At 41.3% G+C, this 144,179-nt stretch overlaps 14 protein-coding genes across 14 annotated transcripts; all 14 read right to left on the bottom strand.

Moving 5' to 3' along the window:
• Positions 1–4,994: 4,994 nt before the first annotated feature.
• Positions 4,995–5,930, bottom strand: LOC115457857 (olfactory receptor 1509-like). The gene has a single exon (XM_030187513.1). It carries the CDS (start codon positions 5,925–5,927, stop codon positions 4,995–4,997), a length of 933 nt encoding a protein of 310 aa, XP_030043373.1. The 5' UTR covers positions 5,928–5,930.
• Positions 5,931–16,421: 10,491 nt separating this feature from the next.
• Positions 16,422–17,363, bottom strand: LOC115457261 (olfactory receptor 4E2-like). Its single transcript, XM_030186684.1, has one exon. The coding sequence runs from the start codon at positions 17,361–17,363 to the stop codon at positions 16,422–16,424; it is 942 nt and encodes a 313-aa protein (XP_030042544.1).
• Positions 17,364–26,647: 9,284 nt separating this feature from the next.
• On the bottom strand, positions 26,648–27,595 carry LOC115457260 (olfactory receptor 1509-like). Its single transcript, XM_030186683.1, has one exon. It carries the CDS (start codon positions 27,593–27,595, stop codon positions 26,648–26,650), a length of 948 nt encoding a protein of 315 aa, XP_030042543.1.
• Positions 27,596–36,504: 8,909 nt separating this feature from the next.
• On the bottom strand, positions 36,505–37,452 carry LOC115457259 (olfactory receptor 4E2-like). Its single transcript, XM_030186682.1, has one exon. The coding sequence runs from the start codon at positions 37,450–37,452 to the stop codon at positions 36,505–36,507; it is 948 nt and encodes a 315-aa protein (XP_030042542.1).
• Positions 37,453–47,561: 10,109 nt separating this feature from the next.
• On the bottom strand, positions 47,562–48,491 carry LOC115457258 (olfactory receptor 142-like). The gene has a single exon (XM_030186681.1). The coding sequence runs from the start codon at positions 48,489–48,491 to the stop codon at positions 47,562–47,564; it is 930 nt and encodes a 309-aa protein (XP_030042541.1).
• Positions 48,492–57,591: 9,100 nt separating this feature from the next.
• Positions 57,592–58,521, bottom strand: LOC115457257 (olfactory receptor 4E2-like). The gene has a single exon (XM_030186680.1). The coding sequence runs from the start codon at positions 58,519–58,521 to the stop codon at positions 57,592–57,594; it is 930 nt and encodes a 309-aa protein (XP_030042540.1).
• A 6,590-nt stretch (positions 58,522–65,111) lies between these two features.
• Positions 65,112–66,041, bottom strand: LOC115457256 (olfactory receptor 4E2-like). Its single transcript, XM_030186679.1, has one exon. It carries the CDS (start codon positions 66,039–66,041, stop codon positions 65,112–65,114), a length of 930 nt encoding a protein of 309 aa, XP_030042539.1.
• An 8,136-nt stretch (positions 66,042–74,177) lies between these two features.
• LOC115457255 (olfactory receptor 4E2-like) lies at positions 74,178–79,698 on the bottom strand. The gene is made up of 2 exons (XM_030186677.1): positions 79,548–79,698; positions 74,178–75,142 (listed from the first exon to the last, which is right to left on the bottom strand). Exons 1-2 carry the CDS (start codon positions 79,696–79,698, stop codon positions 74,178–74,180), a joined length of 1,116 nt encoding a protein of 371 aa, XP_030042537.1.
• Positions 79,699–80,502: 804 nt separating this feature from the next.
• Positions 80,503–81,450, bottom strand: LOC115457254 (olfactory receptor 4E2-like). The gene has a single exon (XM_030186676.1). The coding sequence runs from the start codon at positions 81,448–81,450 to the stop codon at positions 80,503–80,505; it is 948 nt and encodes a 315-aa protein (XP_030042536.1).
• Positions 81,451–91,342: 9,892 nt separating this feature from the next.
• LOC115457253 (olfactory receptor 4S2-like) lies at positions 91,343–92,287 on the bottom strand. Its single transcript, XM_030186675.1, has one exon. It carries the CDS (start codon positions 92,285–92,287, stop codon positions 91,343–91,345), a length of 945 nt encoding a protein of 314 aa, XP_030042535.1.
• An 11,655-nt stretch (positions 92,288–103,942) lies between these two features.
• LOC115457252 (olfactory receptor 4E2-like) lies at positions 103,943–104,884 on the bottom strand. Its single transcript, XM_030186674.1, has one exon. It carries the CDS (start codon positions 104,882–104,884, stop codon positions 103,943–103,945), a length of 942 nt encoding a protein of 313 aa, XP_030042534.1.
• A 12,270-nt stretch (positions 104,885–117,154) lies between these two features.
• On the bottom strand, positions 117,155–118,072 carry LOC115457251 (olfactory receptor 4E2-like). The gene has a single exon (XM_030186673.1). It carries the CDS (start codon positions 118,013–118,015, stop codon positions 117,155–117,157), a length of 861 nt encoding a protein of 286 aa, XP_030042533.1. The 5' UTR covers positions 118,016–118,072.
• A 12,792-nt stretch (positions 118,073–130,864) lies between these two features.
• LOC115458135 (olfactory receptor 1509-like) lies at positions 130,865–131,797 on the bottom strand. Its single transcript, XM_030187987.1, has one exon. It carries the CDS (start codon positions 131,795–131,797, stop codon positions 130,865–130,867), a length of 933 nt encoding a protein of 310 aa, XP_030043847.1.
• Positions 131,798–141,321: 9,524 nt separating this feature from the next.
• On the bottom strand, positions 141,322–142,269 carry LOC115457847 (olfactory receptor 1509-like). Its single transcript, XM_030187499.1, has one exon. It carries the CDS (start codon positions 142,255–142,257, stop codon positions 141,322–141,324), a length of 936 nt encoding a protein of 311 aa, XP_030043359.1. The 5' UTR covers positions 142,258–142,269.
• Positions 142,270–144,179: the final 1,910 nt, after the last annotated feature.

Here is a 144,179-nt window from a genome sequence, read left to right as displayed (position 1 = left end):
ATTTAGATTTTGCTCACACCTTTCAGTAGTAGCTCAAGGTGAGTTACACTCAGGTACTCTGGATATTTCTCTGTCCCAGGAGGGCTCACAATCTAAGTTTGTACCTGAGGCAATGGAGGGTTAAGTGACTTCACAAGGAGCAGCAGTGGGATTTGAAATGGCCACCTCTGGAGGTCAAGACAGGTGCTCTAACCACTAGGCCACGTCCTCCATGTTTTCATCCGGAAGCAGACAGTTGCTTGGGTTAGGAAGAGAGGTGTTCGGTATGAACTAAATAAAAGGAATCGAGCATGCTTAGCTCTCCAGGAAGGTGATACAAAGTGGCGGACGTGATCCAAACTCTCTTAGATAAGGCATGATATCCTAAGGTGACCATGGGCTAGTGCATCCTAGCACAGGACTTCCCCATGCCCATTCCTAGTACCCACTAAGCCCATTTCTACATGTTTAATTTCTGGCCGTGCATGTGGCCCTTTGAAAAGATTAACACGGGAGCCCTTACCTTACTGCCTCCTATTTAGGAGATGCTAAGGACTCCTGCATTAAATCCAGGTTAACCGGTTATTACACAGTGATGTCAGCATGCTAGCTGGTTAATGCTTCCACGCCCATTCTCCGCACATGCCAGAAAAATATTATAGCACACAAACAGGCAAATTACTCTTTCGTGCATCCTGTAGTAAGCATTTTTTGGCATTCTAGGAAATGTTAGGGCTGAGTACACTTTAGTGAAATGGCCCTGTAGTGTGGAAAGGGGATGGGACTTGATATACCGCCTTTCTGTGGTTACAATCAAAGCAGGGCTGCCGAGAGGGGGGGGGGCAGGGGGGCAAAATCCCCCAGGCCTGGGCCTCCAAGTGGGGCCCGGTGCCAGGGTCAGGCTGCCGGTGCTGCAGTCCCCGGTCTCACCTGCCTGCCTCCTCGGCTCCGGGCCCCCTGCATTCGAAGCGGCACTCACAGATCGCCTCCCTTCGGGCCTTCCCTCCCTGTATCCCGCCCTCGCGGAAACCGGAAGTTAGATCAGACGAGGGCGGGACACAGGGAGGGAAGGCCAGAAGAGACACGATCTGCAACTGCCGCTTTGAATGAAGGGGGCCCGGAGCCGTGGAGGCAGGCAGGTGAGACCACGGACTGCAGCGGCGGGGGGGGGGGGCGGTAGCGGCAGGGGGAGCGACGGGGGGCGGCAGCAGAGGTGGGGGAGGGCAGAGGCAGGGCGGCCTTGCCCCGGGCCCAGCCTAGTCTCTCGGCGGCCCTGAATCAAAGTGGTTTACATATTATATACAGGTACTTATTTTGTACCTGGGGCAATAGAGGGTTAAGTGACTTGCCCAGATCCACAAGGAGAAGCAGTGGGAATTCAACTCAGTTCCCCAGGATCAAAGTCCACTGCACTAACCACTAGGCTACTCCTCCACTCATTCCACCAATAAGAGCCAACCTCATCAGTGATGTCACAATGGCTTGATTGCCCGATACTTGGCTCACTTCTGATATTGTGATGTCATAAGGGAAAGAGAAATGGGACTTGATATACCGCCTTTCTGAGGTTTTTTTGCAACTACATTCAAAGCGGTTTACATATATTCAGGTACTTATTTTGTACCAGGGGCAATGGAGGGTTAAGTGACTTGCCCAGAGTCACAAGGAGCTGCAGTGGGAATTGAACTCGGTTCCCCAGGATCAAAGTCCACTGCACTAACCACTAGGCTACTCCTCCACTCATTCCACCAATAAAAGCCAACCTCATCAGTGATGTCACAATGGCTTGATTGCCCGATACTTGGCTCACTTCTGATATTGTGATGTCATAAGGGAAAGGGGGAAAGGGAAATGGGACTTGATATACTGCCTTTCTGAGGTTTTTTTGCAACTACATTCAAAGCGGTTTACATGTATTCAGGTGCTTATTTTGTACCAGGGGCAATGGAGGGTTAAGTGAGTTGCCCAGAGCCACAAGGAGCTGCAGTGGGAATTGAACCCAGTTCCCCAGGATCAAAGTCCACTGCACTAACCACTAGGCTACTCCTCCACTCATTCTACCAATAAGAGCCAACCTCATCAGTGATGTCACAATGGCTTGATTGCCCGATACTTGGCTCACTTCTGATATTGTGATGTCATAAGGGAAAGGGGGAAGGGAAATGGGACTTGATATACCACCTTTCTGTTTTTGCAACTACATTGAAAGCGGTTTACATATATTCAGGTGCTTATTTTGTACCAGGGGTAATGGAGGGTTAAGTGAGTTGCCCAGAGCCACAAGGAGCTGCACTGGGAAACAACCTCAGTTTCCAGGATCAAAGTCTGCTGCGCTCACCCACTAGGAGAGGATGGGCCCTTTGGTCATCTCTGCTATCATCTACTATATGTTCATGCCAATGAATCACAATCGTGTATGAAAAAATATTTGCTAATGGACCTTAGGAAAAAAAATATAACACTTGCTTTGAACATGAATGGAAAAAGCTGTCTCAAATGTGTTGTGGTTAAGGATGATGGCATTTATTTATTTAATATATAAATAGACTACATATCTGAAAACACTATGGATTACAATGAATACATACACATAAAAGAATAAAAACAACTAATAAACACACTTGCCCCAAAACTGCAATAACACTGTCCTATGTACAGGTAACATATATATATCCTATATAATAATTCTCACCTCCAACATTCTGAGGCTGCCTGGAACCATTGTTTCCGCTAGAGGTGGTGTCCCTCATGTAGTAGATAATAGTGACGTCACACAACCCACACCAGATTGGCCAGTAGAAGGGAGAGGGGCGGAGCCACGATACAGGGAGCAGCGAATCAGCACAACACGGGGAATGCACAGCAGCGGGAACAGAAGCCTCTCTCACACAGTCACTCTCTCAAACATACACACTCAGAGGAAAACCTTGCTAGCGCCCACCAGTTCATATCAACTTCACATTTTCCAGTGAAATCCAATCCAAAAGCTTGGTGAAATAAATATGATTTCAATTCCTTTCTAAACACAAGAAAGCTGTTTAAAACTGTGAAGATTAGTAGGCAAATCGTACCACAATAAAGGCTTAGCAGTAGAGAACATTCGCCTACCAACATTTAAGTACAGCGACTTGTACCACCTCAATATCAGGTGTAAGTGGGTGCCATTAAGAGCGCCAAGCCACATGCAGAACTGGTAGTATTTTATAAGCTGTGCATATTGCTAGATTAAATGCCAATGACATCCTCGTGCTCCACCCCCCCCAATCAACACCCCTTGAAGCTGTAGATTAACCAGCAAATTCCACATATAGCGACAAAAGTTACACATGCAATTCTGACCGCATGGCCTAATTGCATGCACAACTTAATTGATTAACAAGCCAATCAGTGCTAATTGGATCCTGACAAGCAATTGCTGGTACTAATTGGCAATAATTAGAATTTACATGCACTAATCGCTGTGCATACTCTATAAAGTCGTGTGCGTAAATTCTACCACGTGAAACTCAAAAGAGGATGTGGCCATGGGAGGAACACGGGTAGGTCATGGGCATGCCTAGCATTTACATGCAGTGATATAGAATACCACCCGCTCTCCCCCGAATTCCTTATAACACGCCTAGAGAACATGCCAAAATCAGCACAGATTCTATAACAATGCACGTAATTTAACAAGCTAATGACAGCTGATAACAGCACTTAACAAGCAGTAATTGGCACTGATTAGAATTTAGACGCTCAACTCGCTAAACGTATTCTGTAACAATGTGCACCGAACTTCTAACGCAGGCAGGTGACAAGCGGTGTGGTTATGGACGGGGAAATGGGCATTTCATAGGCGTTCCAAAATTTATGCACCTAGTTATAGAATATGGCCCAGTGCGCCTAAATGTACGTGCTGGGATTTACGACACATTATCATTGGTGTAAATGAATGCATGAACATTTAGGCGTATTCTATAATCGGCACCTATATCTAGGCACCGATTACAGAATACTCTTAGCACATGATTTTAGCGCCAATTTTTTAGGCGCCGTATGTAGAACCTTCCCCTCCCTGCTTAACTTAGGCGTCGGTATTTTCACCAAGTTTTACTTGACGTAAATGGCCGCAACTAGATTTAGTCACAGGACCAAGTGTTAGGCATATTCTATAAACTGCCCCATAGCATTACGTGCACACTTCATAAAATGTCGCCTATCACTTATACATGAAGCTTGCAAATATTTCTGCCAATCACAGACATAAATGCTGGGATTCTTGAAATTAATGGGCACAATTGGCACCTCATTTTTAGCAACCTTTATAGAATGGCCAATCGTGTGTCTTAGAGAAACACTGCTACTGAATTTCGAAAAAGAATTGTAGAAAAAACTACCATCAATGCCAGTCTAATATTAATCAGGTTGCTTGGATTCCGGAGTGGATATGATAGGAAATGCGAAGGGAAATTCTAAAAACTAGCGCATCCCTCATGCCAAGGTGTCTACTCAACGCCATTCTCTAAGGGTACATGTAAATTCCATAGTGTGAAATTGAAAGAGGGTATACACATGAGCAGAACATTCATGGGTCGGGAGCATGACCTCCAGCAATTAACACAACTTATAGAATACAATAGGTTAAAAGAGGTTGCGTGGTGTACTTAAATACGTCAACTTACGCCTACCACAGACACGCCATAACTGTTCAGTAAAGCAGATCTGCTCTAGTATTCCTTTAACCCTCCTAAGTGTTGTTATAGAATTAATACCCAGTACCCACCACTTAGCACCTACGTCAAAGCGTCAAGTAACAGGATTTCCGCTATAGCTCCCGCTTTTCACTAAGACTAGCATCATTTGTTCAGTTTTACTATACCTTTCAGTAGAAATTCTGTTCAAAAACGTAATCAAGCAACAGAAAAAAATCATAATTTTATAGAACAGATCACAGACGATACATCAGTCAGTGAGAGCAGATGGTTTATACAATGGTGTCTCTCTTAGATGGACAGAAATCAGTTTTTATTTAGTTACAGAGAAGACACTTTTCTACATCCCAGCCTCTTCATGGCTTTTTTCACTTTCTCGTTTCTGAGTGTATAAATGAAAGGGTTTAACACGGGGGTTACGATGGTGTAAAAACCAGAGATCAGTTTATCAGAATCAAACGACACCGATGGTCTCATGTACATGAAAACCATGGGGCCAAAGAACAGTGTGACAACTAGAATGTGGGAGGCACAGGTAGAGAAGGCTTTTTGCCTTCCCTCAGCAGAGCGAATTTTTAAGACGGCGTAGATGATGTATGTGTAAGACATAAACACTATCAAGGTACATGCAAGGGTTAATATTCCACTGTTGATCATATCTGAATTCTCACTGATAAATGTATTAGTACAAGCCAACAAAGATAAGGGGTGGGCATCACAATAGAAATGATTTATCTCATTCGGACCACAGAAAGGCAGCTGAATTGTTGGAAGCACCTGTCCACAGGCATGAATGAAACCAACTACCCATGTAGAAGCCACCATCAAGAGACAGACTTGTCTACTCATTATTGTGTTATAACGCAAAGGATTGCAGATGGCAACATAGCGGTCATAAGCCATCAGGACCAGGTGAAAGCATTCTACACCTCCAAAGAAATGCAAGAAAAACATCTGAGCAATGCAGTCATTGAATGAGATGATTTTGCTCTGCGAAACAAAGTTAACAAGGGATTTGGGAATAGCGACTGTTGAAAATCCCAAATCTAAGAAAGACAGGTTGCTAAGGAAGAAGTACATGGGAGAGTGCAGGTGGGAGTCCACACATATGGTTATCACAATGAGAAGATTGCCAGCTATGGTGAGCAGGTACATCACTAGAAACAGCACGAAGAAGATTAACTGTAAGTCTGGATCACTGGAAAGTCCGAGGAGAATGAACTGTGTGACTCTGGTTTCATTCCTGACCGCCATTCCTTCCACTTTATGAACTGTAGGGAAACAGAAGCACAAGAGACAATGGAAAGGAATACATGAAACGAGACAGATGCTCAGAGAACATTGATGCTCCGTCTCTCCTTTTTGAAGTTATTTTTACATCTTGACTACTTCTCTAAAACATTCTCCTAGAGTCTATTTTTGTTATATATTATGTTTATCTTGACTAGACTATATAGTCTATGGAGCAAGGGGTGTCTCTTTGATATGTTTAAGTGCAGTGGCTCATAAACCTAGTAGTGTTTAAGAACTGATAAATAGAAAGAAGGACTTAAGATGCCAGATAAATTTGGTCTTTCATGTTCTGTCTTCTATAGACAGCTTTGTATGCTCAAAACACACTCATTAATCACCCAAAGGAACTGAACAATGGATTCTGCTGCTTATATGCTCTTATTATACAGACATCCCATAGTAACTCAGACATCCCTCAGAAACCCTTCAGAGAGCAGCATCCAAGTGTTGGATTATGGTCTCTCTTGAAGTACTTTCTTTGGATTCATAGATTGATAAAAAGGACGGGGCCAATATTCCGCTGGCGGGGGGAAGGCTGCATAAGAGTTGCGGTCGATGCTGATCCCGGATATTCAATGCCAGGCATTTTCCAGTGACTGGCATTAAATATCTGGATTTTGGGGGGGGGGGGGGGGGGCGGCACTCACTTATCTGGCTAAGAGCTCCGTTTACTAAGCGGCAGTAAGCCCGATGCAGGCTTACTGCTCACTATAACTGGAGTACCGCCAAGCTACCGCAGCAGCCTGTTGGTACTTCCCATCCCTACATGCCGTCATTACCTGGCAGTAATCGCGCACTGTCGGGTTAGCATGGGAGCCCTTAGCACCACCTCAATACGTGGCAGTAAGGGTTTCCTCCGGAAATGGCCACGCCATTTCCTGCAGGAAAGTGAAACCTTCCCTTTTACCAGCTGCGGTAAAAGGGGGCCTTGGTGCGCATGTAAAACACGCTCTGATGCCAGCACTGGCCCTCTTTTGCCGCAACTTGGTAAAAGTGACCCTTTGAGAATATTCAGCACTGGTCAGTAAATAGCGGACTCATAGATTGATAAAAAGGATGGGACTGATATTTATGCGATCCAATTTGCCTGCTAAACTTAGCCGGTCAGCGCTGAATATTGCTGGTTACCGTGCAATATAGCTGATTAACATTTTGGTGCTGATTGCGAATACTCAGCAGAGATAACTGGTTATCTCACGCTGAATCTTTGCAGTTGGGCACCAAACACTATTTTATAGTTCTTTGCCTCTCAACAAGTTCTACACGCTGATCATGGAGATTGTGAATATAGAGCTGGACATCTGTAGCCAAATGAAGAGCTCGCTTTTAAAAATCCATCCCAGTCCTATGTATCGAGATCGTCTCAAGCGCACAGATCAGCACTTTCCCCATATGAAGTCTACTCACCGTGTGATACCCGTTGGCTGCCTTTCCTCATACTCAAAACATAGTTCATCAGCTCTCTCAAGATATTACTTAATTACGTGGACATAACCATCAGTGAAACTGTTCAGAATCTCCGACTACTTCCAGTGATGAATTCCTGTCTTCCTGAAGACAATGAAATCGTTTTCATCTCGTTCTGGGTCTGAAAGTAAACAGTAAGATTCATGATTTTATGCAATCAAGAAGTGATGGCATCGGCGATACAATTTCAAACTGACAATTGCCCTTCCCACTTAAACTTGATGATCTGCTCAAGGTTTGTTTGGCAGTGATTGATGTCTTTTGATACATTAAGAAAAGAGTTGGAAAAAGGCAATGATACACAACAAGTGAGGTTGGAAAAGGAGAAAGAAGGTGAATAATATTCTTTTGGTGTTTCCAAGCTTTACCCTGTCAGTGAGGTATATTTGAAATATCACATTTCACCACTTAACGTTAGAAGAAGTGGAAGAGAAACCTAACGGTTAGAGCAGCTGACCGAGAATCGGTGGATCCAACTTCAAATCCCACTTCTTATCTCATGCCAACTCAGATTGTGAGTTCTACAGGAACAGAAAATAAGTACTGAATATCCATGTTCACACTTACATGCAGAATATGAAAAACAAAATATTTAAGGTTGGTAAACGATAAAGATAAATGTGACTAGAGATAGATACTTACAATGTATTATTTAGAAAGCTCATCGCCTGAAAGGATTCATTTTGCCTTGCTCGTTTCAATGCCATCCATATTCGTGAAAATTGCCACAGAGCTTAATTAATAGACACATTAAATTCCGAAATTCTGCAGAACAGGTATTCTCTGCCTCACTAGCTCTGCCAACTGCTACAAGCTGGAGGCTTCCTGCAGTAGACAGCCAACAGATGTACTTAAACTGTATGTGGAGCTCTTGGGATTATGATCTTTGGAGGATCTCAAAAGAAGCAGGTAGCTAAACAACCATTTACACTATTCCCTAGTACCTATGGAGTCCATGTAAATAAATCTTGCATTAAAAAAAATCAATGCAAGTCACTTTCTTGCAGATTTTTATCTTATTGTCAACATTCAAAGCGTATCTGGGGGGGGGGGGAGTTTCGAGAGCAAGACATTTTGTACGTGATATGAAGAAAAGAGATACAATATGCATTTTTTTTTTAGTCAATGTTCCCTCAAAGGCACACCTGAATACTCTCTCCGTGATTCCACCACTGCACCTGGTGGAGCAGCATCGACGTTTCAGTCATGAGGGTCAGGCCAGGGACCTTGGAAGTCCCACAGAACTTGCTTGCCCCTTGCAATTGAAACTGATATTTTGATTCAGCAGCCTCCATGATAGGAACACCAGGTGTGTGGGAGTCCTCAGCTAGTGTTCCTATCATGGAGGCTGCTGAATCAAAATATCAGTGGTTAGTACAGGCTTAAATCCCATTTTAACTCTTTTATTTTGTAATTATGAGCCCTTTGGGAACAGCAACATATCTACTATAGCTGAATATATACTATTTCTATAGCCTTTAGGCTTACAGGTGGCTTATATATTTAGGTACAGTAGATATGTTGCTGTTCCTGAAGGGCTCACAATTTAAAGAAAAAAACGTTGAAGTGGGATTTGAACCTGAGACGCCTGGTTCCGTTCACTGCACTAACCACTAGGCTATTTCTCAGACTTGCTTCCTTCTCTGTTAAGAATGGGCCGTAATACCTGAAGCTTTCATGGAGTCTGGTATCCCCTTCTGGTTGCGCTTTCAGGGGAGAGAGAGGGGGACAGCAACTACTGTGAGATTAAGGAAGTGTCATGCTTTAATCCCTCCAGTGGACAGTTGTTCAATCAGGGCAATTCTTTGTACCCCAGATTGTGCCTGAAACAGGTCTAAATAAAGGATGTCCTTCTTTTTAGACATTGACTCCCCTTTGGTAATTGCTCTTGGAGGTCCAGATTTCAGGCCCTCCCTAATCCAGCCCAAAACACACCCACAACATGCCCCCTGGCTATTTGGGTATACTGTAGTGTTGGCCATCCCTTTTCTGCATTTGCAAAATCGGTAAACATTTCAAACACATGGACATCAATTGTAGCCTTTTGAGATGTCTGTTCTGTCCTTTCATTGCCTGGCATGAAAAGAATGCAGTTTAAACCAGAGTATAAAACATCACTATGAGAAGACTCAGAACGCTTGAACCAAAATCTTCTTTAATGTAGTAATCAAACAAGGAAAAATAACTTACAATTCAGATTTGCTGGACAAGAGTTTTTGCCTTGCAAACTGGGGGTCTGTTCTCAACCACCTCTCTCTCCCTACAAGAGAGAAGCTGAGAGGAATTCAGCCACATGCTGAGTGGCAATGCTGTTTATACTTTTATACCGGTAAAATCTTGACAGCATCACAGTGGTTTAAAAAGGTATCATACAGTAATTACAGCATAAGCAGATTCAGTTCACAGAGGAGATAATGTTGCAGACCAACTCTTACAGACCTGATGGAGAGAGAAGGGGGGATAACTAGCCCAGCATGCACAAAAAAACAAAGCAAGTCAACAGGAAAAGAACAGGGATATGGGACGTGTGCTCTGGAAGAGCCTATTACAAAGAACTACAAGATTACAGGGATATGTAGTCCAAGGGCACAGCCTGAAATTAAAGGTACAGACAATACTTAACATATATTCACAAACAACAAACAGTTCGCCTCTATGCAAATGGGGGGCGGAACAATGTCCATAAGCGCCTTCTTGTGAGATTGTGAATAATAACATTTGTTTTTCCTTGATGTAATCCTAAAGGTGTTCTCGTGTGTCCTCCACCTGGCTCTCTCCACTCCTTTATTGATCAATGAGTTACTGCCTAAGCGTATTCTAAATATTGTGCATCTGTTTACGCCAACAAAAAGCTGGTGTAAATCCCTGTGTGTAGCTATATGCGTACTGGCCCATATTTTATAACAACATGTGTAGATTGTGGAACACCCATGAAACACCCATTTCCACACCTCTAAGCGCGCCCCTTTTTGCCTGCGTGCATTAGAATTTAGGCATAGTACATTACAGAATACGCTTAAAATGTACGCTTGTAAGTTCTGATATTTGCCAGTTAGTGCTCATTATTGCTTGTTAAGAGCTGTTAACAACACTTAGCAGCTTGCTAAAACAATTATTCTGTGTACGTAGTTGTAGAATACGCCTAGATTTACATGTAGAACCGTATGTAACTCTAGGCACACTATATAGAATCCATAAGTACATAAGTACCGCCATACTGGGAAAGACCAAGGGTCCATCAAGCCCGGCATCCTGTCTCCGACAGCGGCCAATTCAGGCTTCAAGAACCCGGCAACCCCCCTCCCCCCAAAAAATAATAATAATATTTTTTTAATAATGTTCAGTGGACTTTTCCCTCAGGAATCTGTCCAAACCCCCTTTAAATTCCGTAAGGCCAGCTGCTGTCACTACATTCTCCGGCAGCGAGTTCCAGAGTCCAACTACACGCTGAGCAAAGAAAACTTTTCTCCTAGTTGTTTTAGCTTCATCTTGTGTCCCCTGGTTTTGTTGTTGTTTGAAAGTGTAAACAAACGCTTCACATCTGTCCCCTCTACTCCGCTCAATATCTTGTAGACTTCTATCATATCACCCCTCAGCCGCCTTGTCTCCAAGCTGAAGAGCCCTAACCTTCTCAGCCTTTCCTCATAGGGAAGTTGTTCCATCCCTTTTATCATTTTCGTCGTCCTTCTCTGCACCTTCTCCAATTCCTTTATATCTTTATTCCCAATTAAACACTTGTTAACTCCAATCATTGATTGTTAGTACTTAATTGACTAATTAGTTTACTTGCAGATCTGGGATCCGAGCCCAAATTTACACACCCAGGTTTCAAGTTTATTTGAGAATTTATTATCCTGCCCATCAAAAAGCATATCTGGGTGGCTTACAGTCTAATAATTCAAGAAAAGGAAGAAAATCGTAAAGTACGGATGGAAGGGTTGGGGTTACAACTACAGTTTCATATAGGATAGGGAGAGGAAGATAGGAAAGAAGGGCTGAAACTGGTCCACTGTGTTCAACAGGCTTCACCTCCATGGACTGTATTATCAAGATTAGGAGTACGCATCAGAGAAAAGGAATGTTTTAAGATAAGGTTTGAAGAGACGTCTGTTGCCGAAGAGACTGGGGTAGCTTGTTCCAGTGTTCAGGACCCTGAACTGAGAAGATAGCATTCCTGGTATGTTGATGGATTATCTCCCAGAAAGATGGTATTATCAGTAAATTTTAAAAAGATGATCTCAAGGTTCTTGTAGTTGAATATGGGGTTAACAAATGAGAAAGATAGGGTGGTTCACCAGAAAGATGTATACTGTGCAATCCTAACCAAATCAAGGTTTTTTTTGTAATAGCAACCACTGATCTTCAAAATGCTCCTGTGTATCAGTGGCACCTTACTCCTGCAGGAAAGAGGGTCTCTTAACAATTTCAGACAAGTGTAACAAGTAAGATTACTTTTTAAAAGAGCATTTGTTCTTTCGGTTTTGTGATAGCAACATTTTGTTCTCATTGGTTTGATTTTTCCTATCTGGTTTCTTGTTGTGTTAACAGCTTTATCAGCAGCAGCTTCCCATTGTTTTCATGGACTCAAAACTGGTGCAACGAGGTTTCTTATCCTAAAACATTGTTTCTGAGCCCATGATACCAAATGTACCCTCTGTCAGATCATAATTCAATCTTACGTAGTTTTTCTTTGTATAGACTGTTTCTCCTAAACAAGATTACAAGGCAGGTTACAGCAGTACAACATAAACAGCATATGATGGGGGGAAAAACTTACATAAAACAATTTAAAATTAAGAACAAAACTATAGAAAGGCAAAAAAAAATCCCTCTTAGTAAAAAGGAAGCAGTTTTTAATCCCATCTGGTAGGGAAAACTGAGAAGAAGATACAGTTATCACCGGGGCCGATATTGAATATTTGGGGGGTTTAACCACTAAGAACTAAGGGTCCTTTTACTAAGATGCCTTTCTTCCAAAGTACATAAGCAGTGCCACGCTGGGAAAAGACCAAAGGTCCATCAAGCCCAGCACTCTGTCTCCGACAGCGGCCAATCCAGGCCCCAAGAACTTGGCAAAAACCCCAAATTTAATAACGATCAATGGACTTCTCCTTCAGGAATCTGTACAGACCCCCTTTAAACTCAGCAAGGCCAGCTGTCATCACTACCTTCTCCGGCAATGAGTTCCAGGGTCTAACTACACGCTGAGTAAAGAAAAACTTTCTCCGATTTGTTTTAAACCTACCACATTCTAATTTCATCTTGTGTCCCCTGGTTCTATTATTGTTAGAAAGCGTAAACAAACGCTTCACATCTGTCTGCTCTACCCCACTCATTATTTTGTAGACCTCTATCTTATCACCCCTCAGCCGCCTTTTCTCCAGGCTAAAGAGTCCTAGCCTTCTTAACCTCTCCTCATAAGGTAGTCGTTCCATCCCTTTTATCATTTTTGTCACCCTTCTCTGCACCTTCTCCAATTCCTTTATATCTTTTTTGAGATGAGGTGACCAGAACTGAAGTATGCATATTGAGAGCCTTAAGTCTGTCCCCATACACTTTATGAAAGAGACCACTGACCAGATTTGTAGCCACCCTTTGGACCAACTCCATCCTGTTTATATCTTTCTGTAGGTGCGGTCTCCAAAATTGCATGCAGTACTTTAAATGGGCCCTCAACAGAGACTTATACAAGGGCACTATCACCTCTTTTTTTTTCCTGCTGGCTACTCCTCTCCCTATGCATCCGAGCATCCTTCTGACTTTGACCGTCACCTTTTCTACCAGTTTGGGCACCTTGAGATCAGACACAAAGACCCCCAAGTCTCACTCTTCTTTCGTACATAGAAGTGCTTCTCCCCCTGTACTATACCTTTCCCTTGGATGTTTGTGACTTAAGTGTATGACCCTGCATTTTTTAGCATTAAATCTGAGTTGCGAACTGCTGGACCATTCTTCAACTCAACACACGTAACTGGAATCCACACCCACGGTCCACTGCAAAACACCCATGACCCTCCCAATTCTGCACCTCTTTTCAGGGACAAAATTTAGATGCAAATCACACACCTAAATTTATGCATGTATATGTTAAATGATTTTAATTAGTGCCAATAATTGTTCAAAAGTCAATTATTGGCACTCTGGCTCATTCAATTAAATTGCTTGTGCAATTCAGGTGCATTCCTAAATTTGCATGCACAATTTTTGATGACTTTTACAGAATTAGGGAGTTACCCCTGGATTCTACATAGTGCGTCTAGAGATCCGCGCTGAAATCGGCATGGATTCTATAACAACGCGTGCAACTTAACAAGCTTAAGAGGCTAATAATGAGTGCTGATAACAGCACGTAACAAGCAATAATGTGCACAAATTGGCACTGGTTAGAATTTAGATGCACAACTCACTAAGCACTGAACTTCTAACATGCACAGGCAAAAAGGGGCATGGTTTGGGGTGGGGAAATGTCCATTTCATGGGTGTTCTGAAATTTACACCCATAGTTACAGAAATCTACACGCTGGGATTTACGCCACATTTTCATTGGTGTCAATGAATGCACGCGTATTTAGGTGCTCAAATATCAACTAAGTGTCTTATATAATCGGTGCCTAAATTTAGGTGCCGATTATAGAAGACGCTTAGTCGGCACTGATTTCAGCGCCGATTTTTTTTTAGGCGCTATATATAGAATCTCCGCCTCTGTGCTGATATTCAGTGACATTAACAGGTTCAGTGTGAAGCGTTTGTTTACGCTTTCAAACAACAACAAAACCAGGGGACACAAGATGAAGCTAGAATATGGTAGATTTAAAACAAATAGGAGAAAGTTTTTCTTTACTCAGCGTGTAGTTAGACTCTGGAACTCGTTGCCGGAGAATGTAGTGACAGCAGCTGGCCTTACGGAGTTTAAGGGGGGTTTGGACAGATTCCTGAGGGAAAAGTCCATTGAACATTATTAATTTTTTTTTTTTTTTTGGGGGGGGGGGGGGTTGCTGGGTTCTTGAAGCCTGGATTGGCCACTGTCAAAGACAGGATGCTGGGCTTCATGGACCCTTGGTCTTTTCCTAGTATGGCGGTACTTATGTACTTCAGTGGATACCTCACACAGGTGATTTAACCAGCCAGGAGCCTTTTCTGCCCAGTGAAATCACTTTCAATATTAGACCCACTCTTTATAGAATATCACCTACTGCTTACACACATAACTTGCAAGTATTGTCACCAATCACGCACGTAATGCTAGTATTCTATACATTTGTATTTGCATCTGATTTTAAATGCCCTTTATAGAATCATCCTTCATGTTTCTTAGAACAAATTCTACTGAATACCAAAATATACACAATCAGTACAAGTTTAATGAGCACGTATTTATATACATCAAGGTTCTTGGATTCCAGGATGGCAAGAGATGTGAAGGGTGATTCTAAAACTTTGTGCTTAAATTTACACGCACCTAGTGTGAACAAATGTGCAGTTACGCTTCCCTAGATTTAAGAACTGCACAGTTCATTGGCACGTGCGCTTGTAATGCCATGGTTTATGCTTATTAGGTTCTTGACAACCCGCCAAATTCCAGAACCGAGTCACGGCAGTTTACACTCAGAAAAAAATAGAAAGGAATGCCATTTGAAGATAGGACAGGCTACTAGTCGCAACACAGACATACCCAAATTTAATTAAAGAAAACATTAAAACAATCTGTAAAAATTCTTAACCCCACATGCTAGGTGGAAAGCAGGTCAGCTAGGCTCCAACGCAGGTAATTTAGTTGCAAACGCCAATTCAAACACATATCCTTAGAGAAGGGATTTAAATCTTGCAAAGGAAAGTTCAGTGCGTAAATGGAGAGGCAGACTGTTCCAGAAAGAAAGTGCCAGGAAAAAATAACTGAAAGTAGAACATACACATGGGAGGAGGATATGTAGGTTCTGAACATATCTCCCGACAGCAGATATACAACTTATAGAATTCTACAGCTTATGTGAGTTAAACGCTTATTTAGGCAACCAACTTAGGTCTGCCATTCACATGCCATAAGTGAATGCACCTAACTTTTGGAGCACTAAAGCAGGTTTATTCTACTTTTCCATGATGGTTTAGGCATGTCTAACTGCCGTTACAGAACTGATACTCAGAGGGCACCATTTGGTACCAAACTGGAGGGGAAACAGCACCACAGAAGACCATGGAGCAATTATAGTGTAGAGGACCACGGATGAAACGACGAGGCAGAGCCAGGATATGGAAGACGCAACTTTATTCAAGGACTCAGGGCAAACGCCTTCATCAGGGGTACAACTTCAGATCATTTGTCTGACTCTCCGGGCAGCAAAAAACAAATGAGCATGTAGGATCGACACTTTAAAAAGCTGCCAAATTAGAGCTGGAGTGATGTGCTTGACTTGGCAGCTTTTTGAAGGGTCTATTCTGCATTTTGCTGTCCAGAGAACCAGACAAATGATCTGAAGATATATCCCTGATGCAGGCATTTGCCAAAACACGAGCCGTGTCAGGTCTTGGAATAAAGTTGCTTCCTCCATATCCTGGATCTGCCTCACTATTATTGTTGCACAAAACTTGAATCACCAAAATTATACAAAAACAACAACATAATTCATTCACATTTACTATACCCAGGGCTTTTTTTGAGGGGGTACCGAGTACCGGCACCTTTTCCACTGTCTGCTAAACTTGACCCATGGTTCTCGTATTTTAAAGAAAGAGCTCAGGTTCTACATACAAATTCTGCCTTGTCATAGATTCTATGACTGGTTGCAGGGGTCCTGTCTATTTTAGGGTGGGTCCCTCAATGATCACTCCACCCCTGAAGGGTGGCCTGGCATTTGAGTACCGGCACCTTTTTTGCTAGACAAAATGCACTGACTATACCTTTTGATGGAACTTAAAAATAATTCAAATTTTATAGAGTAGATTAAAGGGCATACATTAATGAACGAGAACAGATGATTCATGGACAGGAAATCAGTGCATCTCCTGAAAAAACACTTTCCTACCTCCCAGTTTCTTCATGGCTTTTTTCACTTTCTCATTTCTGAGGGTGTAAATGAAGGGGTTTAACCAAGGGGTCACAGTAGTATAAAAAACAGAGACCAGTTTGTCACATTTAAACGTCACTGGTGGTCTCATATATATGAAGACAAGGGGGCCAAAAAACAAAGCAACAACCATGAGGTGGGAGGCACAGGTAGAGAAAGCTTTCTGCCTTCCCTCAGTTGAGCGAATTTTTAAGACGGTGGAGATGATGTATGCATAAGATATAAACACCACCACAAAAGAACCAAGGGTTAAGATTCCACTGTTGATCATATCTGTAATTTCACTGATAAAGGTACTAGAGCAAGCCAACACAGATAAGGGACGAGCATCACAAAAGAACTGGTTTATCTCATTAGGACCACAGAAGGGCAACTGAGTAGCTGGAATTGACTGCCCAAAGCCATGAATGAAACCACCTACCCATGTAGAAACTACCAGCAGCAGGCAAGCTCGGCTGTTCATGATTGTGGTATAATGCAAAGGATGGCAGATGGCAACGTAGCGGTCATAAGCCATCAAAACAAGATGAAGGCATTCTGCACCCTCTAAGAAATGAAAGAAAAACACTTGAGCAATGCAGTCATTGAAAGCGATGGTTTTGCTCTGCGAGACAAAGTTGACAAGCGATTTGGGGACGACAACTGATGAAACACCCACATCTAAGACAGACAGGTTGCAGAGGAAGTAGTACATAGGAGAGTGCAGCTGAGAGTCCACATATATGGTTACCACGATGAGGAGATTCCCCGATATGGTGAGCAGGTACATCATTAGAAGCAGCACAAAGTATACTATCTGTAAGTCTGGATCGCTAGAAAGTCCTACCAGGATGAATTCGGTGACTCGGGTTCCATTCTTGAATTCCATTACTTCTACTTTATCAACTGCAGGGAAACAGGAAGTACAAGAGACAATAAAATGTAAGCGAGGAGCCAACAACATTTATATTCTTTATAAGGACTTCCTGATTTACTATGTCTTACTCTATCTCTAGTCCTTTTCAAATGCAGGTTATAAACTTAGAGCCTCTTTTGCAAAACTACGCTACTGAGTCTCAGTGCGGCAAATGAGAGGAAGCCCAGTCAGTTCCTGTGGGCTTCCGCTCTTTTGCCATGCAGGAATTGCTAGCATGGCTAAAACAAGCCATTAACCTTTTGAGGTTACTTTTACATCGTATTTATTTTATTTATTTATTAGGATTTATTTACCACCTTTTTGAAGGAATTCACTCAAGGCGGTGTACAGTAAGGATAGATCAAACATGAGCAGGAGGCAATTAGAGCAGTAAAAATATTCGAACAACAATACAAAGTATGGCATGGTATACTACTTGCAATGACAACACAATGTGTACTAGAACATTATAATTGGTAATGAAGGGTAAGGCAAAGTTGTAACAGATGAGTAAGAAAGTAGGAAGAATTAGAAAGTGAGGTGATTGATTTGTAGGAAGTTGCACGAGAGGTCAGAGAGATGGTTAAATATTATCTCAGCTAGGGTAGGAGTGGATAAACATGTCCCATTGCAGTATGTGCAGCCCAAGTCAATCCTTGCGTGCGTGCGTGTGTGAGTGAGACTAACAGGTTAGTTACTTCTTCCATTAAAGGCTTGGTTGAAGAGCCAACTTAACCACTTCTCTATAATATATTCTACTAGAATATCTTATTTGTTAGATATGTTTGTCTTAACTAGATTATTAGGTCATGGAGCAGGGACCGAGCAATGCTGCATAAAACAGGTAGTGTTTTTGAAATGATAAATAGCAGTAGGACTTAAGTTGCAAGAAAACTTTTGGTCTATCATTTTCTGTCTTCTACTCTATTCTTTGTTAGGTTTATATACAGCTTTCAATGCTCCAGAATCACTCCACCCCCCATAAAAAAATTCATTTTTGCACCATGAATAGATTCTGCTTCTCATATGCTTTTATTCGAACAGACATCCTACAGTTATACCTCATTAACCCTTGAGAGAGCAGCATTCAAGTTTGAATTATGGTCTCTCTTAAGGTACGTTCTTTGGTTTTAATTTGACCTTGAAAACATCGTTTCATACTTCAATAAAAACAAGTTTGTTTAATTAATTAAATAACTCACTGCCTCAGAGCAAGTTCTACATCGGGATCCTAGAGATTGTGAATCAGGGTCTGTTTATCTGTAGCCAAATGAGCTCATTTTACCAAAAAAAATCATCCCAATCCCGTTTATCAAGATCAACATAAACACTCAGTTCAGCACTTTCCCCACATGGTCAACTCACCTTGTGCTTCCCACTGGCCGCCACTCCCAAACCTCAAGCACGGTTCATCAATTCTCTCAAAATGTTATTTAATTATATGGACACAAACATCGGTGAAAGTTTTTACAACTTCCCAATACTTCCAGCGAAGAATTCCTTCTTTCTAAAATGAATGAAAACGTCTTTCATCTCAGTCTGGTTCTAAAAGTAAACAATCGAATGATTTATGCAAATAAAAATGATTTCAACTGCAATACAATTCTCATCTGTCAGTTGCCCTCCCATGTTTTCATGCAAACTTCATGGTCTACTCAAGGTTCCATTGACAGTGATTGTTCTCTTTTGATGTATTAAGGATAGTGGAAGAGACAATAAGACACAGCAAGTGAGGTAGAACAAGAAGAAACAAGGTGAACAAGACAGGAGATGAATGTGTAACTCAGAAGAACAGACATAATCGAGGAGAAGTCTAATGGTTAGAGCAGCTGGCTGAGAATCAGTGGATCCTAGTTCAAATCCTCACTGCCGTACTTTGCCTCATATTCCAAGATGTATGTAAATCATTTGCATTTAAAATATACAAAAATAATCAATTAAAGTGGTTAAACAATTCAGATAAAGAACTAGATACTTACAGCATATTATTTGGATGCCAAATGTTTGCCTTGTTCATTTCCAAGTATGACCATAAGGTATACTTTTCAGACACAGTAAATTCAGAAATTCTTGAGAATTGATCGTTTCTGCCTCACGCACTCTGCCAACAGCTACAGGCTGAAGGCTTTTTCCAGTAGGCAGCTAAGAGATGTATTTAAACTGTATTTGGGGCTCTGGGGATGATAATCTTCAGAGGATCTCAAAAGAAGCAGGTGTTTAAACAACTTTTTTTTTTATTTCCACTCTTTACCCCTTCTGTGCATAAACAATGGTTTGGAACCTGTGGAGTCCATGTGGACAAAACTTGCAAGAAAAATGGATACAAGTTTTTTTTTCTCTTGTCAAAATTCAAAGTATATCTATTTTTTCAAGAGAGAGAAATCGTTTAAGTCATATGAAGAAAAGAGAAGTGAATTCTTTTTTAATCAACTGTCATTCAAAGGCATTTCTACCATTGCAGTTTCCGTAGCACTATCATGGTTTCAATTATGAGGGACAGGCAGACCCCCTGGAAGAACTTGCTTGCCACTGTGATTGAAACTGACATATTGATGATGTACCAGCCCCAGTGATAAGAACACTAGGTGAGGACTCCTGCATACCTTAGAGAGATTTTTGTTCATATTATTATTTATTGCATTTGTATCCCACATTTTTCCCACCTATTTGCAGGCTCAAAGTGGCTTACATAATGTTGTTAACAATGTCATTGCAAGATATTAGATACAGTTAGTATTGTGCAGAGATTGAGTAGGGAAGAGAGAGGAAGGGAGAGAGTGATCAGGAGTTATGTAGTTGGATTTTCATCACTGATTGGGTTGGTGAGGTGAATTGGTGAGTTGTCAGTTATCGGTTTTCATTGTAGGCTTTGTTGAAGAAGTATGTCTTCAGAGCTTTGCGAAAGATAGTTATATCGTTGATTGTTTTCAGGTCTGTAGGTAGTGCATTCCATAACTGCGTGCTCATGTAAGAGAAGGTAGTGGCGTGCATCAGCTTGTATTTTAGTCCTTTACAGCTGGGGAAGTGCAGGTTGAGACATTTGCGGGATGATCTTGTGGCGTTTCTGGGAGGTAGGTCCACCGGGTTAGACATGTATATTGGGGCAAGTGCATGAATCATTTTGTGAACAATCGTGCAGATTTTGAACGCAATTCGTTCCTTAAGTGGTAGCCAGTGACTTTATTCCTCCTCTCTATGGCCCACCTCCCAAACATTCACACTGCATCCCATGCCCAACAAACATTCCTTCTATTGTCCACAGGAGTCTGCTGACCACATTTGTTTTGCCATCTGAGCTGGTATAGCAATATTAGCTTGGAAAAGAGATGGATGAGGGGAGATATGATTGAGGTCTACAAAATCCTGAGTGGTGTAAAATGAGTCAAAGTAAATCGATTTTTACTCGTTCCAAACGTACAAAGACTAGGGGACACTCGAGGAAGTTACATGGAGATACTTTAAAAACAAATAGGAGGACGTAATTTTTCACTCAACGAATAGTTAAGCTCTGGAACTCTTTGCCGGAGGACTTGGTAACAGCGGTTAGCGTATCTGGGTTTAAAAAAGGTTTGGACAAATTCCTGGAGGAAAAGTTGATAGTCTGCTATTGAGACAGACAAGGCGAAGCAGCTGCTTGCCCCGGGATTCGTAGCATGGAATGTTGATGCCAATTGGGTTTCTGCCAGGTATTTGTGACCTGGCTTGGCCACTGTTTGGAAAACAGGATACTGGGCTAGATGGACCATTGATCTGACCCAGTATAGTTACTCTTATGTTCTTATCATGGTTTTAATCATGTGAAGCAAAACAGTTTTTTTGAGTCTCCCATGGACTTCTCTGCCTCTTTCCATTGAAACCACAATATTGGTGCACCAGCTCAACAGCAGAAACCCAGGTGACAGATTAACTGCATACATTAGAACAGTGTTTCCTAACATTTTATCCAATATGACCCCCCTCTTAACACTTAAAAAATCACGTGACCATTGATGATGATAACAAAATAGCAGACTGATTCAAAGTATGAAACCAGTGAAAAACGCACAAAATCAAGCCATTGGGATGTAGGAGGAGTCTGTATTCTTAGTAGACTGGCCACAGACATATCCCAGGAGATCAATGGGGCACCCTAAGGGGCACTGCAGTGGTGCACTCCCAGATACAAATGTCACCGTTGTTCCAATATATTGTCTGCTGAGCCCCTCCCCCCAAAACCTACTACCCCCAACTGTATACCACTAAAATAGCCCTTATGGGTGAAAGAGGGCACCAATGTGTGGGTACAGTGAGTTTCTGGTCACTTTTGGAGGGTTCACAGTTTCCACCACAAGTATAACAGGTAGGGAGAGGTATGGGCCTGGGTCCACCTGTCTACATTGCACTGCACCCACCACTTGACTACTCCAGGGACCTGCATGTTGCTCTAATGGACCCCAAGTATAACATCTGAGGCTGGTAAGTAATGTTTTTAATTATATTCTTGGGGGGTGGGAGGGGGTTAATGACCACTGAGGGAGTAAGAGAAGGTCATCCATGATTCCCTCCAGTGGTCATCTACCCATTTAGGGCACCTTTTTGTGGCTTATTCGTTAACTAGGAAAAAAGGCCCATTTCTGACACAAATGAAACGGGCGTTAGCAAGGTTTTCCTCGGAGTGTGTGTGTGTTTTACAGAGTGTGTGTGAGAGTGAGTGTGTGATACAGAAAGAGTGAATGTGTGAGTGTGTGTGACAGAGGGAGAGTGAATTTGTGAGTGTGTGTGATAGAGTGAGACTGTGTGCGAGAGTGTGTGTGTGTGTGAGAATGAGAGTATGTGCCAGTGGCCCCCTCCCACCCAGTTTCAGGGTGCACCTGCGCCCCCTCCCTCCCAGTTTCAGGGTCCGGACCCCCTCCAAGTTCCAGCATCCGGACCCCCTCCAAGTTCCACGGTTCGCTCTCCCTCCCTCCCTCCCTTCTTCCCACCCACCCACCCAGTTCCAGGGTCTTTCCCCCCTCCCTTTTTCTGGGTCTCTCCCCCTCCCTCCCAGTTTCATGGTCACCCCCCTCCCTCCATCCCAGTTTCTGGGTGCGCCTGGCCCCCCTCCAAGTTCCAGGGTCCGGCCGGCCACCCTCCAAGTTGCAGCGGCCGCTCACCCTCCCACCCAGTTCAAAGATCGTTGCCCCCCCTCTCTCCCTCCCTCCCTCCCAGTTCCACGGTAGTTGCCCCCTTTCTTTCCCTCCTCTCCCCTCCCCTCCAGCCACCCACCTGCAACGTTCTGAAGCTGACTCCTTGGCTTCAAATGAAGGGTTCATAATTTTGGTCAGGTTCGTCGCTCTTTAACCATCTGTGTCAGCCCCACCCTTGCGCCTCTGATAGGTCCGCCACCTTCAACATTGAAATGTGATGACGTCGTTGACGTCAGAACGCGATGACGTCGAGGGCGGCGGACCTATCAGAGGTGCAAGGGCGGGGCAGAGCGAGATGGTGACAGAGTGACGAACCTAACGATCCTTACGAACCCTTCACTTGAAGCCACGGAGTCAACTTCAGAACGTTGGTGGTGCCTTTTATTATAGTAGAGATAACCACCAACTTGATACCACATACTTTGAAAAGACTGGGTCAGTTAAGCTCATTTCAGCTCATTAATAGTATTATTCGTTAATAAAACAGGTCTGGACCAAAGCATACAACGTATAGCCCTGTTTTGTTCCATTATAGCAATAAAACGTTCAAGTGTTAGGAATGCCCAGGTTTCACCCTTAACACACCCCTGACGTACCCCCTTATGATTTGAAAGCACACCTGACAATCTTCATAGAAAGCGTCTAAAAATTGGTTTTGAAAATACCAATTTGGATGTTTTTGTGAGAAAAGCGTACAAATGCAGATTTATGCCACTTTTTGGACATTTTTCTCTTTTGAAAATGAGCGCCATAGTAACCTATGTAACCTTGTAAATCTACGTGCTTTGAAAATGAGCCTCTTTATCATACTGTAGGTATATTGCAAAACTTCTATACATTTCGTTAAAATGGTCCATAAGGAAGCCATTCACAAATAAAAAGTTAGCGTTGAATAGCATAAATCCAAAAAAGACATGTTCCTGGGGAAGATAGGATACTGCAGACGAGGGTCCACCTCTATGGATACCATGATGAGAAGATTCCCAGCTACAGTGAGCAGATACAGGAAGAGGAAAATCATGAAGAACTATGGCAGAGCAGGCTCTGTGATGGGTGGACTCCAGGACTCTATAGCAGAATGGGATCCATGATAGGGTGGGGTCTGAAGGACTTTATGGGAGATTGGGATCTCTATGTCGGAGGGGGAGTATGGTGAGTTTGGAATCCTTGATAAAGGCAGAACTTGCTATTGAACTTCTGCTTACAGTTCCGGTGTATATTCAAGGCTGACTGGATGGATCAGTTGGACACTTTCTACCTTTCTCCTTGGTTGCTGTGAGATGCTTCTTTGCCCAGGTAGTCATGGAAAGTGAGCATTGACCAGTTTCTCAGGCCTTGACTTCACTGAGTAATTCAGGAAGAGTAGAAATTCAGTGCTGATAGTATATAGTAATGAGCTAATTTATTTGACATCTGCTTGAAGTCCTACTCATAGAGTATGGCATAAGATACCATCTGACTAAGATCACAAAAATCATCTTTACGTGTATACAATGTGGGGCAATACAAGTTGTCAAGATTTGAGCAACCAATCTGCTGTGATACTCAATCAGTTTGGTTCTGATATTTCTTGATGTCTTGCCCACATAAATTTTGTTACATGAGCATATGGTTACTTAAATGACAAAATCCAGCAGGCAAATAATGTAATGTTTCAGTGTATATATTTTATTGACGATTGAATTAGGCCACATTTCACTTCTAACTGTCAAGACTCAAAAATTACAATGACCACCACAGCGTTTGTTACCCCTTCTCATGTTGAGATCTCCCAATTCTGTTGTAGGTAAATCCAGGTACATCATTTAATTCCAGAGATTGGGTCCATGTGTATACACTATGCATGTTTCTTCCTGAAAAATTGGATGGAACTGTAAAATATGCCAATGTTTATAAAGAATTTGAGCCACTCAGAGAGCTAAGGTAGAATAGCCTAATACACACACCTGAGTGATCTAACAGCAATAAGGAATGGTTGGAATAAAATGCTCTTATATAAACTGTCGTATAGAGTAATGGAGAAATAGACCTAATAGTTAGTTCATTGACCTGAGAACCAGGGGAATTGGGTTCAGTTTTCACTGCAGCTCCTTGTGACCCGTCTTTGCCCCAGGTACAAAAATAAGTCATGCATATAACATGTAAACCACTTTGATTGTATTCACAAAAATGCAGTATATCAAATCTTATCCCCTTTCGCTTTCTTTCTTTCTTTCTTTCTTTCTTGCATCCCACATTTTCCCACCTCTTTGCAGGCTTAATGTGGCTAACAATACATCATGAATGTTGGAAATGTGTAACAGAATATACAGTATTACATAAGGATCTTGTTTAACAAGATAATGATGAAATAAGGTGGTAGAGTGACAAGCAAATGCTGTAAGACCATTCTGGGTATATTTGTAGGAGTTCACGTTTGTTGATCTTTGTGGTATGCCTTGTTAAAGAGATGGGTCTTCAGTAGTTTGCAGAAGTTAGTTAGTTCATAGATCGTTTTCAGGCTGTGCGGCAGCGCGTTCCAGAATTGTGTGCTCAGGTATGAAAAGGTAGAGGCATGCGTTAGTTTGTATTATAGACCTTTACAGTTGGGGAAGTGAAGATTGAGGAATGTGCGGGATGATTTTTTAGCATTCCTAGGTGGTATGTCTATCAGGTCTGACATGTAGGCTGGGGCATCTCCGTGAATGATTTTGTGAGCTAGGGTACATATTTTGAACGTAATGTATTCTTTAAGTGGGAGCCAGTGTAGCTTTTCTCGTAGGGGTTTCGCACTTTCATATTTTGTTTTACCGAATATGAGTCTAGCTGCTGTGTTCTGAGCTGCCAAGTTTTAGAATATCCTCCCTGATCCAAAAAGATATTTGGAGTAGAGCTCTGACTTCAAGATTCATTCACTGGCTTACTGGATAGCAGGCTGAATATGAGTTGGTTATACCTAATCCCCCAACAATGCCCCCACGTGGCATAAGTGGGCACACCGAAGAGCACATTGTAACGTACACAACCGAGAGTATTCTATAAGTTGTGTGTCACTAGGTGAATCGCCCAAGACACACCCTTGCTCCACCCACATGAACGCCCCTTGCAGTTCCGCGCTATAGCACTTAGATGCGCTGTTTATATGATAACTCCTAGCAGTTACGTAAATGACAGTATTTTATAATTTATAGGCACTATTACCACCTAGATTTATAAGATGGTCCTTCACTGCTACCGAATATGAAAAAAAAATTTAACTCATAATCATTTACTGAGCATATATTTGTATAAATCAAGGCTTTTAGTTTCTGGGTGGATGTGATGGGCGATATAAAAGGCAATTCTAAAAACTGGCATGGAATGTTGCCACAATTTGGGTCTCTGCCAGGTACTTGTGACCTGGATCGGCCACTGATGGAGACAGGATACTGGACTAGATGGACCATTGGTCTGACCCAGTGTGGCTACTCTTAAATCATTTATTTATAATTTTTCATTTTACAAGGGTCACTTCCAAACAGTAATACAGAGATGACTGCACATTAATACAATATAAATATGGCTACTCTTATGTTCGGACTATGAAAAAAATAATTAAAAAAAAACAAAACACAATCATTACAAGTTTACTGAGCATATATTTGTATAAATCAAGGTTCTTAGTTTCTGGGTGGATGTGACGGGAGATATAAAAGGCAGTTCTAAAAACTGGTACCTAAAGATACCCATACCTAGAGTACACAGTTGCATAATTAGGTACACCTATTTTGGGTAACCCCATTGTTAATTCACTGGGCACCATCCTGTAAGGCTTCATGTCAATACCATTGAGTGGGTGGAGCATTTGTGGGTCATTTGCATATCTCTCTGCAAAGCCTGCAACTTATACAACGCTATAAGTTGTGCTGGTGCCACCGTATCAGCTCCACTTTTCACTAAGAAGAGCACAATTAATTCATGACTACTAAAATCTTTCAACGGAAATTCTATTTAAAAAAAATGTATCTAAAGACGAATAATCAGATTTTTATAGAGTACATCAAAGAGCAAACATCGATCGGTGAAAGCCAATGGTTTACACGTAGGTGTCTTTCTTTAAAATGGTACAGGGTATCACTTAATATGCCTCCCCACCACAGAAACTTGCCTACCTCTCAGCCTCTTCATGGATGTTATCACCTTCTCATTTCTGAGAGTATAAATGAAGGGGTTTAACACAGGGGTTATGATGGTGTAAAAGCCGGAGATCAGTTTGTCACCTGCGAACGTCACCGACGGTCTCAGGTAGATGAAGACAAGAGGGCCAAAAAACAAAGCAACAACCAGGAGGTGGGCGGCACAGGTAGAGAAGGCTTTCTGCCTTCCCTCAGTTGAGCGAATTCTTAAGATAGTGGAGATGATGTGTCCGTAAGATATAGACAACACCAAAAAAGAGCTAAGGGCTAAGGTTCCGCTGTTGATTACATCTGCATTCTCACTGATAAAGGTATTAGAGCAAGCCATCATAGACAAGGGGCGAGCATCACAAAAGAAATGATCGATCTCATTAGGACCACAGAAGGACAGCTGAGCTGCTGGAAGTGCCTGCCCGAAGCCATGCATGAGACCACCTACCCATGTAGAAACCACCAGCAGGACGCAGACTTGTCTGTTCATTATTACGGTATAGCGCAAAGGATTGCAGATGGCAACATAGCGATCATAAGCCATCAGAACCAGGTGAAGGCATTCTGTTCCCCCAAATAAATGTATGAAAAACACTTGAGCAATGCATTCACTAAAAGAGATGATTTTGCTTTGTGTGAGAAAGTTAACAATGGATTTGGGGACAGCGACTGTTGAAAAGCCCAAATCTAAGAAAGACAAGTGGCTGAGGAAAAAGTACATGGGAGTGTGTAGTTGAGCGTCCATATAGATGGTTACCAGAATAAGAAGATTCCCAGCTACAGTGAGCAGGTAAATCACTACAAACAGTACAAAGTATATTATCTGTAATTCAGGATTGCTAGAAAGTCCAAGGAGGATGAAATGTGTGACTCTGGTTTCGTTCCTGACTGCCATCCCTTGCGCTTTATCAACTGTAGGGCAACAGAAACACAAGAGACAATAGAAAGAAAACATGAATTGAGACAAGTGGTCAGAGACCATAAGGACTTCCTCAGTTGCTGTGTCATGCTCTATCTCTAGTTCTTTTGAAAGACAGGCTAAAAACTATCCTCTTCTCTCTAATACATTTTCCTAGAATCTCTTGTTATAGCTGTTTGTCTTGACTAGATAGTAAGCTCTGAGGAGCAGGGACTATCTCTCTTATATATGTCTGTACAGTGCTCTTGTACACCTGGCAGTGCTTTAGACATAATAAATACTAGTAAAGATTTAATCAGCCAGCTAACTTTGATCTCTCATGTTCTGTCCTCTATTTTCAAATATTTTGGACGTAAACACAGCTTAGTACGGTCAAGACATTCTAGGGCCCTTTTACTAAGCCGCGTAGGTGCCCAACATGCGCCAAATTGGAGTTACTGCCCGGTTACCACGTGGCCCTTGCGCTAATTTCAATGTTGTCATGCGCCCGCAAAATTATTTTTTATTTTCTGACGCGTGGCAGCTACACATGTCAAGTGGAAGTTGATGCGTGTAGACCATTGCCACCCAGGTCAATGGCTTGCGGTAAGGTCTCGGACCCAAAATGGACGCGCAGCAATTTTCACTTTACCGCACGTCCATTTTTGGCAAAAAAAAGGGCATTTTTAATAGGTGCGCTAAAAAATAATTCTGTGCATGCCCAAACCATGCATTTACACTTCCACGGGCCATTTTTCAGTGCACCTTAGTAAAAGGACCCCTCTAATTATCCCCCCCTAAAGTAACTGAATGGATTCTGCAACCAATTTGCTCCTATTCTTACAGACGTCCCACAGTCACATCTCATTAACTCTTCAGAGAGCAGCATCCACATGTTGGATTATGGTGTCTGTTAAGGTGTTTTTGATGTTTTTAGTTTGCTTTGAAAACGTGGAGGGGCCTCTTAGACATGATGACTAAATCCGTTTTTGGACATTTTGCGAAAGGGGTCATTTTCATTCCAGAAAAACTTCCACCTTTTTCATTTGAAAATGGGCACTTGCTACATGTCTTTGTGCTCAGTACATCTATCTGTTTCGACCCTTTTCGGGGGGAAAAAAGTCCAAGGCAAAAAGGCACAAAAACAAGTCATTGGGATGTATGGGGGGGGCAGCATTCTTAGAAGACTGGCCACAAAGACATCCCCGCAGACCTATGGGGTATCTATCATAGGCGGCATTGCAGTGGACTTATCTCACCAATGCCCTCTTATATTGTATGGGAAGCCCTCCAAAACCCACAAAAAACTACTTTACCCAACTGTACACTACTACAATAGCCCATATGTCTGTAGGTGTCACCTAAATGTGGGACACTAGGTTTTTGGTGGATTTTGGAAGGCTCACGAGTTCAACCAAAGTGTACCAGCCAGAGTAGGATATGGGCCTGGGTCCCCGTCTCTACAGTGCTCTGCACTTATCACTAGGCTACTCCAGGGACCTGCTTGCTGCTCTAATAGGACCTGCCATAACAACTGAAGCTGTCAAAGAGGCTGGTTTGTTCTGTTTCTTTCATATCTTTGAGGGGATGAAAGTGGGTCAGTGACCACTGGAGGAGTAAGGAGGGGTGATGCCATAATCCTACCAGTGGTCATTTGGTCAGTTAGGGCAACTTTTGTAACTTAGGTCTATACCAAACCACCTAACTTTTAACCCTGGACATTTTAGCTTTCTTCTATTATGACAGAAAAATATCCAAGGTTTGGGAACGCCCAAATCCCACCCCAACACTCCCCCTTCTGATTTTTAAGTACTGTTTATGAAATGCATAGAAAACTGTCTTAAAGATGGGTTTTGTTTTGGCAAAATAGCATTCATTTGCGGCTTCGTGCTGCTTTTTGAATATTTTTCTGTTTTTGAAAATGAGCCCCATAGATTCATAAGCTGATAAAAAGAGCATGTTTAAGACATTACATAGCACGTTGCCTTACCGCAAGTTCAAATGACAAAAAAAACCCCAGCAGATAGTAAAAAAATGAAGGTCAATAAAAGTCCAATTTATTCACCACAGTAAAATGATAACTAGATAAATAATTAAAAGCCCAACACAACCATGGTTTGCCCTAAAAAGGACTGCAACAGGGGCTTTTAAAATACCCACAGGTGTGTTCAAAAGAGCATCACCTACTGGTGATGTAGCCAAATGAGTTCATTTTTAAAAATCCATCCCAATGTCATGTATCGATATCAGCACAAACCCTCCAGATCAGCACTTTTCCCGCATGAAACCTACTCACCATGTGTTATTCACTGGTCTCTTTGTCAAGTACAGTTCATAAGTTCTCAAGATGTTATGTAATGACATGGCTATAAACATCAGTGAAACTTTTCATACTCTCACCATACTTCCAGTGAAGAATCCCATTCTTCCGAAGGGAATGAAATGCATTTCATCTCAGTCTAGGTCTAAAAGTAAAGAACTTAATTAACGATTTATGTAATCAAGAGTAGATGACACTGGCGATACAATTTCTATTTGAAAATCTCCTCTCCACTTTCCTATTTAAACTCGATGGTCTACTCAATGATTTCTCTCTTTTGCTATATTAAGGAAAGAGTTCGTAAGGAACATTGAGACACATCAACTGAGGTGGGACAATGAAAAACAAAGCTGAAGAAAACAAGAGACGAATGTCTACTGAAACTGGCAGAAAAGCCTGCTGCTAGTTAAGGATCATAACGTATTCTTTATCCTGTACCAGGATAGATATTCTTTTGGTGGTTCTCAGCTTTGCCCTGTAAGTGAAGCATATTTACAAAATGATATTTTAACACCTATGTTAAAAAAAACTGAAGTGGAAAATAAGGCCTAACAGAGCAGTTGGGTTGAGAATCAGAGATGCAAGTTCAAATTCATTATTTTTTATTAGTTTTAAATATAACATCCATCCAATGCATTACATTGGATCACTCTTTGGATGGATACGATTCTAAACTTTTTGACACGTTGATAGCAATAACTCTCAAATATATTTTATCCAACTGGAAGAACATTTCACAACTTAATATACATTTTTGGTGGAATAATGTTTTACAAATCCATAAATATTGTACTGTCAAGACTGGTTATTTTCAGATGTCTCATCACAAAGTTTGGTTAACATTGCAGCAATATTTGGAATCAAATTCTACTAGTTAGCCATCTGAGCACAATGTTTTGATCTCCCTTTCTCCTTTCTTCCCTTTCTTAATTTTCCCCTCTATCCTTAGTCTTTCCCTTTAAGTTATCATTTCTTTTTATACAACTTCCTTTTTGTATACCTGTTGTATACTTACTTCGAATTTATGACCTTTGACAGTAATCTAGTTATATGTTTTTTTCATATGGTTCTTCGAATGGAATGGAAGTTATATTATATTTTGTAATGCAGGGATGGAAGTTTAAATTCCACTGCAGCTATTTGCCATTTTAGGTGGTCTTTAAACTAAGGCACACTAAAAATAAGCAGACGCTAAACGCTAGAGATGCCAACGTATTCCCATGGGCGTCTCTACTTTCTATACAAACTGGATTGTGAGCTCTCCAGGAAGAGAAAAAAAACCTACTTAACATATATGTATCCCATTTGCACACAGTACATAATAAAACGAAATATACTTTTAAAGATAGATCAATGATACGGAAAAATTTAAATAGATGGCAGATACTTACAGCATAGTTGTTGAAGAGATCATCACCTGAATGGATGGCTTTTGCTTTGATCATTTCCAAACACCAAACGTTCCTGAAAATTACCACAAAATGTAATTTTTTGGAAACAATATATTCAGAAATTCTGAAGAATAGGTAGTCTCTGCCTCCCTAGCTCTGCCATCACCTACAGGTCGAAGGCTATTTCTCCAGTAGGCAGAAAAGTGATGAATTTAAACTGTATTTGGGGCTCTGGGGATAATAATCATTGGAGGATCTTAAAAGAAGCAGATGATTAAAAACTTTTTTTTTCGTTTACCTTATTCACCTGTACATCCGTGAGAAAACAATAGTTTGAAACCAGTAGAGTCTTTCACAAAGAACGGACACAATTCATTTTTTCACTGATTTTTTTCTTGTTAAAATTCAAAATATATCTGTGTTCTTTTTTCTTTTCAAGAGCAAGAAATCGCTTAACGTATATCAAGAAAAGTGATGTGCATTCTTTCTTAGTCAATGTTCCCTCAAAGGCACTGAGGAGGCCCAGCAATCGCGTCCCAGAACCTAATGAAGAAGTTTGATAATATTGCGCTGTGTGTTTGTAATCTGTCATATTAATTTATGGAGTTCCTTTCCCATTTTAATTTCATTTTATATGCTGTAAACCACCTTGACTGACAATGAAAAAATAAGATGGTTTATTAAGACTAGTAAATGATAAACAATAACAGATTTTTTTAAGGAGCTCATCTACATATTTCTGACTTTCTGCAAAGTTGCTTCTTGTTTTGTTGTAAGGTTAAGAATCCAACATGAATAAGCACAAAAGATTTAAAAAAAAAAAACATAAGGCAGTGAGTATAATGTGATGTGAGGAATAATGGAAATCATGGCATTACTTCTGAACAGAGCAGCTATGATTCATTCATAATAGATTCATGGTAGAAGGGTCACAGCTCCATCCTTCCATCAGTAGCCACATCTAGAAAAGACTTAAAAAGACATGAACCTATTTCTTGCTCATTAAGATAGATTATGTGCTCATTTTCAAGGCACATAGAATTACAAAGTTACGTGGAAGGATGTTTTGCTATAACCATTTTTGTACTCTACATGTTTATCTCTGGGTCCATTTTTTAATCAAAGACATCTAAGTGAAAAACGCACAAAATCAAGCCATTGGGATGTAGGAGGAGTCTGTATTCTTAGTAGACTGGCCACAGACATATCCCAGGAGAGCAATGGGGCACCCTAAGGGGCACTGCAGTGGTGCACTCCCAGATACAAATCTCACCGTTGCTCCAATATATTGTCTGCTGAGCCCCTCCCCCCAAAACCTACTACCCCCAACTGTATACCACTAAAATAGCCCTTATGGGTGAAGGGGGCACCAATGTGTGGGTACAGTGAGTTTCTAGTCAGTTTTGGAGGGTTCACAGTTTCCACCACAAGTATAACAGGTAGGGAGAGGTATGGGCCTGGGTCCACCTGTCTACAATGCACTGCACCCACCACTTGACAACTCCAGGGATCTGCATGTTGCTCTAATGGAGCCAAGTATAACATCTGAGGCTGGTAAGTAATGTTTTTAATCACATTTTAGGGGGTGGGAGGGGTTAATGACCACTGAGGGAGTAAGGGGAGGTCATCCATGATTCCCTCCAGTGGTCATCTGGCCATTTAGGGCACCTTTGTGTGGCTTATTCATTAATAACCACCAACTTCATACCACATACTTTGAAAAGACTGGGTCAGTTAAGCTCATTTCAGCTCATTAATAGTATTATTCGTTAATAAAACAGGTCTGGACCAAAGCATACAACGTATAGCCCTGTTTTGTTCCATTATAGCAATAAAACGTCTAAGTGTTAGGAATGCCCAGGTTCCACCCTTAACACACCCCTGACGATACCCCCTTGTGATTTGAAAGCACACCTGACAATCTTCATAGAAAACGTCTAAAAATTGTTTTTGAAAATACCAATTCGGATGTTTTTGTGAGAAAAACGTACAAATGCAGATTTATGCCACTTTTTGGACATTTTTCTCTTTTGAAAATGAGCGCCATAGTAACCTATTTAACCTTGTAAATCTACGTGCTTTGAAAATGAGCCTCTTTATCATACTGTAGGTATATTGCAAAACTTCTATACATTTCGTTAAAATGGTCCATAAGGAAGCCATTCACAAATAAAAAGTTAGCGTTGAATAGCATAAATCCAAAAAAGACATGTTCCTGGGGAAGATAGGATACTGCAGACGAGGGTCCACCTCTATGGATACCATGATGAGAAGATTCCCTGCTACAGTGAGCAGATACAGGAAAAGGAAAATCATGAAGAACTATGGCAGAGCAGGCTCTGTGATGGGTGGACTCCAGGACTCTATAGCAGAATGGGATCCATGATAGGGTGGGATCTGAAGGGCGTTATGGCAGATTGGGATCTCTATGTCGGAGGGGGAGTATGGTGAGTTTGGAATCCTTGATAAAGGCAGAACTTTCTATTGAACTTCTGCTTACAGTTCCGGTGTATATTCAGGGCTGACTGGATGGATCAGTTGGACACTTTCTTCCTTTATCTCCTTGGTTGCTATGAGATGCTTCTTTGCCCAGGTAGTCATGGAGAGTGAGCATTGTCCAGTTTCTCAGGCCTTGACTTCACTGAGTAATTCAGGAAGAGAAGAAAGTCAATGCTGATAGTACATAGTAATGAGTTAATTTATTTGACATCTGCTTGAAGTCTACTCATAGAGGCACAGTATGGCATAAGATACCATCTAACTAAGATCACAAAAATTACATTGTATACAATGTGGGACAATACAAGTTGTCAAGACTTGAGCAACCAATCTGCTGTGATACTCAATCAGTTTGGTTCTGATATTTCTTGATGTCTTGCCCACATAAATTTTGTTACATGAGCATATGATTACTTAAATGACAAAATCCAACAGGCAAGTAATGTTTCAGTGTGTATATTTTATTGACAATTGAATTAGGCCACATTTCACTTTTCAACTGTCATTACACAAAACTGACAATGACCACCACAGCATTTGTGACCCCTTCTCACGCTGAGATCTCCCAATTCTGTTGTAGGTAAATCCAGGTACATAATTTTATGTGCTGATATTTTGACTGCTCAACATAGCCAGTTTGGTGCTGAATATCCGTGCTTAACTGGCAATGTCATGCGATAACCAGGTATCTCCCACTGCATATCCACCTATTAACAAGTACTGAATATCAGGGTAAATATATAAAGGAAGGAATTCTATAAATTGGCGCTAAATTTTAGGCACCACTGTCATGCTTAGAGCCAATTCTAGAACAGCTCAAAGGCGTGCCTAAGACCGGGACTATCTCTTACACGGTTTGCGTGCTTTGGTGCATCAAGATTTAGAATCAGCCACTTCTGTCGTTTCGATAGCAGACATAAGTGGGCACACCAAAGAGCACATTGTAACGTAGATATGATAGAAGTGTATAAAATAATGAGTGGAATGGATCGGGTGGATGTGAAGCGACTGTTCACGCTATCCAAAAATACTAGGACTAGAGGGCATGAGTTGAAGCTACAGTGTGGTAAATTTAAAACGAATCGGAGAAAATTTTTCTTCACCCAACGTGTAATTAGACTCTGGAATTCGTTGCCGGAGAACGTGGTACGGGCGGTTAGCTTGACGGAGTTTAAAAAGGGGTTAGATAGATTCCTAAAGGACAAGTCCATAGACCGCTATTAAATGGACTTGGAAAAATTCCGCATTTTTAGGTATAACTTGTCTGGAATGTTTTTACGTTTGGGGAGCGTGCCAGGTGCCCTTGACCTGGATTGGCCACTGTCGGTGACAGGATGCTGGGCTAGATGGACCTTTGGTCTTTCCCAGTATGGCACTACTTATGTACTTATGTACTTATGTACTTATGTACTTATAAGTTATGTGTCACTAGGTGAATCACCTAAGACATACCCTTGCTCCACCCATATGAACGCCCCTTGCAGTTCCACGCTATAGCACTTAGATGCGCTGTTTATACAATAACTCCTAGCAGTTACGTAAATGACAGTATTTTATAATTTATATGCACTATTGCCACCTACATTTATAAGATGGTCCTTCACTGCTACCGAACATGAAAAAAAATTAACTCACAATCATTACAAGTTTACTGAGCATATATTTGTATAAATCAAGTTTCTTAGTTTCTGGGTGGATGTGACGGGAGATATAAAAGGCAATTCTAAAAACTGGCATGGAATGTTGCCACAATTTGGGTCTCTGCCAGGTACTTGTGACCTGGATCGGCCACTGATGGAGACAGGATACTGGACTAGATGGACCATTGGTCTGACCCAGTATGGCTACTCTTATGTTCGGACTATGAAAAAAAGAATTTAAAAAAACAAAACCCAATCATTATAAGTTTACTGAGTATATATTTGTATAAATCAAGGTTCTTAGTTCCTGGGTGGACGTGCGGGAGATATAAAAGACAATTCTAAAAACTGGGACCTAAACATACCCAGGCCAAGAGTGCACAAATTCATAGTTAGGTGCGACTACCATGATTAACTCCATTGTTAATTTGATGGGCATCTTTCTGTAAGGTTTTATGTAAATACCATTGAGTGGGTGGAGCATTTGTGGGTCATTTGCATATCTCCCTGCAATGCCTGCAACTTATACAATGCTATAGGTTGTGCTGGTGCCATGGCTCACTAAGGACCCCTTTTACTAAACCCGGTTAGCGATTCCCATGCAGCAATATGATGAAGCCCATTCTGGACTATGTCCAATTTGCCTCACCACGAATCACTAGCGTGGTTTAGTACAAGGGGACCTAAGACACCAACTTACACCTGCCATACACATGCCTTATGTGATCATGCGTAATGTTTGGTGTACTAAAGTGAAGTTTTGCTAATACGGCTTAGGCACATCAAAGCATCGGTATACAATTGATGTTGCATGCATAGATTTTGGCGCCTAAATGAAGGCACCAAGTTCTAGAACTGCCCCCATTACAGCTCCACTTTTCACTAAGAACAGCACAATTAATTCATGACTACTAAAATCTTTCAATGGAAATTCTATTTAACAAATGTATCTAAAGATGAATAATCAGATTTTTATAGAGTACATCAAAGAGCAAACCGATCGGTGAAAGCCAATGGTTTACACATAGGTGTCTTTCTTTAAAATGGTACAGGGTATCACTTAATATGCCTCCCCACCAAAGAAACTTGCCTACCTCTCAGCCTCTTCATGGATGTTATCACTTTCTCATTTCTGAGAGTATAAATGAAGGGGTTTAACACAGGGGTTATGATGGTGTAAAAACCGGAGATCAGTTTGTCACCTGCAAACGTCACTGATGGTCTCAGGTAGATGAAGACAAGAGGGCCAAAAAACAAAGCAACAACCAGGAGGTGGGCGGCACAGGTAGAGAAGGCTTTCTGCCTTCCCTCAGTTGAGCGAATTCTTAAGATAGTGGAGATGATGTGTCCGTAAGATATAGACAACACCAAAAAAGAGCTAAGGGCTAAGGTTCCGCTGTTGATTATATCAGCGTTCTGACTGATGAAGGTATTAGAGCAAGCCATCAAAGACAAGGGGCGAGCATCACAAAAGAAATGATCGATCTCATTAGGACCACAGAAGGACAGCTGAGCTGCTGGAAGTGCCTGCCCGAAGCCATGCATGAGACCACCTACCCATGTAGAAACCACCAGCAGGACGCAGACTCGTCTGTTCATTATTGTAGTATATCGCAAAGGATTACAGATGGCAACATAACGATCATAAGCCATCAGAACCAGGTGAAGGCATTCTGTACCTCCAAGTAAATGTAAGAAAAACACTTGAGCAATGCATTCACTAAAAGAGATGATTTTGCTTTGTGTGACAAAGTTAACAATGGATCTGGGGACAGCGGCTGTTGAAAAGGCCAAATCTAAGAAAGACAAGTGGCTGAGGAAGAAATACATGGGAGTGTGTAGTTGAGTGTCCATATAGATGGTTACCAGAATAAGAAGATTCCCAGCTACAGTGAGCAGGTAAATCACTACAAACAGTACAAAGTATATTATCTGTAATTCAGGATCACTAGAAAGTCCAAGGAGGATGAAATGTGTGACTCTGGTTTCATTCCTGACTGCCATCCCTTGCGCTTTATCAACTGTAGGGCAACAGAAACACAAGAGACAATAGAAAGAAAACATGAATTGAGACAAATGGTCAGAGAAGATAAGGACTTCCTCAGTTGCTGTGCCATGCTCTATCTCTAGTTCTTTTGAAAGACAGGCTAAAAACTAACCTCTCTAATACATTTTCCTAGAATCTCTTGTTATAGCTGTTTGTCTTGACTAGATTGTAAGCTCTGAGGAGCAGGGACTATCTCTCTTATATATGTCTGTACAGTGCTCTTGTACACCTGGCAGTGCTTTAGAAATAATAAATGCTAGTAAACACTGAATCAGCCAGATAACTTTGATCTCTCATGTTCTGCCCTCTATTTTCTTCTATTTTGGACGTAAACACAGCTTAGTACAGTCAAGGCATTCTAGGGCCCTTTTACTTAGCCGCATAGGTACCTACACATGCCCAATACGCGCCAAGTTGGAGTTACTGCCCGGTTACTGCGTGGCCCTTGCGCTAATTTCAATGTTGGCACACGCCCGCAAAATTATTTTTTTTATTTTCTGACGCGTGGCAGCTACACATGTCAAGTGGAAGTTGATGAGCGAGGACCATTGCCACCCAGGTCAATGGCTTGCAGTAAGGTCTCAGACCCAAAATGATTAGTAGTAGTAGTATGATGCTGCTTTTAACTCCTAACCCTTATTTACTTGTTCAGAACCCTTATTTTATCATCCTCACTTTAATATTCCTTTATCTCTTGTTTGTCCTGTTTGTCTGGCCCAATTAGATTGTAAGCTCTGTTGAGCAGGGACTGTCTCTTCACATTCAAGTGTACAGCGCTGCGTACGTCTAGTAGCGCTATAGAAATGATAAGTAGTAGAAGTAGTCAAATAGACGCAGCAAGTTTCATTTTGGCGCATGTCCATTTTCGGCAAAAAAAAAGGCATTTTTTATAGGTGCGCTAAAAAATAATTCTGCGCATGCCCAAACCATGCATTTACACTTCCACGGGCCATTTTTCAGTGCACCTTAGTAAAAGGACCCCTCTAATTATCCCCCCCTAAAGTAACTGAATGGATTCTGCAACCAATTTGCTCCTATTCTTACAGACGTCCCACAGTCACATCTCATTAACTCTTCAGAGAGCAGCATCCACATGTTGGATTATGGTGTCTGTTAAGGTATTTTTCTTGTTTTTAGTTTGCTTTGAAAACGTGGAGGGGCCTCTTAGACATGACGGCTAAATCCGATTTTGGACATTTTGCGAAAGGGGTCATTTTCAATCCAGAAAAACTTCCACCTTTTTCATTTGAAAATGGGCACTTGCTACATGTCTTTGTGCTCAGTACGTCTATCTGTTTCAACCCTTTTCGGGGGAAAAAAATGTCCAAGGCAAAAACGTATGGAGGGGCAGCATTCTTAGAAGACTGGCCACAAAGACATCCCAGCAGAGCTATGGGGTATCTATCCTAGGCGGCATTGCAGTGGACTTATCTCACCAATGCCCCCTTAGATTGTGTGGGAAGCCCTCCAAAACCCACCAAAAACTACTTTACCCAACTGTACATCACTACAATAGCCCATATGTCTGTAGGTGTCACCTAAATGTGGGACACTAGGTTTTTGGTGGATTTTGGAAGGCTCACGAGTTCAACCAAAGTGTACCAGCCAGAGTAGGATATGGGCCTGGGTCCCCGTCTCTACAGTGCTCTGCACTTATCACTAGGCTACTCCAGGGACCTGCTTGCCGCTCTAATAGGACCTGCCATAACAACTGAAGCTGTCAAAGAGGCTGGGGGGGATGAAAGTGGGTCAGTGACCACTGGAGGAGTAAGGAGGGGTGATGCCAAAATCCTACCAGTGGTCATTTGGTCAGTTAGGGCAACTTTTGTAACTTAGTCGTGAATGAAACAGGTCTATACCAAACCACCTAACTTTTAACCCTGGACATTTTAGCTTTTTTCTATTATGACAGAAAAATATCCAAGGTTTGGGAACGCCCAAATCCCACCCCAACACTCCCCCTTCTGATTTTTAAGTACTGTATATGAAATGCATAGAAAACTGTCTTAAAGATGGGTTTTGTTTTGGCAAAATAGCATCCATTTGCGGCTTCGTGCTACTTTTTGAACATTTTTCTCATTTTTGAAAATGAGCCCCATAGATTCATAAGCTGATAAAAAGAGCATGTTTAAGACATTACATAGCACATTGCCTTACCGCAAGTTCAAATGACAACCCCCCCCCCCCCCCAGCAGATTGCAAAAGAATGAAGGTCAATAAAAGTCCAATTTATTCACCACAGTAAAATGATAAATAGATAAATAATTAAAAGCCCAACACAACCATGTTTTGCCCTAAAAAGGGCTACATCAGGGGTTTTTAAAATACCCACAGGTGTGTTCAAAAGAGTATCGCCTACTGGTCTCACAAACTCAGCCTATCTGTAGCCAAATGAAGAGTTCATTTTTAAAAATCCATCCCAATGTCATGTATCGATATCAGCACAAACCCTCCAGATCAGCAGTTCCCCCGCATGAAACCTACTCACCATGTGTTGTTCACAGGGTCTCCTTCCCTCTTTGTCAAGTACAGTTCATAAGTTCTCTCAAGATGTTATGTAATGACATGGCTATAAACATCAGTGAAACCTTTCATACTCTCACCATACTTCCAGTGAAGAATCCCATTCTTCCGAAGGGAATGTAATGCATTTCATCTCAGTCTAGGTCTAAACGTAAAGAACTGAATTAACGATTTATGTAATCAAGAGTGGATGATACTGGCGATACAATTTCGTTTTGAAAATTGCCTCGCCACTTTACCTATTTAAACTCGATGGTCTACTCAATGATTTCTCTCTTTTGCTATATTAAGGAAAGAGTTCGTAAAGAACATTGAGACACATCAACTGAGGTGGGACAATGAAAAACAAAGCTGAAGAAAACAAGAGACGAATGTCTACTGAAACTGGCAGAAAAGCCTGCTGCTAGTTAAGGATCATAATGTATTCTTTATCCTGTACCAGGATAGATATTCTTTTGGTGGTTCTCAGCTTTGCCCTGTAAGTGAAGCATATTTACAAAATGATATTTTAACACCTATGTTAAATTGAAGTGGAAAATAAGGCCTAACAGTTAGAGTAGTTGGGTTGAGAATCAGGGATGCAAGTTCAAATTCCACTACAGCTATTTGCCATTTTAGGTGGTCTTTAAACTAGGGCGCACTAAAAATAAGCACACGCTAAACGCTAGAGATGCCAACGTATTCCCATGGGCGTCTCTACTTTCTATACAAACTGGATTGTGAGCTCTCCAGGAAGAGAAAAAAACCTACTTAACATATGTGTATCCCATTTGCACACAGTACATAATAAAACAAAATATACTCTTAAAGATAGATCAATGATACGGAAAAATGTAAATAGATGGCAGATACTTACAGCATAGCTGTTGAAGAGATCATCACCTGAATGGATGGCGTTTGCTTTGATCATTTACAAACACCAAACATGTTCCTGAAAATTACCACAAAATGTAATTTTTAGAAATAATAAATTCAGAAATTCTGAAGAATAAGTAGTCTCTGCCTCCCTAGCTCTGCCATCACCTACAGGTCGAAGGCGTTTTCTCCAGTAGGCAGAAAAGTGATGAATTTAAACTGTATTTGGGGCTCTGGGAATAATAATCATTGGAGGATCTTAAAAGAAGCAGGTGATTAAAAACTTTTTTTTCGTTTACCATATTCACCTTCACATCCGTGAGAAAACAATAGTTTGAAACCAGTAGAGTCTTTCACAAAGAACGGACACAATTCATTTTTTCACTGTTTTTTTTTGTTGTTAAAATTCAAAACATACCTGTGTTCTTTTTTTTTTTTCAAGAGCAAGAGATCGCTTAACTTAAATCAAATCAAGCAAAGTGATGTGCATTCTTTCTTAGTCAATGTTCCCTCAAAGGCACACCAGAGTTCAGTAATATCATGGTTTCAATCATGAGGGGCAGCACAGAACTTGTAATTGAAACTGACATATTGATGCACCAGCCTCCATGGTAGGAAAGCTGGATGAGGACTCCAACACACCTTAGATGGATTGTTGTTCATAACATGTCAACCTTACAAAGCAAATTAAAAAAAAACCTCCCATTACCCGTTTTCCACATCTCTGTGACCCAACTCTCTCTAACGTTGACCCTGCATCTCAACTCCAGCATACTTTCTTCCTAATGCGCACAGGAGTCCTCCATCTACATTCCTGACATCCGAGGTGGGACTGTCCTTCCCCATGTCTTAACTTGTACAGCGCTGCGTAACCCTTGTAGCGCTATAGAAATGCTAAGTAGTAGTAGTAGTAGTACAGCAACATCACAGTTTCAATCATGAGAGACAAACAATTCTTTGGTCTCCAAGGGAACCTTCCATCCCCCTTTCCATTGAAACCACAATATTGCTACACCTCCCTCAACAGTAAGAATACAGGTGACAGATTGTTGCACAACTTAGAATATTGCATCCTGACCGTTTATCCAATATAACCCCATTTTAAAATTTTAAAATTCATGTGAATATAGATGATAATGGAAACAAGATAGCAGATCTCAATTCTACCCTCACTTATCTAAAGTGTGAGACCAGTGACAGTATCAGTGATGGCACCAGCAGGGCCACTGAGAAACAAAACTGGGCCCAAGGCAAATAATGTTATGTGCCCCGACACACTCCCCATCCCACTGCCACAATAGTCTCTGACGATAACTCCCTTCCACCACCATCTCAATCCTCTACTTGCCTGAAGTCATTGGATGGCAGGTAGCAGTGATCAAGAAAGACTGCTCTGCAAGCCACGGCTCCTTCTTCTGCATAGGTGGAACATGGCAGGAAGAAGGACTCGTGGCTGGCAGAGCAGTGTCTCTTGATCACTACTGCCTGCCATTCAATGACTCCAGGCAACTATAGGACCAGGGCAGGTTAGAAGGGAGGGATAGACACTGGATCTCATCTGGGCTGCCAGTGCTGGCCCCCTTTGGAGGCCAGTTCTGGAGGAATTTTGGCCCCCTGTCCCCTTCTTGGCAGCCCTGGGCACCATAGTAGCAATCAGCCCAGGACCCTGTCTGTCGGAGTGCTCTCATAGACCCCAGGGCACTCCATTGTCTTCCAGTCTAACAGAAAGCCCATTGGTGGGGCCTGTGAATGTTCACTGACTCACAAGCCCCTATCTGACTGCCACTGCAGGGAACCAGTCATAGCAGAGGTCCAAATAGAGGACCTGTTTCTTTGACGCCATTTGATGTCATGACCTACAAGTTATGCACGCCCCAGTCCCGCCTTCGCTATGCTTCCGACACGCCCCCGTGAACTCTGGTCGTCCCCACAACGGAAAGCAGTTGAGGACGCCCAAAATCGATTTTCGATTATGCCAATTTGGGCGACCCTGGGAGAAGGACGCCCATCTCCCGATTTGTGTCGAAAGATGGGCACCCTTCTCTTTCGAAAATAAGCCTGATAGTATACTACTTACAGTGTCAACACGATACACATTAAACCATCGTTTTAGTATCATGCCTCCAACTCTATGAATGTTTTACTGTGTTTTAATGTGTACTTTGCTAACAGTGAAGCATATTATTGTCATGACTATGAATTTGTTCCTTTCCAAGTTTTCATCCTGTTGTTCTAATTATATACTGAGATGATATTTGAGCGTTTTATATCAGTCACAATGTTACTGTGATTATAAACTGCTTATACCCAGTTTACACTTTTAAAAAGGTAGTAAATGAATCTTAATAAAGGAATATAATTGGGATTATCTTAAAAAACCCCATTTTAATAGACAGCATAAGGTGGAGGCAAAGGTGGAACATATAAACAGATATTTATTCATTCATTCATTCGAGTATCCTACTGTTATCCAAAAGCAAGTTTCTGTTCAAAGTGGCTGACAATTTGCAATTGATTGAAATTACAGGGGTAGTATAGGATAGAGTAGTAGGGTTTATATAGAAAATATGGGTACTAACTTAAAGGAATTTGCATTTGAACTCGTAAAATTGCATGAACATGATCTCAGATAGAAGTAGATAAGACAGTCCTGTTACTATACGAGCAGCTACCAGCACCCCGACAGTTGTCACTGGACACTTTCCACCCACCAATTCCCCCCTGCACTATTATCCTTGAGCGAATTCCCACAGAAGAGGTACAAATTCCTCCTAAGACTCCCCTCCCCCAGATATCTCCCACCTTCCGAAGGTGGTTTTTTTAACAGGACATAATATTGTTTTTTTCTTTCTTTCTTGTGTTGGTGTTGTATCTTTTTTTTTTGCGTTGTAATTTGTATAAAATGACGCATTGTGTGGTGTTGTGTGGCGTCAGGCAGAGGGGAAGGTTTGAATAGGTGATCGGGAGGAAGGTTTGTATTTAATCTACCATTTTCAAATAGAATACTCGCTTAAACAAAGTTCCTTCGTTTGCCCCTTTGAATGAACATTCCTTCCCGCTGTTGCATGTTACGGGGATTTAGGCAACATTTTCCATTTAATGGCCAGTACAACTATATTGAATTGAAAGGTAATGCTTGCAGACCACTTTGGATTGGATTAATTTAAATATTTTCATTTTGGATGGCTGTAGTTTGCCGGGCGTGGGGGGGGGGGGGGGCATTCTACCCCCAAATGAACTGCATGTCTAGAAGGGGAAAAGGTGTGTTTGGCATTTTTTTTAATGGGTGTGAATTGTCCTCCCTGGTGTGGTGGGAATTGGATCAGTGGCAATTGTCCAGATGGGAATTGGTGAGTGGGAACTGTCCAGGTGGGAACTGACCTAGAACCCTAACTAGTTAGGTGGTTCTTTCACTAAAGCTTGGAGAAGAGCCAAGCTTCCACTGCTTCCTGAAGTAGAGATAATGTTGCAGTGGGTGAAGCCGTTTAGAGAGTACATTCCAGAGTATGGGGTTTACTCTGAAGAAGGCTGGTCGGACAGTGTCATATTGTGTGATATTCTTTAGAAGAGCATTAGCAACCCTATAGGGGTGTACAGGGAGATCCCAGTTCCTTTAAGAGCCTTGGTGGTCAGAATACGTTTTAAATTTAGCCCTGTATGGTATTGGTAGCCTGTGAAGTTTTACTATAAATGTGTGATGTGACAGTGTCACTTACAACCTTCTGTCATTATTCCTGCAGCATTTGCAAACAATTGGAGATGCTGCAAATACTTTGTAGTCAGACCAGTATAGATTGCATTATAGTAATCCAATCTTAATGTTGTGTTTAATTTTTAAGTCTATTTTGGGTTACACTTAGAGGGGTTGGGTGATTTGCTTGTAAGTCCATCTTCTGGGAGAAACTAGTCATGTTCAAGCGTACAGCATTGCGTACTTCTAGTAGCGCTTTAGAAATGATAAGTAGTAGTAGTAGTCTTTGGGATTCCGGAATGTTGCTACTCTTTGGGATTCTACACAGAATCTTGCTACTCTTTGTCCTTATCCCTTATTTGTCCTGTTTGTCTGTCCTAATTAGATTGTAAGCTCTGACGAGCAGGGACTGTCTCTTCATGTTCAAGTGTACAGCACTGCGCATGTCTAGTAGCGCTATAGAAATGATAAGTAGTAGTAGTAGTTTTCAGTGGACTTTGGTATTGGGCTTTCCATCTCTTAAGAATCTGAGATTAAAATTGATTTGTGAGGGTTCTTTCCCTTTCTTGCGAGCATGATATTAGACTCTATTACCTATGACTTTAAAAAAAACCTTGCCTTTTTATCTATTCTTTAGGAAGGGGTTGAAAGCTTTCTGTATAATCAGTAAATAATATATTCTCAATTTTTATCTAAGACTGCGTATGAATCCTATTGTAATTTCTCTCTATCGTTCAGAAATAACAGGTGGTATACAAGACTTGAATAGAATTGGCTTGCCTCTTTTCTCAATGTATGAAGAGAGGTAGCATAGTTTATTTAATTTATTTATTGGGATTTATTAAATGCCTTTATAAACAGATTTACCCAAGGTGTGGTGTACAGCAGGTCCAGTTCAATATAAAACTTACAATTTTCTTAACATTGTAACAATACTAAAATGACCACATTTAAATAGAATATATGATATAAAAACTTAGAAATATGATGTCAGTACAATACCATAATAGACAGCATGGAAGAATATTCAAATAATATAGATACAATAGAATGTCAGCAAAATACCAATGAAACACCTAATAAGCAAGCAATAAAACATTCAAATAACATAGATATGATGTAAATAACTTTTTGTCTATCTGAGGGGCCAAGTGCATATATATAGATTGGGACAAGTTGGGTAGAACAGAGTCATTTGGGATAACTAGATGGGTGGCTAAACTCAAGGCAAAATCTTTGTACAGTTAAACAAGATATGAAGAACTGGTTTAACTTACAGGGTGTGCAATTAGCTAGTCCAGGTGCAGAGGGATAGGACAAGGCTGCTAGGAAGTTACCAGCAATCAGGTTTTTCATGTCTCAAAATTCTTTCCACACTTTTTTTGTTATATTTGTACCCCGCGCTTTCCCACTCATGGCAGGCTCAATGCGGCTTACATGGGGCAATGGAGGGTTAAGTGACTTGCCCAGAGTCACAAGGAGCTGCCTGTGCCTGAAGTGGGAATCGAACTCAGTTCCTCAGTTCCCCAGGACCAAAGTCCACCACCCGAACCACTAGGCCACTCCTCCACTTTGGTTGGGCCCATCTCTTTTTGGTAGTCTTTAATAGAACAGGTGTTTAGAAAATGATCTGACCATGACAGGGATATGTCGATGATGCCTCCAGCATTGAGTTCAAAGTTGTTGACCCCTTTGTGGAACACCAAATCTAACATATGGCCCTTTCCATGGGTTGGAGATTTGATCACATTAGCAAATCCAAGAGCTGGAACCCAACGGTAGCTGAACAAGAAAAATCAAACGGGAAAACCAATGGGAAATGTAGACGTGGGAAATGAAGGACAGCTAGGCAAGTCTCTGGTTCAACCAACCCACTTTATTTTTCAAACATATTTTAAAGACTTGACACGGCAACCATGTTTCAGCATACGAGATGCCGGCCTCAGGAGTCTGTTGTTGTTGTTGTTTGCAGTGAAAAGAAATAAAGACTCTATGTAGGTCTTTAAAAAGACCGTGCACCTACGGACAGTCTTCTCTCAGGAGGATAAGCAGTTTCAAACTGAGAGATTCAGTGTAGCAAGGCAAAAGGATATACTATTGTATCAAGGAAGCTACAGTGCTGGGTGCCATTCTGCACAGGCAGCTATAAATGCCATAGTGAATAACTGAAAGGGGAATGTACACATTGAGAGGAGGATATTCAGGTCATGAAGATGTCTCCCAGCAAGGCATACCACGTATAGAATACTATAGGTTATGTGGGTTAAACGCATAAGTAGGCAACCAACTTAGACCTACAACACACATGCCATAAGTAACTGGACATAACGTTTGGAGCACTAAAGCAGGTTTATTCTAGTTTTCTATGATGGTTTAGGCATCCTTAAGTGCCATTACAGAACTGAAGCTCAGAGGGCACCATTTGGCACCAAACGATGCTGAGCAGTTCAGAGCTCTACTACGCTTGTTGCTCCACCAAACTTGAGTCACCAAAGTTACACAATTGTCACCATAGCTCCCGCTTTTCAGAAACAACAGCATAATTCATTCACTTTTACAATACCTTTTGATAGAAATTCTAATTTAAAAAATGAGTCAAGGGCAAAACATTTTAACTGGACCCGTCTTTAAAAAACAGGACATCAGAACTGTACCAGAATTAGTTAACATTGAATTATTCTTATTTTGGTTACTTTATCACATTGTCATTATTGAACACTTTTCACTACCCTTGATTTCAGCACCTGAAATGTATTGATTACCGATTTTATTCTGTGTACTCTATATACTCTGGCACATTCTTCTGTATTTCTTATTCCGGAAATGGCGATCACCACTACGGTATTTGTAAGCCACATTGAGCCTGCAAAGAGGTGGGAAAATGTGGGATATAAATGCAGAAAATAAATAAATTTTATAGAGTAGATTAAAGAGCCTACATCAATCAGCGAGATCAGATGATTTATACAATAGTGGTTTTCTTTAATGAACAGAAAATCAGTTCATACGCATCTTACCTCCTAGCTTCATAATGGCTTTTTTCATTTTCTCATTTCTGAGAGTATAAATGAAGGGGTTTAACCAAGGGGTCACAACGGTATAAAAAACAGAGACCAGTTTGTCACCTGCAAACGTCACTGGTGGCCTCATATAGATGAAAACAAGGGGGCAGAAAGACAAAGCAACAACCATGAGGTGAGAGGCACAGGTAGAGAAAGCTTTCCGTCTTCCCTCAGATGAGCGAATTTTTAAGACGGTGGAGATTATGTATACATAAGATATAAACAACACCAAGAAAGAACCAAGGGCTAAGACTCCACTGTTGATCATATCTGTAATTTCATTGATAAAGGTACTAGAGCAAGCTAACACAGATAAGGGGTGGGTATCGCAAAAGAAATGATCTATCTCATTAGGACCACAATAGGGCAGCTGAACTGCTGGAAATGCCTGACCAAAGCCATGCACGAGACCACCTACCCATATGGAAACCAGCAGCAGCAGACAAGCTTGGCTGTTCATTATCGTGGTATAACGCAAAGGATTGCAGATGGCAACATAGCGGTCATAAGCCATCAGAACCAGAAGAAGGCATTCTGAACCCTCAAAGAAATGATAGAAAAACATTTGAGCAATGCAGTCGTTGAATGAGATGGTTTTAATCTGTGAAACAAAGTTAATAACGTATTTAGGGACAACAACTGTTGACACCCCCACATCTAAGGCAGACAGATTGCTGAGGAACAAGTACATGGGAGAGTGCAGCTGAGAGTCTACGTATATGGTTACTATGATGAGAAGATTCCCACCTACAGTGAGCAGGTAAATCACAAGAAACAGCACAAAGAATATTATCTGTAAATCTGGATCACTAGAAATTCCAAGGAGGATGAATTGTGTGACTCTGGTTTCATTCCTGAATTCCATTCCTTTCAGTTTACCAACTGTAGGGAAACAGAAGCACTAGAGACAATAGAAAGAAAATATTAAATGAGACAGATGCTCCAAGATCATTTATATTCTATATAAGGACTTCCTGAAATGTTGTATCTTGCTCAGTCTCTAGTCCTTTTCAAACCAGAGCTAAAAACATAACTTTTTAAGGTTCCTTTTACATCTTAACCACTTCTCTATAATATGTTCTACTAGAAAATCTTATTTGTTAGCTATGTTTGTCTTAACTAGATTTATTAGGTCAATGGAGCAGGGACTCTACAGTGCTGCATTCAACAGGTAATGTTTTTAAAATGATAAACAGCAGTAAGGACAAGTTGCAAGACACTTCGGTCTGTCATCTTCTATCTTCTAATTTTGTGTTAGGTTTATATACAGCCCTTAATGCTCAAGAATCATTGCCCCTCCCTCCCAAAAAAAACTATTGGACCTCGAACGGATTCTGCTTCTCATATGCTCTTATTCCACAGACATTCCACAGTTATACGTCATTGACCCTTCACAGTGCAGCATTCAGATTTGGATTATGGTCTCTCTTAAAGTACTTTGGTTTAAAGTTGCCCTTGAAACATGGTTTCATAACTTAATATAAAGAGATTGTTTAATTCATCAAACAGCTCATTGCCGCAGAGCAATTTCCTCATGGCAATCCTAAAGATTGTGAATCATGTTCTGCCCATCTGTAGCCAGATGAAGAGCTCATTTAAAAATCCCAATCCCATGTATCAAGATCAACACAAACAGTTCAGCACTTTTCTCACTTGACGTCAACTCACCTTGTGCTACCCACTGGCCGCCACTTCCAAAACTCAAGCACAGTTCATCAATTCTCTCAAGGTGTTATTTAATTATATGGACACAATCTTCAGTGAAATCTTTTATAACTTCCCAATATTTCCAGTGAAGAATTCCTTCTTTCTAAAATGTATGAAACCTCTTTCATCTCAGTCTAGGTTTAAAAGTAAAAAATCAAATTAATGATTTATGTAATAAAGAAATGATTGCAATACAATTCCAATCTGTCAATTGCCTTTCCATGCTTCCATTAAAACATCATGGTCTACTCAAGGTTTGTTTGGCATTGATTGGTCTCTTTTGATGTGTTAAGGATAGAGGAAGAGACAATAAGACACAGCCAGTGAGGTAGGACAAGAAGAAACAAGGTGAACAAGACAGGAGATGAATGTTAACACAGAAGAACAGACATAATTGAGGAGAAGTTTAATGGTTAGAGCAGCTGGCTGAGAATTCTTGGATCCTAGTTCAAATCCCCACTGTTGCTCTTTGCCTCAATTGCCTCATAGTCCAACATGCATGTAAACCATTTGCATGTAGTATATAAAAAATAACCATTTTAAAGTGGTTAAAATTTTCAGATAAAGGTGAAAAGAAATAGATACTTACGGCTTATTATTTGGATGGCAAATTCTTGTCTTGCTCATTTCCAAATATAACACATATTCCTGAAAATCACCATGAAGTATTACTTTTAGATACATAAAATTCTTGAAAATAGGTAGTTTCCGCCTCACTCTGCCAACAGCTACAGGCTGAAGTCTTTTCCAGCAGGCAATAAAGAGATGTACTTAAACTGTATATGGGCTTTGGGGATTATAATCATCGGAGGCGCTCATTATACTAAGTTCTGACTGTCTGCAAAGTTGCTTCTTGTTTTGAAAAGTTAGGAATCCAACATGAGTAAGCAGAAGAGATGAAAAGCATAAGGCAATTAATATAATATGGTATTTGGAATAATTGGAAATTGTGGCTTCCCCAGGCATCACTTCTGAACAGAGCAGTTGTGATTCATTCCTGATAGAGTCAAGGTACAAGAGTCAAAGTTACATCCTTCCATCAGTAGCCACATCTAGAAAAGAAATGAACCTATATCTTGATCATTAAAATAGACTATAGTGCTCATTTTCAAAGCACGTGGAGGGGCATTTTCGATAATGACATCTACATCGATCCCATGTTTTCTGTATAGTGCGGCATACATCTAGTAGCACTATAGAAATGATGATAAGTAGCACTATAGCCATTATAGAATGTTAGTGGAAAGACACTTTGGTTACCACAAAGTGTAATTTTTGAATACAGTAAATTTAGAAATTTTGGAGAATAGTTAAGCCTCTGCCTCTCTATCTCTGCCATCACCTACAGGTTGAAGGTTTTTTCTCCAATAAACAGAAAAGTGATGAACTTAAACTGTATTTGGTGCTCTCAAGATAATACTTTTTGGAGGATCTCACAAGAATCAGGTGGTTAATTTTTTTTATTTCCTTATTCACCTGTTAGAAAGCAATAGTTTGAAACAAGTGGAGTCGTATAGGAAAAAATGGATACCATTCATATTCTGATTCTTGCTTAGTCAATGTTCTCTCCAAGGCACATCAGAGTTCTCTGACTGTGCTTCTACCATTACAGCTAATGTATTAATATCATGGTTTCAATCATGAGGGTTAGGCAGATCCTCCTGAAAGTCCCACAGAACGTGGCTGCCCCTTACTATTGAAAATGACATATTAATGCACCAGCGTTCGTGGTATGAAAGCTAGCTGAGGACTCTCACCCCTTAGAGGGATTGTTGTTCCTAACATGCCAGCATTACAAAGCAAAGTCTATTCTTAATCATCAATAAGTCATAATAATGTATTATACTAGATGTGAATCTTTCAATCATGAGGGGCAATCAAGTTCTTTGAGTCTCCAAGGGGACCTTCCATTCCCCTTTCCATTGAAACCACAATATTGCTACACCTCCCACAACAGTAAGAATACAGGTGACAGATTGTTGCACAACTTAGAACAGTGCGTCCTGATCTTTTATCCAATATATCCCCATTTTAAAATTTTAAAATTCATGTGAATATAGATGATAACGGAAATAAAATTGCAGGTCTCTGTTCTACCCTCACTTATCTAAAGCATGAAACCAGTGATAGCACCAGCAGGGCTGCCAAGAGACAAAACTTGGGCACAGGGCAAATAATGTTAAGGGACCCACTGCCACTGACCCTCTCCCCTGAAAATCTCTACTTGTCTGGAGTCTGATATTCAAAAGCAAGTTTTGGTTCATAGTGGCTTACCATTTGTAATTGATTGAAATTACAGTGATGGTGTAGCAGGGGTTATATAGAAAATGTGGGTACTAACTTAAAGAAAGTTGCATTTGAAGTCATAAAATTGCATGAAAATGATCTCAGATAGGGAAAAAGTAGATAAGAAAGTCATGTTACTACATGGGCAGGTATTGTTTGTCCTTGTGTTTCTAGCTAGGGTATCCAGCGAGTAGCTATCCGGAGAGTTCCTATCGGACACTTCCCATCTACTAATTCCACCTCGGACAATTCCCTTCCAGGATTATTCTCATCATGTGAATTCCCACCGAAGGGGCACAAATTCCTACTAGGACATCCCCTATCCCCCCACTCCCCACCAGCTATCTCCCATCATCCAAAGGTGTTTTTTTTTTTTTACCGGGATGTAATATTGGTTCTTTTTTCTTCCATCGGCGTTGTGCATTTCTTTTGCATCAGAATTTGTATAAAATGACGCATTGTATGTTCTTGTGTGGCTTCAGGTTGAAGAGAAGGTTTGAATTGGTAACCGGGGGGGAAGGTCTGTATCTAATCTAGGATTTTAAAATATAATGCTTCCATAAGTACATAAGTAATGCCATACTGGGAAAAGACCAAAGGCCCATCAAGCCCAGCATCCTGTCCATGACAGCGGCCAATCCAGGCCAAGGGCACCTGGCAAGCTTCCCAAACGTACAAACATTCTATACGTGTTATTCCTGGAATTCTGGATTTTTCCCAAGTCCATTTAGTAGCAGTTTATGGACTTGTCCTTTAGGAAACCGTCTAACCCCTTTTTAAACTCTGCCAAGCTAACCGCCTTCACCACGTTCTCCGGCAACAAATTCCAGAGTTTAATTACGCGTTGGGTGAAGAAACATTTTCTCCGATTTGTTTTGAATTTACTACACTGTAGTTTCATCGCATGCCCCCTAGTCCTAGTATTTTTGGAAAGCGTGAACAGATGCTTCACATCCACCTGTTCCACTGCACTCATTAATTTATATACCTCTATCATGTCTCCTCTAAGCCGTCTCTTTTCCAAGCTGAAAAGCCCTAGCCTCCTTAGTCTTTCTTCATAGGGAAGTCATCCCATCCCCGCTATCATTTTAGTCGCCCTTCGCTGCATCTGTTCCAATTCCACTATATCTTTCTTGAGATGCAGCGACCAGAATTGAACACAATACTCAAGGTGTGGTCCCACCATGGAGCGAAACAACCGCATTATAACATCCTCACACCTGCTTTCCATACTTTTCCTAATAATACCCAACATTCTATTCGCTTTCCGAGCCGCAGCAGCACACTGAGCAGAAGGTTTCAGTGTATTATCCATGACGACACCCAGATCCCTTTCTTGGTCCGTAACTCCTAACGTGGAACCTTGCATGACTTAGCTATAATTCGGGTTCTTTTTTCCCACATGCATCATTTGCACTATTGAATGAATATTCCTTGCTGCTGTTGTATGTTAAGGGGGCTCAGGCTACGTTTTCCATTTAATGGCAGGCTGGCGAGTACAGCTATACTGAATTGAAAAGTAATGCTGGCAGACTAGTATGGATTGAATTATTTTAAGCCATTTCTTTTTGGATGCATGTAGTTTGAGGGGTGTGGGGGGGCATTATTCCCCTAAATAAACTGCATGTCTGGAAGGGGAAGGGATTTGTTTGGCACTTTTTTGTTATGGGTAGGAATTGTACTCCCTGGTGTGGTGGGAATTGGTTCAGTGGTAATTGTTCCAAGTGGCAATTGTCCAGATGGTAATTGGTGAATGGCAACTGACCATTAGGAAATGTCCAGATGGGAACTGACCTAGAACCCTAACTAGTTAATTGCTTCTTTCATTAAAGCTTGGGGAAGACCCAAGCTTTCACTGCTTCCTGAAGTAGAGATAATCTTGCACTGAATGAAGCCTTTCAGGGATCACATTCCAGAGTATGGGGGCTACTCCAAAGAAGGCTAGTTGGACATTGTCACATTGTATGACATACTTTGCAGAGGGTATTATTAGAGATATTCTTTACAAGAACTTTAGCAACCTTAGAGGTGTATAATGGGAGAACCCATTTCTTGTAAGAGTCTTGGAGATCAGTTTTAAATTTAGCTCTGTATGGTACTGGTAGCCTTGTGAAGTTTTAGCATAAATGCATGATGTGACCATGAGGGGCATGATCGAAAGGGGCGCCCAAGTTTTCCTGAGGACGTCCTCACAGGACATTCTGACAAAGGAACGGGGAAACCCGTATTATCGAAACAAAATGGCCGTCAATTTCTCGTTTTGATAATACTGTCGGGGACACACAAATCATGAAATTTAGGTCAACCTTAGAGATGGTCATCCTTAGAAATGGCCATCCCCAGTTTTCGGCGATAATGGAAACCGAGGACGCCCATCTCAGAAACGACCAAATCCAAGCCATTTGGTCGTCGGAGGAGCCTGCATTCATAGTGCACTGGTCCCCCTGGCATGCCAGGACACAAACCAGGCACCCTAGGGGGCACTGCAGTGGACTTCATAAATTGCTCCCAGGTGCATAGTTCCCTTACTGTGTGTGCTGAGCCCCCCACCCCCCCAAACCCACTACCCACAACTGTACACCACTACCATAGCCCTTATGGGTGAAGGGGGGCACCTAGATGTGGGTACAGTGGGTTTCTGATGGGTTTTGAAGGGCTCACATTTTCCACCACAAGTGTAACAGGTAGGGGGGATGGGCCTGGGTCCGCCTGTCTGAAGTGCACTTCACCCACTAAAACTGCTCCAGGGACCTGCATACTGCTGCAATGGACCTGAGTATGACATTTGAGGTTGACATAGAGGCTGGCTAAAAAAAGAATATTTAAAAAAACATTTAGGGTGGGAGGGGGTTAGTGACCACTGGGGTAGTAAGGGGAGGTCATCCCTGATTCCCTCCGGTGGTCTTCTGGTCAGTTAGGGCACATTTTTGTGGCTTGGTCATAAAAAAAAAATAGGGCCAAGTAAAGTCGGCCAAGTGTTCTTCAGGGTTTCCTTTCTTGTTTCCATTATCGGTCGAGGACGCCCATGTGTTAAGCAAGCCCCAGTCCCGCCTTTGCTATGCTTCCGACATGCCTACGTGAACTTTGGTCATCCCCGTGACGGAAAGCAGTTGAGGATGCCCAAAATCGGCTTTCGATTATCCGATTTGGGTGACCCTGTGAGAAGGACGCCCAACTTCCGATGAGCGTCGAAAGATAGGTGCCCTTCTCTTTCGAAAATAAGCCTGCATGTCACTTACAACCTACTATCATTATTGCTGCAGCATTCTGAATCAATTGGACCTTGTGCAAACACTTTGTAGTCAGACCAGTGTAGAGTGCATTACAGTAATCCATTCTTAATATTGTAGCGCATCAACCATACATCAACATATTAGATTAAAAATTTAGGGTTTAATTTTTATATTTGATTAAACTCAGAGGGGTTGGGCAATTTGCTTGTAATTACACCTTCTTGGAGAAGCTTATGTTTTCACTGGGCTTTGGCATCTGAAATTAAAATTGATTTATGAGGGTCCTTTCCCTTCCTTGGGAGCAAGATATTGGAATCTATTACGTATGACTTACAAAACCTTACCTTTTTTCCTATTCTTCTGGCTGAAAACTTATCTGTATAATCAGTAAATAATATATTCTCAATTTTTATCCAAGACTGTATATATATCCTACTGTAACTTCTCTCAATTGTTGAGAATTAGATTGTGAACCACTATGAATCCATTTAGGAATAACAGGCGATATACAAGACTTGAATAGAATAGTGACAAGATTTGACTCTTTTCTCAATGTATGAAGAGAGGTAGCATAGTTTATTTAATGTATTTATTTATTGGGGTTTATTAACTGCCTTTATAAACAGATTTACCCAAGGTGGTGTACAGCAGATCCTGTTTAACATAAAACTTACAATTTTTCTTAACATCGTAACAATAGTAAAGTGACCAGATATAAATGCAATAAATGATATTGATGTCAGTACAATACCATAATAGACAGCATGAAAGAATATTCAAATAACATAGATACAATACAATGTCAGCATAATACCAATGAAACACCTAATATGCAAGCGATAAAATATTCAAATAACATAGATATGATGTAAATACATTTCTGTCTATCTGAGGGGCCAAGTGCATATATATATAGATGGAGACAAGTTGGGTAGAATCTGAGGAAAGGGGGAGTAGGAGGAGTAGGCTCTTGAACAACACTAGTAGGTGACGTAGATTAGGAACAATCTCTTTATTTAAATATACACTCGACTCAACACAACCGTGTTTCGGCGCTACAGACGCCTTCTTCAGGAGTCTATGAAATAAAACCAAACAATGGTAATATAACAAACATGCAGAACAAAAGTAAAATAATGAGTGGAGTGGAACAGGTGGATGTGAAGCTTCTGTTCACGCTTTCCAAAAATACTAGGACTAGGGGGCATGCGATGAAACTACAGTGTAGTAAATTTAAAACAAATCGGAGAAACTTTTTCTTCACCCAACGTGTAATTAAACTCTGGAATTCGTTGCCGGAGAAAGTGGTGAAGGCGGTTAGCTTAGCAGAGTTTAAAAAGGGACTTGGAGAAGAAGATGTAAGAGATCCAGGAATAACATGTATACAATGTTTGTACGTTTGGGAAGCTTGCCAGGTGCCCTTGGTCTGGATTGGCCGCTGTCGTGGACAGGATGCTGGGCTCGATGGACCCTTGGTCTTTTCCCAGTATGGCATTACTTATGTACTTATAAATGTAGATGTGGTGGTTTGGCTTGCCTGACAAGTTGGGTATAACAGAATCAATTGGGATAACTAGATGGGTGGCTAAAATCAAGACAAAATCTTTGTACAGTTAAACAAGATATGAAGAACTGGTCTAACTTACAGGGTGTGCAATAAGCTAGTCCAGGTGCAGAGGGATAGGACAAGGCCTCTAGGACGTTACCAGCAATCAGGTTTTTCATGTCTCAAAATTCTTTCCACACTTTGGTTGGGCCCATCTGTTTTTGGTAGTCTTTAATAGAACAGGTGTTTAGAAAATGATCTGACCATGACAGGGATGTTCGTTGATGCCTCCAGCATTGAGTTCAAAGTTGTCGACCCCTTTCTAGAACACCAAATCTAACATATGGTCCATTCCATGGGTTGGAGATTTGATCACATGAGCAAATCCAAGAGCTGGAACCCAACGGTAGCTGAATAAGAAAAATCAAACGGGAAAACCAATGGGAAATGTAGAAGTGGGAAATGAAGGACAGCTAGGCAAGTCTCTGGTTCAACCAAACCACTTTATTTTTCAAACATATTTTAAAGACTCGACACGGCAACCAGGTTTCAGCATATGAGATGGCAGCCTCAGGAGTCTGTTGTTGTTGTTGTTGTTTGCAGTGGAAAGAAATAAAGGCTCTATGTAGGTCTTTAAAAAGACCGTGCACCTACGGACAGTTTTCTCTCAGGAGGATAAGCAGTTTCAAACTGGGAGATTCAGTGTAGCAAGGCAAAAGGATATACTATTGTATCAAGGAAGCTACAGTGCTGGGTGCCATTCTGCACAGGCAGCTGTAAATGCCATAGTGAATAACTGAAAGGGGAATGTACACATTGAGAAGAGGAACACTAAAGCAGGTTTATTCTAGTTTTCTATGATGGTTTAGGCATGCCTAAGTGCCGTTACAGAACTGATGCTCCGAGGGCACCATTTGGCACCAAACGATGCCGAGCAGTTCAGAGCTCTACTACGCTTGTTGCTCCACCAAACTTGAGTCACCAAAGTTACACAATTGTCACCATAGCTCCCGCTTTTCAGAAACAACAGCATAATTCATTCACTTTTACAATACCTTTTGATAGAAATTCTAATTTAAAAAATTAGTCAAGGGCAAAACATTTTAAATTTTATAGAGTAGATTAAGGAGCCTACGTCAATCAGCGAGATCAGATGGTTTATACAATAGTGATATTCTTTAATGAACAGAAAATCAGTTCATACGCATCTTACCTCCAAGCTTCATAATGGCTTTTTTCACTTTCTCATTTCTGAGAGTATAAATAAAGGAATTTAACCAAGGGGTCACAACGGTATAAAAAACAGAGACCAGTTTGTCACCTGCAAGCATCACTGGTGGCCTCATATAGATGAAAACAAGGGGGCAAAAAAACAAAGCAACAACCATGAGGTGGGAGGCACAGGTAGAGAAAGCTTTCTGTCTTCCCTCAGATGAGCGAATTTTTAAGACGGTGGAGATGATGTATACATAAGATATAAGCAACACCAAGAAAGAACCAAGGGCTAAGACTCCACTGTTGATCATATCTGTGATTTCATTGATAAAGGTACTAGAGCAAGCTAACACAGATAAGGGGTGGGTATCGCAAAAGAAATGATCTATCTCATTAGGACCACAATAGGGCAGCTGAACTGCTGGAAATGCCTGACCAAAGCCATGCATGAGACCACCTACCCATGTGGAAACCAGCAGCAGCAGACAAGCTTGGCTGTTCATTATCGTGGTATAACGCAAAGGATTGCAGATGGCAACATAGCGGTCATAAGCCATCAGAACCAGAAGAAGGCATTCTGCACCCTCAAAGAAATGATAGAAAAACACTTGAGCAATGCAGTCGTTGAATGAGATGGTTTTAATCTGTGAAACAAAGTTAATAACGTATTTAGGGACAACAACTGTTGAAACCCCCACATCTAAGACCGACAGATTGCTGAGGAATAAGTACATGGGAGAGTGCAGCTGAGAGTCTACGTATATGGTTACTACGATGAGAAGATTCCCACCTACAGTGAGCAGGTAAATCACAAGAAACAGCACAAAGAATATTATCTGTAAATCTGGATCACTAGAAATTCCAAGGAGGATGAATTGTGTGACTCTGGTTTCATTCCTGAATTCCATTCCTTTCAGTTCATCAACTGTAGGGAAACAGAAGCACTAGAGACAATAGAAAGAAAATATTAAATGAGACAGATGCTCCAAGATCATTTATATTCTATATAAGGACTTCCTGAAATGTTGTATCTTGCTCAGTCTCTAGTCCTTTTCAAACCAGGGCTAAAAACATAACTTTTTGAGGTTCCTTTTACATCTTAACCACTTCTCTATAATATGTTCTACTAGAAAATCTTATTTGTTAGCTATGTTTGTCTTAACTAGATTTATTAGGTCAATGGAGCAGGGACTCTACAGTGCTGCATTCAACAGGTAATGTTTTTAAAATGATAAACAGCAGTAAGGACAAGTTGCAAGACACTTCGGTCTGTCATCTTCTATTTTATGTTAGGTTTATATACAGCTCTTAATGCTCAAGAATCATTGCCCCTCCCTCCCAAAAAAAACTATTGGACCTCGAACAGATTCTGCTTCTCATATGCTCTTATTCCACAGACATTCCACAGTTATACGTCATTGACCCTTCACAGTGTAGCATTCAGATTTGGATTATGGTCTCTCTTAAAGTACTTTGGTTTAAAGTTGCCCTTGAAACATGGTTTCATAACTTAATATAAAGAGATTGTTTAATTCATCAAACAGCTCATTGCCGCAGAGCAATTTCCTCATGGCAATCCTAAAGATTGTGAATCATGTTCTGCCCATCTGTAGCCAGATGAAGAGCTCATTTAAAAATCCCAATCCCATGTATCAAGATCAACACAAACAGTTCAGCACTTTTCTCACTTGACGTCAACTCACCTTGTGCTACCCACTGGTCGCCACTTCCAAAACTCAAGCACAGTTCATCAATTCTCTCAAGGTGTTATTTAATTATATGGACACAATCTTCAGTGAAATCTTTTATAACTTCCCAATATTTCCAGTGAAGAATTCCTTCTTTCTAAAATGTATGAAACCTCTTTCATCTCAGTCTAGGTTTAAAAGTAAAAAATCAAATTAATGATTTATGTAATAAAGAAATGATTGCAATACAATTCCAATCTGTCAATTGCCTTTCCATGCTTCCATTAAAACTTCATGGTCTACTCAAGGTTTGTTTGGCAGTGATTGTTCTCTTTTGATGTGTTAAGGATAGAGGAAGAGACAATAAGACACAGCCAGTGAGGTAGGACAAGAAGAAACAAGGTGAACAAGACAGGAGATGAATGTTAACACAGAAGAACAGACATAATTGAGGAGAAGTTTAATGGTTAGAGCAGCTGGCTGAGAATTCTTGGATCCTAGTTCAAATCCCCACTGTTGCTCTTTGCCTCAATTGCCTCATAGTCCAACATGTATGTAAACCATTTGCATGTAGTATATGAAAAAAATAACCATTTTAAAGTGGTTAAAATTTTCAGATAAAGGTGAAAAGAAATAGATACTTACGGCGTATTATTTGGATGGCAAATTCTTGTCTTGCTCATTTCCAAATATAACACATATTCCTGAAAATCACCATGAAGTATTACTTTTAGATACATAAAATTCTTGAAAATAGGTAGTTTCCGCCTCACTCTGCCAACAGCTACAGGCTGAAGTCTTTTCCAGCAGGCAATAAAGAGATGTACTTAAACTGTATTTGGGCTTTGGGGATTATAATCTTCGGAGGCGCTCATCTAATGAATTATATTATACTAAGTTCTGGCTGTCTGCAAAGTTGCTTCTTGTTTTGTAAAGCTAGGAATCCAACATGAGTAAGCAGAAGAGATGAAAAGCATAAGGCAATTAATATAATATGGTATTTGGAATCATTGGAAATTGTGGCTTCCCCAGGCATCACTTCTGAACAGAGCAGTTGTGATTCATTCCTGATAGAGTCAAAGTTCCATCCTTCCATCAGTAGCCACATCTAGAAAAGAAATGAACCTATATCTTGATCATTAAAATAGACTATAGTGCTCATTTTCAAAGCACGTGGAGGGGCATTTTCGATAATGACATCTACATCGATCCCATGTTTTGTGTATAGTGCGGCATACATCTGGTAGCACTATAGAAATGATGATAAGTAGCACTATAGCCATTATAGAATGTTAGTGTTTACCACAAAGTGTAATTTTTGGATACAGTAAATTTAGAAATTTTGGATAATAGTTAGCCTCTGCCTCTCTATCTCTGACATCGACTAGAGGTTGAAGGCGTTTTCTCCAATAAACAGAAAAGTGATGAACTTAAACTGTATTTGGGGCTCTGAGGATAATACTTTTTGAAGGATCTCACAAGAATCAGGTGGTTCATTTTTTTTTCATTTCCTTATTCACCTGTTAGAAAGCAATAGTTTGAAACAAGTGGAGTCGTACGGGAAAAAATGGATACCATTCATATTCTGATTCTTGCTTAGTTAATGTTCTCTCCAAGGCAGAGTTCTCTGACTGTGCTTCTACCATTACAGCTAATGCATTAATATCAAGGTTTCAATCATGAGGGTTAGGCAGGTCCTCCTGAAAGCCCCACAGAACTTGGCTGCCCCTTACTATTGAAAACAACATATTAATGCACCAGCGTTCGTGGTAGGAAAGCTAGCTGAGGACTCCCACCCGTTACTACTACTACTACTTATCATTTCTATAGCGCTACAAGGCATACGCAGCGCTGTACACCATACACAAAAAGACAGTCCCTGCTCAAAGAGCTTACAATCTAGATAAGACAGGAGATAGACAGAACAATTAAGGGTAGGGGAATAAAGAGGTGAGGATAAAGGATAGGGCAAGTGAGCAGCGGTTAGGAGTCAAAAGCAGTGGTAAAGAGGTGGACTTTAGGTTTGGACTTCAAAATGGCCAAAGAGGGGGGCTAGACATACAGGTTCGGGAAGTTTATTCCAGGCGTGAGATGCAGCAAGATAAAAGGAACAGAGTCTGGAATTAGCAGTAGAGGAGGAGGGGGGATTGTTGTTCCTAACATGTCAGCATTACAAAGCAAAGTCTATTCTTAATCATTAATAAGTGATAATAATTTATTATACTAGATGTGACTCTTTCAAAATTCATCAGAAATATATTTAGTCACTCACCCATTCCTAACCTTTTGGCATGGGTCTGTGGCCCAGCTCCCAAACATTGGCACTGCCTCACACCCCCAGCAAACATTCCTTCTAAGGTACACAGGAGTTCTCCATCCACATTCCTGACATCCGAGGTGGTGCAACAGTATCACAGTTTCAATCACAAGGGGCAATCAAGTTCTTTGAGTCTCCAAGGGGGACCTTCCATTCCCCTTTCCATTGAAACCACAATATTGCTACACCTCCCACAACAGTAAGAATACAGGTGACAGATTGTTGCACAACTTAGAACAGTGCGTCCTGATCTTTTATCCAATATAACCCCATTTTAAAATTTTAAAATTCATGTGAATATAGATGATAATGGAAATAAAATTGCAGGTCTCTATTCTACCCTCACTTATCCAAAACATGAAACCAGTGACAGCATCAGTGATGGCACCAGCCGGGCTGCCAAGAGACAAAACTGGGCACAGGGCAAATAATGTTAAGGGACCCACTGCCACAACAATCACTGCCACTGACCCTCTCCCCTTAAATCTCTACTTCTCTGGAGTCATTGATTGGCAGGTAGCATTCATTCTTGTATCCAACTGATATCCAAAAGCAAGTTTCGGTTCATAGTGGCTTACCATTTGTAAATGATTGAAATTACAGTGATGGTGTAGCAGGGGTTACATAGAAAATGTGGGAACTAACTTAAAGAAAGTTGCATTTGAAGTCATAAAATTGCATGAAAATGATCTCAGATAGGGAAAAAGTAGATAAGAGTCATGTTACTACATGGGCAGGTATTGTTTGTCCTTGTGTTTCTAGCTAGGGTATCTGGCAAGTAGCTATCTGGAGAGTGACCACTGGGGGAGTAAGGGGAGGTCATCCTTGATTCCCTCCGGTGGTTTTCTGGTCAGTTAGGGCACATTTTTGTGGCTTGGTCATAAAAAAAATAGGACCAAGCAAAGTTGGCCAAGTGTTCGTCAGGGTTGCCCTTCTTGTTTCCATTATCGGTCGAGGATGCCCATGTGTTAAGCACACCCCAGTCCCGCCTTCGCTATGCTTCCAACACGCCCACATGAACTTTGGTCATCCCCGCGACGGAAAGCAGTTGAGGATGCCCAAAATCAGCTTTCGATTATGCCGATTTGGGTGACCCTGTGAGAAGGACGCCCATCTTCCGATGAGCGTCGAAAGATGGGCACCCATCTTCCGATGATCGTCAAAAGATGGGCGCCCTTCTCTTTCGAAAATAAGCCTTCATGTCACTTACAACCTTCTATCATTATTGCTGCAGCATTCTGAATCCATTGGACCTTGTGCAAACACTTTGTAGTCAGACCAGTATAGATTGCATTACAGTAATCCATTCTTAATATTGTAGTGCATCAACCATACATCAACGTATTAGATTAAAAATTTTTTGTTTAATTTTAAGTCTATATTTGGTTAAACTCAGAGGGGTTGGGCAATTTGCTTGTAATTACGCCTTCTTGGAGAAGCTTATGTTTTCACTTGGCTTTGGCATCTGAAATTAAAATTGATTTATGAGGGTCCTTTCCCTTCCTTGGGAGCAAGATATTGGAATCTATTACGTATGACTTACAAAACCTTACCTTTTTTTCTATTCTTCTGGCTGAAAACGTATCTGTATAATCAGTAAATAATATATTCTCAATTTTTATCCAAGACTGTATATGTATCCTACTGTAACTTCTCTCAATTGTTGAGAATTAGATTGTGAACCACGATGAATCCATTTAGGAATAACAGGCGATATACAAGACTTGAATAGAATAAAATAGGCTTGCCTCTTTTCTCAATGTATGAAGAGAGGTAGCATAGTTTATTTAATGTATTTATTTATTGGGGTTTATTAACTGCCTTTATAAACAGATTTACCCAAGGTGGTGTACAGCAGATCCTGTTTAACATAAAACTTACAATTTTCTTAACATCGTAACAATAGTAAAGTGACCAGTTATAAATGCAATAAATGATATTGATGTCAGTACAATACCATAATAGACAGCATGAAAGAATATTCAAATAACATAGATACAATACAATGTCAGCATAATACCAATGAAACACCTAATATGCAAGCGATAAAACAATCAAATAACATAGATATGATGTAAATACATTTCTGTCTATCTGAGGGGCCAAGTGCATATATATATAGATGGAGACAAGTTGGGTAGAACAGAATCAATTGGGATAACTAGATGGGTGGCTAAACTCAAGGCAAAATCTTTGTACAGTTAAACAGGTTATGAAGATGGTCTAAGTTACAGGGTGTGCAGTAAGTTAGTCCAGGTGCAGAGGGATAGGACAAGGCCTCTAGGAAGTTATCAGCAGTCAGGTTTTTCATTTCTCAAAATTCCTTCCAAACTTTGGTTGGGCCCATCTGTTTTTGATAGTCATTAATAGAAAATGCGATTAGAAAATGATCTGTCCGTGATAGGGATGTTATGTTGATGCCTCCAGCGTTGTGTTCAAAGTTGTCAACCCTTTGCAGAACACCAAATCAAGCATATGGCCCTGTATCAAGGAAGCTACAGTGCTGGGTGCCATTCTACATGGAGGCTTGTAAATACCATCGTGAATAACTGAAAGGGGAATGTACACATTGAGAGGAGGATATGCCAATCATAAACATATCTCTCAGCAAAGTATACCACTTATAGACTACTGTAGGTTATATGGGTTAAACACATATGTAGACAACCAACGTAGGCCTGCCATGCACATGCCATAAGTGACTGAACCTAACATTTGGAGCACTTAAGCAGATTTACTCTAGTTTTCTATAATGGCTTAGGCACACCTAAGTACCAGTACAAATCTGATACTCAGAGGGCACCATTTGGTACCAAACTGGAAGCTGAGCAGATCAGAGGGAAACAGCAACACCATGAAGCAATAATAATGTGGAGGGTCACAGATGAAATAACAAGACAGAGCCAAGATATAGAGGAAGCAACTTTATTCAATGACCCAACATGGCCCATGTTTCATCAAATGATTGCATCAATTAAATAGCTTTGGTCATTTGTCTGTTTCTTTGGGTAACAAGAAACACTGCACATGTGGGATAAACCCTTTAAGAAGCTATCAATTCAGAGATCTAGTGACGAGCTTGATTTGGCAGCTTTTTAAAGTGTCTATTCCACTTCTCCAGTGTTTTATGCTTTCCAGAGAACCAGACAAATGATCTGAAGCTATACCACAGATGTGGGCATTTGGAATTGTCAGATCCTTGAATAAAGTTGCATCCCCCATCTCGTGGCATGGCCTTCATGTGGCTCTCCACTATTATTGATCCACCAAACTTGAGGCACCAAAGTTACACAATTGTCACCATAGCTCCCGCTTTTCAGGAACTGTGGCATAATTCATTTACATTTACGATAACTTTCAATGCAAATTCTAACTTAAAAAATTAGTCAAGGGAAATATATTTCAAATTTTATAGAGTAGTTTCAAGAGCATATATCAATCAGCGAGAGCAGATGATTTACACAAAGGTGACTTTCGTTAAATGAACAGAAAATCAGTTCATACTCATCTTACCTCCCAGCTTCTTAATGGCTTTTTTCACTTTCTCATTTCTGAGAGTATAAATGAAGGGGTTTAACCAAGGGGTCACAACAGTATAAAAAACAGAGACCAGTTTGTCACCTGCAAGCATCACTGGTGGCCTCATATAGATGAAAACAAGGGGGCAAAAAAACAAAGCAACAACCATGAGGTGGGAGGCACAGGTAGAGAAAGCTTTCTGTCTTCCCTCAGATGAGCGAATTTTTAAGACTGTGGAGATGATGTATACATAAGATATAAGCAACACCAAGAAAGAACCAAGGGCTAAGACTCCACTGTTGATCATATCTGTGATTTCATTGATAAAGGTACTAGAGCAAGCTAACACAGATAAGGGGCGGGTATCGCAAAAGAATTGGTTTATCTCATTAGGACCACAATAGGGCAGCTGAACTGCTGGAAATGCCTGACCAAAGCCATGCATGAGACCACCTACCCATGTGGAAACCACCAGCAGCAGACAGGCTCGGCTGTTCATTATTACGGTATAACGCAAAGGATTGCAGATGGCAACATAGCGGTCATAAGCCATCAGAACCAGAAGAAGACTTTCTGCACCCTCAAAAAAATGATAGAAAAACACTTGAGCAATGCAGCCATTGAATGAGATGGTTCTAATCTGCAAAAAAAAATTAACAAGGAATTTAGGGACAACAACTGTTGAAACCCCCACATCTAAGACAGACAGGTTGCTAAGGAAGAAGTACATGGGAGAATGCAGCTGAGAGTCTACGTATATGGTTACCATGATGAGAAGATTCCCACCTAAAGTGAGCAGGTAAATCACAAGAAACAGCACAAAGAATATTATCTGTAAGTCTGGATCACTTGAAATTCCAAGGAGGATGAATTGTGTGACTCTGGTTTCATTCCTGAATTCCATTCCTTTCAGTTTACCAACTGTAGGGAAACAGAAGCACTAGAGACAATAGAAAGAAAATATTAAATGAGACAGATGCTCCAAGATCATTTATAGTCTATATAAGGACTTCCTGAAATGTTGTATCTTGCTCAGTCTCTAGTCCTTATCAAACCAGGGCTAAAAACATAACTTTTTGAGGTTCCTTTTACATCTTATCCACTTCTATATAATATGTTCTACTAGAATATCTGATTTGTTAGACATGTTTGTCTTAACTAGATTGTTAGGACAATGGAGCAGGGACTCTACAGTGCTGCATTCAACAGGTAATGTTTTTAAAATGATAAACAGCAGTAAGGACAAGTTGCAAGACACTTCGGTCTGTCATCCTCTGTCTTCTGATTTTGTGTTAGGTTTATGGACAGCTCTTAATGCTCAAGAATCATTGGCCCTCCCTCCCAAAAAAAACTATTGTACCTCGAACGGATTCTGTTTCTCATATGCTCTTATTCCACAGACATTCCACAGTTATACGTCATTAACCCTTCACAGTGCAGCATTCAGGTTTGGATTATGGTGTCTCTTAAAGTACTTTGGTTTAAAGTTGCCCTTGAAAACATGGTTTCATAACTTAATAAAAAGAGCTTGTTTAATTCATCAAATAGCTCATTGCCGCAGAACAATTTCCTCATGGCAATCCTAAAGATTGTGAATAATGTTCTGCCCATCTGTAGCCAAATGAGGAGCTCATTTAAAAATCCCAATCCCATGTTTCAAGACCAGCACAAACACTCAGTTCAGCACTTTTCCCACTTGAAGTCAACTCACCTTGTGCTACTCATTGGCCGCCACTCCCAAAACTCAAGCACAGTTCATCAATTCTCTCAAGGTGTTTTTTAATTATATGGACACAACCATCGGTGGAACTTTTTATAACTTCCCAATATTTCCAGTGAAGAATTCCTTCTTTCTTAAATGTATGAAACGTCTTTCATCTCAGTCTAGGTTTAAAAGTAAAGAATCAAATTAATGATTTATGTAATAAAGAAATGATTGCAATACAATTCCAATCTGTCGATTGCCTTCCCATGCTTCCATTAAAACTTCATGGTCTACTCAAGGTTTGTTTGGCATTGATTGTTCTCTTTTGATAGATTAAGGATAGAGAAAGAGATAATAACACACAGCCAGTGAGGTAGGACAAGAAGAAACAAGGTGAACAAGACAGGAGATGAATCTATACTGAAAGTGGCAGAAATGCCTGCTGCTAGTTAAGGATCAGAACAATGACACCGTACTATTCTTAAGGTGTTTCCCATATTTACACTCTAAATGAAATATATTTAGAAAATGACATTTTAAGATAGACGAGCAGACATAATTGAGAAGTCTAATGGTTAGAGCAGCTGGCTGAGAATCAGTGAATCCTAGTTCAAATCCCCACTGTCACTCTTTTCCTCCATTGCCTCATATTCCAACATGTATGTACACCATTTGCATGTACTATGTAAAAAATAAATATTTAAGGTGGTTAAGCAATACAGATAAAGGTAAAAATAAATAGATACTTACAGCATATTATTTTAATGGCAAATTTTTGCTTTGCTCATTTGCAAATATAAAACATACTCCTGAAAATTACCATGAAGTATTATTTTTATTTATAGTAAATTCAGAAATTCTTGAAAATAAGTAGCTTCTGTCTCACTCTGCCAACAGCTACAGGGTGAATTTTTCCAGTAGGCAACAAAGAGATGTACTTAAACTGTATTTGGGCTTTAGGGATTATAATCTTCGGAGGCACCCATCTAATAAATTATTTTATACTTATTTCTGGCTTTCTGCAAAGTTGCTTCTTGTTTTGCAAGGTTAAGAATCCAACATGAATAAGCAGAAAAGATGAAACGCGTGAGGCAATGATTATAATATGTTATTTGGAATAATGGAGATTATGGCTTCCCCAGGCATCACTTCTGAACAGAGCGGTTATGATTAATCTCTGGTAGAGTCATGGTACAAGGGTCACGGCTCCATCCTTCCATCAGTAGCCACTTCAAGAAAAGACTTAAAAAGACATAAACCTTTTTCTTGATCATTAAAATAGATTGTAGTGCTCATTTTCAAAGCTCATAGGCTTACAAAGTTAAGTATTATTAACCTATATATCTTTGTAAGTCTACATGCTTTGAAAATGAGCCTCTTTATCCTACAGTGGTTAGGGTGGTGGACTTTGGTCCTGGGGAACTGAGGAACTGAATTCGATTCCCAGCACAGGCAGCTCCTTGTGACTCTGGGCAAGTCACTTAACCCTCCATTGCCTGCCGCATAGAGCCTGCCATGAGTGGGAAAACGCGCGGGGTACAAATGTAACAAAAAAAATGGTCCATAAGGAAGCCATTCATAAATAAGTACAATTACCATTCTGCTGAATCACCATATTCTATGAAAACATATTCACTAATGAATGTGAGAGTAAACATAGAACACTAGCTCCAGAAGAAAATGGGCAAAACTGATTCATATTTTTATTGTTAAAAGATGAATGAATTAATGAAAAAATAATCCAAGGATAGTAGATAATATATCCCAAGAATCCATACAATAAACTCAAGAGTGGGCAACGTTATATCAATGGCAGATGTTCCTTTAGCGTTAACAGTTATACCCCCCTACAAATATATTCAAGCCCATATTTCTAATCATTTTCTTCTGAAATCAGGGCTTTTGCATCCCCTGACAAAATACTTTACTGCTGTTCACTCTCTTCATGACTGATTTCACTTTTAAAAAGTGTTGGGATGTTATAAAAAAATGGAGACCATCTTGTCAGCTGAAAATGTCACTGTGGTCTCAGGTAGATGAAGACACAAGGGATGAAGAACAAATCCACTACCATGACCTTCCCTCAGCAAATCAAATCTTTAGATTGGCAAAAATGATAGCTATTTAAGATATAAGTAGCACCAGGAAGCTAGTCAAGGATATATTTCTACCATTGGCAATGATCATGGTTTCAATTATGAAGATGCTAGAGCAAGCCAACACTGACAATGGGTTATATCAACAGGACCATAGAAAGTCAGTTGATATCTGTGTGAATGAGTGCAAAAAAATATATACCCATGTAGAGGCTACTAAGTGGAAACATAGCAGTCAATATTCAGCCAGCGATGGTGAGTGGTTTTTTTTTAATGCTGTCTGTTGCCAGCTATGTTTGATCCACATATTCAATACCAAACCATTGAATATTCGGACATGATGCAAACAGAAAGAAATATTTTTCACTCAATGAATAGTTAAGCTCTGGAACTTGTTGCCAGAGGATATTGTAACAGCAGTTAGCATATCTGGGTTTAAAAAAGGTTTGGACAACTTCCTGGAAGAAAAGTCCATAGTCTGCTATTGATATCGACATGGGGAATCCACTGTTTAGCCTAGGATTGGTAGCATGGATGTAGCTACTATTTGGGTTTCTGCCAGGTACGTTTGACCTGGATTGGCCACCTTTGGAAACAGGACTAGATGGACCATTGTTCTGACCCAGTATGGCTATTTTTATGTTCTTATGTTATGCAGGTCCTTGCCAATGATCAGCCAGGCACTTGCATAAGATTAGTCAGTAGTACTGTGAGGCTGACACTATAGATCACAGTAACCCTTTTGAAGTGGAAGCCATGATGGGCAGGAGTGTGTGGGTATCAACTCCTGTCCATTCTCCACTAGACCACAAGTGATTAGAAAGGTAGGTTGGGGGTCTACAGATATGAGGGGAATTTGGGGGGATCAGTTGCTCTTCCAGAGGGTTGGAGGTAGGGAGGGGTGATTGGAATGGGGGAAACAGTTGATGTTCCAAGGTGGGAAGGAAGGAGGGATGATTGGAAAGAAAGTCAGTTGCTGTTCCATGGAGTGAGGGAGGGAGGAGGGATTGAACAACTTCAGGTCGGTAACCAGAATTTTTGCAGGTTCTGGCTGACATTTAGGGCCATCACCCGCATAGTTTAGCAGGCATAGTTAGGGCTACTTTTTCTGTGGTTCTCTGTGCCTATTTAGCTATGCGGGCACTCTGAATATTCCCAACTCTCACATAACTACCGTTCTTCCCCAACTCCATGCCTGTAAAGCCCCTGAAAGATCTGGTTCCAAAATGGTCACTTAGTACCAAATTGATTGGGGCCAGCTATCTGCCAATGTTCAGCACCCTGTTAAAGTGGTGCTGAACATTGGCAGATAGCTGGCCCCAATCAATTTAATTAGACAGGATTCACTTTAAATAATTGATCTTGTACTGTCCTGTTTATTATAGTGGTGCTGCATAAAGGAATGCAAATGGAAACATAGTGGTCATGGGCCATCAGGTTTCGGAGAAAGCACTCTGTGCCCCCTCAAAAGTACAGAAATAATAATAGGGCAGTACAGTCATTGAATGTGATTGCTTTGTTCACTGAGATGAGGCTCAGTTGGGGTTTGAGAATAGCTAGTGTTGAGTACCATAAATCCAAAAAAAGGACATGTTCCTGGGCAAAATGAGAGACCGTAGACAAGGGTCCACCTCTATGGACACCATGAAGAGAAGACTCTTGGCTACAGTGAGCAGATGCAGGAAGAGGAATACCATAAAGAACTATGGCAGAGCAGGCTCTGTGATGGGTGGAGTCCAGGACTTTATAGCAGAATGGGATCCATGATGGGGTGGGGTCTGAAGGACTTTTTTGGGAGATTGGGATATCTCTATTGGAAGGGGGTATGGTGAGTTTGGAAGCCTTGTTAAAGGCAGAACTTGCTATTGAACTTCTGCTTACAGTTCCGGTGTATATTCAAGGCTGACTGGATGGATCAGTTGGACACTTTCTACCTTTATCTCCTTGGTTGCTGTGAGATGCTTCTTTGCCCAAATAGTCATGGAGAGTGAGCACTGTCCAGTTTCTTAGGCCTTGACTTCACTGAGTAATTCAGGAAGAGAAGAAAGTCAATGCTGATAGTACATAGTAATGAGCTAATTTATTTGACATCTGCTTATAGTCTGCTCAGAGGCACAGTATGGCTTAAGATACCATCCATCTAAGATCACAAAAATCATCTTTACATTTTGAGTTGGGGGGTTGGGAGCAGTGATTGAAAAATTACAGCTAGGGATTATTAGGGGAACCAGGGTGGGAGTGAGAGTGGCAGCAACAGCAGCAGCACCCACATAGCTAAGCAGACAAAAGCAGGTCAACCTTTGGTTATGGTCCTATCTGTCAGTTTAGCTATGTGGTCACCAGCAGTAAATATAAGCAGTACTTGCATAACTGCTGGCTTCTCCATGACTCTACCCCACCACTGCCGAGATTCCAGGTACAAAGTATCAAATTCTATGTTTCTGAGATAAGAAACATCAGGGCTTTTTTTGAGGGGGGTACTCAGGGGTGCTGAGTACCGGCACCTTTTCCAGTGTCTGCTAAAATTGACCCATGGACCACAAGTTTTAATGAAAGAGCTCAGGCTCTACACACCAATTCTGCCTTGTCATAGGTTCTGTAACTGGTTGCAGGGGGCCTGGCTATTGTGTAGTGAGTCCCTCAGTGATCACCCCACCCCTGAAGGGGTGACCTGGCATTTGAGTACCGGCACCTTTTTTGCTAGAAACATTGCACTGAGAAACATATACAAAAATGCAACTTCAGAAGGTGATAGGAAGGGATAAGACAAAGGAAGAGAGAGGGTTCTGATAAGAATGAGGACAAACATCTGGTGAGCCAGTCGGAATGAAATTTATTTCCTCTCACATCCAAACAAAGCCATTAACGACACATTCATGTATTGGTTACCAAAGTAGGATCACCATGCAATATTTATACTATAAAGCATCATACAGTGAGTGCATTCTTGATAACGAACCTATAACAGCAAAAGTTAATCTATTAGTCAATCAGGGCCTGATATTCAGCCAGCGGTAAACCCTGGACATTCAATGCCGGCCATTTCTGGTGACTGGCATTACATACCTGGGTTTGTTTTGGCCACTGAATATCTGTTGTTCCTGACCAGTTGGAATATCGGGGGGGGAGGGAGGGCGGTAAATATTTAAAGGGAAAAATTTTATAAATTGGTGTTAAATTCTAAGCACCACAAAGGGGAAAGCTTAGCGCCAATTCTATAACAGTTCAAAGGCCTGCCTAAGGCAGGAACTGTCTCTTCCATGTTTTGTATATAGCATTACAAATGTCTAGTAGCACTATACAAGTTATGATAAGTAGCACTAAAGCCATTATAGAATGCTAGTGGAAAGACACTTTGGTGCGCCAAAATTTAGACTCAGCCACTTCTTACTTCTCAATAGCAGGTGTAACTGGACAGGCCAAAGTGCACAATGTAACATCTGTATAAGTTGTCTGTCACTAGGCGAACTGTCCAACACACACCCTTGCTCCACTCATATTATCGCCTCTCTGCAGTTCCACGCTATAGCCCTTAAATCACTGTTTATACAATAACGCTTACCACATACACACATAACTTGCAAGTACTGGTGCTAATCATGCACATAATGCCATTTTTCTATAAAGTTATAGGCATTATTACCACCTATATTTATAGAATGGCCCTTCACTGCATTCACTTCTGGTCATCGTATCTCAAAAAAGATATAGCAGAATTAGAAAAGGTTCAAAGAAGAGCAACCAGAATGATAAAGGGGATGGAACTCCTCCCATATGAGGAAAGTCTAAAAAGGTTAGAGCTCTTCAGCTTGGAAAAGAGAAGGCTGAGGGCAGATATGATTGAGGTCTACAAAATTCTGAGTGGTTTAGAATGAGTAGAAGTATTGATGTTTTACTCTTTCCGAGAGTATGAAGACTAGAGGACACTCAAGGAAGTTACATGGAAATGCTTTTACAACAAATAGGAGGAAATATTTTTTCACTCAACAAATAGTTAAGTTCTGGAACTCTTTGCCAGAGGATGTAGTAACAGCGGTTAGCGTATCTCGGTTTAAAAAAGGTTTGGACAGGTTCCGGAAGGAAAAGTGCATAGTCTGCTATTGAGACGGACATGGGGAAGCTACTGCTTGCCCTGGAATTGGTAGCATGAAATGTTGCCACAATTTGAGTCTCTGCCACTGATGGAAACAGGATACTGGACTAGATGGACCATTGGTCTGAGCCAGTATGGCTATGAAAAAAAAAACCACAATCATTACAAGTTTACTGAGCATATATTTGTATAAATCAAGGTTCTTAGTTTCTGGGTGGATGTGACGGGAGATATAAAAGGCAATTCTAAAAACTGGTACCTAAAGATACCCATACCTAGAGTACACAGTTGCATAATTAGGTACACCTATTTTGGGTAACCCCATTGTTAATTCACTGGGCACCATCCTGTAAGGCTTCATGTCAATACTATTGAGTGGGTGGAGCATTTGTGGGTCATTTGCATATCTCCCTGCAATGCCTACAACTTATACAATGCTATAGGTTGCGCAGTTTAAATGGCTCACTAAGGCACCAACTTCCACCTGCCATACACACACCATAATTGATCATGTGTAACTTCTGGTACACTAAAACAGGTTTTTGCTAACACCGCTTAGGCACATCAAAGCACCACCATAATATTTTCACTTTTCACTAAGAACAGCATAATATATTCAGCTTTAATAAACCTTCCAATGAAAATTCTAGACAAATTACCAGACTTTTATAGAGTAGATCAAAGAGCATACATCGATCACTGAAAGCCAGTGGTGTACATGAAGGTGTCTCTCTTTAAATGAACGGGAAATCAGTTAATATGCATCCCCACAAAAGAAACATTCCTTCCTTGCAGCCTCTTCATGGATTTTCTGAATCAAGGACTCAGGTGGGCTGTAATACACTGCAAAACGGCAAAGACACATATAGTCTGCAATGGCTTAGGCATCCTTAAGTGTTCTTCTACAATTGATGCTCTGCTCACACCATTCTAGAACCTGAATGAAGGCACCAAGTTCTAGAACTGTCACCACAATGGTTCCACTTTTCTTTAAGAACAGCACAATTCATTCAGGATTGCTAAATCTTTCCACGGAAATTCTAAAGGCAAATATTTGGAATTTTGAAGAGTAGATCAAAGAGCATACATCGATCAGTGAAAGTAAATGATTTCCATGAAGGAGTCTACCTTTAAATGGACAGGAAATCAGTTAATATGCGTCCCTAGAAAAGACGCTTTCCTACCTCGCAGCCTCTTTATGGATTTTATCACCTTCTCATTTCTGAGAGTATAAATAAAGGGGTTTAACACGGGGGTTATGATAGTGTAAAAACCAGAGATCAGTTTATCACCTGCAAATGTCACTGAAGGTCTCATGTAGATGAAGACAAGGGGGCCAAAATACAAAGTGACCACCAGGAGGTGGGAGGCACAGGTAGAAAAAGCTTTCTGCCTTCCCTCAGCTGAGCGAATTTTTAAGATAGTGGAGATGATGTATGTATAAGATACGAACAACACCACGAAAGAACTAAGGGCTAAGATTCCACTGTTGATTATGTCTGCAGTTTCACTGAAAAAGGTTCTAGAGCAAGCCAATAAAGTTAAAGCGTGGGTGTCACAAAAGAAATGATTTATCACATTAGGACCACAAAAAGGTAGTTGAACTGCTGGAAATGTCTGACCAAAGCCATGCATGAGACCACCTACCCATGTAGAAACCACCAGCAGGAGACAGGCTCGTCTGTTCATTATTGTGGTATAACGCAAAGGATTGCAGATGGCAACATAGCGGTCGTAAGCCATCAGGACCAGGTGAAGGCTTTCTGAACCCCCAAAGAAATGTATGAAAAACACTTGAGCAATGCAGTCACTGAAAGAGATGGTTTGGCTCTGGAAAACAAAGTTAACTAGGGATTTGGGGACAGCGACGGATGAAAAGCCCAAGTCTAGGAAAGACAGGTTGCTGAGGAAGAAGTACATGGGTGTGTGCAGCTGAGGGTCCACGTATATGGTTACCAAAATGAGAAGGTTCCCAACTGCAGTGAGCAGGTAAATCATTAGAAGCATCACAAAGAATAATATCTGTAAGTCTGGATCGCTAGAAAGTCCAAGGAGGATGAACTGTGTGACCCTGGTTTCATTTCTGACCACCTTTTCTTCCATTTTATCAACTGTGGGGAAAGAGAAACACAAGAAACAGTAGGAAAAAAAATACATTAAATGAGGCAGATTAATAATCTTTGTGCAGACTTCCTAATTTTGTCCTTTCTGTGGTTACTTCTATATCTTAACCACTTCTCTATAAGACATTCTCCTAGAATCAATTTTTTTGCTATTTTTCTCTTGACTAGATTTTAAGCTCTGACTGTCTCTCTTAAATGTGCCTGTACAGTGTGGGATACAACTAGCAGTGTTTTAGAAATAATTAATAGAAGTGTTGGCACTGGTAATACAATCTTGAGGGCCTACTTAAGAATTGTTTTGGCAATGATTGTTCTCTCTTGATATATTAAAGAAAGAGTTGAAACCTGACAAATGAGACACAGCAAGTGAGGTTGGAGAAGGAAAAACAAGAGAGGAGATCAATGTATACTGAAACTGACATAAAAGCCCGCTGCTAGTTAGGGGTCATACATATTCTTGCACCTCAGTAGATATTTTTGTGGAGTTGACCAGCTGTAAGAGAAGTATATTTACAAAATGACATTTTAACTCTTAGAAGACAAAAAAAATAGCAGGGCATGAAAGAGACATCTAATGGTTAGAGCAGCTGACCAAGAATCAAGCAAGCTAAGTTCAAATCCTACTGTAGCTACTTTCAATCTTGGTCTTCATTGCTTCATCCACCAACTCAGATTGTGAACTCTCCAGGGACAGAAAATACCTGCTTGAAATATATGATCAACACTTACTTGCAGTATATAAAAACCAAAAAAAATTTTTGAGGTAGATAAACACTAAAAATAAATGTAAACCAAGAGAGATACTTACAGCATATTACTTGGGGAGATCATCACATGAGCAGATTATTCTTGCTTTGCTCGTTTCTAAATGCCAAACATATTCCTGTATAATTTTCAGATGCTTTAAATTCTGGAGGTCATCTCTGCCTCACTAGCTCTGCCAGCAGCTACGGGCTGAAGTCTTGCTCTAGTAGGCAGCAAAATCGTGAACTTAAACTGTATTTCGGGCTCTGGGGATTATCATCTTTGGAGGTTCTAAACAGTAACACTTACAAGTGCCATTAACACTATTCTCCAGCACATCTGCGAAAGAAAAAAAAAACCCAATAGTTTGGAACCTCTGGAGTCCATGTGGATAAACCTTGCATGAAAAATGGATGGAAGTCATGTTCCCACTGATTTTAGTCTTGTCAAAATTCAAAGCATATCTGGCTTTTTTTTCTCAAGAAGAGCGAAAAATTAAGTTATATGAAAAAAAGAAATGTGCATTCTTGCTTAGTTAATATTCCCTCAAAGGCACACCAGAGTGCTCTGTCTATGTTTCTATCATTGTAGCTGGTGCAGCAATACCATAGTTCCATTCAAGAGAGGCAGACTGACCCTTGGAAGTCCCCCAGAACTTGCTCGCCCCTTGTAATTGAAACTGACATATTGATTCACCAGCCTCAGTGGTAGGAAAGCGGGGTGAGGACTCCTGCATGCCTTAGAGGGATTGTTGTTCATAGTTAGGTCAAGATTGCAAACCAAAATCTATTATCATTAGTTGAATATCATAATTTCTTTCACTATGATTGAGTCAGATTCATGCTCAGGAAGAGCTCTTAATGCATGTTTCAGGAGAGGAATCTAGGAATCTTATGAAACTCTCCTATTTTGTTAACGGACATAAAAAATTGATGTAAACGTGCACCAATTTTATAAGCTACAAACCTTTATTAAGCTAACAACACAATTGCAAACTTATTTGCCTCGTCCAGCTAGTAGATATAAGAGATAAGAGACTTCAGATTCCCGGTGCTGTTTCCCTATATTTGGAAGGTTATCAATAGAAATCAAACAAAAGAAAACATGGAGAAGAGAATAAGATGATACCTTTTTTATTGGACATAACTTAATACATTTCTTGATTAGCTTTCGAAGGTTGCCCTTCTTCCTCAGATCGGAAATAAGCAAATGTGGTAGCTGACAGTGTATATAAGTGAAAACATTCAAGCATTACTATGACAGTCTGACAGGGTGGGAGGATGGGGGTGGGTAGGAGGTATGCATGGGGACATCAAAGCATATCATTGATATTCTAACAGGATGGGTGTGGATAGGTGAGGGGTGGGGTGATCAACAGAGAAATACAGCTTTATGGTTTATAATGGGTTAGGAACCCCAGATCCTTGTTAAGTCCTTTCTGTTGGGTGTTAAAATATTCAATCATTCTGACTTCAAAGGTCTTACATTCTTGTATGGTTTTAAAGTTACCTTTCAGGATTCTCACTGTGAAATCACTGGTACAGTGTCCTGGTTCTGTGAAGTGCTGTCCCACCGGGGTGGGGGCCCTACTGGCTGTATTGTTCATGTGATGTCTATGTAAATTGAATCTTGTCTTAAGCATCTGGCCTGTTTCTCCAATAAAGCATCCTTCGTTACATTTTTTACACTGAATGATATATACCACATTGGAAGATGAGCAAGTGAAAGATTCCTTTATGTTGAATATCTTTCCTTTGTGGATGACTGTGGGTTCCTGTGAAATATTTTGGCATAGTTTGCAACTGGATAAGTTACAGGGAAGTGTGCCCTTCTGTTCCTTTTCAGTCTGTGATGGAAGTTTACTTCTGATTAGCTTGTGTTTTAAGTTGGGTGGCTGTCAGAAGGCCAGTACTGGTGGGGATGGGAATATCTCTTTCAGTAATTCATCCTCCTGGAGTATAGGTTGTAGATCTCTTATGATTTTCCTCAGTTTTTCCAGCTCTGGATAACCTTAAGAGTGGACTAACACGGCTACCACACTCCTATATTTGGAAAAGCACTGCTCTGCTATACCGCTGGTTCGTTCTACTTTCCAGTGCGGTAGCTAGCAGGAATCCTCACTAGTCTTACTCCCTCTGTTAAGAGCCTCCTAATTTTTAACTTGTTATATTTTTTTTGTTACATTTGTACCCCGCGCTTTCCCACTCATGGCAGGCTCAATGCGGCTTACATGGGGCAATGGAGGGTTAAGTGACTTGCCCAGAGTCACAAGGAGCTGCCTGTGCCTGAAGTGGGAATCGAACTCAGTTCCTCAGTTCCCCAAGAATTAGCACCTTTATTAAGGCAATAACAGAGCCCTTCTCTTACAGAAGCCACCTCAGCATCCTACTGCAGTGTGTCTAAAGTGCATAACTTTCTGAATTCCCTTGGAAGTAAGAGGTACTACCAAGTGCGACTCAGTCCGGCTACCATATGGGCAACCAGTGTTTATCCTTGTGTTTCTAGCTAGTTAGTTGCTCCTTTCATTAAAGCTTGGAGAAGATCTAAGCTTTCACTGCTCTCTGAAGTACAGATAATCTTGCATTGAATGAAGCCTTTCAGGGAGTACATTCCAGAGTATGGGGGCTACTCTGAAGAAGGCTGGTTGGACAGTGTCACATTATTGTGACCTCTTTTGCAGAGGGTATTGTTAGGGATATTCTTTAGAAGAACTTTAGCAACCTTAGAGGTGTAGAGGGAGATCCCATTTCCCTTAAGAGCCTTGGAGATCAGAATAAGTTTTAAATTTAGCCCTGTATGGTATTGGTAGCCTGTGAAATTTTAGCATTAATACATGATGTGACCATGTTACTTACAAACTTCTATCATTATTGTTGTGGCATTTTGGAATCAATTGGAGTTGGTGTAGACTGCATTACAGTAATCCAAACTTAACGTTGTAGAACATCAACCATTGTGACAAGACTTGCCTTCTCGATGTATTAAGAGAGGCAACATAGTTTATTTCATTAATGTATTTATTGATTGGGATTTATTAACTGCCTTTATCAACAGATTTACCCAAGGTGGTGTACAGGAGGTCCAGTTTAACATAAAACTTAAAATTTTGTTAATATATTAATAATAAAATGATCAACAAACTTAAATACAATACATGAGGTAAACTTGAAAATATGATGTCAGTACAATGCAAACAATACTATAATAGACTGAATGGAAGAATAGTCAAATAACATAGATACAATATGATGTCAGCATAATACCACTGAAACACCTAATAAGAAAGCAATAAAACATTCGAATAACATAGATATGAATTTCTGTCTAGCTGAGGGGTCAAGTGCAGATATAGAAATGGGGACAAGATGGGTAGTACCGAGTCAGTTGTGATAAATAGATGGGTGGCTAAACTCATGGCAAAATCTTTGTACATTTAAACAAGATATGAAGAATTGGTCTAACCTACAGGGTGTGTAGTAAGTTAGTCCAGGTGCAGAGGGATAGGACAAGACCTCTAGGAAGTAATCAGCAGTCATGTCTCAAAATGCCTTCTAAACTTTGGTTGGGCCCATCTGTTTTTGGTAGTCCTTAATAGAAAATGTGATTAGAAAATGACCTGTCCATGATAGGGGTGTTACGTTGATGTCACCAACATTGTGTTCAAAGTTTTCAATCCCTTTGCAGAACATCAAATCTAGCATATGGCCATTTTCATGGGTTGGAGATTTGATCACCTGAGCTAATCGCAGAGCTGCCATCTTATCAAAGAAGGAAGTAGTGGTGGTTTCCGGAGTTTCCATGTGTAAGTTAAAGTCTCCCGTGATCAGTAACCTAGGGTAGCTCAGGATTACCTCAGTCACCAGATTCAGCAGTTCTTGCACAGAAGATATGTTTTTGCGAGGCGTTCTGTAAAACTTGAGCAGTAACAGTAGTTCCACAGAGAGATAACAATAGCGGTATAACTCATAATTATTCCTGATACAACCTTACTTACTGTTCTCCAAGAGACAAACAGTTACCTAAGGAACCATATGCCAAGGACCCTCAATTACACTTGGAAGTCAGCAATGTTTTTCTATCTAATCCTGGACTGTAGGAAGGAAACCATTGTCCTCACCCAGGTTGTGAGATGTTCCCGGAATAGTGCTTAGCTCCTCCCACAATCATTACAAGTTTACTTGAGCATATATATATTAATATAAGTCATGGATTCTAGGTAGATGTGACATGAGAGGCAAAAGTCATTTCTAAAAACTGGCACCTAAACTTATGCACGCCTAGCGGGCAGAACATATTCTGATCAAGTGCAGATCTCCAAGCAATGTCTACAACCTATAGGTTGCATGGTGCACTTAGGAGCCAACTTACACATCCTTAAGGCATCCTTAAGTGTTGTTGTACAATTGATGCTCTGCTCACACCATTCTAACACCTGACTGAAGGCACCACATTCTGAAATTGCCACCAAAATAGTGCCACTTTTCCTTAAGAAGAGTGCAATTCATTCAGGATTATTAAATCTCTGTACAGAAATTCTATTTAAAAATTTAATCTAAAGGGAAATCTTCCGAATTTTCTAGAGTAGATCACATCGTTCTAGGAAATCAGTTAATATGCGTCCCTAGAAAAGACGCTTTCCTACCTCGCAGCCTCTTTATGGATTTTATCACCTTCTCGTTTCTGAGTGTATAAATGAAGGGGTTTAACACAGGGGTTATGATGGTGTAAAAACCAGAGATCAATTTATCACCTGCCAATGTCACTGGAGGTCTCATGTAGATGAAGACAAGGGGGCCAAAATACAAAGTGACCACCAGGAGGTGGGAGGCACAGGTAGAAAAAGCTTTCTGCCTTCCCTCAGCTGAGCGAATTTTTAAGATAGTAGAGATGATGTATGAGTAAGATATGGACAACACCACGAAAGAACTAAAGGCTAAGATTCCACTGTTGATTATATCTGCGGTTTCACTGAAAAAGGTACTGGCGCAAGCCAACAAAGATAAGGCATGGGTGTCGCAAAAGAAATGATCTACCTCATTAGGACCACAGAAAGGCAGCTGAACTGCTGGAAATGTCTGACCGAAGCCATGCATAAGACCACCTACCCATGTAGAAACCACCAGCAGGAGACAGATTCGTCTGCTCATTATTGTGGTATAACGCAAAGGATTGCAGATGGCAACATAGCGGTCATAAGCCATGAGAGTCAGGTGAAGGCATTCTGCACCCCCAAAGAAATGTATGAAAAACATTTGAGCAATACACTCACCGAAAGAGATGATTTTACTCTGTGAGACAAAGTTAACTAGGGTTTTGGGGATAGCGACAGTTGAAAAGCCCAAATCTAGGAATGACAGGTGGCTGAGGAAGAAGTACATGGGAGTGTGCAGCTGAGCGTCCACGTATACAGTTACCATAATGAGAAGATTTCCAGCTATGGTGAGCAAGTAAATTATTAGAAACAGCACAAAGAACATGATCTGTAAGTCTGGATCACTGGAAAGTCCAAGAAGGATGAAATGCGTGACTCCGGTTTCATTGCTGACTGCCATTCCTTCCACTTTATCAACTGTAGGAAAACAGAAACACAAGAGACAATAGACAGAACGCATAAAATGAGACAGTCAGAGAACATTTTTTAATTATTTTTTTTATTTTTAGATTTTCAAAATAAATGACAAGTATTATACTACAATTCAAAGTAATACAGCACTATATTAAACAGTGAATTATATAAAGTAATAGTTACTTTCTATAATTAAAGAAGAATTAACAAAGAATATTTAAGTAACTATTATTCTCTCATATAAATAAAACTTAGTTATCCTGCTTCCTTAGACCACCAAAATAAGAGGGGGGTAGTCATACATAATTAGAGAAGATTTTTACGTATCAAATCAAGGTAAGGCTTGTATCCTAATTCAAGCTTTTAGAATCTAGAAAGACTTGCAAATGGTCTGGCGAGAAAAAAAACATATTTCGTAGAACCCAACCGTACTATACATTTACAAGGGGTAAGCCAGTAGGAAAGACCCACCCACTTCCAAAGTTTTTTTGTTTCATCTCCAAGTCAGAGAACATTAATATTCTTTCATCCTCTCTTTCTAGTCTTTCTTTGATTCCATGAAAATAACTCACTTTTTTTTTGTTACATTTGTACCCCGTGCTTTCCCGCTCATGGCAGGCTCAATGTGGCTTACATGGGGCAATGGAGGGTTAAGTGACTTGCCCAGAGTGACAAGGAGCTGCCTGTGCCTGAAGTGGGAATCGAACTCAGTTCCTCAGTTCCCCAGGACCAGAGTCCACCACCCTAACCACTAGGCCACTCCTCCACTTGAGGTTCTACATGGAATGCTGCTATTCCACTAGCAACATTCCATGTAGAAGTCGGCCCTTGCAGATCACCAATGTGGCCGCGCAGGCTTCTGCTTCTGTGAGTCTGATGTCCTGCATGTACGTGCAGGACGTCAGACTCACAGAAACAGAAACCTGCACAGCCTTCTACATAGAATGTTACTAGTGGAATAGCAACATTCCATGTAGAATCTCCAATAGTAGCAACATTCCATGTAGAATCTCCAACATTCCATGTAGAATCTCCAATAGTATCTATTTTATTTTTGTTACATTTGTACCCCACACTTTCCCACTCATGGCAGGCTCAATGCTGCTTACATGGGGCAATGGAGGGTTAAGTGGCTTGCCCAGAGTCACAAGGAGCTGCCTGTGCCTGAAGTGGAAATCGAACTCAGTTCCTCAGTTCCCCAGGACCAAAGTCCACCACCCTAACCACTAGGCCACTCTTCCACTCCTCTTAACTCTTTCACCCTTTCTATAATACATTACCCATAATCTCTTGTTTCTTTCTCTTGACTAGATTGTAAACTCTGTGAGACAGGGACTGTCTCTCTTATATGTGTCTGTACAGTGCTATGTACACCTGGTAGTGGTTCAAAATGATAAACAGTTAGGACCTACTACTACTCAACATTTCTAAAGCGCTACCAGACTTACGCAGCGCTGTACAGTCAAACATGAAGAGAGACAGTCCCTGCTCAAAAGAGCTTACAATCTAAAGGACATAACGACAGAGACAATCAAATTGGGACAGCATAGTACATCTGATTACACAATAGTTCATAGGGACAGACTAATAGATCTAAACAGCTAAAGACAATTAAGGTATGCAAATGCATAATACAGACAGATTGGTAGTGGTATTGAATAGAGGAGTAATGGTTAGGTTAAGTGCCAAAAGCAGAGTCGAAAAGATGGGCTTTGAGCAAGGATTTGAAGATGGGTAGGGATGGGGCCTGACGTATCAGTTCAGGAAGTCCATTCCAGGCAAAGGGTGGAAGCGAGGCAGAAAGGGCGGAGTCTGGAGTTAGCGGAGGTGGAGAAGGGAGCAGAAAGGAGGGATTTTTGTCCAGTGAGCGGAGATTCTGGGTAGGAATGTAGGGGGAGATGAGGGTGGAGAGGTAAGGAGGGGCAGCAGAGTGAGAGCATTTGTAGGTTAGTAGGAGAAGCTTGAATTGTATGCGGTAACGGATCGGAAGCCAGTGAAGTGACTTCAGGAGAGGGCTGATGTGAACATATCGGCTCTGGCGGAAAATAAGCCTAAGCTTCAAGACAGCTTTAGTGTCTCATGTTCTGTCTTCTATTTTACATTTACGTATATCATTATATGCGAAACACATTCGCATTAGCTCCCTAAAGTAATTTTTCAGCCTGAATGGATTCTGCAGCCCATTTGCTCTTATTCTTACAAACGTCCCACAGTTATACCTCAGTAACCCTTCAGAGAGCAACATCCAAGTGCTGGATTATGTTCTCTCTTAAGGTACTTTCTTTGGTTTTTAATTTGACTTTGAAAACAGTTTTATAGCTTGATAAAAAGAGAACTTTTTTACATAGTGAAGGTTGGCCCATACTTAGCCAAATGAAGGCTCATTTTTAAAAAAAAAATCCCCAATACAATGTATCAAGAAAAGCCCAAACCCTCAGGTCAATACGTTTCCCAAATGAAGTCTACTCACCATGTGATACCCACTGGCCTCCTTCACCCATATAACAGTCAGTTCCTTACGTCTTTCCAGATGTTATTTAATTACTTGGAAATAATCATCTGTCAAACTTTTTATAATATCAGAGTACTGGGAGTGAAGAATTCCTTTCTTCTGAAGGGAGTAAAATGTGTTTTATCTCCATCTTGGTCTAAAAGTAAATAATAGAAGTAATGATTTATGTAATTAAGAAGCGATAGCATTGGCAATACAATTCCAATCTGACAATTGGCTTCCCTTTTTTTCAATTTAAACTTGATGATCCAATCAAGATTTGTCTGGCAATGATTGTTCTCATATTATTATTATTATTATTATTAGCATTTGTATAGCGCTACCAGACGCATGCAGCGCTGAACATCTGACACCAAGAGACAGTCCCTGCTCAAAAGAGCTTACAATCTAAATAATACAGACAGACAAGACAGTTATGGGTGAAGGAAGTAATGGGTGAGAAGGGAGGAAGGGACAAGGGGAGGGCAATTGTGGCTAGGAGCTAAAAGCAGCAGTGAAAAGGTGGGTTTTCAGCATAGATTTGAAAACAGGTAGAGATGGAGCTAGACGTATAGGTCCAGGAAGACGATTCCAGGCATAAGGTGCCGCGAGAGAAAAGGAACTAAGCCTGGAGTTAGCAGTGGAGGAGAAGGGGGACGACAAGAGAGATTTGTCCGGTGAGCGGAGGTCACGGGGAGGAATGTAGGGAGAGATGAGAGTGGAGAGGTAATGGGGGGCTGCAGAATGGATGCATTTAAAGGTCAGCAAGAGAAGTTTGAACTGTATGCAGAAGCGGACAGGGAGCCAGTGAAGTGACTTGAGGAGCGGGCTAGTGTGGGTATAACGATTCTGGCAGAAAATAAGTCATGCCGCAGAGTTTTGGACAGATTGGAGAGGAGAGAGATGGCTGAGCGGAAGATCAGTGAGAAGTAAATTGCAATAGTCCAAGCGAGAGGTGACAAGGGAAAGAGTCGAAAAGAGTCAATGAGACACAGCAAGAAAGGTGAGACAAGAAGACCAACGATGAATGTACTGAAACTGGCAAAAAATATATATATATCCTGCTGCTAGTTATGGATTATAATAAATTATCCTGCACATGAATAGACATTCTTTTGCTGTTTCCCAGCTTTACCTTGTAAGTGAAATATATTTACAAAATCACATTTTAACATTTACGTTGAAAGATTGAAAAACAGAATGAGAGAAAGAGAAATCTAACGGTTAGGGCAGCTAGGTGAGAATCAGGGGCACACAATCGAAATGTAGAGATGGGCGCAATGGTCATGGCAAAGCACAACAGGCCAAAAAGGACTGAAGGAAAAAATATTTATTTGTAAAGCACCAACAATAGAAGCAAGGACTCGACACGATCCATTTTCAGTGGCAGTGCGGCCTGCCTCGGGGATCAATATCGTTTGACTGGTGCCATAGCCCAAGTATAACTGGCTGTCTAGAAAAATGCCCGTCAGATGAAGAGCTTGGCAATCTGACTTGTAAAGAGCTTCAGAATGCAAGTGCGGGAAATTGAGCAGACACCATGCAAGTGAACTGAGATCTCAAAAACCGGAGCTGGAGCCTCGTTTTGAGACAAAGCTCAGGACATATCCCAGTCCATCAACACTTGTAAACAAATATATATATGGAAAACAAAAAAGCTTTATCACTCTCTTGCGACCACTCAAACCCCTGCATCAAGCAAAATCTGAGGCAAAACCCCAGGACTGTTTCGCCACTTCCTCCTGTCACCTAAGGTCGCCACTGTTGGACAGCCAGGGAGCCCAGTTGAAATCCCACGGCAGCTGCTTGCTGTTTCGGTCTCCATTACTTCATATACCAACTCAGATTGTGAGCTCTCCAGAAACAGAAAATACCTACTTAACATATTTGAACGCCACTCAAACAAAGCACATAGAAAAGCAAAATAGACGTTTAACATGCAAAAACAATACAGTTATCTGTAAATGGAGATACTTACGTCATATTATTTGGAGAGATGATAACATGACTGACTGATTTTTGCCTTGCTGTTTTCCAAAGACCATAAAGTATAATTTTTAGATCCTGTTCGTTCAGAAATTCTGGAGAATAGGAAGTCTCTGCCTCACCAGCTCTGCCAACAGCTACAGGCTGAAGGCTTCTTCCTGGAAGCAGGAAAGTGATGAATTTAAACTGTATTTAGGGCTCGGGGGATTATAATGTTTGGAGAATCTCGAAAGAAGCAGGTGATTAAACAGCTTTGACATTTACAATAATCACCACCACATCTGTGAGAAAACAATAGTTTGGATCTTATGGTGTCCAGGTGGACAAATCTTGCAGGAAAAATGGGTGCAAGTCAAAATTCAAAGCACATCTGGGGTTTTTATTTCCCCAAAAGCAAGAAATTAAGTCATATCAAGAAAAGAGATGAGCATCCTTTCTTAGTCAATGTTCCCTTAAAGCCACCCCAGAGTACTCTGCCCAGGCTTCTACCATTACAGCTGGTGCAGCAATATCATGGTTCAGTCTTAAGGGGTAGACAGACCCCCCCCCCCCCCACACACACACACACACACACCAAGAGGTGGCACAGAACTTGCTTGTACCTTGTAATGTAATAGCATAGGATACATGTCCTTATGTCCAATCCAAGACAGCAATAATAAAAATGCAACTTCAAAACAGATTTCCAGCCATATCGATATTGCCCTGTGTTTGGAAGCTCCATTTTTATTTTTGCTGCCTTGGATTGGATATAAAATAATTTTTCCCCCTGAAACAGCTTGGAGTGACGAAACAGGGAACCCCTATCGGGATATGAGTGACTATATTGGATCATATTGGGATCGTAGAGACACTTTATCATTCCAAGATAAGTACTTTGTAAAAATTCTGACGTGCCAACTGAGAATTTTTGATATAATTTCCTGAGTCTATTCTGTATCGGTAAGAGGTTTTGTTTATATGAAGGATTATTTTGGGTATACATGAAGTGGAGGGGTTTTTTGTGACTGATGATTACAGTGAGCCACCTTTCTAATGAAGGCTTGTTTTACAATTAGGTTTGTCTCATTTTCTACTAAGGTCTTTTTTCACCACTTTATAAATTTGAGGCAATTCTTCTGATACAGAATAATATTGTAGAAGTGTATGTTTGTTGAAGTGAAGTTAGAATTCTACAGATTCCTTGTGTTAGTGGAGGTAATGGAAATCACTTATTATTATAATGTTGCCCGATTTGTCAGCTTTCCCAATTTCCATAAACATATCTTCATCTTGTCTGTTCATTCTGTACTGGTGGATGGTAGTATAGCCCTAGCAGTATACTCTTTCCCTTCACACATGGAATTTCTATCCATAAAGATTCCATGCTGCTATCTGTTTCATGTAGAATGTTTATTTTGTTTGACTCAATTCCCTCTTTAACATATAGCGGAACCCCCCCTCCAATTTGATCCACTCTATCATTACGATATAATTTGTACCCTGCTAACACAGTGTCCCATTGATTGTCCTCCTTCCACCAGGTCTCGGATGCACCTATTATGTCTATATCATCATTTAGTGCCATATACACCAACTCTCCCATCGTATTTATTTATTTAATACATTTGTATCCCACGCTTTCCCACATACAGCAGGCTCAATGCGGCTTACATAGTAAAAAAAAAAACATTACAAAAATCCTGAAAGAAGAACATTACAACTGTAATAAGCATAATAATAGTAAGGTTTAAGAGTATCTGAGATGAAGTCGGTAGACGGAGCTTGTCATCCTCTCAAGTACATTGTTTTGGGTGTACCAAGATGGTGGTGGCTCATTGGGGAGAATGAAAACTTCCATGGGTGAAGTGGCTTCAGCCTTGTGACATCATGCCATCTCCTGTTTATCATCGTTCCTTGACCACACCAGGAGGAGGAGCTCTGAACATGCTCTGTCCTTTCTAATCTAGTGTCTGCAACAAGAGCTGCAAAGAAGGAAAAGACTCATAACAAAAGCAGAAGCTTTTGTTCTGAGTCTTTATTTTTTAGGCGTCTAGCATTTGTATATAGACACTTCAAATTGTGTTTTTTCCTTGCATCTACAAGATGCTTTAAGTTGATGGGGATAATTTCTATCCTTTACTCTGTCCTCCCATTGAACACTCCTGGCTTTTTTTCACTATTATTGAAACCTCTCTATCGGGTTTCTCCTGAAGATCCTGTTTCAATAGTACCCTTCAAGGATACTCCACGTTGAATCATGTGCTCCTGAGCATCTGCCAGCTTCCCCCCTCCCCCCCCCCCCCCCCCATTTTAGTTAAAAAGCTGCTCTATGTCCTTTTTAAATGTTAGCATCAGCAGCCTGGTTGCATCCTGATTAAGGTGGAGTCCATCCTTTCAGAACAGACTCTTCATTTAACAAAATGTCGCCCAGTTCCTAACAAATCTAAATCAATCAATGCTGCACCATCGTCTCAACCACACATTGAGATTTCGGAGCTCTGCCTGCTTCTTGGGTTAATTTGGAGTTATGTTTGTTCATTATGGATTAAATTCTGTAAATGACGCCTAAAAAATCAGCACCGAAAAAACCCCACACTTAGCATTATTCTATAAACTTCACCTAAAGCTAGGAGTGGTTTACAGAATATACATAGCAACTGTCCCTGCAAATAAAATGTAGGCGTGACCATTTACACCAACCAAAACTTGGCTGTAAATGCATTTGCCGAATTTAGGCACGGAGCAGACATATACTATAACAGTGTGCATAATTTTTAGGAATGCCCATGTCCAACCCATGCTGCTCCCGTGGCCACACCCCATTTTGTGATCTGTGCACTAGAAATTATGCACACCACTTACAGAATACACTGTAGTTGCATGTATTAATTCTAATTAGTCCCAATTGGTGCCGATTATTACTTGTTATTGGCCAATTATCAGCACTGATTAGCTTGTTAAGCAATTAACAAAAAGAATGCTCCACTCCATGTGGAGATTGAGGTGTCTCAGGCAATTCCTCTCACGAGAGCTCTTCCGTACCATTCCTCACTGGTTGGTCCTATCGCATGTTGACTACTGCAGTGGGATTTATGCTGGTTGCCGAAATTTCATTCTGAAAAACCTACAGACTGCTCAAATCACGCTTTGATCATGCCCAGCCTCTTCGTTTTAACCTACACTGGCTCCCCATTATAGACCGTATTACCTTCAAAATCTGCTCACTGACTCACAAGATAATTTATGGGGAAGCCCCTGCTTACATGCTAGATTTAATTGATCCGCCATCCAGAAATTCTTCGATAACTGCTCGATCCTACCTTAACCTACACTATCCAAGCTGCAAGTCAGTTAAATATAAACTGCTTTTTTCATCATCTTTCTCCTACGTCAGCCCAAAGTCTTGGAATGTTCTACCAAGGCATCTAAAGGAGATTGACGTTCACCAGCTATTCAAGAAATCTTTAAAAACATTTTTCTTCGAGAAAGCTTATCCTACCAACTAACGCTTAATCCCCGCCTACCTCAATTTGTCTATACCCATTTACTACTCCAACCTATTCAAGCGTCCTTGTATAATCCTCCTGTACTTTCCCGTCTTTCTGACTTGTCATGTCATTACCCTCATTGCATTGTAACCTTTTGTAGCATTGTAAGCCACATTGTGCTCTCTCTAGTGGGAAAATGTGGGGTATAAATGTACCACAAATAAATAAATAAAGTTGTGTACGCAAATTGACTACATGTGCTGATTTGTACGTTCAACTTTGGTCACCATTAATAGAATCTGGGGGTGTATGATTGTTGGTTGTAAATGGATTAAAATAATAAAGTTGTGAACCTAAAAAATATATCTTCGGGGGAATTGATGTTCATAGCATGTCTGCATTACAAACCAAAGTCTATACTTTACGATTAACAAGTCATAATAATTTATTATACAAGTTGTGACTGTTTTAAAAATCAACAGAAAGACATTTGTGCATCCATCTATTCCCACCCTTTTTCCACCTCTCTGTGGCCCAACTTCCAAACATGGAAACATATGTGAACACGAAATAGATACCTATAAAACTCTGTTTCTGAATTCAAAATCCTTTATTCATACATCCAATGACTTGACATGTTTCGCCATCAAGCTGCATCAGGGGTTGGTTTAGTATATTCATAATATTACAACCACAAATTGATCATAAAAACATAATTTGTATAAGAAAAACATTATTAAAGCCCTTACCAATGATGTATATTAAAATTTCTTCTCAAATGTAAACCGGATTGGTTCATAATCACAGATTAACATAATTTTCTACAAGGCACAAAAAGAAATATTATTAAAATGTCTTTACCTATACAAAATATTTTCACTACCATTCATTGCATAGCATAAACATAAGTAGCAAATTAATCAAATGCCAAACATACATGATGTCTTGAAAAACCAGGACACCTTATATCATTTCAAAATACTTTCTGATTGTTTAAGCATTTATTATGACCTTTGAACATACATTAGTATAATGGGGGGGGGGGTGCTTAGTTAATTCATAGTTTGTGTTCCAAAGGATCCATCTTCAACCTTGACACATTCATGAAGTCTTCGACGCTGCTGAGCTGTTGGCTCAATGATTTCTGGAGTTTCATTAATTAAGAGCTCAACTGTTTCAGGCACCTGCACAATCGCTGGCTGCTCCCTACTGCTACCCCTTGTACTGCCTCTGTCCTGCCCACTTTTAACACGGGAGCTCCTGGACAACTTTCAGCAGCACTTCCTGGTTTAGTACTTTTGAATGTCAGCAACTGGGTGACTCTCCATGATTTAAGCAGGCTGGAGCCTCTCGTGCCCTCGTTCGGAATATCGGGCCCTATGTTTCCGAGTTAAGCAACATATACAAAAAGGAAACTTGAGAAGCTGATAGGAGGGGATGAGGCACAATGCAGAAGACAAAGGGAGTGAGAGGGATCTGAAAAGGATGGGGACAAACGTCTGGTGGCCCAGTCAGAGTGAACTTCAATTCTACTCATATCTAAACAAAGCCATTAGGGACAAAATTCTGTTCAGAAGAGCATACCCCACCGACCCTACATAAAAATGCCTGGTCACCTGTGACACAATGCAACCAAAGACTGTAACGGGCATTACATGACTCTTCTTCCCCCTTTCCCTCTCTAAGTTCCCCCCAACTGTATCTACCATACATGTACCTCATTCTACCACAATATCACTTTGTATTCATTCATACCATGTATTTGTTCAGACCATAATCGGCTAACGCAAAAATGCAATAAATAAATATTTTAAAATGGCTCTACAGAAAAATATTCCGAATTTGGTAGAGTAGATCGGAAAGCATACATTGAGCAGTGAAAGCCAATGGTTTCCATGAAGGTGTCTTTCATTAAATGGACAGGAAATCAGTTAATATGCATCCCCACATAAAAAACCTTTCCTACCTCGCAGCCTTTTTATGGATTTTTTCACCTTCTCGTTTCTGAGTGTATAAATAAAGGGGTTTAACACAGGGGTTATGATGGTGTAAAAACCAGAGACCAGTTTATCAGCTGGAAACGTCACCGATGGTCTCATGTACATGAAGACCATGGGAGCAAAAAATAATGTGACAACTAGGATGTGAGAAGCACAGGTAGAGAAGGCTTTCTGCCTTCCCTCAGCTGACCGAATTTTTAAGATAGTGGAGATGATGTATGAGTAAGATATGGACAACACCACGAAAGAACTAAGGGCTAAGGTTCCACTGTTGATGATATCTGCAGTTTCACTAAAAAAGGTTCTAGAGCAAGCCAACAAAGATAAGGCATGGGTGTCGCAAAAGAAATGATCAATCTCATTAGGACCACAAAAAGGTAGCTGAATTGCTGGAAATGTCTGACCGAAGCCATGCATGAGACCACCTACCCATGTAGAAACCACCAGCAGGAGACAGATTCGTCTGCTCATTATTGTGGTATAACGCAAAGGATTGCAGATGGCAACATAGCGGTCATAAGCCATGAGAGTCAGGTGAAGGCATTCTGCACCCCCAAAGAAATGCATGAAAAACAACTGAGCTATGCAGTCTCTGAAAGAGATGATTCTACTCTGTGAGACAAAATTAGCTAGGGATTTGGGGACAGCGACGGTTGAAAAGCCCAAATCTAAGAATGAGAGGTGGCTGAGGAAGAAGTACATGGGAGTGTGCAGCTCAGAGTCCACATATATGGTTACCATAATGAGAAGATTCCCAGCTATGGTGAGCAGGTAAATCATTAGAAACAGCACAAAGTATACTATCTGTAACTTTGGATCACTAGAAAGTCCGAGGAGGATGAATTCTGTAACTCCGGTTTCATTCCTGACTGCCATTCCTTCCTCTTTGTAAACTGTCGAGAAACAGAAACGCAAGAGACAATAAAAGAATATATAAAATGAGACAGATAATTAGAGAACATCAATAATCTTTATAATGACTTCTTCCATCGCTGTTTCATGCTTTCTCTCTCTCTCTCTCTCTCTCTCTCTCTCTCTCTCTCTCTCTCTCTCTCTCTCTCTCTCGTCTTTTTTAAAATCCAGGATAAAAACTCACATTTTTTAAGTTATTTTAACTTCACAGTTCTCTATAATATATCTCCCAGAATCTCTTCTTTCTTATACATGTTTCTCTTGACTAGATTGTAAGCTCTCTGTTATATGTGTCTGCAAGACAGCTTTCGGTGTCTCATGTTCTGTCTTCTATTTTGGGCTTACATCTATCTTTTTATGCTTTAAGAGATTCACATTAGCCCCCTAAAATAATTTTTCAGCCTGAATGGATTATGCAACCCATTTGCCCTTATTCTACAGACATCCCCCGTAGTTATACTCAGTAAACCCTTCAGGGAGCAACATTCAAATGCTGGGATTATGGTCCCTCTCAAGGTGTTTTCTTTGGTTTTAATTTACGTTTTATCTTGATAAAAGAGCAAGTTCTATATGCTGAAGGTTGGCCCGTCTTTAGCCAAAGCCAATGTATCAAGAAAAGTCCAACCTCAGGTCAACACTTTTCCCACATGAAGTCCACTCACCGCGTGATACCCACTGGCCTTCTTCCCCATATACAAACACAGTTGATTAATTCTTTCAAGATCTTCTTTAATTACATGGAAATAATCATCTGTGGAACTTTTTATAATATCACAGTACTTCCAGTGAAGAATTTCCGAAGGGAATGAAATGTATTTCATCTCAGTCTGGGTCCTGAAAGTAATTAATAGAATTAATAATTAATAAATCCAGGCGTGTTGGCACTGGTAATACAATTTCCAATATGGACAATTGCCTACCCACTCTTTCTATTTAAACTTGATGGTCTACTCAAGGTTTCTTGACAATGATGGCTCTCTTTTATAGGGAAGGAGTTGGAAAGAGCAATGAGACAGAGCAAATGAGGTGGGGCAGGGAGAAAACAAGGTGAACAGGAACGGAGATGAATTTATACTGAAACTGGCAGAAAAGCTTGCTGCTAGTTAGGGATCATAACATAGCCTTTATCCTGCAATTGAGCAGATATTCCTTTCTCATCTTTACTCTGTAAGTGAAGTATATTTACAAAATCATTTTAACACTTATGTCGAAAGACTGAAAAGCAGAAGTAGAGAAAGAGAAACCTAATTGTTAGGGCAGCTTTCTGAGAATCACAAACACTACAAAAATCATGATGGGTGATGTCTATCACAACGCACCATAGGCCAAAAAGAACCAATGGAAGCAAGGACCTGACATGGTCCATGTTTCAGTGGGAGGACCGCCTGCCTCAGGGGTCATTATTGTCTTGACTGGTGCCATAGTGCTTTTAACTGGCTGTCTAGAAAAATGCCCATCGGATGAAAAGCTCGGCAATTTGACTTGTAAAAAGAGCTTCAGCATACAAGCAAGGGAAATTGAGGGGTCCTTTTACAAAGGCATACTAGATTTTTTAGTGAATGTTAAAAATACAGCATGCGCTAAACACTAAATATATACCTGTAATCTGGACGAAACGTTTTATCACTCTCCAGAGAGCCCACTCAACCCCTGCATCAAGCAATGTCTGAGTCAAAAACCCCAGGACTGTGCTGCCACGTCCTCCTGTCACCTGTGGTCACAGCTGCTCGACAGCCAAAGAGCCAAGTTGAAATCCCATGGCAGCTACTTGCTGTTTCGGTCTCCATTATTTCATATACCAACTCCGATTGTGAGCTCTCCAGAAACAGAAAATACCTACTTAACATATTTCAACACCACTCACACAAAGCACATACCAAAAGCAAAATAGACTTTTAATGTGGAAAAACAATACAGTTATCTGTAAATGGAGATACTTACGTCATATTATTTGGAGAGATGATAACATGACTGAGTGATTTTTTCCTTGCTCTTTTCCAAAGACCATAAAGTATAATTTTTAGATCCTGTTCGTTCAGAAATTCTGGAGAATAGGAAGTCTCTGCCTCACCAGCTCTACGAACAGCTACAGGCTGAAGGGCTTCTTCCTGGAAGCAGGAAAGTGATGAATTTAAACTGTATTTAGGGCTCTGGGGATATAATGTTTGGAGAATCTCAAAAGAAGCAGGTGATTTAAACAGATTTGACGTTTACAATAATCACCAGCCACATCTGTGAGAAAACAATAGTTTGGATCTTATGGTGTCTAGGTGGACAAATCTTGCAGGAAAAAGGGTGCAAGTCATTTCTCACTGATTTTTTTTTCTCGTCAAAATTCAAAGCATATTGGGGGGGGGGGGTTCCCAAAAGTAGAAATGACAACCATACGGACCAATGTTCCTCAAAACACCCTAGAGTACTATGTCCTTGCTTCTACTACTACAGCTGGTGCAGGCGATATCATGGTTTCAATCTTCAGGAGTAAACAGACCCCTCCCCCCCAAAAAAAGTCACACAGAACTTGTAAATGAAATTCACATGTTGATGCACCGGCCTCTATGGTAAGCTAAGGACCTCACACGTCTTCTGCTATTACATTATTTGAGCACCCAGATGATTTCATTTCTGTGCGAACTTGCAGGCTGTACTATCCTTCTGGTTGCTGTAGTATTTCAAGACATTCTTAGGGGGATGGAAGAATGCATCTATGTTCAACGTTACTCTCTGGTGGAATTCTGCTTGTCTACTATATACATTTGAAGCAATAGCTGCAGAAATTGCAGGGCACTGTGAAACGTTTCTAGTACTGGGGCACCTCTTCATCATCATTATTTGGGATTTATAGAGTAATCTGGAGTTAGTGAGGGGGGTGAGGTTTGTCTTTAAAAAAACTGTATGATTGTTAGTTGTAAATGGATTAAAACAATAAAGTTGTGAATCTAAAAAGAAATACCTTAGGGGAATTGATATTCATAGCATGTCAGCATTACAAAACCAAAGTCTTTGCTTTATTATTATTATTATTATTATTAATTACATTTGTACCCCGCGCTTTCCCACACATAGCAGGTTCAATGCGGCTTACATAGTAAATAGAATTACAAAGTCTTGAAGGAGAATGTTACAAGTTGTAGTAAACATAGTAGTAGTGGGGTTTTGAGGATGTGTAAATTGAGCATGGAGAGGTAAACAAAGATAGGATGAGCAAAAGGAAAAGAGATTGGGAGGGTAAGGAGTAGGAAGGATGGAGAGGAAGAGATTGAGGAATGAGCATAAGGAGATTGTGAGACTTGGTCAAAGGTATAATAATCGTTGGGGCAGGAATCATGTGGGTGGGCTTAAAAAGTTAAGTTGGGTCATTAGGGTAAGCTTTCTTGAGACATGGGTCTTCAACATTTTCTGAATGTAGATGGTCGTTGATTGTTCGGGTGGATCTTGGCAGAGCGTTCCAAAGCTGGCTGCCGAAAAAGGAGAAGAAACATGATGCATAGGAGGTCTTGTATTTAATACCTTTTGCAGTTGGGAAGGTGTAAATTGAGGTAAGTACGAAAAGACGATGATCTATTTCTGGATGGGAGGTCGGTGAGGTTATTCATGTAGTTAGGGGATTCTCCATATATGATCTTATGAATCAGAGTGTGGACTTCAAAATTTATTCTTTCTCTGATGGGGAGCCAATGAAGCTTCTCTCGAAGAGGTGTTGTGCTATCGAATCTTGACTTGCCAAAGATACAGTGGTGGAAATAAGTATTTGATCCCTTGCTGATTTTGTAAGTTTGCCCACTGACAAAGACATGAGCAGCCCATAATTGAAGGGTAGGTTATTGGTAACAGTGAGAGATAGCACATCACAAATTAAATCCGGAAAATCACATTGTGGAAAGTATATGAATTTATTTGCATTCTGCAGAGGGAAATAAGTATTTGATCCCCCACCAACCAGTAAGAGATCTGGCCCCTACAGACCAGGTAGATGCTCCAAATCAACTCGTTACCTGCATGACAGACAGCTGTCGGCAATGGTCACCTGTATGAAAGACACCTGTCCACAGACTCAGTGAATCAGTCAGACTCTAACCTCTACAAAATGGCCAAGAGCAAGGAGCTGTCTAAGGATGTCAGGGACAAGATCATACACCTGCACAAGGCTGGAATGGGCTACAAAACCATCAGTAAGACGCTGGGCGAGAAGGAGACAACTGTTGGTGCCATAGTAAGAAAATGGAAGAAGTACAAAATGACTGTCAATCGACAAAGATCTGGGGCTCCACGCAAAATCTCACCTCGTGGGGTATCCTGATCATGAGGAAGGTTAGAAATCAGCCTACAACTACAAGGGGGGAACTTGTCAATGATCTCAAGGCAGCTGGGACCACTGTCACCACGAAAACCATTGGTAACACATTACGACATAACGGATTGCAATCCTGCAGTGCCCGCAAGGTCCCCCTGCTCCGGAAGGCACATGTGACGGCCCGTCTGAAGTTTGCCAGTGAACACCTGGATGATGCCGAGAGTGATTGGGAGAAGGTGCTGTGGTCAGATGAGACAAAAATTGAGCTCTTTGGCATGAACTCAACTCGCCGTGTTTGGAGGAAGAGAATGCTGCCTATGACCCAAAGAACACCGTCCCCACTGTCAAGCATGGAGGTGGAAATGTTATGTTTTGGGGGTGTTTCTCTGCTAAGGGCACAGGACTACTTCACCGCATCAATGGGAGAATGGATGGGGCCATGTACCGTACAATTCTGAGTGACAACCTCCTTCCCTCCGCCAGGGCCTTAAAAATGGGTCGTGGCTGGGTCTTCCAGCACGACAATGACCCAAAACATACAGCCAAGGCAACAAAGGAGTGGCTCAGGAAGAAGCACATTAGGGTCATGGAGTGGCCTAGCCAGTCACCAGACCTTAATCCCATTGAAAACTTATGGAGGGAGCTGAAGCTGCGAGTTGCCAAGCGACAGCCCAGAACTCTTAATGATTTAGAGATGATCTGCAAAGCGGAGTGGACCAAAATTCCTCCTGACATGTGTGCAAACCTCATCATCAACTACAGAAGACGTCTGACCGCTGTGCTTGCCAACAAGGGTTTTGCCACCAAGTATTAGGTCTTGTTTGCCAGAGGGATTAAATACTTATTTCCCTCTGCAGAATGCAAATAAATTCATATACTTTCCACAATGTGATTTTCCGGATTTAATTTGTGATGTGCTATCTCTCACTGTTACTAATAACCTACCCTTCAATTATGGGCTGCTCATGTCTTTGTCAGTGGGCAAACTTACAAAATCAGCAAGGGATCAAATACTTATTTCCACCACTGTAAGTCTGGCTGCCGTGTTTTGGGTAGTCTAAAGATTCTTCAGGATTAGGGTCTTACATCCTAAGAAAACACTGTTGCAGTAATCTGCGTGCGTGAGTACTGTGGATTGAACTAGGTTCATTAACAAATCATAATAATTTGTTACACAAGTAGTGATTGTTTTAAAAATCAACAGAAAGACATTTGTGCATTCACCTATTCCTACCCTTTTTCCACCTCTCTGTGGCCCAATTTCCAAACATGGAAACATATATAAGTGAACACTAAATAGAGTGGAGGAGTAGCCTAGTGGTTAGTGCAGTAGACTTTGAGCCTGGGGAACTGGATTCAATTCCCACTGCAGCTCCTTGTGACTCTGGGCAAGTCACTTAACCCTCTATTGCCCCTAGTACAAAATAAGTACCTGAATATATGTAAACTGTTTGAATGTAGTTGCAAAAACCTCAGAAAGGCGGTATATCAAGTCCCATTTCCCTTTCCCTTATGACATCACAATATCAGAAGTGAGCCAAGTATTGGGCAATCAAGCCATTGTGACATCACTGATGAGGTTGGCTCAGGCATTGGTGGAATGAGGCATTATGACATCACAGTATCAGCTCCAGTGGAGGAGTAGCCTAGTGGTTAGTGCAGTGAACTTTGATCCCGGGGAACTGAGTTTGATTCCCACTGCAGCTCCTTGTGACTCTGGGCAAGTCACTTAACCCTCCATTGCCCCTGGTACAAAATAAGTATCTGAATATATGTAAACCACTTTGAATGTAGTTGCAAAAACCTCAGAAAAGCGATATATCAAGTCCCATTTCCCTTTCCCCTTACATGTAAACCTCTGTGTTTTTGAATTCAAAATCCTTTATTCATACATCCAATGACTCGACATGTTTCGCCATCAGGCTGCATCAGGGGTTGATTTAGTATATACATAAGATTACAACCACAAATTGATCATAAAAACATAATTTGTATAAGAAACACAGAGCCATATAACAAGAATAAAAAATATTAGAACAATCTCCCATTATAAAAGCCCTTGCCAATCATGTACATCAAAATGTATTCCCAAATGTAAACCACATTTGTACATAATCACAGATTAACATTATTTTCTACAGGACACAAAAAGATATATTAAAATGTCTTCACCTATACTAACTATACATAGTGTCTGGAAAAACTGGGAACCTCTACATAGGGCCTGTTTACTAAGCTGAGCTAAGGGTGCACTAGCGTTTTTCAAGTGCTAAATGCTAGAGGACCCCCATAGGAATATATGGGTTTCTCTAGTGTTTAGCGTGCTCCAAAAACGCTAACGCGCCTTCATAAACAGGGCCTTTAGTTTCAAAATACTTTGCAATTATTCAAATATTGTTATGACCTTTGAAAGTACATTATTATAATGAGGGGGTTTTCTTCTTAGCTAATTGATAAGTTGTGATCCAAAATGTCCATCTTCAACCTTGACACATTCATGAAGTCTTCGACGCTGCTGAGCCGTTTATTCAATGATTTCTGGAGTTTTCGATAATTAAGAGCGCAACTGTTTCGGGTTGTAGCTTTTTGCTGTCCTAACTTGGCCTAATGTGGGCCCTGGCATTGAATATTGCTGGCACCTACCCAATTGCCGGCTCCTCCCTACTGCTATCCCTTATACTGTCCCTGGCCTGCCCACTTTTAACCAGGGGCATAGCCAGACTTCGGCGGGAGGGGGGTCCAGAGCCCGAGGTGAGGGAGCACATTTTAGCCCCCCCCCCCCCGGCGCCGCTGACCCCCCCACCTCCCACCATTTTTGACCCCCCCCCCACCGCTGCCACCACCAACAACTTTGACCCCCCCCCCCCTGCCGACAACCCTTTCAACCCCCCTCCCGCCACCAACCCTCCCCCATCATCGCTGTTGGCTACCTTTGCTGGTGGGGGACGTGCAGGATGTCAGACTCACAGAAACAGAACGAAGTCTTACGCCAGAAGAGGACCTCGGCTGGCGAGGGTTGGGGTCCCCCGCCAGCAAAGGTAGCCAACAGCGATGATGGGGGAGGGTTGGTGGCGGGGGGGTCGAAAGGGTCGTCGGCAGGGGGGTCGACATGGGGGCTCAGAGACAATATTCAGCGGCACCACCCTGTTAGTGTTGCTGAATGTCAGCAGTTGGGTGACTCACCATGATTTAAGCAGGCCGGAGCCTCTCTTGCCCATACACATCGTTCGGAAGATTGGGCCCTATGTTTCTGAGATAAGCCACATATACAAAAAGTGATAGGAAGTAATAGGAGGGGATGAGGCACAGTGCAGGAGCCAAAGGGAGTGAGAGGGATCTGAAAAGGATGAGGACAAATGTCTGGTGGTCCAGTCAGAGTGGACTTCAATTCTTCTCACATCTAAACAAAGCCATTAAGGACAAAATTCTGTATATGGTGCCCAAAAAAATGCTCAGTGCTTAAATTTAGGCAAAGTTTCTAGAATAGCATTTACACCGGGGAACCACGACTACCTTTATGTGCAGCCATTTATACCAACGGAAGCGTGGTGCAAATGCTTGGTCTTATTTTAGGTATACATCCTGCCATATTCTATAACTACGCGAGTAACTCAATGTAAACCCCATGACCCCTCCCATTTCCACACCCCCTTTTTGGTCAAAAGCGTAAAATTTTGGTATGGATCCCATGGCTAAATTTACACGTGTATGTGTTAATGATTCAAATTGGTGCCAATAGTTGCTTGTTAAGCCAATTATTGATGCTAATTTGCTCATTATTCTAATAAATTACACGCCTAAAGAATGCACGCCCAAATTTTCACACACAATTTTTAGGGCTTTTTTATAGAATTTGGGAGCAAATATATATCTGAGTGTTTATTAGCCCTCTCCTCAAGCCACTTCACTGGCTTCCTATCCGTTTCCGCATACAGTTCAAACTTTACTTATTGACCTATAAGTGCATTCACTCTGCAGCTCCTCAGTACCTCTCCACTCTCTCCCTACATTACTCCCCGGGAACTCCGTTCACTGGGTAAATCTCTCTTATTTGCACCCTTCTCCTCCACCGCTAACTCCAGACTCCGTTCCTTTTAACTTGCTGCACCATATGCTTGGAATAGACTTCCTGAGCCGGTACGTCAAGCTCCATCTCTGGCCGTCTTCAAATCTAAGCTAAAAGCCCACCTTTTTGATGCTGCTTTTTAACTCCTAACCCTTATTCACTTGTTCAGTACCCTTATTTATCATCCTCACTTTAATATCCCTATCTCTTGTTTGTCCTGTTTGTCTGGCCTAATTAGATTGTAAGCTCTGTCGAGCAGGACTGTCTCTTCATGTTCAAGTGTACAGCGCTGCGTATGTCTAGTAAGGCTTTAGAAATGATAAGTAGTAGTAGTAGTTTTTGCAAACAATATTTTTACCGCAAAGCGTCACTCTATGAGTGCATTCTTGATAACAAACCCATAACAGCAAACGTTTATTTAGTCAATATATATTAAAGGGGCAAAATAAATTTTAGGCACCACAAAGGGGAGGAGGTTAGCACTAGTTCTATAAAAGCTTAAAGGCATGTGTAATATGTTATAGAATACTAGCGCAAAGCTGAATTGGCATGCCCAATTTTAAGCACAACCCCTTCTGTCATCTTCACAACAGCAATGAGTAGGTACACCCGCAATTGATCCCATTCTATAAGTTGTGACTTACCCATGATGCCCTTATGCTCCATTCTTGTGAACAACCCTCTTGCAGTTGCGTGTTATAGCACTTAAGCGTGCGGTTTATAGAATAGCTCCTAGCACTTATGTCCGTAACTTGCAAGCACTGTTCCCTCTAACAGAGTGGGAGTCCTTCACCTACAGTCCTGCTAGTGGGGGGGGGGGGGGGGTGCTGTTTCACTATTATATTTTCAATAGGCAGAGACAGGCAAGCGATGCAGGACACCAGGGAACCTGCCTGTACCTAGTGATTCAAAAAAACACAATATTGGAAGCACCGCCACCTGCTGGTAGCAATGCAGATGGAGGACTCAGCTCAGCTTAGAGGGAACAGTGCTTGCAATTATTGGGGCTAGCATTCTATACATTTGGCATCCATTATAGAATTGCCCTTCATGTCTCTCAGAATTAACTCCTATTGCATCTCAAAAATAATTTTTAGAAAAACCACAATCAGTTCAAGCTAAATGACCATTTTGGATTCCAGGGTGCAGTGGCGTTCCTAGGGTGGCTGACATCCGGGGCGGGTCGCCGATGTGCCCCCCCCCATGAAAGGACACCCCCCTGGGTGCAGTGTGACCCCCCCCCCGGACAAAGGATACCCCCACCCTGGGTGCAGCGCGATCCCCCCAGTGAAAGGACACCCCCCCCCGGGTGCATTTTTACCTGCTGGGGGGGGGTGCCTTGTGCCTGTTGGCTTCGTTCATTCCATGCTCCCTCTGCCCTGGAACAGGAAGTAACCTGTTCCGGGGCAGAGGGAGCACAGAACGAGCAAAGCCGGCAGGCGCGCAGCACCCCCCCCAGCGGCGTGCACCCGGGGTGGACCGCCCCCACCCCCCCCTTGGTACGCCACTGCTAGGGTGGAAGTGGAAGGAGATGTAATAGGCAATTCCAAGAACTGGCACCTAAAGTGCCCAAACGTGCAGTGAAGTAAATCTAGCATGAGTAACTCTACAGCTTATTGTGCAGCATTCTGTTACAGCGTGCATAAATCCCGTGGCGTGTAAATGAAAGGAAGTGAACGTGTGAATGGAGCATGTTATACGAGTAGCACTACTACTACTATTTGACATTTCTAAAGCGCTACTAGGGTTACGCAGTGCAGCACGCCAACTTTCACCTGCAATAGATAAACCATAAGTGATTATGAATGACTTTTGGCACATTAAAACTGGGTTATGCTAGTATTCTCTATTTATTTATTTATTTATTTGCTGCATTTGTATCCCACATTTTCCCACCTATTTGCAGGCTCAATGTGGCTTACAATTGGTATTATATAGAAAACATGGATGACATAATAAACAATCAGGTAAAAAGAGAAAAGCATTCAATTGGTATTACATATAGAACATGGATGAGATAATAAAAGTAAACAGTCCGGTATAGGGAGAAAGTATTCCGAATATTAAGTAAGTGATGGTGCATTACAGTTCTGTATGAGTCATTATGGTATGTCCTGTTAGAGGTGAGTCTTCAGTGCTTTAGGGAAGTTAATTAGGCTGTGAACTATTTTCAGGTCAAATGGTAGAGCATTCGACAGCTGCGAACTCATGTATGAAAAGCTGGACGCATGTATTAATCTGTGTTTTAGACCTTTACAGCTGGGGAAGTGAAGAGTCAGGAATTTATCACATTTGTACCCCACATTTTCCCACCTATTGGCAAAATCGTGGCATCTGACTCAAGAAGTCTCTTACTAAGGTGCACTAGTGTTTTTACCTCGCACTAAAATTCAGCTGGCACTAAATGCTGAGATGCCCAGAGGAATATAATGGGCATCTCAGAGTTTAGCGCCAGCTGAGTTTTAGCATCAACTAAAAATGCTAGCACACCTTAGTAAAATACAAATCAACTTACGCATCCAGTTTCTCCTACATAAGCACGCAACTGTGGAACGCACTGCTAAAAGCCTTGAAAACGACGCACGACAAGCTAAACTTCCAGAAATCATTAAAAACCAACCTGTTTAAAAAGGCATACCCTACCGACCCAACTTAAATGCCTGATCTCTGCAACACAACAAGTACGTAATGGACATAACTCTACTCTTCCGTTGCACGATTCCCTAATGTAGCTGTGCTACATGAATCTTTTCTTACCACAACATCACCTTGTATTTGTTCACCGGAGTCTGCAAACGCCCGCCGGTACTATGTAAGCCACATTGAGCCTACAAATAGGTGGGAAAATGTGGGATACAAATGCAATAAATAAAAGACCCCCTCAAGGTGGCGACTGATAGAATTGCCACTGTAGGTCCAACTTTTCCCTAAGAATGCATAATTCACTAAACGTTTCAATAAACCTTTCAATGCAAATTCTATCTAAAAATTAATCAAAAGAAAAATTATAGAGTAGATTACAAGCTTATATCAATCAGTGATAGCAGTTGGTTTAGCCCAATGGTTTCTTTCTTGAATTGAGGTTACCAAGTGGGAGTCTTAGGAGCAATGTCAGGAAACACTTTTCCATGGAAAAGGGTGGTGGATGCCTGGAATGCCCTCTCATGGAAGGTTGTGAAGACAAAATGGGGCAAACCGGATGGACCATGCAGGTCTTTATCTGCTGACATTTACTATGTACTATGAACAGGAAATCAGTTTATATGTGTCCCAGAAAAGACACTTTCCTAGCTCCCAGTTTCTTCATGGCTTTTCTCACCTTCTCGTTTCTGAGAGTGTAAATGAAGGGATTTAACACAGGGGTCACAATGGTGTAAACACCTGACACCAGTTTATCACCTGCAAGTGGCACTGGTGGTCTCATGTAGATGAAGACAAGGGGGCCAAAAAACAAAGTGACCACCGTGAGGTGGGAGGCACAGGTAGAGAAGGCTTTCTGCCTTCCCTCAGCTGAGCGAATTTTTAAGATAGTGGAAATGATATATGCATAAGATATAAGCAACACCAAGAAGGAGCCAAGGGTTAAGATTCCACTGTTGATCATATCCGCATTTTCACTGATAAAGGTTTTGGAGCAAGCCAACAAAGCTAAGGGGCGAGCATCGCAAAAGAAATGATCGATCTCATTAGGACCACAGAAGGGCAGCTGAACCGCTGGAAATGCCTGACCAAAGCCATGCACGAGTCCACCTACCCATGTAGACAATACCAACAGCACACAGGTTCGGCTGCTCATTATTACGGTATAACGCAAAGGATTGCAGATGGCAACATAGCGGTCATAAGCCATCAAAACCAGGTGAAGGCATTCTGTTCCCCCAAAGAAATGTATGAAAAACACTTGAGCAATGCAGTCATTGAATGAGATGGTTTTGCTCTGCAAGATAAAGTTAACAAGGGATTTAGGAACAGCAACGGTTGAAAAGCCCAAATCTAAGAAAGACAGGTTGCTGAGGAAGAAGTACATGGGAGTGTGCAGTTGGGAGTCCACGTAGATGGTTACCAGAATGAGAAGATTCCCAGCTACGGTGAGCAGGTAAATCACTAGAAGCATCACAAAGAATAATATCTGTAAGTCTGGATCGCTGGAAAGTCCAAGGAGGATGAATTGTGTGACTTTAGTTTCATTTGTGACTGCCATCCCTTCCACTTTATCAGCTGTAGGCAAACAGAAACACGAGAAACAGTAGAAAGAACACATTAAATTAGGCAGATTTGCAGAGAACATCATAATCTTCGTACGGACTTCCTGATTTTCTGTGTCATGTTTTGTCTTTAGTCCTTTTCGTGGTTACTTCTATTCCTCATTGCCTCAGAGAAAATTTTACAAGGTGATCCTGAAGACTGAGAATAAAGTTTGCCCGTCTGTAGCCAAATGAAGAACTCATTTTTTAAAAAATCCATCCCGATCCCATGTACAGAGATCAACACAAACCCTCAGATCAGAACTTTCCCCCCATGAAGTTTACTCACCTTGTGATACCCCACTGTCCTCCTCTCCCCAAAGTCAAGCACAGTTCATCAGTTCTCTCACTTACATGGATACAACTATCAGTAAAACTTTTTTAAAATCTGACAGTACTTCCATTGAAGAATTCTTTTCTTCTGGAGGGAACGAAATGTGTTTCATCTCAGTCTGGATCTAAAAGTAAACATTAGAATTAATGAAGGCGTGATGGCTGTGACAGTGCAATTCTAACCTGACAATTCCCTTCCCACTCTTCATCTTTAAACTTAAGGGTCTACTTAAGATTTGTTTGCCAATAATTGCTCTCTTTTGATATCTTGAAACATGACGATGAGATGCAGCAAGTGAGGTGGGAGATGGAGAAACATGGAGGCATCTTTTCAAAGCATTTAGTCTTGTAAAGTTACGTGTGTAACCTATGGAACTTTGTAAGTCTAAGTGCTTTGAAAATGAGCTCCAAAGTGAACAAGACAAGAGAAGAATGTCTCCTGAAACTGGCAGAAAAGCCTGCGGATAGTTAAAGATCATAATATATTCGTTATCCTGCACGTGAAAAGATATTCATTTGATGTTTCTCAATTTTATCCTGTAAGTGAAGTATATTTACAAAATGACATTTAGTTAAAAGACTGAAAAATAGCTGGAATGAAAGATAAATCTAATGGTTAGAGCTCCTGGCTGAGAATTAGACACACTAAGTTCAAATCCTACTATGGCTACTTTCAATCTTGTGGTTTTCATTGCCTCATCCACCAACTCAGATTGTGAGCTTTCCAGGGACCGAAAATACCTTCTTAAAATATATGTACAGCACTTATTTGCAGTATATAAAAACCAAAATAAACATTTGAGGTGGACAAATACTAAAATTAATTTGTAAACAGAGATAGATACTCACAGCATATCAGTTGGGGAGATCATCACATGAATGAATGATTTTTGCTTTGCTCGTTTCTAAATACCAAACACATTCCTGTGTAATTTTCAGATGCTTTAAATTCAGAAATTCTGTAGAATAGGAAGCCTCTGCCTTACTAGCTTTGCCAAAAGCTACAGGCTGAAGTCATGAACTTAAACTGTATTTAGGACTCTGGGGATTATCTTTGGAGGTTCTAAAAAGTAGCAGATAGTTATACAACTTTGCCATTAACACTATTCTCCAGGACACCTGTGAAAAACAAACAAAAAAAAACAATAGTTTGGAACCTCTGGAGTCCATGTGGATAAACCTTGCATGAAAATGGATGGAAGTCATGTTCCCACTGATTTGTTCTTGTCGAAATTCAAAGCATATCTGGCTTTTTTTTTCTCAAGGATGAAAATTAAGTCATATGAAAAAAAAAGAGATGTGCGTTCTTTCTTAGTTAATATTCCCTCAAAGGCACACCAGAGTACTCTGTCCATGTTTCTATCATTGTAGCTGGAGAAGCAACATCATTAATTTCAATCAAGAAAGGCAGACTGACCCTTGGAAGTCCCACAGAACTTGCTCTTCCCTTGTAATTGAAACTGACACGTTGCTGCATCGGGCCTCGGTGGTAGGAAATCTGGCTGAGGACTCCTGCATACCTTAGAGGGATGATTGTTCATAGTAGGTCAGCATTGCAAACCAACGTCTATTCTTTATCATTAGCTGGATATCATAATTTCTTTTACTATGATTGAGTCAGATTCATGCTCAGGAAGTGCTCCTAATACATGTTTCATGAGAGGGATTTAGGGAGACTACAAAACCCTTCTATTTTTGTAAAATGGACATGAAAAATTTTTCCAGCTTACTTTCGAAGGAGAAGGGCGGCCATCTTCCGACACAAATCGGGAGATGGGCACCCTTCTCCTAAGGGACGCCAAATTGGTATAATCAAAAGCCGATTTTGACCAGCCTCAACTGCTTTCCGTCGCAGGGACGGCCAAAGTTCAAGGAGGCATGTCAGCAGTGTACCGAAGGCGGGACGGGGGCTTGGCCAATAATGGAAAAAACAAGGGCGTCCCTGACGAGCGTTTGGCCGACTTTACTTGGTCCCTTTTTGTTCACGACCAAGCCTCGAAAAGGTGCCCCAACTGACCAGATGACCACTGGAGGGAATTGGGGATGACCTCCCCTTACTCCCCCAGTGGTCACTAACCCCCTCCCACCCAAAACAAAAAATTACAAACATTTTTTGCCAGCCTCAAATGTCATACCCAGCTCCATCACAGAAGTATGCAGGTCCCTGGAGCAGTTTTTAGTGGGTGCAGTGCACTTCAGGCAGGTGGACACAGGCCCACCCCCCCTACCTGTTACACTTATGTTGGTAAATGTGAGCCCTTCAAAACCTACGAGAAACCCACTGTACCCACATGTAGGTGCCCCCCTTCACCGATAAGGGCTATGGTAGTGGTGTACAGTTGTGGGGAGTGGGTTTTGGGGGGCTCAGCACACAAGGTAAGGGAGCTATGTAGCTGGGAACTTTTTCTGAAGTCCACTGCAGTGCCCCCTAGGGTGCCCGGTTGGTGTCCTGGCGTCTCAGGGGGACCAGTGCACTACGAATGCTAGCTCCTCCCAAGACCAAATGGCTTGGATTTGGTCGTTTCTGAGATGGGCGTCCTTAGTTTCCATTATCTCCGAAAATCAGAAACGACCAAGTCTAAGGACAACCATCTCTAGGGACGATCTAAATGTTAAGATTTGGGTGTCCCTGACCGTATTATCGAAATGAAAGATGGACGCCCATCTTGTTTCGATAATATGGGTTCCCTGACCCTTCACCGGGACGTCCTGCGAGGACGTCCTCAGGAAAACTTGGGCGCCCCTTTCGATTATGCCCCTCCACGTGACATAAAAAGACTGACTTTTAAGGGGTCCGATTTGACCACTAAAATATAAGTGCTGACTCCACCCCAGATCACCCACAAGATAGCTGACTTTGAGTTTAGCTGTTAATGGTGATATTCCAAGGAGGTTTGATAACAAGAGATGGCATGAGCCCATCTGGCCCATCACGTGGGCTGAAACCAGTAGGTGGAGCATGTCATCCTATCAATTTCATTGTTTTGTTTGTACCAAGATGACAGTAGCTGCACTGGGGAGAATTAAAACCTCATGGGTGGAGACTGGCTTCAGCCTTGTGACATCATGCCAAAATACACTTTTATATTCAAAAATCATCGCATTTTCAACTTACCCAACTGTGATCATAAGATGTATAACCTAAGGATAAGAATATCATGATGCGTATGTTCGACTGATCTCCCTCATTTACATTTCAAAACAGTATCTGTGTAATGAAAAAGTTCTGGTCTGTACAAATAGGATGTAGTGGACCTTTGATAGTTATGCTTCTTCTCCTGTCTGTAATTTTTTGTTAGAAAATGAGCCAACTGTCAGACTACACCTGCCTAGTCAATAACATGGTGGCAGGTAGCCAGTCTGGACCACTGGCACTCATCTACACTTCCGCCTCTCAACATGGGGTTCCACCACATACATGATCACTGCATGTGGATTGCAGCTGTGAAGATGCTGGGGGAGGGCCCTCAGAATTCAAAGGATGATTTGATTCAATTGATCTACAAATAGACACTGAAATAGGGTTTCAAATATCAAGCTGTTTAGTTTCACTGTCCGCATGCATTCAATCCACGAAGGGATGAACTTGGCCTAGTTGTTAAAGCCATAGTCTAAGAACCAGGGTTCATATTTTACTTCGTGTTTATGATTTACAGCCACATTTCTATTTAAAGAGATGTGCCATAACTTCGGCTGAGCCAAGCTTTGGACTAGGGTTTGGTGGGGGGGAGAAGTGGGAATGGGGAGAAGGGCTAGGAAGCTTGAAGATAGAATTAGCAGGCTAGATACACTACATCAACTGACTCACCTTTATCGGCATGTTTATTCACGCCTTCAAATAAATGAAGCAAATTTGGTGAGACAAGACTTCCCTTGGCTGAACCCATGCTGACTCTGTCCTATTAAACCATGTTTATCTATGTGTTTCATAATTTTATTCTTTATAATAGTTTCCGCTATTTTGCCTGGCACAGACGTTGGGCTTACTGGTCTGTAATTTCTCGGATCACCCCTGGAACCTTTTTTAAAAATCAGCATCGCATTGGCCACCCTCCAGTCTTCAGATGCTATGGACAGTTTTAATGACAGGTTACAGATTACTAGCAGCAGATCAGCAAATGTAAAGTTCAATCTCAGGAAATTGATTTTTTTGAAGTCGCATTGCAATTCATAGCAACAGTTGATTCAGCCTCAGTTGTATCCGGTTCAATTTTATTTGGTATTACTACTGAAGAACTAAACGGTTTACAAAAGTCAGCGCTAAAAGAAATAATAAGTAATAAAAATAAGAGACTCAACAGCACATCTAACTCTCCCGTCTTATTTTTTTGGCTTCTAGCATTTGTATACAGACACTTCAAACCGTGTTCTTTTCTTGCATCTACAAGCTGCTTAGAAGTTGACAAGGGTAATGTGCATCCTTTACTCTGCTCTCCCCTTAAACACTCCTGGCTTTCTTTCACCATTGTTGAAACCTCTCTATTGGGATTCCCTAAATGTCCTGTTTCAAGGATATTCCACATCAAACCAAGCACCCCTGAGCAACTGTCGGCCTTTCTGTGTTGCAATGACAGAGGTTTACATTTATTATATGCAGGTACTTTATTTATTTTTTTTGTTACTTTTGTACCCCGCATTTTCCCACTCATAGCGGGTTCAATGTGGCTGACACAGTAGTAGGATTACAAAGTAAAGTGTAGAGAGTAAAGGAGATGTAGAGTAATGGAGATGTGTAGGTAGGTAATAATATGAGGAGAAGGGGTAAGGTGGTTGGAGGAGGTGCTAGTTTTAGGCTAGGTAGAGATAATCAGGGGATAGGATCAGGGTAAGCATAGTGAAAATTGGAGGAGACATGGTCTGAGTCATTGCCGTTGTTGCAGGATCAGATAATGAATAGATGGATTCGTAGAGTTAGGACATTGCGTTTGGGTAAGCTTCCTTGAATAGATGGGTTTTCAGAGATTTTCTGAAGGGTAGGTAGTCTTTAATAGAGTCTCTATTAAATGCTGTCTCTAGTAGAAATAGAGGGTGCCATCTATCTGGCATGAAATTTAAAGGACCTAGGAGGATGGATTTTCTGACAATGGCCACATTAATAATTAAGGCCACCGTGATAAGTCATAGGAAAAGTGGGTGGTAGAGGTAACTATACGAGTTTTCTATACAAGATGGCGGAGATTTAAAAACAAAAGAGAAGATGTATCTACTCTATTGTTGTAAATCTGCATACTATAATATAATTTAATATATCTATTTAGTATGAAAAGCGTTTTATAAATGTAAATTTAAAGTTTGGACAGATAATCATATATTATTATAGCTACAAAACAAAATTTATGGACAGAATCAATGTGTTCTACATCTCCTACATCAACAATCAACCATTCTGGAGGGGCTGTGCCTATATAAACATGCAGACTGCTGAATGTGTGTTTCTTTTGCAATTCCCTACACATTTTCTGTCAAGTGCTACTAGGCTGTTCGTCTGCTGGGACCACAGAACACAGTAATACACAACCGTCAGTCTATAGACAATCAGCTGAAATCCACAAGGGAGGTGTTTTGGTTTGGTTAGGTAGAGTCATGGAATGCCTGTCTTTGCAATATTTGATTTTATCAGGGCGTAGATTGGAAATGGAGAAGTAGCCTCATAGCTAGAACAGCCTAATGAAAGCTGGGGAATCGGGGGTTTAAATCCAGCTTCTCCCAACTGAAGAGCGAGGCATTCCACTCTCCATCTCAAGGGCAACTTACATCATGACCCTCTTGGGTATAGAAATAATAAGCTGTATTCTTTGAGCTCAAGTTTGGAACGGAAAAGTAATTCAGTTAGAAATTCAAGCACGAAATTATGGGCTACCCTACCATAAAGATATAGAAATTACTATCAGTTGTGATAAAATTCCAGTGTGTTATTGTGTCTTCTACTTCCGTGATGTTCGAAGTGTGACAAGTAAGTAAAACATAAATACGGTGGATTAGTCTCCATAATCTCAAGAAGGTATTGATTGTAACTTTATCTTTGAAAGTTCTTTCAGACTAATATGGTACATAAGAAAGGAGATATTAATACCAATTCAGCCGACTTCAAAACACTTTGGAAGAAATGTGTTACAGTGATTGAGAGGAAAGCAAAAGTCCTGATGAACTTAGTTTTTAATATATTTCCAGACCTAAAAATGCATTTATATTAAACCTCTGATATCAAGATTGATTAACACTGGCTAATATTTTGCAGTATCTTTAAATCTTCATGCAATCTTTATAGCTAATAACAATATTTAATGTGCCAGGTACCTTTCTGCAGTATTTCTATAACTCACCTCTGTTCCAAGCAGGGTGCTGGAACAGTGTTTATAGAGGTAAGGGACTGCATCAAACCCTTGTGACCCATGAGCTCAATATTTAAAAGTATTTATCTAGGTAGCAGCACTAGGGGCCTTGGTAGTGTCAGGGCAATATGCAGATAACTATGATGTTCAGCGTCAGTATCTAGATAACTCTTTGGACAGCATTGAATATCCAGGTAAATATTTAAACAACATTTTAACATTTTAAGGAAATGCCAACTGAAGGTCTTTAATACAAGTGGTACCCGTATTCTTCAAGTGAGGAGTGCTAGAGCAACCCCCCCCCCCCCCCCCCCCCCCCCCCCCCCCCCCGCACCTTTTGCTCTAACTCCACTGAAACCAAGTAATGAGATTTTCAATCTACCAAAGTATAACCAGGCAATTATAAAGCAAAGGAGAAACCATGATGTGTGCTCAATGCTTCTGCCTTCAGTGTTCTATCTCAGCTTGCAGGAATCCTTCAGTCGATATCTAACTAATGTGTCTATCTAAGTCATTATCTAACAAAAGAATGGATCCAAAGAAGCTTAGAGGAGATTACTTAGGAAAGCCGGTGCTGGGCAGACTTCTACGGCCTGTGCCCTAAATATGGCAAAAATAAATCAAGATCAGTTATACATATGGGGGGAAATTCTATATATGGCGGCTAGAAAATGCGACGCCGAAATTTATTTATTTATTTATTACATTGGTAACCCACATTTTCCCACCTATTTGCAGGCTCAATGTGGCTTACATAGTACCTTAATGGTGATCGCCAGTTTCGGTAGAACAAATGCAAGGTGATATAGTAGTAGAGTAAAAGTTCATGTGTGACAGACAGACACATTGGGGAATTATAAGGAGTAGGTTAAGTTATGTCCAATACGAGCTTTGGTTCCGTTATGTTGCAGGGTTCAGGAGTTTAAGTTGGATCGTTGGGGTATGCTTCTTTGAACAGGTTGGTTTTTAGTAATTTCCGGAAGCTTAGGTGGTCATACGTTGTTTTCACGGCGGTCGGTAATGCGTTCCATAGTTGTGTGCTTATATAGGAGACGCTGGATGCATAAGTTGATTTGTATTTGAGTCCTTTGCAGCTTGGGTGGTGGAGATTTAGGTATGTTCGTCTTGATCTTGTTGTGTTTCTGGTTGGTAGGTCCGTCATGTAGTTTGGGGCTTCGCCGAATATAATTTTGTGAACTAGGGTGCAGATTTTGAACGCAATACCTTTTTTGATTGGAAGCCAATGCAGTTTTTCTTGGAGGGGTTTGGCGCTTTCGAATCTCATTTTTCCGAATATAAGCCTGGCTGCTGTGCTTTGAGCAGTTTAGAGTTTCTTTATAAGTTGTTCTTTGCATCCCGCATAGATTCCGTTGCAATAGTCTAAATCAGTGCCAAGTAAGCATATTCTATAATCGGTGCCTTAGGTGCCAATTATAGAATACGCTTAGTTGATATCTCAGTGCATAAAGTACATGCCAACAAAAATGTGATTGTTAAGCGCTGTTATCAGAACTCATTAGCTTGTTAAGCTTGTTAAGTTACGCACGTTGTTAGAGAATCCACTTGGATTTTGGCACGGATCTCTAGGTGCACTATATGGAATCTAGGGGATGATGGATCACGTCATACCACACGTAATGAGTTTATCTTGTTGGACAGACTGGATGGACCATGCAGTTCTTTATCAGCTGTCATCTAGGGCTTTTCAGCTTGGAAAAGAGACTGCTGAGGGGAGACATGATAGAGGTATATAAAATAATGAGTGGAGTGGAACAGGTGGATGGGAAGCATCTGTTCACGCTTTCCAAAAATACTAGGACTAGGGGGCATGCGATGAAACTACACTGTAGTAAATTTAAAACAAATTGGAGAAAATGTTTCTTCACCCAACGCATAATTAAACTCTGGAATTTGTTGCAAGAGAATGTGGTGAAGGCGGTTAGCTTGGCAGAGTTTAAAAAGGGGTTAGATGGTTTTCTAAAGGACAAGTCCATAAACCACTACTAAATGGACTTGGGAAAAATCCACAATTCCAGGAATAACATGTATAGAATGTTTGTACATTTGGGAAGCTTGCCAGGTGTCCTTGGCCTGGATTGGCCGCTGTCGGGGACAGGATGCTGGGCTCGATGGACCCTTGGTCTTTTCCCAGTGTGGCATTACTTATGTACTTATGTGTCTGGTGCATTGATATCGTGGTTTCAGTCATGAGAGGCAGGCAGGTCCCATGGAACTTCCACAGTAATTGCCTGTCCCTTTGTGACTGAAATCACAATACTGATGCACCACTCCTGATGGCGGGAAGGTGAGTGGAGGATAAACACATACCTCAGAGGAGAAATTCTCTAAGTTTCAATTTGACGAGCCGCATTCCTCTTAGTGTCTGGGACAAGGAAAGTTCTATTTTGCAATAGTAGAATGCGTTTATTGTGGTTATTTTTTTGTTACATTTGTACCTCGTGCTTTCCCACTCATGGCAGGCTCAATGCGGCTTACATATTGTATACAGGTACTTATTTGTACCTGGGGCAATGGAGGGTTAAGTGACTTGCCCAGAGTCACAAGGAGCTACCTGTGCCTGAAGTGTGAATTGAACTCAGTTCCTTAGTTCCCCAGGACCAAAGTCCACCACCCTAACCACTAGGCCTCATAACTTGTATTTTTCTGTTTATGAGTAGTGGTCACTGAGAAGTTAGAGATCCAGGTAGATGGAGCAGTGGGCTGAGAAAGAGGGAAGCCAAGGTTCAAATCCACTTTCTCTCAATGACAGTCCTTGAAACCTTAGACAAGTCACTGTGGGTTCTAGTTACTGAAGCGTGCTAAGGTTTTAAAGTTACGAATATTAATTACCAATAAGACTTTCAATGAATTGTTCGGGGGCTTTTCCAGCAATTTGCCATCATTTAAGACAGTGGAGTTTTTTTTATTACAATGGGCAACTATAAGATACATTTTCTGTTTCCTTCTGAAGTAAAGATTTAAGTTGAAAAATGATCACGTACTAACTTCTAAGGTGCCCTGTTAACAGTTTGTGCATATGAATTTCTGCAAAAACAACTAACTAGGTTAGTAGATAGTGGCCTGCAAAAGGTTATTTTACCTGATTTCCTGATGTTAAATTTACCATTTGTCAAATTCTCAATTGAAAGCTTCCTTTAATATAAAAAGAACTATTCTTGACGTTTTTGATGGAACCACATAATCAGAATGAAAAGATTCCTTCAGCAAACAGAAAAAAATATATTTCTTGAGGTATAATACTTCCTAAAAATCATTTATTCCCCCCCCCCACCCCTTTTTTACAAAACCACACTAGCAGCTGCCCCACTGCTCTGCTGGGATGTCTGTGTGGTCAGTCTACTAAGAATGCTGCCCGCACCCCCCCCCCCCCCATACATCCCAATGGCTTGATTTTGTGCGTTTTTCCCTTAAACTTTTTTTTAATGGTCATAAAAGATAGATGCACTGTACATAAAAACATCTAGCCAATGGCCATTTTCAAAACAAAAAGTTGGATGTTTTTCTGGTTTGAAAATGGCCGTGTTCACTACTCGATTTTTAGATGTTTTTCGCAAAATGTCAAAAATCGGATTTAATCATCATATCGAAAATGCCCCTCCACGTCTGCCGATAATACTGTTTAATGCAACATTTCCAATATAAGCAAGACAGACAAGAAAGAAACTTCAGAATATGATAGGAGGGGGGGGGGGGGGGGGGGGATAAGGCACAGTGCAGGAGACAAAGGGAGTGAGAGGAACCTGATAAAGATGGGAACAAACATCTGATGGTCCAGTAGAATGATCTTCAATTCCTCTCACATCCAAACAAAGTCATTAAAGATACATCTGCTTATTGTTTTCCATATTGGGATCACCGTATAATATTTATACTATAAATCACACATAGAGTGTGTTCTTGTCAATATAAGTGAACATAACATAGCAAAAGTTTATTTAATCAATAGATACAAAAGAGTCGATATTCAACAGGGTTTAACTGGGCAGGAAATGGTTTCTTGCCCAGTTAAACCCTACTGAACTAGCCAACCTCCGATACTCAGTGACACTTCACCAGTCAATGCTGAATTCTGTATAGGCTGCCCACCCATTCAGCAGCCCATGAGACCCCCAAAAGTCTTCAGTGGCAGCGCCTCACTACTCTCTCGCCCTCTTCTCCACTTGTGGCCTGGCATCTGCCTGTCTTTCTACCCCCCTCCCAGTCTACCTCAGCGACTGCCGGTGGCATCCTGTGCCGGCCCTGAAGGCTTCTCTCTATCATGTCCTGCCCTCAATGATGTCACTTCTTGGTAGAGAGAAGCCTGCAGGGCCGGCGCAGGTTGCCTATAGGAATTGCTACGGACAACGGCTATGAGGTAGGACCGGGGAAGAGAAATGGGCAGACGTCGGGTCATTTAAAAAAATACTATATTGTATGTATGTACAGGGGTAGGGGTGGGGGTGAGAAGTGCCTACCCAGGTTAACTCTGGGCCCACCCAAAATGTCAGGTCTGCCTACGCCCCTGAACCAGCCATCCACTAATTGGATAGGTTAGCGGCAAGCAGTGGGCGGAGATAGGGGAGGCCGCAACTTAGCCAGTAAGCAGAAATATTTATTCTGCCAACTGGCTGAGTAAGTGCGTAAAGATTGAATAGTAAAACGGCTGTCCTAACTTTGGGACCCGTTTGCAAAGGCTCGTAAGGGCCTACAGGCGTCCAGCGCATTCTAAATCGGCATTACCACCTGTCTACCGCATTGTAATTCTGAATTTGATGCAGCCAAAAACACACAGTAGACAATCATTTCTATTTTCTACCACGTGACACTTACCCAGCGGTAAACAGCAGTGGACGTGCGCTGCCTGCCTACCTACCGCCCGGGCAGCGCATAAGACCTCATTCCTAAGTCAATGGGTTGGTGGTAAGGTCTCAGGTTGAAAGTGGATGTGCGCAGGTTTTTATTCTGCCGCACATCCATTTTCCGTCCCCTTAAAAAAGGGCCTTTTTTCCAAGACATGGCAAAAACTAGCCCAGCGTGCGCCCAAAAGACACGCTCGCACTGCCACGGACCGCTTTTTGCCGCAGCTTAGCAAAAGGGCTCTTTTATGCACCAAATTAACCGGGTCCAGTCTGAACATCGGCTGATGCCCGGTTATTTTTGGGTCAGCGGCCATATCTGGCTATTCAGCGTTGAATATCTGGGTTAAGGTCAGTCCGCGTCTGGAAGTGGTTTATGAGCCATTTACTGCCATGGGCTGAATATCACCCCAGTGGTGTCTCAGAACAACACAACTACTACATCTCAAAAAATAATTTTGAAAACACAATCAATACAATTTTGATGAGTATCTATTTACATAAATCAGGGTTCTTGGATTCCAGGTGAACCTGATAAGAGACATAGCTCCCTCTTCTTTCTAGTAGAGGTTCAACAGAAATTCTATTTAGAAAATTAATCAATGGAAAAATATTCAGTATTTAACAGAGTAGATTAAGGAGCCTACATCAATCAGTGAGAGCAGGTGGTTTATACAATGGTGTCTTGCTTTAAATGGATAGTAAATCAGTTTATGTGTGCCTCCACAAAAGATGCTTTCCAACATCCCAGTTTCTTCATGGCTTTTCTTGCCTTCTCGTTTCTGAGAGTATAAATGAAGGGATTTAAAAAGGGGGTTATGATAGTGTAAAAAACAGCGAGTGGTTTGTCAACTGCAAATGATACTGGAGGTCTCATGTAGAGAAAGAAAATGGGGCCGAAAAATAGAGAGACCACCAGGAGGTGGGAGGCGCAGGTAGAAAAGGCTTTGTGCTTTCCCTCAGTTGAGCGAATTTTTAAGATGGCGGAGATGATGTATCCGTAAGATATGAGCAAAACCAAGAAACAACCAATCACTAAGATTCCGGTGTCAACCCTGTCAGCGATTTCACTGTTAATGGTACTAGAGCAAGCCAACACAGATAAGGAGTTGCCATCACAAAAGAAATGATCTATCTCATTAGGACCACAGAAGGACAGCTGAGCTACTGGAAATGCCTCACCGAAGGCATGAATGAAACCACCTACCCAAGTAGAAACCAACAGCAGTAGACATACTCTTCTGTTCATGATTGTGGTATAACGTAAAGGATTGCAGATGGCAACGTAGCGGTCATAAGCCATCAAGCTCAGGTGAAAGCATTCTGCACCTCCAATGAAGTGCAAGAAAAACAACTGAGTTATACAGTCACTGAAAGAGAGAGTTTTTCTAGGCAAGAGAAAATGTACAAGGGCTCTGGGGACAGTGACTGTGGAGTAGCTCAAATCTATAAAAGACAGGTTGCTGAGGAAGAAGTACATAGGAGTGTGCAGCTGAGAGTCTATATATATGGTTATCATAATGACGAGATTTCCAGCTATGGTGAGCAGGTACATCACTAGAAACATGACAAAGAATAATATTTGCAAGTCTGGATTGCTAGAAAGTCCAAGGAGGATGAATTGAGTGACTCTGGTTTCATTCCTGACTGCCATTTCTTCCTCTTTATCAGCTGTTCGGAAACAGAAACACAAGAGATAATAGACAGAAAACATAATGAGACAATTTGGGCTAGATTCTACATATGGCGCCTAAAGTAAACAATCCATGTAGAAAAAAAAATACGCCTAGGTGTATTCTCTAAAGTATGCCTAACTTTTATAGAATAGGCTTAAATTTCCATGCGGCATATAGAACACACTGAGCGCCTCTTCACATGACCAAATTTGGTCACATCCCTATAGTCCATGTTTTACTTGGTATAAATCCCGAGGCCTAATTTAGGTGCAGAACTGGCGTATTCTATAATAATGCCCATAGATTTTAGAAACGCCCCGCCCCACTCATGGCCAGGCCCCCCTCTTCAACCATGCAACTTAGAATTCACACATACCGTGTTACAGAATACACTTAGCGAGTTGTGCGTGTAAATCTTAGTTAAATGAAAATTAGTGCTGGCAATTGCGTGTTAACATCCAATTGAAAGCGCTGATTAGCTAGATTATCAGTTTAAGTTGCATGCGTTGCTGTAGAATACGCTTTGATTTCCACGCAGAAATTAAGGCACGATATATAGAATTTCAGGGGAGTTCCTGTGCTGCTGTGTCACGCTCGGTATTCAGTCCTTTTCAAATTAAGGCTAAAAACGTACCTTTTGAGGTGACTTTTACATCTTTATGACTTCTCCATAATACAATCTCCTAGAGTATCTTTGTGGTTACATCTGTTTCTCTTCACTAGATTGTTTAGCTTGGTGGAGCAAGGACTATGTCTCTTATATGTGTCTGTACATTGCTGCATACACCTGGTAACATTTTCAAAATAGAACATGAGAGACCAATGTTGTCTTGCAGCTTAAATCTTTACTATTACTTTTTGTCTTCCTTTCTATTCTATTTTAGAATTATATATAGCTTGGTATGCTCATGACACACTCATTAGCCCCCCCCCCCCCCCCCCCTTAAAATAACATTTCCCCACCCCCAAAGGGTTTCTATTACTGATAAGCTCTTATTCTTACAGACATGCCACAATTATGCTTCAGTAACCCCTCAGGGAACAGCATCTAAGAGTTGGAATAATAATCTCTCTCAAGTCTGGTGTCTGTAGTCAAATGAAAAGCTCATTTTAAAAAAATCAATCCCAATCCCCAAGTAAAAAGATCAGCCCAAACCCTCACATCAGCACTTTTCCCATATGACATCTACTCACCATGTGATGCCCATTGACCTCCGTTTCCCCAACTCAAGCGCATTTCGTCAGTTCTCCCAAGACGTTATTAAATTACGTGTAGATAATCATTGGTGAAACTTTTTAGCATCTCGCACAATGCTTCCGATGAGAAACTCCTTTCTTCTGAATGGAACGAAATGTGTGTTTCATCTTAGTCTGAGTCTAAACGTAAATAATGGGATTAAATTTACGTAATCGTGAATTGATGGCAACTGGCAAACAATCCCAATCTGACAATCGACTTCCCCACTCTTCCTATTTAAACTTGATGATGTGCTCAAAGTTTGCTTGGCGATGACAGTTCTGTTTCTATATATGAAGAAAAGAGTTGAAAAGAGACCGTGAGACACAGCAAGTGAGGAAGACAAGCAATGAATGTAAACTAAAACTGCACTTGAATAGATATTCTTCTGGTGTTTCTCAGCTTTACCCTGTAAGTGAAGTATCTTTTCAAATGACATTTGTCGTGGAAGAAGAGCCTAAAGGTAACAGCAGCTTCATGAGAATCAGGGGATCCAAGTTCAAATCTCAGTGCCAGTTCTTTCATAACATAGTAGATGACGGCAGAAAAGACCTGCACGGTCCACCCAGTCTGCCCAACAAGATAAACTCACATGTGCCATTTTTTGTGTATACCTTACCTTGATTTGTACCTGTCCTTTTCAGGGCACAGACCGTATAAGTCTGCCCAACCTCCCAACCACCAGCCCCGCCTCCCACCACAGGCTCTGGCACAGACCGTATAAGTCTGCCCAGCACTATCCCCACCTCCCAACCACCAGCCCTGCCTCCCACCACCGGCTAAGCTTCTGAGGATCCCTTCCTTCTGAGCAGGATTCCTTTATGTTTATCCCACGCATGTTTGAATTCCGTTACAGTTTTCCTCTCCACCACCTCCCGCGGGAGGGCATTCCAAGCATCCACCACTCTCTCCGTGAAAAAATACTTCCTGGCATTTTTCTTGAGTCTGCCCCCCCCCCCCCTTCAATCTCATTTCATGTCCTCTCATTCCACCGCCTTCCCATCTCCGGAAAAGGTTCGTTTGCGGATTAATAGCTTTCAAATATTTGAACGTCTTGGTTTTCATTACCTCATAAATGAACTCAGATTATGAGCTCTTCAGGGACAGAAAATAACTTATGAACACATATGAACAACTCTTCCTTGCAGTATATATAAAAACAAAATAAATATTTAGGTGAATATACAATAAGAATAAATGGAAATACAGGTACATACTTGCGACTTATTATTTGGAGAGATCATCGCCTGAACGGATGATTTTTGCTTCGCTCATTTCCAAATACAAATCACATTTCTGAAAATTGCCACAAAGTACAATTTCTAGTTACAGTAAATTCAGAAATTCTGGAGAATAGACAGTCTGTGTCTCACCAGCTCTGCCAACAGCTACAGGCTGAAGGCTTTCTCCAGTAGGCAGCAAAGTCATGCACTTAAACTGTATTTGGGACTCCGGGGATTAGAATCTTCGGAGGATCTTAACAGAAGCAGGTGGATAAACAACTTTGTCATTATACTATTCCCCAGCACATCTGTGAAAAAAAAAAACAATAGTTTGGAACCTCTGGAGTTCATGTAGATAAAACTTGCATGAAAAAAATGGATACAAGCCATTTTATAACTGATTTTCTTGTTGAAATTCAAAGTATATATGGGCTTTTTTTTTTCAGAAGCAATGCGTTTTTTCTAGCAAAAAAGGTGTCGGTACTCAAATGCCAGGCCAGTCTTCAGGGGTGGGGTGATCACTGAGGGACCCACCCCACAATGGCCAGGTCCCCTGCAAATAGAGCTCAGGCTGTACACACCAATTCTGCCTTGCCATTGATTCTGTGACTATCATTATAACTTGGGGACCATGGGTCACTTTTAGCAGACAATGGAAAAGGTGCCGGTACTCAGTACCCCCCCAAGTACCCCCTCAAAAAAAGCCCTGTTCAGAAGCAATAAATTTAGGGGTCCTTTTACTAAGGTGCGCTGAAAATGGCTTGCAGTAGTGTTGGTGTGGGTTTTGGGCTCGCGCTGATCCATTTTTTTAGCGTGCCTGGAAAAAGGGCCTCTTTTTTTGCGGAAAATGGATGTGTGGCAAAATCAAAAAAGCCGCGCGTCCATTTTGGGTCTGAGACCTTACCACCAGCCATTGACCTAGTGGTAAAGAATCCAGGCGGTGGTGACCTACACACGTCAAATGCCACTTGACGCGCGTCCGTTACACGCACCCGAAAATAAAAAATATTTTTCAGACGCGCGGATCGGACACATGCCAAAAAAATGAAATTACCGCAAGAGCCACACGGTAGTCAGGCAGTAACTCCATTTTGGCGCTCATTGGACACACATAGACCCTTACGCGGCTTAGTAAAAGGGCCACTAAGTCATTTGAAGAAAAGAGATGTGCATTCTTTCTTAGTTAATTTTCTTTAAAAGGCACACCAGAGTACTCTGGCTGTGCTTTGTGAGAAATTTGGTACCGGTAGGAAGCCAAGCACTTGGAGCGATAGTTGAGAAAACACTATCCCTTCCAAACTGTTAAACTACAAGTCCCAGAGTTCCAGTGGGGCTAGGCTCCGCCCCCTAGGGGGAAGGGATCAAGTGAGCAATCAGGGAAGGAGTGAGAAATACAACACCCAGAAGCCTTTGCAACAAGGGAGAGAACAGAAAGGGGAAAACTACAACTCCCAGCAGCAGGATGGGGGAGGGGGGGAAGATTGGGAGATAGAGTCTAATCAGGAGAATGAGGATCAGCTGGGACCTCCAGGAGAGTTAGAGTTAATGGACTGGGATAAAGGAGACACAATGCAGGAGGAGGAGGAGGCAGAGGGAATGGAAGTGTCTGCACTGACTCAAAGACAGTGAGGAGTAAAAGCATTGTGAGCGGTTACCAAGAGGGTAAGGACTCTTGGTGGTTGCTGTTTTAGTGATTGCTGAGTTTCCCTTTTTCCTGCTCTGCAGGAAGAAAGCAGGCAGTCCAATCCAGACCTTGTGGGTGGTTGTCAGAAGTTAGTTATCTGGCAAGTGAGGGAGGTGGGTCCTTTCTTCTCCAGTGCAAGATAAAGGAGAGGAAAGTGTGGGTTTAAAACTGTGACTGTGAAAATGCAGAGGGTTGGGGCTGACAGAAAGGGAAATAAGTTTGCAGCATTGTGAATGAGGGGGAATAAGGCTGCAGAACTGTGAAAGAAGTGTCTTTAAGTTTAGACTTTTGGGCAGAGCATTTGCGGCCGGCCAGGACTGTAATGAGATACAGCCGGGTACACTGAATTGAGGAGGAGGTGTTGAAAGTGTTCCTTGAACTTTATAACTTTTGGGAGAAAGGAATATTTATCCTGTCAGAGGCGGTTGAGAGACCAATGTGAAGTGCCCAACAGCCCCTATTCAAGTTTCCGGCAGACCTGAAGACCAGATGCGGCTCACAGCTTCTACCATGGAAGCTGGTGCAGCAATGCCATGGTTTCAATTGCAAGGGGCAGACTGGCCCCTCACGGTCCCACAGAACTTGTTTGATCTTTGCAATTGAAACTGACATTTTGATGCATCAGCCTCCATGATTGGAATGCTAGCTGAGGACTCCCACATCCCTTAGAGGGATAGCACTTCAGCATTACAAACCTACATCTATTCTTTATCATTAATAGGTTATTATAATTTACCTTACAAGTTGTGACTCTTTCAGAATTCAACAAAAGGATATTTGGGCATCTACCCATTCCTCCTCTCTATGGCCCAACTCCCAAACTCTTGGCAAACATTCCTTCTATGGTGCACAGGAGTCTACCATCCACATTTTGTGACATCCAAGGTGGGGCAGCAATATCACGGTTTCAAACTTGAGAGGCAAAGAAGTTCTATGAGTCTCCCCTGTCCCTCACCATTGAAACCGTAATATTGTTACACCTCCCCCAACAGTAGGAACACAGGAAACAGATTCCTGGAAACCACAGTGACTCCCAACCCTGTATTAAATATGCCCCATTGTAATATTAAAAAATTATATCTATAGACGATGATGATGATGATAAAAACAAATATCTGACCTTCACTCTACCCTCACTTATCCAAAGCATGAAACCAGTGGCAGCATTTGTGGGGGCACCAGTAACAGCTACCAGCAAGGGGCCCTGTTTGTAGGTGTGCACTCACGCACCCCAGTACACTCCATTGGTTTCCAGTCTAACAGGAAACTCACACTAGAGGAGAGATAGAGCCTGTGAATGTTCATTGTCTCACAAATCACAGTGGAAGTCCAGAGAGAGGGGGAACAGCCCTGGTTTTGTGACTCCTTTTTATTTATTTGTTACATTTATACCCCACATTTTCCCACCTATTTGCAGGCTCAATGTGGCTTACATAGTACCGGAGAGGCTTTGAAGTCTCCCGTGAACAAATACAAGGTAATGTTGCGATAGGATAGAGTTCATGTAGCACTGTCACATTAGGGAGTCGTACAATGGAAGAGTTGAGTAATGTCCATTACGTACTTGAGTTTTGTTGTGTAGCAGAGTTCAGGCATTTAGTTGGGTCGGTAGGGTATGCCTTTTGGAACAGATTAGTCTTTAGTGATTTCCGGTAGGTAGTTGTACGTCGTTTTCAAGGCTTTTGGTAATGCATTCCATAATTGCGTGCTTATGTAGGAGAAACTGGATACGTAGATTGATTTGTATTTAAGACCTTTGCAGCTTGGGTAGTGAAGATTTAGAAATGTTTGTGTTGATTCGGATATGTTTCTGGTCAGTAAGTTGATCAGGTCTGTCATGTATCCCGGGGCTTCACCGTAGATGATTTTGATCTAGTGGACCATGAAAATCAGAGATGTTGTCCTTCAATGGTTGGAGGGATTCCTTAAGTTTCGATCATATCAAGTTAAGAAGGCCGAGACCGTCTCTTCTTCTTGGATTCTCGATAGTAGAGTTCCACAAGGATCTTCACTTTCACCTATCCTATTTAATGTTTTGATGTCGCAGTTAGCTATTCTCCTTAACAAAAAAGGTTTCAGTACGTATATTTATGCTGACAATGTCACAGTGGTGATTCCATTTTTTCTCAGAAATAACTAATAGGATTGAGTATGGCTTCAAAATTTTAAATGAATAGGTGGACTTCTTTATCTTTGGACATTAGAATGATAGGTCAGTCCAAATGCTTTAAGAAAGCACATATCTTTTTCAATTATTTAATAAGCAATGACATGTATTTTTTAAATCTGTATTTTAATCTTATTGTAAACCGCATGGAGCTCCATTAGGGTCTTGTGGGATATGCGTATCTCATGTAAACATACATGTAAAACCTTCTGTCAGCTTTGCTGCAGCATTCTGAATAAATTGGGAGGTGAGCAAACCCTTCATAGACTAGTGTAGAATGCATTACAATAATCCAGTTGACGTTATAGTCTCAAAGACTTTACTTCTCGATGTATTGAAAGAGAGGGCAGAATTGTCACAGATTTCATTTCGTTTATTAAAATTTATATTCCGCACTTATCCAGAGCAGAGTACAAAACAACACACATATTAAAAATACATCAAATAAGATGATTACCTACAACAATCAAATAACAGTATTTATATCAAATTCACTGGAGACTCGACTCAAATTCAGTCTGGAAGCTATTTTAGCAGATACTGTTGCAACAATTTCTTAAACACAGCCAGATTTTTTTTGTTTCCTAAGGACGACAGGCAATTTGTTCCATTCAACAGGACCAGCAACAGAATATACTCTCCTTCTGGTGGATTCCAAACAAACCAGTGTCAACAAGCTGATAAATACTGAGAGGATTCCAGATGAACACCATAACCAAAATCAGGAACTCTGAGGAAAATTCTTTATGCTCATAGATAGATGTTTTCATCCAGAAGCAGACTGCTTGCTTGGATTATTGTGGTAGGAAGAAAGAGTTATTCAATTTAGAAATTGCTCCCAAAGTGACCACCATGAAGTGGGAAGCCCAAGCAGAGAAGGCTTTTCACCTTCCCTCAGCAGAGTGAATCTTTAGGGTGGTGAAGATGACACCTTGTAGGATATAAGTACTGGCAGGAAGCAAGTCAAGGATATCATTTCACCGTTGGCAATGATCATGGTTTCAATGATCAGGATGCTAGAGTAAGTCAACACTGACAATAAACGAGTATCATAAAAAATGGTTTCTCTCATTAGAGCTGCAGAAAGGCAGTTGATATGTTAAAAATGCCTATGTGAATGAGTGGACAAAACCAGCTACCCAAGTGGATGCGACCAGCTGGAAACATACTATCCTGTTCATTAGTGTGGTACAATGCAAAGAATTATAAATGACAACATAGTGGTCATAGGCAGAAAAAATAATTGCACAATACAATCGTTGAATGAGATGACTTTGTTCTCAGTAGGGGTTTGGGAATAATAAGTGTTGAGTAGCATAAATCCAAAAAAAAAGACATGCTCTGAGGATGAAGTGCATGAGAGAATGCAAGCATGGTTCTACTTCTATGGTTCAAAAGGACAAAACAGGGTTGACTAATGTTGTGGCACAAATGTGTGTTACTGGAGGAAAAAGCCTCGAGAAAACTCCTATTACATGCAAACAAATGCTTTAAACGGAGTTGGACTTCCTCATCATCGGCTGAGCCTGCAGCCTAGACGCAAAGTTCAAGACCGTTGATGGACATAAAAAGCTAAGTAGAAAAGCTTTATAGTTCTATTTATAACATCTGGATGTTTTTTTCAGTCGATGATGAGGAAGTCCAACTCCGTTTAAAGCATTTGTTTGCATGTAATAGGAGTTTTCTCGAGGCTTTTTCCTCCAGTAACACACACTTACATTAGTCAACCCTGTTTTGTCCTTTTGAATCATTTGTACAGTGGTTGAACCCTGAGTTTACTGTTAAATCTACTTCTATGGTTGCCATGATGAGAAGATTCCTAGCTACATTGAGCAGATATATGGGCAGGAGCACAAAGAACTATGGCAGAGTAAGCTCCATGATGGCAGGGAGTTGAGGATTCTACAGTAGAGTGGGCACTGTGAAGAGGGGGGGCTCGAGAACTCTACTAAAGAGAGGGGGCTCCGAAATTGCAGTGAGGAGGTGGGTTAGAGGACATTGAGGGCTAGCAGGCTCTCTGATGGTGGAAGGAGTATACCACTAGGGGCGCTATTTTACTGAAGGTGCCAGACTCATTCCTGCCAGACACCCCCCCACACACACACACAACTACCAGTGCTTTCTAAAGTAAGAGGTGGGAGAGGGGGGAATTCAGCCGGGGGTGTCTGCATCAGCATTAGAGGGAGCATACTTGAATATATTGTTTCATCAGAATTTATTCAAATTAGTGGGACAGGTTGTACCATCTGTGTGTGAATGCAATGGTGCTCTTTTTTGAATACCATGCCTATGTTGTGACAAACTCAGACTCCTGATGCAGGCCTTGTAGCCGAAACCCGGCCATGTTGAGTTGCTTGAAGATTCACGATGAAATTGTTTTTAGCCATTCCTGTCGCCTCCACTGTGTTGTTTCATTTTGGTTTGGCGCTTGATTGTGGAGTGTGATACTTATGTGGTTTCTGCAGTACAGGGGGTGGCATTTGGGAGGAGCCAGCAGTTATGCAGGTGCTGGCGTTATTCATAACATAAGTACATAAGTAATGCCACACTGGGAAAAGACCAAGGGTCCATCGAGCCCAGCATCCTGTCCACGACAGCGGCCAATGCAGGCCAAGGGCACCTGGCAAGCTTCCCAAATGTACAGACATTCTATACATGTTATTCCTGGAATTGTGGATTTTTCCCAAGTCCATTTAGTAGCGGTTTATGGACTTGTCCTTTAGGAAACCGTCTAACCCCTTTTTAAACTCTGCTAAGCTAACCGCCTTCACCACGTTCTCCGGCAACGAATTCCAGAGTTTAATTACGCGTTGGGTGAAGAAAACGTTTTCTCCGATTTGTTTTAAATTTACTACACTGTAGTTTCATCGCATGCCCCCTAGTCCTAGTATTTTTGGAAAGCGTGAACAGACGCTTTACATCCACCTGTTCCACTCCACTCATTATTTTATATACCTCTATCATGTCTCCCCTCAGCCGTCTCTTCTCCAAGCTGAAAAGCCCTAGTCTCCTTAGTCTTTCTTCATAGGGAGAAAGACTAAGGAGGCTCAGCTTGGAGAAGAGACGGCTGAGGGGAGACATGATAGAGGTATATAAAATAATGAGTGGAGTAAATTTAGAGCAACTCAAAAAGTTGAAAAACACCGGCACCTGCATAACTATTCTTTATCTTTAAAGAAATCCACCTCTTTCCTACCCCTTCCCCCCAGCCTGCAAGAATCAGAGCCCTCCTTTCCCCTCCGGTATGAGCCACCCACCCTCGACCTTGACTTACCTGTATTCCTGGTGGTCCTAGTAGCGTTTTGCACATTCTAAGTTTTAGCACACCTTAATGTGTCTCCCCCTTAATGACTTATCTCTCTTTCCAATCATATACTTAATACTTCTTTGATACTGTAAAGCATTTTCTGGATTCTGCTTTGAACCTAATCGCAGGAGATGGCAGAATAGAAATACTATAACATATCATACCATATCAAATTTTTCCAATATTAACAAAAGAATAAGAGAGAACAGAGAATAAGCATTCTTTAAAGAATCATAAGAGTGTACAATAAAAATCTGTCCTATAACAAAACAAATAACCAAGAAATATAATACACACAGTTCTAATGAATATAGGAAAAAGGAAATTGGGAGGAAGGGGACGGTCAGAAAAAGAAATTAAAGGAAAAATCAGCAGTTAACCTAATCGCACAATTAAGAATTCAATACAATGCTATCCCCCATATTAGCCAAAAGAAGTAGGAACACAACTGGGTAGTTCGACTCTCCTGATTCGCTCTTAAAAGTTTAAGGAGTAATCAATTCGCTCAGTTGCACAACATCAAACAACACTTACTCCTTATCCTGAAATTTTATCACACTAATTACTGTGGAAATTTCAAAAGAAAAAAGAGTCCTAAGGCTAAGGTTTGAATGGAGGAATGAGTGGTGAGGATGAGATGGTGTGATGGGTCGATATTAGTCAGGAGATACATTTTTTTATATTATTTTAAAACAGCGTTTTCAATAAAGAAATTTAAGACATTTTCTATGAAGAGTGAGGTAGTTACTTGATGGTTGATAAGTTCATGAATATGCAGGGGAGATATTTTCATAGAATGGAGGTGAGAACCACTGGTTAAGTCAATAGAGAAGCTTGCCCCAACCATTAGGCAAGACTAAGCAGTCACCTAGGGGTAGCAGCTTGTAGTGGACAGCAAAATGCCTATTCAGCCAAAGCAAAAACAATAGATCCTGATAGCCACACAAACTCTAAGCAACATCAATCTGTACTTTTACATGCACGAAGAGCGGCATTTTCGATATGACGCCTAAGTCCAACTTTGAACGTTTTGCTCAAACTTCAAGTGGGGAATACAGCCATTTTCAAAACAGAAAGACATCTTTCTTTTGATTTCTAAAATGGCTATTTGCTAGGTGTTTTTGTGCTCTGTTCATTTATCTTTTTGGGTCTAAATCAAATGTGCACAAAATCAAGCCATTAGGATATAGGAAGAATCAGCATTCTTAGTACACTGGGCATACAAACATCCCAGGAGAGCAGTGGGGCATCTTAGGGGGCAGTGCAGTGGACACATCAACTCTAAGGTACACATCTCACCATTGCTCCCTTATATTGTATAATGAGCCCTCCAAACTCCACCAAAAACCTAGTGTATTCAACTGTACACGACTACAATAGCCCTTATTTATTTATTTATTTGTAACATTTATACCCCGCACTTTCCCACTCATTAGCAGGTTCAATGCGGCTTACATAGTAAATCAAGTTAACAAAGTGATAGGGGATGGGTGCTGCTGTAATATTGTAAGTAATGAGGTGGTCGTTTATCTGTGGATAGGTAAGATAGGCAAGGAAGGAGTATGGAAGTGGTAGGGGAATGGGAGAAGGGTAAGTTTATTGGGATTAACGTGTATTTATACCAGACATTTTCCCAACTGCATCAGGTTCAATGGAGTGGCGTACCAAGGGGGGGGCAGTGGGGGCGGTCCGCCCCGGGTGCACGCTGCTGGGGGGGAGGGTGCCGCGCGCCTGTTGGCCGAGTCCACTCGTTCCCTCCCTGCTGCTCCCTCTGCGCGGAACAGGTTACTTCCTGTTCCGGGGCAGAGGGAGCAGCAGGGAACAAGCGGACTCGGAGCCGACAGGCGTGCGGCACCCTCCAGCAGGTAAAAATGCACCCGGGGGGTGTAATTTCACCGGGGGGGGTCGCAATTTGGCGGGGGGCTGCGCTGCACCCGCGGGGGGCGCATCGGCGATTCGCCCCAGGTGTCAGCCAGCCTAGGAACGCCACTGGCTCAATGTGGCTCACAGCGCACCGCAGAGGTAAACGCCAATGCAGTAAATGAAGCTAATACAACATAAAACCTACATAAGAAATAATGGAGAGGTTGGGGAAGGAACAGAAGGAACAGGGAAACCAGGGGAGAGGAGGGAAGGGTGGATGTGTCCAAAATTGTCATTACATTGATGTGTATCAAGCAGTGGAGACTTATGGCTGCAGATGGCACCTATATCTAGGTACAGTGGGTTTTGGAGGGCTCACACTTTTCACCAAGTGTACCAGTTAGGGTGGATTATGTGCCTGGGTCCCCTTCTCCACTGTGCACTGCACTGCCCATTAGACTCCTCCAGGGACCCGCTTGCTGCTCCCAATAGGAGTGGCTGGTATGTACTGTTTCTTTTACCTTTTTGGGGGGGTTAAAGGGGGTCAGTGACCACTAGGAGAGTAAGGAGGTCATTCCTTTATTTCTCCAGGGGTCATCTGGTCATTTAGGGCACTTTTTTGTGGCTTATTCATTCTCAAACCAGATCTAGCTCAAAACATCTTAATTTTAGTACTGGACATTTTGGTTTTGTTCTATTATTATGACTGAAAAACATCCAAGTCTCAGGAATGCCCAAATCTCACCCTTACCATGCCCCCCAAAACACCCCCTTGAGATCTGGACACACTGCAGATGAACAGCATAGAAAAACATCTAACAAATAGGTTTTGAAAAAATACTGATTCGGACGTTCGTGTGAGAAAAATGTCCAAATGTCACTTTTTAGATGTTTTTCTCTCTTGAAAATGAGCCTCAAAGTTGTCTTAGAAAAACAACTAGCAGTAAATCTAAAAAAAATAATTAAAAAAAAACACAAATCAGTAGACATTTAATGAGCATATATAGTATTTACAAAAATCATGGCCCTTGGATTCCAGGGTGAACAAAGCAAGAGATATAACATCCATATTTTGCAAAGAAAAGCATAATTCATTCATCTTTACTATACCTTTCAATGTAAATCCCATTTTTAGGAAAATGAATCATGGGAACAACGACCAGAATAGCCAACTAAAGAATTTACATCACTCAATGAGAGAAGATGTTTTATACAACAGTGTCTTTCTTTCAAAGGTCAGGAATTCGGTTTATATGCATCTACCGAAAAGATACTTTCCTACCTCCCAGCTTCTTCATGGCTTTTTTCACCTCCTCATTTCTGAGGGTATAAATGAAGGGGTTTAGTAAAGGCGTCACGATAGTGTAAAAAACAGAGAACAGCTTGTCAGCTGCAAAGGTCACTGGTGGTCTCATGTACATAAAGACAAGGGGGCCAAAAAACAAAGTGACTACCACTAGGTGGGAGACACAAGTAGAAAAAGCTTTCTTCTTTCCCTCAGCTGAATTAACTTTTAAGATAGTTGCGATGATGTGGGCGTAAGATATAAACAACACCGAGGAACAAATAAGGGTTAAGATTCCACTGTTCACAATATCCGCAGTTTCACTGGTGAAAGAACTAGAACAAGCCAACACAGATAAGGGGTGGGTGTCGCAATAGAAATGGTTTATTTCATTAGGACCACAGAAGGGCAGATGGACTACTGGAAATATCTGACCAAAGCCATGCACAAGCCCACCCAACCAGGTAGAAACCACCAGCAGGAGACAGACTCGTTTGTTCATGATGGTGATGTAACGCAAAGGGTTGCAGATGGCAACGTAACGGTCATAAGCCATCAGAGTCAGGTGAAGACATTCCGTACCTTCAATGAAATGAAAGAAAAACACCTGGGCAATGCAGTCCTGGAACGAGATCGTTTTCCTCCGCAGGACAAAGTTGACAAGGAATTTGGGGAGAATGACCGAGGGAAGGCTTAAATCTAAGAAAGACAGGTTGCTGAGGAAGAAGTACATGGGAGAGTGCAGGCGAGAGTCCACGTAGATGGTTACCACAATGAGAAGATTCCCAGCTACAGTCAGAAGGTAAATCACTAGAAGCAGCACAAAAATTATATTCTGTAAGTCTGGATTGCTAGACAGTCCTAGGAGTATGAACTGTGTGACTCTGGTTTCATTCCTAACTTCCATTCCTTCCACTTCATCAACTGTAGGAAAACAGAAGCACAAGAGTCAACAGACGGAATTCATAAAATGAACAGATACTCAGAGAACATTAATATTCTTTAGAAGGTTTTCCTGAGTTGCTCTCTCTCTCTCTCTCTCTCTCTCTCTCTCTCTCTCGTCCTTTTCAAATCCAGACAAAAAGACACACTTTTTAAGGTTACTTTTAAATCCTGATCACTTCTCTATACTACATTTTCCTATAATGTCTTGTTTGTTATATGTTTCTCTTGACTAAATTGTAAGCTCTGTGGAGCAGGGACTGTGTCTCCTATGTGGAAGAATAACCTAATGGTTAGTGCAGTGGCTTGAGAACCTGCAGAACCAGATCCAGTTCCCACTGCAGCTCTTTGTGACACTGGGCAAGTCATTTAACCTGTATAAAATAAACTGCTTTGATTGTAACCACAGAAAGGCAATATATCAAATCCCGTCCCCTTCCATGTGCCTGTACAGTGCTGTGTAGAAATGATCAAGAATAATAACATCTTAAGCTACCAGACAACTTCAGTCTCTTTGTTCTATTCTCTTCTGTTTTAGACATATTTATAGCTTTAAATGATAAATCTCTCTTATCCGTCCCTTCCTCCTCTACTGCTAGTTCGAGACTCTGTTCCTTTTATCTCACTGCTCCTCACGCCTGTAACAGACTTCCCGAGCCTGTACGTCTGGCCCCGTCTTTAGCCGTTTTCAAGTCCAAACTCAAAACCCACCTTTTCACCACTGCTTTTGACTCCTAACTCACTTACCCTGTCCTTTATCCTCATCTCTCTTTATTCCCTTTACCCTCATTTGTTCTGTCTGTTTACCTGTCTTATCTAGATTGTAAGCTCCTTGAGCGGGGACTGTCTTTTGTGTATGGTGTACAGCGCTGTGTATGCCTTGTAGCGCTATAGAAATGTTAAGTAGATAGAACACACATTCATTACTACTACTACTTATCATTTCTAAAGCGCTACTAGACATACGCAGCACTATACACTTGAACATGAAGAGACAGTCCCTGCTTGACAGAGCCTACAATCTAATTAGGACAGACAAGCAGGACAAATAAGGGATAAGGACAAACAGTAGCAAGAATCTGTGCGGAATCACAAAGAGTACGAAGATTCCGGAATCCCACAGTAGCAAGAATCTGTGTGGAATCCCAAAGAGTACGAAGATTCCAGAATCCCACAGTAGCAAGATTCTATGTGGAATCCCAAAGAGTAGCAAGATTCCGGAATCCCAAAGACTATTACTACTTATCATTTCTATAGCGTTATTAGACGTACACAGCGCTGTACACCTGAACATGAAGAGACAGTCCCTACTCAACAGAGCTTACAATCTAATTAGGACAAACAGGACAAATAAGGGAAAAGGACAAAGAGTAGAATGATTCTAGAATCACATAGAGTAGCAAGATTCCGGAATCCTAAAGAGCAGCAAGATTCTGTGCAGAATCTCAGAGTAGCAAGATTCTGGAATCCCAAAGACTACTACTGCTACTACTTATCATTTCTGTAGTGATACTAGACGTACACAGTGCTGTACACTTGATCATGAAGAGACAGTCCCTGCTCGACAGAGCTTACAATCTAATTAGGACAGACAAACAGGACAAACAAGAGATAAGGGAATATTAAAGTGAGGATGATAAAATAAGGGTTCTGAACAAGTGAATAAGGGTTAGGAGTTAAAAGCAGCATCAAAAAGGTGGGCTTTTAGCTTAGATTTGAAGACAGCCAGAGATGGAGCTTGACGTACCGGCTCAGGAAGTCTATTCCAGGCATATGGTGCAGCAAGATTAGTCCCTCTAAAGTAATCTTGCCCCAAATAGATTCCGCTGTCCACATGCCCTTATTCATAGAGGTCTCCCACATTTAGATCTCAAAACCCCTTAAAACATAGAGGCCCTTTTACTGAGCCATGTGCACCAAATTGGAGTTACCACCCGGCTACCATTACTACTACTATTAAACATTTCTATAGCACTACTAGACTTACGCAGCGCTGTACAAATGAACATGAAAAGACAGTCCCATGTGGCCCTTGTGGTAATTTCAATTTTGGCAAGTGTCCGCTACATGCATGCGAAAAATATATTTTTATTTTCTGACGCACGGCAGCTGTACGCGTAGACCGTTACCACGTGAGACCATACCGCTAGGTCTCACGCTGGCGGTAAGGTCTCAGACCCAAAATGGAGGTGCGGCAATTTTCATTTTGCCGCACGTTCATTTTCGGCAAAAATTTTAAAAAGGCATTTTTTTTTGTAGCTGAGCTGAAAAATAATTCTGTACGCGTCCAAAACACGCATCTACGTTACCGCAGGCCATTTTTCAGCGCACCTTAGTAAAAGGATCCCATAGTTTCATAGGCTGTAACTAGTAGGCTAGTGGTTAGTTTAGTGGACTTTGATCCTGGGGAACTGAGTTCGATTCCCACTGCAGCTCCTTGTGACTCTGGGCAAGTCACTTAACCCTCCATTGCCCCTGGTACAAAATAACTACCTGAATATACTATGTAAACCGCTTTGAATGTAGTTGCAAAAACCATAGAAAGGCGGTATATCAAGTCCCCTTTCCCTTCCCTTTAATCCATTATATAGCTCATTGCCTCAGAACAAGTTCGACATTTTGATCCTGGAGATTATAAATGAAGGTCTGCCGACCTGTAGCCAAATGAAGAGTTCATTTGAAAAAAAATCCATCTTAATACTATGTATTGAGATCAGCCCAAACCATCGGATCAGCACTTTCCCCACATGACGTCTACTCACCGTGAGCAACCCGCTGTCCTCTTTCCTTCAAAATCAAGCGTAGTTTAGCAGTTCTCCGACGATAGATACTATTTAATTACATTTTCATAACTAGCAGTGAAACGTTTTATAATCTCAGGATAGCTTCCAGTGAAGAATTCCTGCCTTCTGAAGGGAGTGAAATGTTTCGCATCAGTCTGGGTGTAAAAGTAATTAACGGAATTAATGATTTATGTCATTTAAAAGTGACGGCACTGACGAATGCAATTCCAATCTGACAACTGCCTTCCCACTCTTCCTATTTAAACTTGACGCTCTACTCAATGCTTGTTTGCCAATGATTGCACTCTTTTGATATATTACGGAAAGAGTCGGAAAGAGACAATGAGACACAGCAAGTGAGGTGGGAGAAGGAGAAACAAGGTGAACAAGACAACAGATGAATGTATATTGAAACTGACAGAGAAGCATGCTACTAGTTAGGGATCATAACATATCCTGCACCATACATTTTTTTAACAGCTTTACCCTGAAAGTGAATTATATTTATAAATAGCATTTTAAAAGTAATGTTAAAAGACTGAAAACTGTAATAAGGATAAACGTAAATACCAATAGATACTAACTATATATTATTTGCAGAGATAATCACTTGAATGGATGATTTTTGCCATGCTCATGTCCAAATACCAAACATATTCCTGGAAATTACCTCAAAGCATAGTGTTTAGATGTTGTACACGCTCCCGACAGCTACAGGATGGAGTCGGTCCAGAGGGTGGCTACTAAAAAAAAGGTCACTGGTCTCTCCCATAAAACGTATGGGGAAAGACTTAAAGATCTCAATATATATATATACTTTTCGAGAAAGGCAGGAGATAGGATGCAGATGTTTCAATACCTCAGTGGCAATAAATGCACAGGAGGTTAATGTCTTTCAATTAACATGAAGCTCAGAAATGAGGGGACAGACTCAGGAGTATCCTAAGGAAATACTTCTCCATGAAAAGGTGATGAATTCATGGGATGACCTCACAGCGGAAGACTGTGAATTCAAGGAAGCTTGGGACAAGTACATAAGAACTCTTAAGCGAAATAAATGGTCAGACAGGATAGTTTCTATGGTCTTTATCTGCCTTTTTCCAAGCACTTAGACTTACAAAGTTACATAGGGGCTCATTATCAAAAGAGAAAAACGTCCAAAAATTGGCACTTATTCGGGAGGGGGTTGAAAATAGACCAAAATATAAAACATCAAAGCATAAAACCTTGTACGAAATGGTATTTTCAACAAAAAAAAAGATAGATGTATTTCTTTTTTTGAAAATGACCTTCTTTGCTGTTCGGATTTTGGATGTTTCGTGCAAAACGTCCAAAGTCGAACTTAGACGTCATATCGAAAATATCCTTCCACGTCTCTCCCCATCAAAGTGAGGAACACAGACTGCGTGTGGGGCTCTTGGGATTACAGGAAGCAAGTAGTTAAGCAACACTACTGGCATGATTCACCAGTACATCTGTGGAAAAAGACAATATGTTGTCCATGTGGATAAATCTTGCATGAAAAGCAAATGCAAGTCACTTTTATCACTGAATGTTTTTGTTTTCTTGTCAAAATTCATAGTATATCTGTGGTTGTTTTCAGGAGAAAGACATTTTTTAAATTCTGTGAAGAAAAGAGATGTGCGTTCTTTCTTAGTTAATGTTCCCTCAAATCAGTACCAGAGTCAGGGGCGTAGCCAGATACATAATTTTGGGTGGGCCTGGGCCCAAGATAGGTGGGCAGAAGAACCCTGCTCCATCCCACAGGGGATTTTCACCTGCATGCCATATGGTCTCTCAAACATCCCCCCTCTCCTGCATACCTTTTAAATAATATTTTTCCACTGGCAGCGAGCAGCAACTAATACGCACTGCTCGTGTTGGCCACACAGCCTTCCCACTGATGCAACTTCCTGTTTTCTGCATAGCTGGGAACACGTCAGAGGGAAGGCTGTATGTATTAGCTGCTGCTTGCTGCAAGCAAAGATCTGCTATTTACAAGGCATGCGGCAGGGACAGTTGTTGGGAGTTTTCAGCTGGTGGGGCTTGGGAATCCCTGCCAGCCACAGCATAGGTGTGTTGCTACTGGATGGGCCTGAGCCCAAAGTGGGTGGGCCTGGGCCCACCCTTGGCTACGCCACTGACCAAAGTACTCTGCCCGTTTTTCTACCATTTATGCTGGTGCAGCAATAACATGAGGGTTAGGCAGGCTTCCTGGAAGTCCCACAGAGCCTGTTTGCCCCTTGCATTTGAAATGGATATATTGATGCACCATCCTCCATGGTAGGAACACTAGCTGAGGACTCCCACACACCTTAGAGGGGTTGTAATTCTGTCAGCACTACAAATCAAAGTCCGTTCTTTATCATTAACAGATCGTAATAATTTATTATACTAGTTCTGGCCCTTTGAAAGTTCAACAGAAGAGTATTTGAACCTATCCATTCCTACCAGTGGCGTTCCTAGGGGGGGGCGGACACCCGGGGCGGCGCCCCGCCCCCCGGGTGCACCCCCCCCCGATGCAGCGCAGACCCCCCCCCGACCTGCAGCGAATGCGCGAAGTCAGTGAACTCAGAGCAGGCGCGCGCCGCGGCACCCCCCAGCGGCGTGCACCCGGGGCGGACCGCCCCCCCCCCTTGGTATGCCACTGATTCCTCCCTTCTCTGGCCCAACTTCCAAATGTTTACACTGTATCCGAGTCCCAGAAAATATTCCTTCAAAGGTTCACATGCATGTGTCATCCACATTTTTTGTCACCTGAGGTGGTGTAGCAATATCATGGTTTCAATCATGAGGCTCCCAGGGAACCTTCCTGGCCCCATCCATTTTTTCTTTATTTTCTTGAAGAAAGATTATTATGTGTTGACTATTGAGCTCCAACTGACGGAGGAGTATCCGTTAAGCGCCACTGCTGAGCCTGAACTGGTTTCCTTGAATTGGTTATCCTGTGTCCCCCGAGGAAGCCTTTTGGTGAAACGGGTCCGTTGGGTTCGGATTCCATTCAGGAGAATTGCATGCAGTCAAGCTCAGCCAGTTAAGTTAAGCTGGACTTTTACTTTCTTTTGATTGTTTGGCAGTGGTTACACAGTTATAATTTTTTTCCCCCGATTTCTGTTTTTCTCAAATTGATGCATGATGCAAATTAAATTTATATAAAAAAATTGTTTATAAACCAAAAACAAAAAAAAAAGGTTTTGAGTATTTTGCACAACCTTTGTGGTTGGTTGGGGGGTTTTGGACCGATGATTACAAAGAGCAGATATGTGACCAGGATGGTCTTATTGCTATAGGCTTGCAACAGCAGGTCATAGTAACATAGTAGATGACGGCAGAAAAAGACCTGCACAGTCCACCCAGTCTGCCCAACAAGATAAACTCACATGTGCCATTTTTTGTGTATACCTTACCTTGATTTATACCTGTCTTTTTCAGGGCACAGACAGTATAAGTCTGCCCAGCACTATCCCCGCCCCCCAACCACCAGCCCCGCCTCCCACCACCAGCTCTGGCACAGACTGAATAAGTCTGCCCAGCACTATCTCTGCCTCCCAACCACCAGCCCCGCCTCCCACCACCAGCTCTGGCACAGACTGAATAAGTCTGCCCAGCACTATCCCCGCCTCCCAACCACCAGCCCCGCCTCCCACCACCGGCTAAGCTTATGGGGATCCCTTCCTTCTGAGCAGGATTCCTTTATGTTTATCCCACTCATGTTTGAACTCCGTTTTCCTCTCCACCACCTCCCATCATGAGGTCTTTTCCCCCACTTTTTCCTTTTTTGACTGAGTGGTGTTAGACACATTTGTAGTCTTTACTCGCTTGTTTTGTATTACCATTGAGGTTGATTTTGAGCGAGTTTTCCCCCTTTTTCATTTACCTTGACTATTATTTGGACACTTTTCCTTGAGAAGAAAGGCATTCCAGGCATCAACCGTCCTCTCCTTGAAAAAAACTTCAATGATCCTTTTACTAAGTTGTGCTGATAAATGGCTTGCGGTAGTGTAGGCGTGAGTTTTGAGCACATGCCAATCCATTTTTCAGCGCGCCTGTAAAAAAAAATAGGCGTGCGGCAAAATGAAAATTGCCATGCATCCATTTTAGGTCTGAGACCTTACGGCCAGCCACTGACCTAGCGGTAAAGTCTCACGTGGTAACTGGGTGGTAATAACCTTACAAACGCCAAATGCTATTTATAGAATTTAGTCCATAATACATTCAAATAATCATTGACCAAGCATATGATAATTTTTAGAAATTACTAATATTTCAGCTATTACACCTTAGTAAGTCTAAACAGGATTTTTGTTCATTTCGTTTACAGGTAGGACAAAATACATACAAAAGATAGAGGGAAATTTTTGATATGACGTCTAAGTCTGATTTGGGACGTTTTGAGGCTCATTTTCAAAGCACTTAGCCTCCCAAAGTTCCATAGAAACCTATGGAACTTAGCCTCCCAAAGTGCTTTGAAAATATGCCTCTTTGTGAGAAACATCCAAAAATTGAGTAATGAATAGAGCACTTTTCGAACCAGAAAAACATCTCTTTTTTTTTTGTTTGTTTCGAAAATCACCATTTTTAGATGGTTTTTGTGCTCAATGCATCTTTCTTTAGGTACCATTTTTGAGAAAAAAAAACATCCTAGGGAAAAACGCACCCCAACAAGCCATTGGGATAACTGAAGGTCAGCATTTTTAGTAGACAGGACAGACATCCCAGCAGAGCAGTGGGGCAGCCTGTGGGGCACTGCGATGCATTTTACATAAAAGATCCCAGGTACAACTTTCACCATAATCCCTTATATTGCATTCTGAACTCTCTGAGAATAGAAAAAAACTTCTACTGCTACTACTACAAATCATTTCTATAGCGCTACCAGTCGTACACAGCGCTTCACAATTGAACATGAAGAAAGACAGTCCCTGCCCAAAAGAGCTTACAATCTAAATCAGGACAGTCAGTCAAGACAAACAAGGGATAAGGGTAGGACAGACAGATAGGACACATGGGGAAAGGGACTATTGAAGAGAGGAAGACAAGGTAAGGTTACGAGCAAGTGACAAGTTAGGAATTAAAAGCAACATCAAACAGGTAGGCCTTTAGCCTGGATTTGAAGGCGGCCAGGGATGGAGCTTGACGTAATGGCTCAGGAAGCTTATTCCAGGCATAAGGTGCGGCGAGCTAAAAGGAACTGAGTCTGGAGTTAGCGATGGAGGAGGAGGGTGTAATTAGGAGAGATTTGCCTAGCGAAAGGAGTTCCTGGGAGGGTGGAGAGGTAGTGAGGGGCAGCAGAGTGAATGCACTTGTAGGTTAATAAGAGGAGCTTGAACTGTATAAAAAAAAAACCCAACTGTACTTCACTGTACACCACTACAATAACCCTCAAACCTTCAGGTGTCACCTATTTGTAAATACAGCAGATTTTTGATGGACTCACACTTCCCACCACAAGTGTTTCAGTTACAGTGGGATATGACCCTGGGTCCCCTTCCCTACCAGCTTGCTGCTCTAATAGAAATGGCCAATCATATCTGCAGCTGTCATAGAACCTGGTATGTACTGTCACTGTGACATCTTTGGGGGGTAGAAGGTGATCTGTGACTACTGGAGGATTAAGGGGGTAATTACATAGGTGGTCTTTTACTTAGGCATGCTGGTGTTTTTAGCACGCATTAAAAATAGGTGTGCGTTAAATGCTAAAGATGCCAATGTATTCCTGTGGGCGTCTTTAGCATTTATCACGCCTAAGTAAAAGACCCCCTTAATCTCCCCGGTGGTCATCTGGTCTTTTAGGCCACCTTTTTGTAAGTTAATCACGCTTGAAACAAATCTAGACAAAAAAACCAACTCAATTTTTGCCCCAGACATTTTGGTTTTGTTTCATTAGAGCAGAAAAATGTCTAACTTTTGGAAACACCCAAGTCCTACCCAAAACACGCTCCCAACGTGCCCCCTTGAAACTTGGGTGAACTGTGGAGAAAAACATCTCAAATCGGAGTTTTGAAAATTGTAACTTTAGATTTTTGGTGAAAACAAAAATTCCTTCTTCTGTTTTTATGTTGTTTTTCAGACATTTTTCTCTTTTGAAAATGAGCACCTTAATCTGCTGGTTTGGTTCAAAGGATCAAATCCTGTTTCTTAGGATAAGCAAGATATATATAAAAAAGGAAACTTCAGAAATTGACAGGAAGTGAGGTCACATTGCAGGAGAGAAAGGGAGTAACAGGGATCCAGTATGGATAGGGACAAACATCTGATGGTCCAGTTTGAATGAACTTCACTCACATCTAAGCTAAGCCATTAAAGACATATCTCCACATCAGTTACTAAACTTGGATCACCAAACAATTTACATACTGTGCTTGAGCTGCCTACATAAACCCAGAAATTCAATGCTGAAGCTTGGGCATAGTTCGATATTGAATTTCTGGGTTTAATGTTGATGGCAGACAGCATAACGCTGATCATCACCAGCTGAATATTGGCACCTCAGTTTCCAACAAAATCTCTCGTATAAAAAAATGGCTTCATCTTTATTGCAATTTAAGAAGCCAGGAGGGGCTCCTGGCTGTTTAAATCAATTGTATGGGGATATCCACAGGTATTCAGGGGCATTTAACACGTACAGAATAGATTAAACAGCATAAAACAATCAATGAAAGAAGACGGTTTCCACAATGGAGTCTTTATCTAAATGGACAAGGCATCAGTTGATATTTACACACAGCCTACCACCCAGCTTCTTCATGGCTTTCTTCACCTCCTCATTTCTGAGAGTATAAATGAAGGGGTTTAACAAAGGAGTCACGATGGCGAAAAAAACAGAGACCAGTTTGTCAACTGCAAAAGTCACCGGTGGTCTCATGTATGTAAAGACAAGGGGGCCAAAAAACAAAGTGACCACCATGAGATGGGAGGCACAAGTAGAGAAAGCTTTCTTCTTTCCCTCACTGGAACGAATTTTTAAGATAGTGGAGATGATGTGAGCATAAGAAATAACCAACACCGAACAAGAAAAAAGGGATATGGTTCCGCTGTTGATCATGTCTGCAGTTTCACTGATGAAGGTTCTAGAGCAAGCCAACAAAGATAAGGGGTGGGTGTCACAAAAGAAATGATTTATCTCATTAGGACCACAAAAGGGCAGCTGAATTACTGGAAATACCTGACCGAACCCATGCATGAAACCACCTACCAAAGTACAACCTATCAGCAGGAGACAGACTCGTTTGTTCATTATTGTGGTATAACGTAAAGGATTGCAGATGGCAACATAGCGGTCATACGCCATCAGGGTCAGGTGAAGGATTTCTGTACCCCCAAAGAAATGCAGGAAAAAAACTTGAGCAATGCAGCCATTGTACGAGATGATTTTGCTCTGTAAGAGAAAGTTTACCAGGAATTTGGGGACAGTGACTGTGGAAAGGCTCAAATCTAAGAAAGATAAGTGGCTGAGGAAGAAGTACATGGGAGAGTGCAGCTGAGAGTCCACATATATGGTTACCATAATGAGGAGATTCCCAGCTACAGTGAGCAGGTACATTAGTAGAAACAGTACAAAGAACATTATCTGTAAGCCTGGATGGCTTGAAAGTCCTAGGAAGATGAATTGTGTAACTCTGGTTTCATTGCTGGCTTCCATTCCTTCCACGTCATCAACTGTCGGAAACAGAAACAGAAGAGAAAGAATACATAAAATGAGACAGATATTTATATTCGTTAGAAAAACTTCCTGAGATTGTGTATTATGCACTTTCTCTCGTCGTTTTCAAATCCAAGAGAACAATACTTTTTCAGGTTACTTTTTCATCTTGACCACCTCTATATAATAGATTATCTGCGAATATCTTGGCGGAATGCCCTATATATATATAAGTTTCTCTTGACTAGATTGTAAGCTCTGTCAAGTGTCTCTTATATGTCTGTACACTGCTGTATATACCTGGCAGGGTTTTGAATTTTGAAACAAGAGTAGTCTAACGGTTAATATAGTAGACTGAGAACCTGGTGAACAGGGTAGACTTTTGTGAAACTTTTTTTGTAATCTCACAAAACATCATTTCTTCTAAAGGGAATGAAATATGTTTAAAATCAGTCTGGGTCTAAAAGAAAATTATTATTATTATTATTAACATTTGTATAGCGCTACCAGACGCACGCAGCGCTGAACACCTGAAAATTATTATTATTATTATTTGTATAGCGCTACCAGACACACGCAGCGCTGAACACCTGACACAGAGAGACAGTCCCTGCTCGATAGAGCTTACAATCTAAAAAAAATAATAGAATTTGTGATCTATCATACTCGCTAACGTAACATGGACACCCACATTATGGTCAGACCACCATAAAGCAAATGTCACTCTTTACTGGCGAAAAACACAACTAAACACAAACACCAAACATAAACGAACAACCTACACCACGAGAGGAAAAATAGACCCCACAACATTCTGGCAACAGATCTACCAGAACGAATGGACTACAAACGCAGACTCCACCCAATTCCTCCAAGAATGGGACGACATAAGCACAAGAACATTAGACAAAATTGCCCCAGTCCAAACAAGAACATCACACAGGAAAAATGCAAATCCATGGTTCACCGAAGAGCTGAAAAAACTAAAAACACAAGTCAGGAGACTAGAACGAGCTTGGAACAAAAAAAGAGACGAACAAACACGAAACGACTGGAAACTACTCCGAAGAAAATACAAATATACCATAAAACAAACAAAAAGACTACACTACAAAACACTAATAGGACCAAACTACAAAGACACACATAAACTCTTCAACCTCGTGAACAAACTGTTAGACACCACACCAGTTACAACCAACGACAAAGATACACCAAGTGTTGACAACCTTGCGACATACTTCAAGGAGAAAATTATACTACTACGACACAAAATACCCGCCAGCCCTACAGAATACACCACTCTTCTAGACTGTCTAGATCCAGAAGAAGGAACACACCCAGCAGACAGAACCTGGACCGAATTTGAACCACTGTCAGAAGACCTCATCTCGATAACTCTCAAAAGATATGCCAAATCCAACTGCAAACTAGACATATGCCCAAATAGCCTCATGAAATCTGCTCCTCAACAATTCATACTAGACCTAACAAACCATATAAATCACATGCTACAAAATGGACTCTTCCCAAAGGAAAAAGGAAAAATCTTACTCACCCCAATTCCTAAAGATACAAAGAAAAACACAAGCGAAATAACCAACTACAGGCCAATAGCATCCATACCACTAATAACCAAGATAACTGAAGGTATGGTAACTAAACAGCTCACAAACTATCTAGACAAACATTCAATACTCCATGATGCCCAATCAGGATTCCGTTCGAATCACAGCACAGAAACAGTATTAGTCACTCTCATGACCAAATTCAAACAAATAATTGCAACTGGTAACAATATACTCCTCTTACAATTCGACATGTCAAGCGCCTTCGACATGGTTGATCATGGAATCCTACTACACATACTTGAATACTTTGGCATAGGAGGAAATGTCCTGAACTGGTTCAAGGGGTTCTTA

This window comes from Microcaecilia unicolor, chromosome 14, assembly GCF_901765095.1.
Source record: "Microcaecilia unicolor chromosome 14, aMicUni1.1, whole genome shotgun sequence".
NCBI lineage: Eukaryota > Metazoa > Chordata > Amphibia > Gymnophiona > Siphonopidae > Microcaecilia > Microcaecilia unicolor.
This window is presented reverse-complemented; position numbering and strand designations above follow the sequence as displayed.

Bases quoted from the DNA above. Each gene is read 5' to 3' on its own strand.
- LOC115457857 (XM_030187513.1), bottom strand. From the start codon at position 5,927: ATGGCGGTCAGGAATGAAACCAGAGTCACACAGTTCATTCTCCTCGGA.
- LOC115457261 (XM_030186684.1), bottom strand. From the start codon at position 17,363: ATGGAATTCAAGAATGGAACCCGAGTCACCGAATTCATCCTGGTAGGA.
- LOC115457260 (XM_030186683.1), bottom strand. From the start codon at position 27,595: ATGGCAGTCAGGAACGAAACCAGAGTCACACATTTCATCCTCCTTGGA.
- LOC115457259 (XM_030186682.1), bottom strand. From the start codon at position 37,452: ATGGCAGTCAGGAATGAAACCAGAGTCACACATTTCATCCTCCTTGGA.
- LOC115457258 (XM_030186681.1), bottom strand. From the start codon at position 48,491: ATGGAATTCAGGAATGAAACCAGAGTCACACAATTCATCCTCCTTGGA.
- LOC115457257 (XM_030186680.1), bottom strand. From the start codon at position 58,521: ATGGAATTCAGGAATGAAACCAGAGTCACACAATTCATCCTCCTTGGA.
- LOC115457256 (XM_030186679.1), bottom strand. From the start codon at position 66,041: ATGGAATTCAGGAATGAAACCAGAGTCACACAATTCATCCTCCTTGGA.
- LOC115457255 (XM_030186677.1), bottom strand. From the start codon at position 79,698: ATGGAAACTCCGGAAACCACCACTACTTCCTTCTTTGATAAGATGGCA. The intron at 75,143-79,547 runs GTGACATCAACG...CTTTCCCCACAG, and splicing joins AAACTTTGAACACAATGTTG to TTGATAAAATGGAAGAAAAG.
- LOC115457254 (XM_030186676.1), bottom strand. From the start codon at position 81,450: ATGGCAGTCAGCAATGAAACCGGAGTCACGCATTTCATCCTTCTTGGA.
- LOC115457253 (XM_030186675.1), bottom strand. From the start codon at position 92,287: ATGGCAGTCAGGAATGAAACCGGAGTTACAGAATTCATCCTCCTCGGA.
- LOC115457252 (XM_030186674.1), bottom strand. From the start codon at position 104,884: ATGGCAGTCACAAATGAAACTAAAGTCACACAATTCATCCTCCTTGGA.
- LOC115457251 (XM_030186673.1), bottom strand. From the start codon at position 118,015: ATGTTTCTAGTGATGTACCTGCTCACCATAGCTGGAAATCTCGTCATT.
- LOC115458135 (XM_030187987.1), bottom strand. From the start codon at position 131,797: ATGGAAGTTAGGAATGAAACCAGAGTCACACAGTTCATACTCCTAGGA.
- LOC115457847 (XM_030187499.1), bottom strand. From the start codon at position 142,257: ATGGAAGCCAGCAATGAAACCAGAGTTACACAATTCATCTTCCTAGGA.